General features: G+C 45.7%; 2 protein-coding genes across 21 annotated transcripts; both read left to right on the top strand.

Annotated features, from left to right (window-relative positions):
- Positions 1 to 2394: 2394 nt before the first annotated feature.
- FKBP5 (FKBP prolyl isomerase 5) lies at positions 2395 to 58469 on the top strand. 19 transcript variants are annotated; one of them, XM_038379758.2, is made up of 13 exons: positions 3302 to 3384; positions 22475 to 22626; positions 23496 to 23696; positions 30370 to 30480; positions 31889 to 32033; positions 33640 to 33782; positions 35312 to 35426; positions 46978 to 47134; positions 48529 to 48619; positions 49973 to 50056; positions 52094 to 52279; positions 55352 to 55591; positions 56874 to 58469. In XM_038379758.2, the coding sequence occupies exons 3-13, from the start codon at positions 23604 to 23606 to the stop codon at positions 56961 to 56963; spliced, it is 1455 nt and encodes a 484-aa protein (XP_038235686.1). In that variant the 5' UTR covers positions 3302 to 3384; positions 22475 to 22626; positions 23496 to 23603; the 3' UTR covers positions 56964 to 58469. The 19 variants fall into 19 exon arrangements, with proteins under 19 accessions (XP_043356206.1, XP_043356207.1, XP_038235686.1 ...); XM_043500271.1 differs by lacking the exons at positions 3302 to 3384; positions 23496 to 23696 and adding an exon at positions 2395 to 2512 and having other exon boundaries at positions 30352 to 30480; positions 56877 to 58469; XM_043500266.1 differs by lacking the exon at positions 23496 to 23696 and having other exon boundaries at positions 30352 to 30480; positions 56877 to 58469.
- An 11749-nt stretch (positions 58470 to 70218) lies between these two features.
- TULP1 (TUB like protein 1) lies at positions 70219 to 107030 on the top strand. 2 transcript variants are annotated; one of them, XM_038380293.2, is made up of 14 exons: positions 70219 to 71474; positions 75493 to 75541; positions 90267 to 90396; positions 90934 to 91083; positions 92662 to 92784; positions 94191 to 94304; positions 95557 to 95694; positions 96297 to 96394; positions 96971 to 97141; positions 99146 to 99258; positions 101930 to 102038; positions 102486 to 102584; positions 103002 to 103173; positions 106210 to 107030. In XM_038380293.2, the coding sequence occupies exons 1-14, from the start codon at positions 71428 to 71430 to the stop codon at positions 106341 to 106343; spliced, it is 1647 nt and encodes a 548-aa protein (XP_038236221.1). In that variant the 5' UTR covers positions 70219 to 71427; the 3' UTR covers positions 106344 to 107030. The 2 variants fall into 2 exon arrangements, with proteins under 2 accessions (XP_038236221.1, XP_043356197.1); XM_043500262.1 differs by lacking the exon at positions 70219 to 71474 and having other exon boundaries at positions 75324 to 75541.
- Positions 107031 to 114050: the final 7020 nt, after the last annotated feature.

Below are 114050 nucleotides of genomic sequence, written 5' to 3'. Positions count from 1 at the left end.
GTGATCTCCCCCTGCTGGTGTCTAGGATAAAAAGCTGTGGACTCTTAGAATTATGCATATTTTCTGAACAAAAATAACAATAAAGTGATGTCTGTGTTTGCTTGGGTTTTTTTGTATTAAAAACACACAATTGCTTGTTAAATGGAAAACTAAAACTGTTTGGGATACAGACGGGGAAAGAGTGTATCTTTCAATCTTCCAGAAAATGTTTAAATTCAGAATAAAAATCATGATGGTAGACTTTCTTCTCTCATATATTTCATTTCCTTACTATCAGTGAAATTTAGTAAGATCCATATTTTCCCCATTATATTTTAAAGAAGGGAAAGCTCTGTTAAAGTGAGTGAGTCCTTGTTACAGTGAACTAGCTATCTGAACATTCAGCTTCAAGTTAAACTCCTCATTTCCAACATGTTCTGGTGGTGTTTAATTAAAAATGCAAAAACCTAATATTATTCAACATTGTATCAAAGAACAGAAGCTCTAAGGAAGACTTTGATAAACATTATAAATCCATTGACAACTAAGCACATTCCTTGGTCATCTATTGTAGTAATACAGGGAAATAGTCGGGTCAAAATGCAGATTTGTAAGAACTAGCATTCCTAATATGAACAGAAATGCCTTATTTCATATTTATACAGCATTCAAGACAATGGGGTCCTGATTCTGATTCTGGTTACCGCCTCTGGGTACTGATTGTCATTCAAATAGAGGCCCATTTTCAAAAGACATCAGGGTTAGATTTTGAAATGTTTACCACCCACAACGGGAGGACAGATTTTTAAAAGTTCAACCTATTGGGGGCAAAGGCTTGATTGAAAATATGATACCTAATTTGGTGTCTAAGTGAGAGCTGAGCTGTCTTGAAAATCTGACTCTAGTTGTGGGTGCTAACTCCTGCTGAAAACTCTGGCCATAGTGTCTTCATGAAATATTTCTTATCTAGGTCCCTTTTGCAGTGTGTCCAACCCAAACACTGCAGCATTTGCACTACTGCAAGAAAATCTGAAAGTGAAACTGACTAGAAATACAAGTAACTAGACTAATTTCCTTATCCAGGCTGAGTGATACAAAAAGGTAAGCCAGGTTCAACAGCATTGGAAAAGATAGTTTAAAAAAAAAAGAGCTTTATTTTTTTCTAATCTGTGGTGGCTCTCTGCCCAGATTAGTGTTTTCATTCAACAAATTTCTTTTTTAAACCAAACAATAGCTATTCTGATTATTACAACACTCCATGGCTGCTCTGAAATAATGCCTTTCTATCATTAACTTTCAGATAGTCACAAACGATTTATTTCTCTACAGCACTATTTTTTTAAAGTCAAGGAAAAATATATGTCCAGCTAACGGTGCTGCTAGTCTAATATTAAACCCACAATAACAAGGGAAATTAAGAGTGCAGTTAGTGTTTAACTCCATCCTCCCCTTCTAGCATTGCTGTGTCTCTACGCTGTGTTTATAACATGCCATAAGTGCTGCAATATCCAGACATATGCAAAGAGGTGGGTTGAGGATAGTGTTTTTGCTTTAAAAGGGGGAGGGGGGATACACGGACAGGATTCTGCAGGCCTTAAATTGGGCCCCTTCTTCACCAACTTTGTGTTAATAAAGGAGAGTTTAGTAGGACTCTTCCCCCCCCCCACTTCCACTCCTTGTCCTGGAGCAGCCATTTCATAGCTGTTGCTGCAACAGTGTCCACAGCCCAAACAAGTGGCCCAATTTTTCACAAGAGCTCAGTCCCCTGAGTGCTGAACTCCTTTGAAAACCTGGCCATAAGGTGTCACCATGGGGGAGATGCTGTGTCCTCAGCCCTTTTGAAAACCAGAAATCTGGGCCAGCGGATCTAGGTAGAGAGTAATTTACCCAACCACCCACTTCCCCAAATAATAGCAGCAAAATGCAGCAGTGTCTGTGTTTGTATGTAAAAATGGAGGGAAGAGAAAATCAGAGGAATGGAAGCCACAAGCCTGTTGCTTGGTTTTGTTCCAGTGAAAAGAAATTGCTTAAAGGAACAGGGCCACTTCATCTAGCAAATAGAAAATAAAGAATTATCTAGGAATCGCAGGTTCTATACCTGCTGCTGATTCCGCCGCCCCCTTGTGTGGCCTTACAATCTGCATGATCATGAAACGTGGTAACGTTTTTCTTTCTACTGTTGCTGCCCCAAGGACCCAAACAAACCCCAGGCGAAACTGACTATACAGTGGAAACTGACTATGTACCAAGTGCTGTCATGCTGAAAAAGGGATACAAAATAACTTCTCCAATCTTCCCGCTGCACAAATTGGAGGTGTTACAAGTAATAATGCAGGGCATTAAAAACGCCAGACTTCAAGCACGAGATACGTACTTTATATTATTTTGGGGACTCTGAATATTATAACGGGTTACACTCTTGCTCCACTGTCAGGCGAGGAAAGTTGTGCTAATCTTCCAGTCTAAATTCCCATTAAGGTCTTATCTTTGCCCTGAACCGTTGCGCTATTCAGTCATAACGGGCTTCAGGCAGGTAAGAGCCCAGAATGTGTGTGCAAAGTGCAGGATCATCGCTACCTTCTGCCTGTCACTAACACATTTCTGATTTGATGCCGTGTGCGGCTGGGCTGCTTGATTACGCTGCGTTCCGTACCGTTGCTTTCGTATAGGTTTCATGGTCGTTGCGTGGGTTGGGTTTTTTCCGTTGTACCACGCAGCACCGGCTTGGGCTGACCTGTGGGTTTGGGGCGATGGGTTGCACCGACGGTTTGGGGCTTGCACCGGGGGTTGGGAGTGGCACGGGAGCGGTGGGATTGCATTGACCGTTGCGGGGAAGGCACCGGCTCTGAGGGGTTTGCACTTGCACGGGTGGTTTGCGAGAGGGTTGCACCGGGGCTGGGAGGCTGCACTGACAGTTTGGGGGTTGCCCTCAGGATGTGGGACGTTGCACGGGGGCGGAGGGGTTGCCCTGAGGATTTGGAGGGTTGCACACAATTTGGGGGCGTTACATGGAGGCTGCGGGGTGCGCTGACGGCGTGGGGGGTGCAGTGAGATTTGGGGGCGTTGCACGGGGGCTGCGGTGGGTTGCATGAGGATGGGGGGGGGGGGCTGCACTGAGTTTGTCCGGCTCCGGCGCTGCCCCGCTCTTGCACAGGGAGCTCGAGGCTGCGGGCTGCTCGCGGCAAAGGGGCTGGGAAGAAGCCGCCTTATTTGCATGCGGGAGGAGCGGTAGCCAATGAAGAAGCGCCTCGGGTGCCCTTGACCTAAACGGGCAGGCTCGGCGGCCAATGGGTGCCCTGAGGGGCGGGGCCAAGCGGGGGCAGGCGGGGGTCTCGGGGCCGGCTCCGGCCCGGCGCTTGGTGTCAGTCCTAGCCCGGCAGCGGCGGGAGCGGGAGGAGGCGGCAGGTACCGGCGCCCCCGGGGTGGCGGGACCGCGGCTTGAAGCGGGGGCGGTTCCCCCCAACACCGTCCGCCTCTGGGGCAGCCCCCCGCATAATCAGGGGCAGGGCCCCCCTCCTCCCAGGGGAGGCCCCCCCATAGTCAGGGGCAGGGCCCCCCCACCTCCTAGGGGCAGCCCCCCCATAGTCAGGGGCAGGGCCCCCTCCTCCCAGGGGAGGCCCCCCCATAGTCAGGGGCAGGGCCCCCCCACCTCCTAGGGGCAGCCCCCCCATAGTCAGGGGCAGGGCCCCCTCCTCCCAGGGGAGGCCCCCCCATAGTCAGGGGCAGGGCCCCCCCACCTCCTAGGGGCAGGGCCCCCCCATAGTCAGGGGCGGGGCGGCCCCCTCCCCATAGTCAGGGGCGGGGCCCCCCCTCCTGGGGCGGCCCCCCCCATAGTCCGGGGCGGGGCCCCCCCAGGGGCAGCTTCATGGGTAACTTTGGGTCCAGGCTTCCCCCCCCCACTGGACCCCAAATTTCCCCCCTCCCCTAGAACAGCCCCCTGCTTCCCCCTTCCTGTGTGCCCCAAACCCTCCTCCTTACCCCTTACACTCGCAGACCGCCCCCGCCCCTCCACCTTGTATGACTTCTGCATGGATGTATGTTGGGAGAAGAATTACATCACCCAAAGGAACATTTTGGGGAGTGTGGGTGTTTTTTGGGGGAAGGGGGAGGATGAATTACCCCCTCTCCAACAGGGGGAGTTTATAAAATGAGATGGTATCAATTTTAATATTTCTGCCAAGAGGAAAGTCAGGGGGGATATAATTCTCCTGCCCTCCCTCCCCCCAATAACCAGCAATATAGAGACCCTGGTGTAGGAGGCCATGAAGAGCTGTGAACGGAACTGCTGCAATACTGCATTGTGTATATTTATTGAAAGCGTTGTGTAAGAGCCCGGTGGTAATAGTAACGTTGGAGGAAGGTAATTGAAGAGGCATGGAGGAAAGGGGGCGAAGGAACTTGGTGGGATGTGGGCTCAGGAAGAACCTGGAGAACGGGTGGGTTATCTGTGCTGTGGATAAAGAGTCCCTGGTAAGAACCACAGGAGGAGCCTCCTGTGTATGGAAGGTGTCTGAGATTGGAGTATCTGTGTACTTGTCGTGGTCCTTACCCTTGGGAGGTAGCTCTACCTTATGCTCTGCTTCTAACCAAGGATTTCAAATTGTTTTTTACGAAACACTGTTATCTCTATAAATGCAATGATGCAAGGATAGGGAAGGCAGTGTCGTTGGTTGTGCTAGTGTTTTTTTTGTTTGTTTTTGTTTTGTTTTTTTGCTTTAGGATCTGCTGGCTGGGGTTACTTTTTTTTGTTGGGGGGAACGGAATGTTTAAAAAAAAATCAGTCAGTTTAAACTCTTGTGATGTGCCCTTTGTATTCTTGGAGACTAGGCAGAATCTGCTGGTGCTGTTGAATTCTGAAAGAGCCAGGTGAAAGGACTGGATTAAATCAAATCTTATACAGATGATTGAGGGGGAAGTGTGTTTCAATTTTCACAGTATATTCATATCAGATCTACCCTGTGCGTGCCTCCAGCAAAATCGGAGTAGATGCAGAATCTGTTTTAATCTCATTCTGCACGAAAAAAGTGAGTTAAGTCTTTGCTTTGAATCTTCTAACTTTGGTCTAATTGTGTTACAACTGTGATATTTAAATATCATTTTGATCTGGAAATTTTAAATTAAATTGACTCTGCATCACTCTGTTTATTCCAGTCACTTAAAAAGTTATATATAGATTAATCTTCTTTATCCCATATCTGAGATTTCACCTGTTTTCAGACTGAAATGTCAAACAATTTTAGATCAACTGATTGAGAAGTGGTCTACTTTCACTATAGGCAGCCCTGTATCCTTTGCTGAAATACTGTTTTGCAACTTCCTACAGCAGTGCTCTTCAATGAATCAGAACATGGTCTGCAGCCATGATAATGGTGCACTAGGAGAGGATGTTTTTTTTTTATCCAGTTGTGAAAGCACAGTGTTGTCATAAAATGAGGTTCCTGTGTAATGACACTTACCTAAAAATGTCCCATGGATTTTTAAAGTAAGCATAGAGAATATAATTCAGTGCAATAATCATATATAACCCAAAATAAACATGACTGAAGGCTCTTGCCCTTGCTTTTTCTCTCATTCTATAGCCCAAATAGCTCGTGTGAAGTTGCTATTTTCCTGCTGTTAACTGAATATTCAGACGTGCATATCAGTGCCACAAAGGAATATTATTTACCTGAAGAACTGTAAGAGCCCTTGAAGGGTAAATTCAGAAATAATATGTAATGTCTCCAGATGATTCATTCTGGTTCATATTTCCAGTGCTATATTCAAGGTTCCTTCTTTGATGCACCATTTAATTGATTCTGTCTGTGAGTGAAATTGACCATCTTAAACAAACCAAGCTTTGCTATGGTCAGTACCACAGTGTAGACAATGCCCTTAAGGTGCCAGTTTGGGGAGTCTCTTTTCATCAGATGAGTGAATTTATTCTATATAAATATTGCTTCCTCAAATATCAACCTTTTTTTAGGACAGATCATTTAACTCAAAAATTTTCTCTACATGGCGCTGGGAAAGATGCTTTTACTTGATTTCAAATACTTAGGTTTGGCACGATCCACAGTGACTGTGTTAGAAATTGGTATTATAAATAGGATTGAAAACACTATTTACCCCATCCTCATTGATTAATCAAGTTGTATTAGAGAGAGGGTTACCTGGAACCATGTGTGGACACTGCCCCATAAATATAATTGTGGACTAGGAACCAGAGAAATGCTTTTTGGCACAGGGAAAAACAAGGCTGGCTCCTTTTCGCAGACTTCATAAAGATGCAGTTGGGTTGGGTCAAAATAAGGTATTCCTAAATGAAAAATGAATGAAGGCAAGGATGTTGCTCTCAATCTACAAATTCTGCTTTGAGCCCTGTATGTTCTGGCTTTTAATCTTTTTGAATTCTATTTATATTCGATTTTAAACATTGTAATATACATCACAGGCTCTTGAATTACAGCAAGCATTTGAGGGGTACAAAAAACAAGGAGACAGAAGAAATGATTACTGAGATCCAAAGCATAGTATCAAGGAGCGGTGGGATGAAACTGAGAAAAGAACAATTTGTTTGCAGTGCTGTGGGGGTGTAGGGTTTTTTTTTCCAGAACAAAGATGTAGCCCCTGCCCTGATGATCTTATGATGTAATATTAGATGCAAAGTCATGAATGAGGGCAACAAATATTTAGGGAGTAGGAGGATGAAGGGGAGTGGAAGGACAAAGTGTTGCAGTAAGATCACACACTTAATTTAGGCACAGGCATGTCTTGGTATTACAGTTACTTTAAAAAAATGTTTTGGTCATTTAGATTAAATAGCAGGAAAAAGTACCAAACAGTAGGATCAATTACTGTGCAGTAATCTTCCAAGCGGTTGAAGCCCCACTGGCTGAATTCAGGAGGTAAATGTGCTTAGTGGTTAGAGCAGGGGACTTGAGAGACAGAGCAGGGTTTTGTGCCTGCCTCTGTCACTACATTTTGTTCCCTAGGGAAGTCACTTCAACTCCTTCTCTGGTTTTCCCCATCCATAAAACAGGAATAAATACCCATTTGGCTATGCAGTGTTTTGAGAGCCTCTAATAAAATTATCTGTACTTACAAAGTATTTCAAACTGAGTTGGACAAAACACTAAAGGATGATGTACTATAGAGAAAAGCCCTAATTAGGCAGGGAAGGGACAAAATAACACTATAGGTGTGTTCCATTTCTGACTCTTACTATGGCCTGGGCTACACTTAAAACTTAGGTTGACATAACTACAGCACTCTGAATGCTTCTGTTGATTTAGCTACTGTTGCTCAGGGAGGTGGAGTTCCTACAGTGATGAGAAAAACCCCTTCCGTTACTGTAGTCCACCTCTATGCTACAGGGTTATAGCCGCATAGCTGCAGCACCATACCTATGCTGCTGTAACACCTGAAGTGTAGATAACCATACTCTACACAGTGATGTAAATTTTACACATAGCTTTACAAAGCAAGGCATAATCCTTACCCTGAAGAACTTATATCCTAATGTGGACGAGACAGAGACAGATGCAAGGCTACGTGGAGATAAAGATGAGGGAAGGAAAATGAGGAGGGCTAGTTGGTGAAGAGAATGAGGATTCTTGGGGAGGAGGGATTCAGAGAAATAAAGGGTGGGGCTGGCAGATTTTTCTAAGGCCAGTGGAGAGTATGAGAGCGAGAGTAAAACTGATAAGAAAGATGAGGGAAGCAGCAAGGCAGGAGAACTGGGAGGAATGTAGGAAGGAGGTAGGGGAGGGAAGACATGGGTGGTGTAAGAGGAGATTAGATCCAATGTCATTGGGGCTGAGTCTATGAAGGGACTTGAAGTTGAGGAAAACAAGCTTGGATTTGATAAGTGGAAGGAAGGGTGGGATTTTAGGAGAAGGGTAACTTAATCAGAGCAATGACCAAGGAAGATGACTTCAGCGTGAGCTTTTTGAAGAGGCTAGAAAGGGGAAAGTTACAGTAAATGAGGGAAGAGCTGAAAACTCTTGTCCTCACCTTGCTTATCGGTGGGAGTAATGAGGGAAGAGTGAACTTTTGTGAGACGTTACTGGAATAAGTAACAATTTGAGTGAGAGACTGCATACATAGGAAGAAGAATCACGGATGACCTCAAAGTTGTGAGTATGGAAAAGAGGAAGGACTGTTTTCAATGATAAAGAAGGCAGGTATTGCCCACCCAGAACCCTGGGTATGTCTACATGAGCAAGTCACACCCCTTGATTGCAGTATAGACATAATGATAAAAAGGGAGAAGAATCCTTTTGACTTGGCTAGGAGTGAGCTGTTAGTGATGGAAGGCACAGTACCCTCAATGGAGAAGGCCAAAGTCTAAACAACATGCTAGCTCAATCTAAGACAAGTCCACACAACAGAAGGCGAGAGGGACACAGAGGAGAAGGCCAGGGAAGGATGTTTTTAAAGAGAGATGTGAAGACAGGGAAGGGCCAGTAAAGTGAGTCCTTCAGGGAAAAGGAAAGTTGTGTGGAAGGGAAGAAGACAGATTTGAGAGGAGACAGGAAGAAACTGCTGTAGTCCTAGGACTTTTGCTAAAGGCTTGGGATACTAACTTGTCCTCTGTTTTTTCCACCAAATGCATCCGATGAAGTGAGCTGTAGCTCACGAAAGCTTATGCTCTAATAAATTTGTTAGTCTCTAAGGTGCCACAAGTACTCCTTTTCTTTTTGCGAATACAGACTAACACGGCTGCTACTCTGAAACCTGTGATTATGCAAGGCACTGAATTTAGCCGTATAGAGTGGAAATCTGTCAACTTCATGAGTCCTCTGTTTTTTCCACCAAATGCATCCGATGAAGTGAGCTGTAGCTCACGAAAGCTTATGCTCTAATAAATTTGTTAGTCTCTAAGGTGTCACAAGTACTCCTTTTCTTTTAACTAGTACCTAGTGTATCCATTTGTATTCATGACAGTTCTGTCTGTTAGGCAACTGTGAGACCCCATGTGTTAACATCCTTTGAATTAAGTAATAGCAGTTTTATTTAATATCTATTTATAATACAGTTGTTAGACTATTTAATGTTCTAGCTTACTAAATCTATATTTATATGGAGAGCGTTTCTGAGTTATTTTGAACACCTTTTTAAAGGCTTTTTCATATGTTGTGCGATATAATAGAGAGTAAAAATATGCTCCCAAGAAAGAACTTTTATCCTAAATTTAATCTCAAACAGTTAAATAATAAACCCCTGAAAAGAGATTAATGGGAGCAGTCACAAATCAAACTGTATTATTCATAAACATCAATGTGTTACTACATAACAAAGTGGCCTTTAATGACAAGGGTTGCTTAAGTCTTGTGTGTGAGTCAGGCTAGGAAGGAGCATTTTCCCTGGGGATTAGTTCATGGGTATTCGCTATTAAGACTGAAAGAAATCTTATAGGTGGTCTGGTACTTCCCCCTGCAGTGATGTTTCAGGTTCCTAAAGGGGAATCTCGTTCAATACTTCTGTAAAGGTTCTGAATTTCTCTAAGTGTTGTTTTACACTTAGCTGTATAAAATTAGGGAGAATAAAAAGTTCTGGGGCTATTGCTACCTTAATTTATTTTATTGAATAACACTTGGGGTGAGCTTGCCAACATTGGCTAGAAGTAGTTAGGTGCCCAACTCCTGCTGAAATACTATCCACCGGGCATCTAACTAATCTACACATCTTTTAATTTATTTTTTTTAAATCTCACCCTTCATTTTGTGTCTGATATTGTACCTCCTCTTCCCCCACCCCCCAAAAAAATTAATTGGTTTAAAAAAATGTATTGTGACATGGAAAAGTGTTTGTAGCTACATTGTTCTATAAATGTTTAGTGCTTTATGGAAATAACAGTCCCTGCTCTGAAGAATTTACATCTAAAACGTACGGGCTGTTTTTGATATATTGAGATTGTGTAAATGTGGTTGTTGTCATGACAAAAACCACATAAACATGTTTTGAAAGTATCCCCAGTAGTTACAGAATTCTATGTATAAAGCTCTAATCCTCTGCACCGTTGGGCCCTCAGTCAGTGATTGAAATTGTTTTTCAGACACGGTGTCCAAAAAATTTAAAATCACATTAATCAAGAACAATTTACTGGCAATAAGATTATACAATTATTATTAATCCAGAATTACGGAATGTCCCTTACTTAAAAGTTCACTTGGTTTTTCCCCGAAAGTATAGCGTTCAGACATTTGATTAAAACACAGATAGTAAACTAATACCTCCCAGAGGCTCTGACCAGGATTGAGCCATGTTGTGCAAAGTGGTGTAAAATACTGTAGTATTTGTATTTCAACTGTATAGAATAATCAAGTGACGATGGCCCAGCCTCACAAGTGGGCAGGTTGTGTATTATTGTTTGAAACCTATTGAATGAGTGACTTTTATGAAGCACTGGTGTACAGCAACACTGACACAGAGGAAAGCTTTGCAAAAACTACCTTTTAAAAACCATTTGGTCTGTTTTGAAAATAAGGCGTCAAGAGAGTTAGCTTCACCCTTCAGGGTTTTGAGCAGCTCTGGCCGCCACTTGGGGGAGCTATAATAGCTTTAAACTGCAGATACCTGCTTTGATCCCATTCAAATAAATGAGCAACGGGAAAAACTAACAAGAAAAAAGCTATAATTTATTTTCTCTAGGTTACTGGGACATAGAATAATGGTGAGGGGTTCTATAAAGCCTGAAGCACTGATTGCACTTGGTCTGCTCAGTCATATGAGTAACAAGGTTTTTGTCTACCACAGCAATTGCAATTGAAATAATTTTTTTTGGCCATCCAGACTTGGGATGATGCAGGCGCTCTGCTTAACTCTCTTGTTAAAAGGCCAAACTGACTGTAGTTTTCACTATAGTCCTCAACTTCACGAAGAGTATTCCTTTTACTGATGAAATGTTGAAAAATGGAATACAAGAAGAGTAGTTATAAAAACACTTCTCACTCAGCCAAACTATAGCCAGTGTCCCCTCTTCTCTGATACAATTGATAAGATTTCTGATATGTGGGTGCCACTCCAGTCCCAGTGTAAACTATTATTGCCTTGACTCTGTGAACTAGTTGCTGTTTCAGAAAGAGAGGTTTTTAAGTTTAAAACATCCTCTCCCATCCAACGATGAAATGTGCATGTCCATGAGAATACTCAGGTCCCTGAGCATCCTCTGAGGCATTGAAGACCTCCCATAATGCTGGCAGTACAGAGAGGTGAAAATGCCCCTTTTTTCCAATTAGATTCTAAATTTGCAGTATGTTACTTTTCAAAGACATCTGAGAGAGGTTTTGCTGTACATCTGATTGGGTGCATAAATATAAAAATCACCTTGTGTTGTGTGGAGATCAATGGTGAGATTATCCCCTCTGGACTTCCTACCATGGAAGAAGGAAATTAGTACAAAACCTGCTCTTCTTGACCAAATTTGGCTGAAAATATCATCCCTCCACCTCCTGAGCCTATGGGAGGGGGGCTTCTGCAATCTCCATGTGAGTGGAGGGGAGGGCTTGCTTGGGGAGAATGTCACCTCCCTGCAGAGATCTTTCCACTTCAGATAATGGTAATGCTATCTCAGCTTGAGAGATAGATAGATATAAAAATGTGCTCTGCTGTCGACCCCTGACTCTTCTAGGAAGATGGACGGAGGCCCAACTGTAGGCATGAAGAAGAGTCATCATGAAGGAACCATGCTGCTGGTGGAGAGTCAGTAAAGTCGACATAGCGAACATACCATCCTAAAGATGCTACCAGGATCTGTGGAGATAATTCTGTGGCTTTTGAAACATCCATAGCTTATTGGTGCCGAGCTGCACTACCCACCCTCCCCAAGTCCCATGTCTGATTTGGAGAAAACTGAGCTGACACTCATGGCATTTCCGGGCCTTCCCAAAGGAAGCATGACTTGGCCGTGCAACAATCTTGTATTTCAGTATATACAGGAATTATTGTTCGCCCTGGTGCTTAGGATTCAGTATCAACACTAAACCATTTATGTACACAGGGCTTAAAGAAGTCTCAGGTGTACAGCTATTACTTGGGCTGCCCCACCATAATGCCTTGTGGCTCCTGTCAGATTGCTTAACAGAGGTGCTACAGTTTGCTGTGATGGAAAAACATTTCATTAATTGGTAATTACTTTTCCTCCTTGTGGTTACACCTGCAGTCTTTCTCGAGCCCTAAGTTCACCACTAAACAATACAGACTCTTCTGACTTTACAGGGAACTACTGTGGATCCAGCCTTCCCATTTATACCAACCTCCATTGTATTGTAAACACTTTAAAATATTCAGTTGTGTCTGCATCTCAGCCAGTCACTTACCACATTTCACTTACATATCTCCCTCATGATTGTAGGATAAGATTAATTTACGCTCATAAGCCACCTCAGCTAGACCACTGATCTCTAGTGTAGTGGCTAGAGCAGAGGCCTGAGGAGTCTGGGCTTGTAGGTTTTATTGCCAGGTCTGTCATTAACCTTTGTATCACTTAATTTCTGTGGGCCTCCATTTGCCCCTCTGGGAAATGGGTATTATTTGCCTTTCAGTGATCTCTTATGCATATTGTTTGTAAGTCACCGTGAAATCCTTGGATTAAAGGTGCAGTATATGTGCACAATATTATAGTAGCCGAGTGTAGGATTTCTAATACAACAAGCATTTTGGGAGCTAGGATTCCCTAAATTACAGATCAAACCACTTGGGAGGCCCACGATTCTGCAAATACTTAGTGCCTAAAGTTAAGCACATGTATAAGTCTTTGCAGATTGGGGTTTAGTGATCATTAGCTTTCTTGTAGTCTCCCTTTATATCCCCGGGCTAAACTCTTTCCTATCCTTGTGCTTTCCTTACCTTATGGAATCTGTAGAGTGTATTCTCTGGGACTGGCCGTGGCCTGTCAAGCAGCAACAAAGTTCCTCCAGATGGAGTTTTGCTGTTTTCTCTCTCCTTTTTAAACTCAAACATTGGGTTTTCAAAACTCATCCTCCCTTTTAAAGTAGTCCTGAAGAGATTCCTTATCATTGTGGATTTCTCATTTTAAGAGCTGCTGCTTTGTGCTAATGCTGATTAAATTCATGACCATACTAAAATACTCATCCCAGATGGCCTGTGCTCATTTTCACTCTAATTCTCTGCTGAGCTGCTTGCTTTGACTCCTGAGATTTCTGCTGGCTTTCCATGTCCTTGCCCTTTCCCTGGTAGAGTGAGTTTGAGGTTGGTAAATTGGTTAACAAATCCCAATCTGTGCTGGTTACACATGGAAACCCCCACAGCCAGAATAGTTGCCACCCAAGCAAATGTATCCTTTCATAATGTCCATTTTATAATTGTATATCTAAACATATGCAAAGTATGTTAGATGTTTTGCTGGAATGTGTGTATTAAAAGAATGTCCAGGTGGTCGTCATTTTGTATATTTTGGTTCTTACTGTTTATACAGTAACTTCTTGGCCATCTGAAACAGAATAGAGTCCTTATTCCCCACTTAGTAGCACTCTGGCTTGCTGTAGTGTAGTTCCTGAATGCTAGATGGCTGGTACTGAGCAATTTTTTTAAAGTACCTTTTTATTTTTAATTTAAAACTAATTAATTGGAAACACTTGTTCTGGAGGAAAAACTAAATGGATATGGAATTTGAAAACAAAAGGTAATAAAGTTGGGGGCTTATAATAAATAAATAAATATGAAATCTCCACACATCAAGTGGCTTTTCACTAGTGCGCAGTGTTGGCCTAATTGGTCTCATTGGAATCTTTATCCTGGATTTCAGCGGGAGCGGTGTAGGGTCAACGCTGAGTGCTTTTGAAAATCTCACCCAGGTTAGGCACTGGAGATGCGCATTGTTCCTCTGGTAAATTAGGTTTAGCTTCCTTTCCAGTGTCCAGAAATGTGCATGAGTGTTCATGTTCCGCTGGCCGTGCTCCATTTGAGGCCGTGTTTTGATTGTGGACATAGAAATTAAAATAATCTACAGCTATTCTTAAGAAAATGTGACCAAGGAAGACAAACCATAATAGATGGTAAAAAGAGATTGCAGTAACAGAATAGCAAGCAGAGGGTAGTCAGATATTTTAAATATTCTCACACCTTTTTTAAAGATGACCTTCTGTAACCTGATAGGGTTGCCTGTTGTAATGTTAAGGAGTACTTGTGGCACCTTAGAGACTAACAAATTTATTAGAGCATAAGCTTTCGTGAGCTACAGCTCACTTCATCGGATGCATTTGGTGGAATGCATCCGATGAAGTGAGCTGTAGCTCACGAAAGCTTATGCTCTAATAAATTTGTTAGTCTCTAAGGTGCCACAAGTACTCCATTTCTTTTTGCGAATACAGACTAACACGGCTGCTACTCTGAAACCTGTTGTAATGTTGTTATTCCTAACTTGTGAAAACCTTTGAAATCACACTCCCTATTATATATTTATATTTAGGTAGTGTTTGCTAAGCATAATGCCATAATGTAATGCTGGGTTCATAATTACCCCCACAATTGCCAGTGGCAGGAATAACAGGTATGGTGTACGTGTTTATATATTTTATGTGAGCATCCTCACCAGGCTCTCACCCACTCAGGAAGCAAGAAACTGAAAACCGGAGGTTCAGGAAATAGCATATTGTATTGCATGTGTGTGGGTGCTCTTAAATTCTGTCTTCTGTAACCTTTCCATGCTGATGGAAATACAAAATGGGAATCGGGAGGTTTCACGGATGATTTTAAATTCCATCTCATTGGTGGAAGCTATAAAATTCTCTCTTCTTTTTGGAGGAAAGATTGACGGTGGATGTTTCTGGAGTTTTGTCTTGTGTAATATAAATCTCTCCCTTAAAGGAACAGACATTATGAAATAACATTAAGAATCTGGCATTAGATTTAGTTTTTAAAATTAAAGGTGACCTTCCTTCCTTGAGCCAAGATGTTATGTCTCGGCTGGGTACGTGCATGCTGAATGTTATGTAAGAATATGCCTGTTAATTGGGATCCTTGTAACATGTGAATACAGTGGGTTGAGTCACAAGGAACTTTGCCCATGATAGTCCTTTATTTTTAAACAATTTGGAAAAATTTAAAATCAAGGATCCACTTGAAGACAGAATTTGTTTGTGCATTTTTTGTTATTGGCACAAGTGGCTTTCTAAACAACACCTGAATAAGTAGGCAAATTATTCTTTTAGGCTTGTACTGTACTTTGAACTACACATCCATATAACTCCTATACTTCTTTAAAATGTCACTGCTGTTGGTGTAATTAGGTAAGGCTAGTACTGTCTTTAGTCCACCCTTCTCAGGGATGCAGGCAGGCCCCACCAGTTCTGCTGTCTGTTGGCAACTGTATGGTGGGTACTCTTAGAGCAGCAGGATATTGGGCCATACCATTCACTTTCTCCTATTGCTTAAATGTGAGGGTGGCTTTTTATTCAACACATTTTTAAAAACTGGTTCTGACTTGGATTCTAACTAAAACCACTAGAAAGTTACAAGGATATTAGGTGGGCAGAATGATTAGCATCTGTGGCTAGGACACATGCTCTCATATTAGCTGCACAACATGTACTGTGCTTCCACGCACTTTCTTTATTCTTAAACTGCTTTCAGCACTGCTTGGTAGGTAGCTCTTCTGTTGCACTGAGTTCTCTTCAGAAGTTGTACTTCCTGCCAATCTGGGAACATACATTGTTGGCAATAGTAGATAGTTAAGTACAGTTGTCAGGTACCGTATGCTAAGATTACATTTGCCTCTTGCCACGTAATCTTGTAGTCTGAAAGTGGATCACCAGGACCACAAGAAGTGGAAGGTTGGACATATGACCAGGGAAGAGTATAAAAATATTGCTCGGGCATGTAGGAAAGATATCAGGAGGGCCAAATCGCACCTGGAGCTGCAGCTAGCAAGAGATGTCAAGAGTAACAAGAAGGGTTTCTTCAGGTATGTTGGCAACAAGAAGAAAGCCAAGGAAAGTGTGGGCCCCTTACTGAATGAGGGAGGCAAGCTAGTGACAGAGGATGTGGAAAAAGCTAATGTACTCAATGCTTTTTTTGCCTCTGTTTTCACTAACAAGGTCAGCTCCCAGACTGCTGTGCTGGGCATCACAAAATGGGGAAGAGATGGCCAGCCCTCTGTAGAGATAGAGGTGGTTAGGGACTATTTAGAAAAGCTGGACGTGCACAAGTCCATGGGGCCGGACGAATTGCATCCGAGAGTGCTGAGGGAATTGGCGGCTGTGATTGCAGAGCCCTTGGCCATTATCTTTGAAAACTCGTGGCGAACGGGGGAAGTCCCGGATGACTGGAAAAAGGCTAATGTAGTGCCCATCTTTAAAAAAGGGAAGAAGGAGGATCCTGGGAACTACAGGCCGGTCAGCCTCACCTCAGTCCCTGGAAAAATCATGGAGCAGGTCCTCAAAGAATCAATCCTGAAGCACTTAGAGGAGAGGAAAGTGATCAGGAACAGTCAGCATGGATTCACCAAGGGAAGGTCATGCCTGACTAATCTAATCGCCTTTTATGATGAGATTACTGGTTCTGTGGATGAAGGGAAAGCAGTGGATGTATTGTTTCTTGACTTTAGCAAAGCTTTTGACACGGTCTCCCACAGCATTCTTGTCAGCAAGTTAAGGAAGTATGGGCTGGATGAATGCACTATAAGGTGGGTAGAAAGCTGGCTAGATTGTCGGGCTCAACGGGTAGTGATCAATGGCTCCATGTCTAGTTGGCAGCCGGTGTCAAGTGGAGTGCCCCAGGGGTCGGTCCTGGGGCCCGTTTTGTTCAATATCTTCATAAATGATCTGGAGGATGGTGTGGATTGCACTCTCAGCAAATTTGCGGATGATACTAAACTGGGAGGAGTGGTAGATACGCTGGAGGGGAGGGATAGGATACAGAAGGACCTAGACAAATTGGAAGATTGGGCCAAAAGAAATCTAATGAGGTTCAATAAGGATAAGTGCAGGGTCCTGCACTTAGGATGGAAAAATCCAATGCACCGATACAGACTAGGGACCGAATGGCTCGGCAGCAGTTCTGCGGAAAAGGACCTAGGGGTGACAGTGGACGAGAAGCTGGATATGAGTCAGCAGTGTGCCCTTGTTGCCAAGAAGGCCAATGGCATTTTGGGATGTATAAGTAGGGGCATAGCGAGCAGATCGAGGGACGTGATCGTTCCCCTCTATTCGACACTGGTGAGGCCTCATCTGGAGTACTGTGTCCAGTTTTGGGCCCCACACTACAAGAAGGATGTGGATAAATTGGAAAGAGTACAGCGAAGGGCAACAAAAATGATTAGGGGTCTAGAGCACATGACTTATGAGGAGAGGCTGAGGGAGCTGGGATTGTTTAGTCTGCAGAAGAGAAGAATGAGGGGGGATTTGATAGCTGCTTTCAACTACCTGAAAGGGGGTTTCAAAGAGGATGGCTCTAGACTGTTCTCAATGGTAGCAGATGACAGAACGAGGAGTAATGGTCTCAAGTTGCAATGGGGGAGGTTTAGATTGGATATTAGGAAAAACTTTTTCACTAAGAGGGTGGTGAAACACTGGAATGCGTTACCTAGGGAGGTGGTAGAATCTCCTTCCTTAGAGGTTTTTAAGGTCAGGCTTGACAAAGCCCTGGCTAGGATGATTTAACTGGGACTTGGTCCTGCTTTGAGCAGGGGGTTGGACTAGATGACCTTCTGGGGTCCCTTCCAACCCTGATATTCTATGATTCTATGATTCTATGACCAGGAAAATTCCAGTGCTAGGGCATGGGTCCTCAGTGAAGTCTTCGCAGCTGTGCTGAAATAGTTTTGTATGCTGTAATTAGTCACACAATATGGTGTGCTGTGCAGGATGGAAAACAATGCCAGGGAAGTGGGTTTTTCTCAATGGTGTGTAGCATGTATTTAAGGTCTTCCCCGACCCCGCAGCCCTGGCTAATGCTGGACTTCCAATTATCCTTGCTTCTTGGGAAAACTGTAAAGCACAATAGGAACATAAGATTTGCCACACTAGGTTTATAAGATGATTGATACTTTGCTTCTGGCAGTACACGATGCTTGGTACTTAAGAGGAAGGCAAATCCATAATGTGCTTATTCAATTATTATTGTACATGGGAGGAGGAGAATCCCTTTCTGTCTTCTGATTTCTTATGATAGTGGTACTGTTTAGTTAACCCTGGCACAAGTGTCTTTGAAATGCTCCTTTTAGTGTTCCCTAATTAGTTTAATTGTTCTTGGATTAGAAATGAAACCATGAATCTAACTATGCCAATGGCCGCCTATAGATGGTGCTGTAATTACAAGTTCAGATAAGGTTGCAGGCAATGTAGTGGCTGAGACCTCTAAATATAAATGAAAGGGAGCTTTGGTTGAAGAGCTGCTCTTATGCACCATGAGCATTGTTGGGATTCCTTTGGCTGTTATACACTCTGTTTTTATAAGATGCCCATTCCCTGTAGTATGTGAGTGCGTTGTATGTAATCTAAACAATTGGATACGTTTCCCCAAAAGGAGGCTCTGTGTCCTATGTATCTTAAAAGCTAACAACCTAAATTAAGAAAACATCAGCCAGGAGACTAATTACTAGAAGAGAGAGATCCCAATACCTGTTGGCTGCTTTAAAAATGGGCATTTAAAAATGCTTTTTACCATTTGTGCATCTCTTTAGTAGGCACTGAAAAACAAACAAGTTATAGGGTTGAAAGATTCCGGGTCACCCAGGTGTTTTGACTCTATGATGGTAGCTGTAACTTCCCAGGTGAGGGAGTGAGCCTTCACTGCTCCCCTTAATGGGAAGGAATAAACTGGAGATTGCACAGGGGCCTCTGAAAAATGCATGTAGTCCTATTTTCTGTGACTCCTTGAGAAACAGCCAGCCTTAACTATGAACTAACTGATGATAATCAAGAAGTGCATTGGGTTCATTTTAGCCCAGTGACTCATAATTCACACAGTGCATTCGGTTCAATAATATACATTGCAACTTTCATTAAAAAGGAGCTATTTTGATTATTATGACTTTGCGTGGTACATTTGCTGGCTTCTTGCATAACGCCCGCACTAGAAGATAAATATACTCTCACAAATGTGATTAAACTGGTGTTAATTTGCAATGCATAGCTTTCCCCCCGTTCTTAGAAGAAAACATATGAATGTTAGTCTGAAAACTATTCTGAAAATTACTGTACAAAGTTGTGAATCTTTGAATTCAAATTCTGGCACATCTTAAAGTACATACCTGACCTATTACCTTGTTTTTAATGGCATTTTGAATTAGAGATACAAACGCTTAAAGGTACATAGAGAAAAATGGAGTTCCAAAAACAATATGACTGTAATTTAAAAAAAAAAAAAAAGAGAGAGAGAACTTTTTTCTATAGAGGCCCAAATGTAACATTTGGGCAGATGCACGGCTAAGATTGAATTGAACTTTATTTGGAGCTGCCTTCGTGTCTCTAATTCTGAAGTGGTTTCAGGAAGAACACTATGTGCCTTCTTGGGAACTGAGTCAGGTCTCAAAATAAATGACTAATGAAGTAATACAGTACTAAAGATTTCTTTTTATCAGATTTGCACAGCCAGGCTAGTGGAGAAATCTGTTGCTTAACAGCAACCAAGTAGAGTGCAAATTATTTTATTTATTTATTTGTTGTTGTTGTTCCAATACAGATCTGAAACCCTGCAGCTGCATAATTTGATTTGGAAGACAGAGAGCCAGTGTCAGGTTTAAGAAGGTTATATTTTCTCAAATCCAAATTGCAGTTGGTTACTGAATCACAGACAGTTTATCTCTGACTTCACTCTGCAGAGAATGTAACTGTAGAGGCTGTATTACAGGCATCTTAAAAAAGCCTGTCACCAGGGGGGAAAATCACTTTTTACTGTCTGTCCTGGTGTATGTCAACATTTTGGTCAGTCAATTTTCTTTAAAAACAAAACAGAAAAAAAATCCGCTTTCTCAATCAAAGGCAGGCAAAAACACATTAAACGGTGAAGGGAAACTTCAGCTGTTGCATCCACCCCCTTCCGTTTTCATTATCTAATCAACACACAGCTGCTTAATTACTTGAGTGCCATTTAATGGACAGTGTGTACCTATAGCTACTCTGCATGGTTGTGGTTTTAAAGGGACCTCAGCTCAAAATCTAGTCAATTTCAAAAAAGTTACAAGTAGCTTGAGGTCCTACCCCTGACTCCCTCTGTCAGTTTACTTTATTTTATTACTGTGGTTTCGCAGACTAACTTTTTTATTTAAAAAATGTGTTTGTCTCCCATGTTGCAGTGTGAAGGACATGCTGGGGGCCATGGTTTGTTGTGGGAAGCAAAATTGTCTATGCACAGGAAAGAGTGAAACTGGCTATACAAAATGCTGCCAAGAGCACAAAGAAGAAGAAAACTATAGATATTCCTCTTATTTTCTCAATTATATTAATCTTCAGTGACTTGTACTAGTTGAAAATGTTTGACAGAATTGTTCCCTTTTGAAGGTTGATGGTGTCCCTTATTTAATAATGCACAGAAGTAGCAAATCAAACTTTTTTTCCTTTAGCCTATGGGAAATAAACTGCTGGAGATCTGCGTTCTTAAAATGTTGTTCTTGTAATTCGGTAAAGGCAAACATTACAATATGTTTGGATGAGCATTTGAATTAGGTTCTGTAATACTCTCTTAGCACATTCTGAACTTAAACCTGGCTTTGAATAGAAGCTGGTTTTCTACATACCAATGTGGTCGTTTGTTTGTTTTTAACATAGTTTTTCTTTTTTTTGGGGGGGGGGGGGTTCATATGATGTGGCTTTCACTTGGTTTACAAATAAAATGGCTCATAATACAATAAACATGGGGTTTACAGATTCCTTACTTACTGAAATCTATTTTTAAAAAGGCTACCAAATGATATTCTCCCCCTTAACAGCTTAGGTTAGGTTCATGGTTTAAAACTATGCCCTCTATTTACTACTTTAAGTAAATTATGGTTTAGGATTAAGAATCCCATGAATTTATTTTTATATAGCTGTTGGCTGTTTGCTATCGTAAATTCCTGTCACGTCTATTGGCAGTTTCCCTCCTGTAGAGGAAAATTATTATTACTTCAGACAATTCCAACTATTAACTTGTGTTAGGGTGAAATCTTTTTTGATTTATTTGTTTTTATGGCTAGACATTTTGTTCCTTTTTTTTCTTTTAACACAAAGTCCTTTCTTTTTTGTTCATACAAACACCCAGTGGAGATTTACAAAGTCAGTTTCCATTTGGAGCTTGAAAGAGTCTGGCGTGTTGATTTCTAGGAAGTGTGAATCAGGACTGATGTAGTGCATGTTTTGTTGAAATCCTAGCATGTGTAATACCTGTCTGTCTTCATAAGGTAGATTATACAGCTGCATCCTGTTCTCAGCTTTGCATACTCTTCTGTACACTGGATGTTAGTAACACCTATTTAGTGCAAATGGCTTGTAGTAAAATTCCATTTGATAGTAAACACTTGGGTGGTAGCTGAGGGGTGGTTCGAAGAAAAACAACTTTAACTTTAAGAAGATTGCCATTTTTTTCCATGGCAACATATGTGATGCCACATTTCTGGCAGTGGCTTTAGACAGTTTGAAAAATCATGAAAGTACAGAGGAAAATTAAAAAAAAAAATAAAAAGTCTGCAACCACAGAACATGGATGTAGAGAACATTCCAGAAAGTTGCTTCACAGCTGAAAATTGTCTTTTATCGTGCTTGTAATGATTGCACAAGATTTTTCTAAAACAAGAGCCGGAATTCACTTCTGTACATATGGCTGTTTCAAAATCTGGATTAAAAAAAGCATTTCATAGTGGTGACTAAATATTCTGGATTCTAGGCACATGGGCACAGGCTTGTAATCTATGCGTATTGTGGCCTGTTTCATTTGCCTGGGTGCATTGATTACCATCACTCTTAGACTGGAGAGTTGAAAATGTTAAATGAAAGCCAATGTTTTCCACTGCTCACGCTAATGTACTGGATTATGTTTGGGAAAACAACAGACTTGCAAGAATAAAAGATGCAGAAACAAGTTCTGCTTTTGATCAACTCCAGAATTCATAATGATTTAGCGGAGTTAAATCTGAGGACTACAGTCTGTACTGGGTCCTTTTTGGCTAGACCCATTGTGACTGGGTATTACTGTGTGTTCCTGCTTAATGTTCAGTACATGGCAGTCCAGGCGTAGTATGTTGATTCAAGGGTGGAAGGGACAGCCTTAACTCTTGTTTTGTTCAGTTAGGCAGATCCTTACTCTTTCATATTCTGTTAACTTGGTTTATATAGTCACACTTGACGGGTATGTTTAGACCTCAATTTTTTCTTGTTTTTTTTTTAAACTTGTTTGTTGTTGCTCCTACATTACAGATTGTGCCGCCAAGTTAAATTTTCAGATAATCTTTGCAATGGTAAATAGCTAAAAACAAGTAAACATCCCCCTCCCCTTTTCTTGAATTCCTAAGCAGCTTTGTGCCCAATTGCAATGGCTGTACAAAGTAAATGTTAACCTTTTTTTGTGTTCCCCACAGGAAACCATTTCCTAAACAGTTTGTTTACCAGCTGATTTGGTGGGCCGTGGAGCAGGAAAAGAGAAGGGTGCAAGAGAGAGAGAGACACACATCAATAGAATCTGGAGGTTAAAAACTGAATCAAAACTTTTGGTCTCCTCCGTTTAAAAACAGTAAGTTAGAATGGGGGGGTTTTTTCTGCATGTTTGCATTCCTCTATCTTAATAGAATCGTAGAATATCAGGATTGGAAGGGACCTCAGGAGGTCATCTAGTCCAACCCCCTCCTCAAAGCAGGACCAATCCCCAACTAATCATCCCATCAGGGATTTGTCAAGCCTGACCTTAAAAACCCTCTAAGGAAGAAGATTCCACCACTTCCCTAGGTAACCCATTCCAATGCTTCACCACCCTCCTAGTGAAAAAGTTTTTCCTAATATCCAACCTAAACCTCCCCCACTGCAACTTGAGACCATTGCTCCTTGTTCTGTCATCTGCTACCACTGAGAACAGTCTAGATCCATCCTCTTTGAAACCCCCTTTCAGATAGTTGAAAGCAGCTCTCAAATCCCTCCTCATTCTTCTCTTCTGCAGACTAAATAATCCCAGTTCCTCAGCCTCTCCTCATAAGTCATGTGCTCCAGCCCCCTAATCATTTTTGTTGCCCTCCACTGGACTCTTTCCAATTTTTCCATATCCTTCTTGTAGTGTGGGGCCCAAAACTGGACACGCGACTCCAGATGAGGCCTCAGCAATGCTGAATAGAAGGGAATGATCACGTCCCTCAATCTGCTGGCAGTGCTCCTACTTATGCAGCCCCAAATGCCGTTAGCCTTCTTGGCAACAAGGGCATGCTGTTGACTCAGATCCAGCTTCTCGTCCACTGTAACCCCTAGGTCCTTTTCAGCAGAACTGCTGCCTAGCCACTCGGTCCCTAGTCTGTAGTAATGCATGGGATTCTTCCTTCCTAAGTGCAGGACTTTGCACTTGTCCTTGTTGAACCTCATCAGATTTCTTTTGGCCCAATCTTCTAATTTGTCTAGGTCCCTCTGTATCCTATTCCTACCCTCCAGCGTATCTACCACTCCTCCCAGTTTAGTGTCATCTGCAAACTTGCTGAGGGTGCATCCACGCCATCCTCCAGATCGTTAATGAAGATATTGAACAAAACCAGCTCCCAGACCGACCCTTTGGACACTCTGCTTGATACCGGCTGCCAACTAGACAGTGCTTCAGAACAAAAGGTATCAAATTCTGCAATACTGCCCCATGTTAAATAAAATGAACCTTTACTATTGTCGCTAGATAGAGTAGAGAATGAAACACGCCGCTATATCACATTACATCTAAACTTTTATTCTCCAGTTGAGAATGTTTGACTTTGAACACATTCATGAGTTCCTGTGACTTCAGTGGTCCTTAAATATGTGCTTAAAGTTAAACGTGCGTAAGTGATTGCTTAATAGATATGCACTGCAGTGGATCGGGGCCTATTCAGGAGGGAGATGTCTATATTGATGTAATTTGATTATCTCTTCCTTTGCACCTGTTATATCTCTCCCCCCCCCACATATCAATATTCCATTTAAATTAATGGTGTAACAGTTGTGTTCTATCTAGGTGTACAGACCATCTAGAACAGGGGTGGGCAAACTTTTTGGCACATCTGGGTATGGAAATTGTATGGAGGGCCATGAATGCTCATGAAATTGGGGGGTGGGAGGGAGTGAGGGCCCTGGCTGGGGGTGCCGTCTCTGGGGTGGGACCAGAAATGGGGAGGTCAGGGTGCGGGAGGGAGCTCTGGGCTGGGACAGAGGTGTTTGGAGGGCGGAAGGGGGTCAGGAGTGCAGGCTCCGGGTGGCGCTTACCTCAAGCAGCTCCTGGAAGCAGTGGTGTATCCCCGCTCCAGCTCCTACATGGAGGCATGGCCAGGTGCCTCTGCTTGCTACCCAATCCGCAGGCGCTGTCTCTGCAGCTCCTATTGGCCATGGTTCTTGGCCACTGGGAGCTGCGGAAATGGTGCTTGGGGTGGGGCAACATGTAGAACCCCCTGGCTGCCCCTACATATAGGAGCTGGAGAAGGGACATGCTGCTGCTTCTGGGAGCCATGCGGAGCCCACGGCACATGTGGAGCGGGGCAAGCCCCGGACCCCACTCCCCGTCAGGAGCTCAAGGGCCAGATTAAAATATCTGAAGGGACGGATGTGGCCCCCGGGCCATAGTTTATTCACCCCAATCTAGAAGCTGCCAAGTAATTTATCTTTCCACTTGGCTTTAATTTTTAGGACCTTCCAGTAATATTTTTTGACAGTCTGACATTAAACCTAACAATATCTTAGTCCTGTAGTCAAAGTGGTGGGAGAACTGGACCTGGTTAGGATGTGCGTCTGTCAGAATGCCAGTTTCCTTTGTCTCAGATAATTAATTCCCTTCTTTTAGCCAGAATACACATGGTGCCACAAAGAAAAATGTCAGGCTTTGACATCTCAAAGCCAGTTTACTAGACTCTTTGCAAGCGTCCATTTCTCTCTGCCAGAAGACTTAGTTAAATGCTCAGTGAGTGGCAGATTTTATACCATTGCTTGTTTCAAATTAATGGAAAACGTGGATCATAGCAAGCTAGACTGGCTACGTTTGTGTCTTTGAAAGGGCTGCTATAAATTGCAGATAAGCCTGACCAAAGCACACCCTCTTTTATAGCAAAAGGCAGTTTCGCTACACAGGGGTTCTCAGGCTCTTTCATATTGTGGGCCACATTTTAATAGAGAATCTTGTGAGCACCTCCTCTCTCACTTGCTGTAACACAGACCACCTCCCCTCCTATTCACGATTGTATAACATCCCTGTGGTGACGACAGTAATTGCTTACATAAAAAAGTAATACTAAGGATGTACTGAATGTGTTTTTAATAGTCTCTTAATGTGATTGAGCAACTGGAAATAAAGAGAGCCAGCATCTATTGACCAACCAGTTCTCGGCAGACAGGCAGCAACTGCTGCAGTCCTTTGGCCATGGTTTCTGCACTAGACAGTTGATCATTCTTGAGATTAGGCTGGCCATAGCCTGGTGGTAGAGGTTGGTATCCGGGACTGATTTAATAAATGGTCTCCTTTCAAATTCTTCTGCCCCTGGTTAATTGGTTTTGGTGATGGGAACTGCCTGAACATTGGCATTATGTAGGCAATAAGGGAGTGCTTATTCTGTTGTGATAGGTGTTTGTTGGAATTGTGGGAGAGCCCAGCAGTAACTTGTGGGCACATGGTAAAATTGTCCAGTGGTTTAGAGCACAGAATTTTGAGTTGGGACTTTGGGTTTCCGTTCCTGGCTCTGCCACTGATTTGTTTGTGTAACGTTTGACAAGTCACACAAATCTTTCTGTACCTCATCATCCACACCAATAAAACAGGACAATGTGTAACTGCTGGTTTGGGGAGTTCTGAGGCTTTGTGATATTTGCAGAGAATGCTGAGATCCTTGGATGTGAGTGCTGTAGAAGGGTTTATAGAAGCTGTGTGGAGAGAGAAAAAGGCTACCCTCTTGTTGGCTGGGGTGTACCCCTTTTTTGGGTGCAGTAGGGTTTGGTTGGTAGCTTTTTTTGTTGTTGTTTGGATTAATATCCATAGCTACAGATGAGCTCTTAAATACTGAATAAACCTTATGGTGAATGCCCCAAGGGAAAAAAAACGCTTCTCAATTAAAACTAAAAAAAAAAAAGAGAGATATAAGGGTGGCTTTGCCCTAACTGGTTCTTTGAGTGTATAGTGCACAAAATATTTATAATTTAAAAAAATACATAGTATAAAGATGAATATCACTGGAAAAGAGAGCTCTGAAGAAACACTGTCAATCTAAAATGCAATCCATTTTTTAAAAAAATTAGATAATTTCAGTTATATCTGCCACTAAGTCCCTCTGCTGAGGTTTCTGACTTTAGGATATTTAAAGGTTGTTGTTTTTCTTTTCCCCCTTTGCAGCCTCCTAAACCCAAAGGTAACGGGAAATTAACTAAACACATGCTTTTTACTTTCTGTTTGTTTATAACATGTATTTAACAACACTGTCTCTAGTCAGTTTCCCCTGTTAGCATGAGTTCAAAGTCATGTTTGCCTTTAAAGGTGGATGTATCCTTACCAAATGATTTCTCTTAAACTTGAAAAATCCGTTTTCTGTTTATAAATCCCTGAATGACTGATTTCTCCCACTGGTTTCTATTAGCCTCAACCCCAAAGGCAGTGGGAAAGTTTCACAATTGTAACTAGTTTAATAGATCTGTTTTATGTCTAAACACAATTGCTTTCTAGTTCTACGTCATGCATTTCCTTGATTACACATTGCACAGCAGTGCAGCTACCAAAATAGAATAATGATTTTAAGGAAATTGCCAGGAAATATTTTTAAAACTTCAGGCAATTCCTTTCTCATCAGGGGGTATTGTAAAACATGTGTCCTTGATGGAGAAAATTGCCTTATTGTCAAAGCCTCAGCCGGTTGCGCAATGAGTCCAGACGAGCATGGTATTGTTGCAGGGCTGTCTGTACTTACACAAATTCTATCCTCCATCCTTCTGACCTTGTTGCCAACTCGTTGTCACTATTGTCTCATGCAGCTTGCAAAGCTTAGTATTTTTCTTAAAGCTCCAGTCCCTGGGGTTCTGCACATATGAGATTCTCACATCTTTCTTTCTTAACAAGGGCAAGTTTTTAGCCCTTTTTTGTTGCCGTGAGAACCACAAAAACATGACCAAATGCACCCTAAAGGGTAATAAAGAGCCCCACACTTATTATGGTTAAACCCCCCCCCTTTTTTTGGCAGGGCCTGATTCATGATTTTTGACCTCTTCTCCCCCCCCCCCCCCCCCCCCGAGTAGTGTGTTCTTTCAGGTAATGTCCATGTCCTGTATCTTTTTAAATGAGAATTGTTTGCAGTAATGGGCTCCAACAGGAAATCCAGTTTACCAGGCGCATTGGGCCCTGTGTATCTCTTCTCTGCAATCCCCATCTGAACTGTGTGTTTAAAAGATAAACTTACTTTAGTCTCTCTCTGAGGCCTGTAGTCTGTGAGCAGTGGAAAGCAGAGGAACATGGAAGAGCCAGATGAAGGAGGTGGAAGTGGGAAGAGGCATAGGGCAAAAAGAATAACGTGTGGTGAGAAGAGATACCAGATCAAGGGGAAGGAAGGCAATATTGCCAGCCCTCAGTGTTCAAAAATCATGAGTCAGTACCCCCAAAATTGTGCGATTGGCTTAACAAATCATGGGTTTTGAAACCAAAACAAAAAACATGGGGTTCTTTTTATTTGGCTTTTGAACCTTTTTGGGTATGTCTCTGCGCAGCTGGGGGTGTGATTTTCAGCCCAGGTACTCAGACTTGCAGTAGCTTAGCTTGACCTAGTACACTGAAAATACCAGTGTGGCTGTCGTGTCCTGGGCAGCGGCTCAGGCTAGCCATCTGAGTCCAAGCTGGCCCAACCCCCTGCGTCCAAGCTTGGGTGGCTAGCCCAAACCACTGCTCGTTCTGTAGCATCAACACTGCTGTTTTACAGGTTTCAGAGTAGCAGCCGTGTTAGTCTGTATTCGCAAAAAGAAAAGGAGTACTTGTGGCACCTTAGAGACTAACAAAAACCATTTTTTCCACCAAATGCATCCGATGAAGTGAGCTGTAGCTCACGAAAGCTTATGCTCTAATAAATTTGTTGGTCTCTAAGGTGCCACAAGTACTGCTGTTTTAGCACACTAACTCAAACTAAGCTAATGTGACTCTGTCAATGTGTTAGGAATCACACCTCCTAGGTGCAGTGCAGATGTACCCAAGGGCACACTTAAGTCGCATTGTCAAGCTTTTCTCTGCAGCCATATGAGTTAAACCCTATTCTAAAAAAAAAGCTGAGATTTGTATGTAAGCAGAGGATTCCAGGAACTGGGGCTTAAAGAAAAATACCAAGTGTCTTGAGACTTGTTTTCTGTGAGTGTCAGCAACACAGGGAAAAAGAAGAGACATTGACAGGACAAAAAGGGGGAACGGTGGGTCTTAAAAGGCAACAGTCATGCAGAGATTTCAGGATGTCAGCTCACTGGCACAGGAACTATACTTCCCTGCATGTCTGTACAGTGCTGAGCATATTTTGGATATAGATCTCAATTTTTTATTTTTTTTTTTTTCAAAAAATGAGATGGATCAGGAGGGTGGGCAAGAAGAAACAACAAGGAACCTGCGGTGGGGGTGCTGCTTTTAAAAATAGCTGTTGGTTTTGATTTTCCAAAGACACAGAAAATAATCCTCTATGGGAAATGGTTGACGTATACTGTGGGCATAAAGTAATTTGCAGTACAATGCACAAAAAGGTTAGTGTTCTAAATAACTTTCTCCACTTGTGGGCCATGAAACAGCTCCTCAGTGATCGGGCTTATTTGGTTGATGGATGAGAGGGAGTTTACACATGTATGGTTTTCCATGCCCTTGTAAACAGAAATGTCTATCTTTTAGGGAATGAAGGCGTTTTCTATGTTACTTGGCATCTTTATCAGTAAACTTAACACACATGCTGATCACCTTGTGTTTGGAAGCTTCATGGTCACACGGTCGTTTGGTTGGTCCAAGCTGATCTTTTTGTATGTTTGTCTAAAATGTGTTCCTCTCTAAGGTCCCGGAAGGAATGACTAGTGTATCTCTGACTGGGACAGTGCTTGTGCCTGTCTATTACAGTTGGTCAGGAGGCAGAGACTGTCATCCATCCCTTTGTCACCTCTCTGCTAAGCTTCTACTCTAATGTGCTACTCTTGCAATCTAGGAATGCAGAACACAGCTGTCTGTTAGCTAACTGGAATGGGACACTTGGGGCATACAGTTCTGGTGCTCAGGTCTCTGTCCTGGCTTTTTGCTCCATTTCAGCACGTCAATGTGAATCTTTCAAACCCAGAATTAAATGGCTGAGACTCTTTGACTTTTTGTCCCATCATAGCAGTTGATTATCTAGCATGCTCTTGCTGTGGTTCTCTGGTGTTCAACCTTCCAGAGCCAATGGCAAAACTCGTCTGAGGACGTTCCATGGATTGATATGCTGATTTGTGATGTCACAGTGTTGCCTCAAAACATGGCAGTGATTGATTGTCAATGACCGAATATAAGGATGTGAAACCAGGATAACTTTACACCTCTCTGTGACTCCATGTATTGAGTGATTGTGTGAGGTTATCGCTGATCTCTGTTGCTAAAAAGATCCTCAAAGAATTAACAAGACTTTTAGTAGCTGAAAACCCATGCTGTCACACAGGTGTAACTTGTATTTATTAAAAACGGCTGCAAACTTAAATTGGATGGGAACAGACTACCAGCCCTACTGATGATTGAACCTGGTGATATTCCATCAAAAAGAGCTCTCCACCATACTTGTAGCTATTTCATCACTTCACACTGATTCAACAGACATTTTAGGCTTCTGAGTGACACTCCTGGAATCCTTCTATAGAGATTGCAGTGGTGGTGAAGTCATATTGGCTATTCAGAGGAAACCTTGCATGGAGAAATCTGGCTTTCATTGACTGTTAAAAAGTTGTTCCGAGTCACTAACAGTGCAATGGGAGATCAGATTGGTCTAGTCCTGTTTGCGTATACAAGGTAGATTCTGTGTTTTACGAATTTTCTTTTTAACAATTCGTGGCTCGTGTCCTCCATAGAAAGGGATGTTCCACTTTGCATATGTAGATCAGTTTTATGCTAATAGATTTTCTTTCCTGCAAAGGTCAAATGGCAGAACTTTGTAGTTAAGTTTCCTCTGTTGCTTTTCTAAAATGTTTCATACTTCTCTGTGCTGGTGCTCTTGCACTGGGTACCTTAGAGGAGCGTAGACCTGTGAAAATACAAATTGCCGTTGAGCGTGGTATATTGTATGTGTTTTGACAGCATCTGTGCTTATGAAAGCAGACAATGACAACTGACGAGGCCACAAAGAATGAAGGAGAAGTCCAGACAGCAGCTCTTGCTGAACAAGGAGAGGACATCACACCCAATCAAGATCGAGGGGTTCTGAAGGTGAGGTCATTGCCAAAGCTAATTGCACATTTCAATAGCTGCTACACTCCTAATTCAGTGAATCTAGAGCACGTACACATCTGTTAACTGTCTGAATGTTAGTGGCATGGGTTGTCTTACAGCTTCCAGCACAATAAAACTGAGATTTTTTCAAAGTTGTCTAGGGGATTTAGTAGTCCAATTCACTTTACAAAAATAGGAGGACTTAAATGGCATGGAGACCACAAGTGCAGTACAGGTATCAGCCTTCACTGTGAATGTCACTGCTAGTGTATGTCTAATCAGATCTTTAGCAGTACATACATGCAGTATATGTATGCATTACTCATAGGCTTTTCCCTAGATCTAATTTCTATTATTTGGGTCGTCTAGTCTGTTGCTCAGTCCCTTTTCCTACTGGAGGCAAATCCAGGATTGTTCCGCGGTATATTTTCGAGGGCTTCATCCTGTCTGTTGAATATAACTATTTCCCAAGTGATATCTCCTCTGCACACATTCCCTGCTCCTTTTAGCTGACGAACTGCCTTCTCCAAACAGTAGCATAAAAGAATTTTGACCAAAAGCGAATGGAATGATTGTACCTCTATGGATGTGGCATTCCATTGGCAGCAAGTAAATATTATTTTCCTGACTAGATTCCTAAATATGATACTTAAACACATCCCTGTATAATCGTAAAGCCTCTATAACTCTCCCTATTGTGGCCTGTACAAATCTCTATATATGTGATGGGAAACAACTAATGCTATTTATTGATTTTTATTTTGGGGGGACAAATTTAATAAAAAGGTTATTTAAATCATTACCTCTTTAGATTTCTGCCATCATGAGTTGGAAGACAGGATTGATCTAGAGATCTGGTTCTTGCAGAAGATAGCTTGAATAGCCATGGCCATTGGGAGGCCAAATCCGCATCCCTAGATCTCCATGGAAATGGCTATAAAAACGTGCTCTGTGTTCAAACGTGGCATTAAAAAAAAATCTTCCCTTGAATATACCTGGGAAAGCTCAGCAATTTTACTTAAACACTGCATCAGAGGTACTACTTAAACTGAAAAACAAGACCATGTTGTTGTGCTACCAACTATAGACCTGCTGGCTGGTACGCAACATTCATTGGGCTTGTTCTCTGGGATTGGGGTTGTGCAAGGAACTGTGAGGTGGGTGTTTTGTTGCGCTGCTGGAACCAATGAGGCTGGGGTGCGCCAGCTTCGCCTTACTATTCAAAATATGCTTTGTGTTCTGGGAGTTTGGAGTTGTTGGAGAGAGGAGCTTAGCTGCATGGTTGTGTCTAGAACCTAGACATTTGCCTAGAGTAGAAGAACTGTGGGGCTCAGTCAACTGAAGCTGCCTGTTTGTTGAAATGGACTCTTCCTATCTTCATCCGAGTTGTCCTTCTGTCTCCTAGGTTGTGAAGAGGCCTGGTAATGAGGATAAATCCCCTATGATTGGAGACAAGGTTTATGTTCACTATAAAGGAAAGCTGGCCAATGGAAAAAAATTTGATTCCAGCCGTGACAGGAATGAGCCATTTATTTTCAGTCTGGGAAAAGGTAAGGAGTGAAATGGAATTGCAATCTCAGGGATCCAAAGTGCATTTTCTCTGGATAATGTCAGTTTATTGATACATAATTCTGTTAGAGTGCATGATTAAGCGGAATGAACACAAGACTGGGAATAAGGACATTTTAAGTTATCATACTAGTTCTGTTGCTGAGTAAATGTGGCTGTGTGTGATTCAGTCACTGTGTGTCTGTCTGTCTGTTCAGGACCCCTGGGGTGTTGAGATCATATTTTATAGGCCCAAATTTCCAAATGTTTCCTGATTTTTGGGTGCCTCTGGAAATGTGACAATATCTAGCAGTTTACATTAAGTCAATGGTTGATGTTTGTGCTCAGCACCTCTGAGAATCTGTCTGTGGGTGCTCAAAATCAGATCACAATGGAAATATATATTTCCTTCCCCTCTAATTTTGTGTGCTGCTTTACCCGTTCCTTCTGTCCACATAATTATAGCCTTTTGCAAAATGGATTTTTAAAGTGTTGAGTGTGACAGGATTTGAACTGCATACCTGCCTATTTGTATCTTTTGCAGCCAGTGGTAACCTTTATACCCCCCCGATTGAATAATGCCTGAAGAACTCTCTCATGAAGTTTTAAAGTTCCTGTTGTCAGGCAGATGTCACTAGTAACATAAACGTGGGGAGAGTGTAGCTATATTGAATTAAAAATATAAAGGCATTATTTCTAATTACAATGCTTGCTTTTCAAAGCTCTTATGAGATGTCAGCAGATCTTCAAGGCAATTTGGTTTTAGCCTTCCTGAGCAACAAAGGGAGTTACGCTTAGACAAATGAAATTCTACCTTCTGTTTGCTACGTGGCAGGTTGAGAACAAAAAGGAATTGTTTTGGAGTACATGGCTTTTAATTATTATTTTATTTTAAATTTAAGGACCACCATTTACTAACGGCCTCTATTTACTAAGATTGCATTCCCCTTTATGGCCCTTAAGCTTACAGAATGGAAACATTTGCTCCTGTAATGGCTTACAGCTTCAAAATCCTTCTGTAGAAAGTGGACAGGAGAACATGATCAGACTCCTCGATTGTGAAGTTTATGCAATTCTTTCTATAGAATTTGGGGTATTAAACCAGAAGAACAGCTTAGTGCAATAGTTCTTCCCTCCTAGAACTCAGTTGTAGGGCCTTTCATGCAAGCTTGTGGGAAACTCGTGTGAAGCTGCTCTCTGCTCTCAGGGGGCATCAACACACCCTTTGTAGCCACTCTGCCATTTCCCCTCCACAGCCCCACTCTAGCACCTAAATAACAGAGTGTTATGCAGGCTCTCCATGGTGGGGTGACATTCTCTACTAATGTGGAGGGGGCTGCAACAAGTTTCCATGACCAACTCTTCTGACGTACGCTTCAGTGTGTCCCTAGATTATGATGACCGCTGTATCTGATGGATTCCTATAGTAGTTGAGTTGTGTAGCTGTTGTGACTCTTTTTGTATTGGTTTCATGGCCACAAGTAAAGACCGTAAATGCACAGATATAGCAGAGTGTTTGAAAAAAGAAATGGACTGTGTCTAAAACTTGTTTTTGGCAATTTCATGTTATAAATCATTCACCCGTATTGAAGCATGTCCTTCTCTTAGGCCAGGTAATCAAGGCATGGGACATTGGGGTTGCCACCATGAAGAAAGGGGAGATCTGCCACTTGCTGTGTAAACCAGAATATGCGTATGGCTCGGCCGGCAGCGTCCCGAAAATCCCTTCCAATGCAACCCTCTTTTTCGAGGCAAGTATGTGTAAGAGTGTTGGTATGGAAACTCCCTCCCTTGGGATATGCTGTTAAAAACCAATTCAACACAGCAGTTGGCTTCTTGAATTGTTTTCCCACCACCTTCAGCAACTCATGCCCATGCTTTCTCAGAAATATACGTCTAAACTAGAGAAGCAGTGCCCAGACAGGATCTGAAGCTACCAAGCCCAGAAAAGAAGACTTAACTTGGAAGCATATGGAAAACACCTACACAAATCGGACACAGACTCTGTTAATTCTCTGGGGTGGATGTGTGTGTGTTTGTACATCTATAAAATAGGGGGAGGGCAGGTCAAAAATGTTTTCACATCATAAAAATCCATTAATGCCAGTGAGCTAAATCAAAATAAGGGTTGGCATGGAGCAGCTGTTGGTCAGCCAAACTGAGCACATTGTGTATGTGTTCACTTGGCAAAACCTCTCAAATAAAAGTGTGCAAAACCCAACAGAAGTAAAGCATCTTTAGTTAATTAAGGCTCAGATTGTCCCAGCTCTGGCTGCAATTAATTGCCTTGAAGAGCTACTGGCCTCAGTGTGCCTGTTTTCATTGTCAGCAGACTTAATGGCCTCTTTCTTAGTGGTGCTATGTCTAGCCAACAGAGACCGAGAAGGGCAACGGAAATGATTAGGGGTATGGAACAGTTTCCTTGACTGGAACTGTTTTGCTTAGAAAAGGGATGACTAAGGAGGCAGATGTGATAGAGGCCCATAAAATCATGAATGGTGTCAAGAAAATGAATAGGGAAGTGTTATTTACCCCTTTACAGCATGCAAAATCATGAATGGTGTCAAAGTGAATAGGGAAGTGTTGTTTACCCCTTTTACAGCATGCAAGAGCCAGTGGTTACTCAATTAAATTAATAGGCAGTAGGTTTAAAACAAACAGAAGGAAGTATTTCTTCACACAGTCGGTCTGTGGAACTCTTTGCCAGGGGATGTTGTGAAGGCCAGTAATATAACTGGATTCAAAAAAATAATTGGATAAGTCATGGAGATTTGGTCCATCAATTACTATTAGCCAAGATGCTCAGGGATGCAGTCCCATGCTCTGGGTGTCCCTAAACCTCTAACTGCCAGCAGCTGGGACTGGATGGTGGGATGGATAACTTGATGATTGCCATGTTTTGTTCATTCCCTTGAAGCATCTGGCATTGGTCATTGTCAGAAGACAGAATATTGGGATAGATGGACCATTGGTCTGACCCCGTGTGGCCATTCTTATGGTCTGTTATCTAGGGCAGTTTTCACAGAATCCCACATCACTGTTTGAATTACATCCTTACAGGATTAGTATGCTCTAGTTTTATTCTTTCTTTGTGCTACTTTTCAGGTATTATGCACATTCCAGTTTTTAATAAATTGGACCTGTTCCCTACCTTAGAGCTGGCTTTTATGGGCTTCTTCCAATTGTCAGCTGAATTGGTTTTCCACATCTAGAATCACATCTAGGATGTTGCTTAGGCTATACTTTATTTATTTATTTATTTATTTATTTATTTGTTTAGATTGAGCTTCTTGATTTCAAAGGGGAGGATTTATTTGAGGATGGAGGAGTCATCCGGAGAATCAAACGGAAAGGGGAAGGATACTCCAACCCAAATGAAGGAGCTACTGTAGAAAGTGAGTACCGGCTTGGCTGCAGGAATAACTAAACGCACCTGAACAGCCAAGTGCAAATGAAGCCTCCAGGGGATTTGCAGCACTGTAGCCATCTCTGACGATGAAGCAGGTTGATAGGGTTGTTTCTGTGGAGTGCTGGGAGGGTCATCCATCATCGGTTTGCCAGTCTATATTTTGTACTGTCTCTGTGTGACCAGATCAGACCCTGCAGCTGTGCCAGAAGGGGGTTCCTAAAGCGTGTGTTCTAGCTCAAAGACTGGAGTGTGCCGTTTGTCAAATAGCACACAAGTTTATATATGTAGAGGACACTGGCCATGGTTTGTGTGGTTTTGTGTGAAGACAGGGTGGCATGGGGGGGAGGAGGAAGTCGAAGAGAGAGGCAGTTAACTCTCAGCCTTAAAGTGTCAGCATTTAATATGTTAACACAATTCTTCCTTCCGTGGCCAATCCAGAGCCACTGGCTCGTAAGGGTTTAATGGAAAGCAGCTAGGTGCTGATGAAATGGCCACTGAGGTATAACTCAAAAAGAAAAGGAGTACTTGTGGCACCTTAGAGACTAACAAATTTATTAGAGCATAAGCTTTCGTGAGCTACAGCTCACTTCATCGGATGCATTTGGTGGAAAAAACAGAGGAGAGATTTATATACACACACACAGAGAACATGAAACAATGGGTTTATCATACACACTGTAAGGAGAGTGATCACTTAAGATAAGCCATCACCAACAGCAGGGGGGGGAAAGGAGGAAAACCTTTCATGGTGACAAGCAGGTAGGCTAATTCCAGCAGTTAACAAGAATATCAGAGGAACAGTGGGGGGTGGGGTGGGAGGGAGAAATACCATGGGGAAATAGTTTTACTTTGTGTAATGACTCATCCATTCCCAGTCTCTATTCAAGCCTAAGTTAATTGTATCCAGTTTGCAAATTAATTCCAATTCAGCAGTCTCTCGTTGGAGTCTGTTTTTGAAGCTTTTTTGTTGAAGTATAGCCACTCTTAGGTCTGTGATCGAGTGACCAGAGAGATTGAAGTGTTCTCCAACTGGTTTTTGAATGTTATAATTCTTGACGTCTGATTTGTGTCCATTCATTCTTTTACGTAGAGACTGTCCAGTTTGGCCAATGTACATGGCAGAGGGGCATTGCTGGCACATGATGGCATATATCACGTTGGTAGATGCGCAGGTGAACGAGCCTCTGATAGTGTGGCTGATGTGATTAGGCCCTATGATGGTATCCCCTGAATAGATATGTGGACAGAGTTGGCAACGGGCTTTGTTGCAAGGATAGGTTCCTGGGTTAGTGGTTCTGTTGTGTGGTGTGTGGTTGCTGGTGAGTATTTGCTTCAGATTGGGGGGCTGTCTGTAAGCAAGGACTGGTCTGTCTCCCAAGATCTGAGAGAGCGATGGCTCGTCCTTCAGGATAGGTTGTAGATCCTTGATGATGCGTTGGAGGGGTTTTAGTTGGGGGCTGAAGGTGATGGCTAGTGGCGTTCTGTTGTTTTCTTTGTTGGGCCTGTCCTGTAGTAGGTGACTTCTGGGTACTCTTCTGGCTCTGTCAATCTGTTTCTTCACTTCAGCAGGTGGGTACTGTAGTTGTAGGAATGCATGATAGAGATTTCCAATTTCCAATTTCCATCCCACCATCAACCTCAGCCTGGACCAGTCCACACAAGAGATCCACTTCCTGGACACTACGGTGCTAATAAGCGATGGTCACATAACCACCACCCTATATCGGAAACCTACTGACCGCTATTCCTACCTACATGCCTCTAGCTTTCATCCAGATCATACCACTCGATCCATTGTCTACAGCCAAGCGCTACGATATAACCGCATTTGCTCCAACCCCTCAGACAGAGACAAACACCTACAAGATCTCTATCATGCATTCCTACAACTACAGTACCCACCTGCTGAAGTGAAGAAACAGATTGACAGAGCCAGAAGAGTACCCAGAAGTCACCTACTACAGGACAGGCCCAACAAAGAAAACAACAGAACGCCACTAGCCATCACCTTCAGCCCCCAACTAAAACCCCTCCAACGCATCATCAAGGATCTACAACCTATCCTGAAGGACGAGCCATCGCTCTCTCAGATCTTGGGAGACAGACCAGTCCTTGCTTACAGACAGCCCCCCAATCTGAAGCAAATACTCACCAGCAACCACACACCACACAACAGAACCACTAACCCAGGAACCTATCCTTGCAACAAAGCCCGTTGCCAACTCTGTCCACATATCTATTCAGGGGATACCATCATAGGGCCTAATCACATCAGCCACACTATCAGAGGCTCGTTCACCTGCGCATCTACCAATGTGATATATGCCATCATGTGCCAGCAATGCCCCTCTGCCATGTACATTGGCCAAACTGGACAGTCTCTACGTAAAAGAATGAATGGACACAAATCAGACGTCAAGAATTATAACATTCAAAAACCAGTTGGAGAACACTTCAATCTCTCTGGTCACTCGATCACAGACCTAAGAGTGGCTATACTTCAACAAAAAAGCTTCAAAAACAGACTCCAACGAGAGACTGCTGAATTGGAATTAATTTGCAAACTGGATACAATTAACTTAGGCTTGAATAGAGACTGGGAATGGATGAGTCATTACACAAAGTAAAACTATTTCCCCATCGTATTTCTCCCTCCCACCCCACCCCCCACTGTTCCTCTGATATTCTTGTTAACTGCTGGAAATAGCCTACCTGCTTGTCACCATGAAAGGTTTTCCTCCTTTCCCCCCCCTGCTGTTGGTGATGGCTTATCTTAAGTGATCACTCTCCTTACAGTGTGTATGATAAACCCATTGTTTCATGTTCTCTGTGTGTGTGTATATAAATCTCTCCTCTGTTTTTTCCACCAAATGCATCCGATGAAGTGAGCTGTAGCTCACGAAAGCTTATGCTCTAATAAATTTGTTAGTCTCTAAGGTGCCACAAGTACTCCTTTTCTTTTTGCGAATACAGACTAACACGGCTGCTACTCTGAAACCTGAGGTATAACTCAGGCTCTTCTCTCTGAGTCACCCTGGTCCTCATTTTGTCGAAGGCCTCCTCTGGCTTTGATCAACAAACCAATACTAAATTGTGCAACCAGTTCTCCTTAGTTTGATGTGGAAACTTTGAAGAAAATTAGCATGTACGGTATGAGAGTTGTGTCTCCTTGGTTGTCTTCCTTTATACATTAAATTTTTTTTTGAAGATTTTCCATTCTCGTGTTGCGGTCTGAAAGACGCTGTAATGCAGTAGGGGACCATGTGTAGGCTGCTTTGTCTAGTCAAACTCTGGATTTTCTTGTGTATATGTGATTAAAATCTCCACCTCAATTTAGCTACTACTGTAGCTTTTACTTGAGTCCAATATTTATTAAATGTTACAAGCATACATGTCTTGGCCTAAACTAGGTAGCTTCCTATTTTCATAGTGCTTTATAATGTTTGGGTTGCATCTATAATACAGTTAAGGCTTTTCTTTCCCTCTTCCTTTGGATGGCTATTACCTGGTGGGCATAGATTAATGAGAAGGGTCTACTGAAGTCAGTACTGTTCTATGGGTTTAATTGAAGTCCTAATCTGGCCCGAAAGCAGTGATCTGAAATCCCATTCAGATTCCTTGTAGCACTCTTTCTATCAATATGATGGAGTAATTATAGCTTCTCTTGTAAAGCAGCTATTTTATGTAGAGTGGAAGGATGAAGGAAGCCAAGTTTAAAGAGAACAATTGAACCATAGAATTAGAGAGCAATAGAAGTCTTGGCCATTTGAATGGCTAAATTGTACATTAGGATTAGCCCCTTCTCCCTATATCAGAGTTTCTGTATGGTATGAGTTTATGAATCTTTTTGGGAGGGGAAAAAAGAAAAGGAGTACTTGTGGCACCTTAGAGACTAACAAATTTATTTGAGCATAAGCTTTCGTGAGCTACAGCTCACTTCATCGGATGCATGGGAGGGGAGAAATTGATCTGAATTGTCACATTCAGCTTGTTAAGCCTGTTAATTTAAATGTCTAGTCCTTTAGCAGGACTGATTTTAGAGAGAACTCCTCTGGACTCTAATTTCACTCTGCCTATGGAATGTTTTGGGTCGTGGTTATGTGCACTGAGACAAGTTTTGTATAAAGTTTCAAGCTTGTTTTATTGTACCTAGAGGCCAAGTTAAAAACAAAAAAATCAAAGTAGATACCAGCTTAATAGTCCTGACCACTGCATTCCTTTTTATTACTTATTTTTTGGTTTCATTTAAACATCAAAACCCATTATGCTTTTGTGTGCTCAGGAAGTTTGTAACCAGACACACAATTATCTTTATTACGCCACAAAGTAACAAATAGAAAAAAACACTTCTTATTTAGAGCACAAATAATTTGTTTTTAATCACTATATAGTGGTTTGATTTGTCAGAAAGAGGAAAACATACCAATTTAATCAGCAATTTGGCTCTTCCTTAAGCATAGATTCTAGGGCCAGAAGGGACCATAGTGATGATCTAGTCTGACGTCCTGCATAACACAGACCATAGAACTTCCTGAAATAATCCCTATAGCAGATCCTTTAGAAAAATATACAACCTTGATTTAAAAAATCCTGATATAGCAGTTCTTTAAAGACTCCCTCAGAGTGGTGGTTAGTAGTGGGCCTTTCTCATGGCACATGATGATAAATCCTCCTTTAATTTTTTTTTAACTGTTTAAAAAGTACATTTTCTTCTTTCCTTATTGCATTAATTTGGACACAGGCATAGTCAGGATAATGGAGATTAATGCCCTCTGAGGCAGTTTTGCATAACACATGCAGCCTGTGCAAGGCAGAGGTCAAGAACTGTTTACTAATGCTATTCCCAAAAGTTGCGCTGTGCTAGCAGTTTGGTTCAGAGCAAGTTACCAATGTGGCCTTCAGTTTCATTCTGATCTAACTAGCTGCCCAGGGCCTGGGTTTCCTTAAATGTGCTTTAAGGACAGGGGCAAATTTCAGACTGGCAGCTTCTTAAAAACAGTATTTTTGGTTGCTACCATGCTCTCTGACTGTGTGTGTGTGTGTGTGTGTGTGTGTGTGTGTGTGTGTCTGTCTCTCTCTCTCTCTCTCTGTCTCTGAATGACCCATTCTAGACTCCATGTCCGGCACAAGGTAGTAGGATCAGACACAGGTAGTGGGATTAGGATGGCACAGAACAAGAGGAATAGCAATGATCTGTCATAATAATCTATTTTCAACCAGACAGCAGCCACATTTTCACTCTTAAAATATTTCCATTGAGTTCTAGTAAAAACCCAGTATTAACTCAGAAACTAGTACAAAGGTACCTGACATCACTGCTATAATTAGACTGGAAGAATACGTGCATATACCAGAACTGACATCTCTGGGTTGGATTTTCAAAGGCAATGTTATTAGCTTGAGTTATAGGGCATAATTCAGAGTCCCACTTCCTAGACGCAGCCTAGAGTAGAATTTTTGCATTCTAGCTTTTGTTACAGTCTTTTTTCTGTTTTTAATAGGAGTAAAAATTGCAGTCAGCACATCAGGTTCATGTGCCAGCCACATTCAGAACACAGCGTTCTGTGCTCTTCAAAACAAAATCGCTCTAGGCACTGAGAGAACAATAAGTCAGTGCTGCAGCTGAAGTGATGTTCTGCAGCCAGGCTGGGGTTTCTTGCTGTGTTGTCCAAGTGTAACTGTATCCAAAGGAGCTGCTTTAGATACCTCTTAAATGCACTTGGAAAAACAGAGCAGGAGACTTTCCTGTTGCCATTATATTTCCATATAATTAAAATGGAATAAAATTACTGTGCTTGAATTCGTAGCAAGTCTGTGAAAGGCCAGCTGGAAGCTTCATGCCATCCTGTATGTTCAATTCTTAAAGCTTGCACCTTAGATCGCTGTCTTCGCATGCTGGCAGAGGCTGGCAACAGATTAACCGTGAGTGCCATACTGCTAGAACCAGGGCTCTTACATCAAACTCACAGAATTATTCTGGTGAAGGCAAGGATTTGGGAAACTGGGAGTGCTTGTTTCAATGAGCCCTCTTAAGGCAGCATGGAACTGGAGTAGCAAGGAGCTCCCTCTCCAGCTCAGTCTCTTGGCTTATTCCCTTATTCCCAGCGATTCCTGCTGGTTTCAATGATTATAATAACCTGGATAGCCCCATTATTGTGTTTTGGTGTTTACAGGCAATAGCAGGCCAGATCTCTGCGCCAAAGCAAAGGAAGAGGGAGGCTTTAGGTGGTAGAGTAAGGTTATCAGGTTACTTGTTTTCAAAATGTACGCTGAGAATTGCTGTGGGAGTGTGTGAGGTGCACTGTTTTTTGTTAAAGCAGAAAACCAAGGTAATGGAATAGTGTAGGTCAGGAGTCACCGAGCTTTTGGCAAGGGCTGGCTGGGATAACAAGGATTCCTTTTCAAGAAAAATGGGAGGTTTCTAAATGTTTGTGTTCCCCCACAGATCTTTTGAACCCTTTTGCAAAAAGAGGCATGGGAGGAGGGGGCAGATTTGGAGCTGGGGCTTGAACCTGGGTTTCCCACATGCAAGGAGAGTGCTCTAACCACTGGGCAGTTGGCTATTCTGAGGGGCGGTGTTCCCGTCTGTCTCTTGCGCTCTCGTTTTTGGACCCAAGAAACCTTTCTAACTAAAGTTTCATTAGAATTGATACATTTGCGCAAAGAGTTTGTTTCAAGGAATTGGTATTTTCCCACAGAAACATTTCATCAAAAACTTCCTGACCAGCTCTCCTCTCTCCAGTGGGTGCCCTTTCATATCATTCATATAGGGGCCCTCGTGCAGCAATGGGATAAGCCAAATATCTGTGATTTCCTGTAGCTCTGTCTTGTGGTGTAGGGAACTGTGATGTTTAGTGGGTCGCGCCGACCAATGAGGAGTTCTGTCACTGCCTGTCTGGTAACTGTGGGTGCCTTTATGCTGTGCAGCGTTGGTTCAAGGCCCTCACATTGGTAGCCTTTCCACAAGCAAAAGGTCTCACCCTAGCTTCTACCAGCCTAGTTACTCTTTGCAGGGTGATACCTGCTGCCCATCCAGTCCCGAGCCACCCCAAATCTATCCTTCCAGGGTTCTTAAGTACGAGACACTTGGACTTTTTCTCTCTCCTTTGTCACCCCCGTCCTCTGCCCCCAGGCATGAAACCAGCCACCCTGACACCAGCTTCTTTTAGGATGCGTGCTCCACGCAGTTTGCGCACTAGAGACCTGATTGGGTAAAAATAAATAAAAAGTTTAGTTAATAGAAAACCCCCAGATTGAAAAATGAAATAGTCAGGAAAGAAAATAAACTGAAAGACACAACCTTAGGCTTTACACTTCCATATTAAATAAAATCCCTTTTCAAATGCAAGTTTCCTGTTGTCTGGGAGCTGTTTCCCAGCGTACCCCTAGACCTGGATGCCCAACCTCAGACACAAGCCTGCTTTTTAAAAGACTTTTTTTCCTCTCTGTCCATGGTGTGTTCATGTTTATTCAGTGCGGAGGCAATTCCCTCTTGACTTGATAGCTGAGGATGTCTCAGTGTCTTCCGGTTAACTCCTAATGGTCCACCATTGTCCTTTCCTATGCTGCACAGTCAGTCATTTCTTGGAACTGGGTAGTGTAAACGCCTGGTTTGGGAGGTGCCCCTCCCCGCTTAACTGCTCCCAGCCCTGCCGCAAGGGGTAGCGGAATGTTGCAACACAGATTATGTGCAGAATTTTGTATATACACAAATATCTACGTTCATAACCATAGTCTGTATACGTATCTCATAATGACCCTCCAGTTCAGAACACTGCACGTGTTCATAAAATACAGCTTGCAATCAGTTGGTTCAGCTGCTCATTTTGGGGAAGGTTCAACCTTGCGTTCTCCCCTTGGAGTCTCTTGACCCTGATTGTCATAGGATCTCTGTTACCAATTGCACGAAACTTGTCACATTGTGCTTTCTAGTTCAGTGATTGGCCAGCCACGCACTGGCCTGCTATTCTAGTTCTTAGCTGTAGATGACCGATGCTAGACATGTCCCGAGGCTGTTGGGCAACTCCAGAGCATCATCACAATCCCTGTCCTTCTCTGCAGTGTTCCAGGTGCAGCATCAGTGCTAAGATGTGACTTTGTTAAGCTGATAAAGATGCATATATTTCTCTAGTGATTGTATTTTGTAAAAGTTCCAAGTGCCTCTAACTGTGATTAAATGGAAACTGGATTAGTCATCCATGTTGTGGGCTGGAATTTCCCAAAACCACACAACAGTGCAGATGCAGTGATAGCACCAAGAAGAATGGCAGGTTCACCCAGTGCTCAAAGACTGGATTGTCTCATCAGAAGGCTGTTTAACTGCTGTGTGCTGAACTGGGGTGGTTCCCGCCAGGCAGAGGGCACAAAGCAAGATAACCTCTGCATGACAAAGGTTTGCCAGCTCTCTACAAGAGAGCTCAGTAGCTCTTCCTGTATGTCATTATGTTACTCCTATTTGTCTGTTTTATCAGCCTCTGACACTGAAATGGATTCTCCTTCAGGTTGTCCTGGAGCGCATTTAAGTTTGATATCTTCTCTCTGTTCATTACCACTTGAAGTAACTTTCCTCGTGGATTGTATTTTCTAAATGGACAACCTACCCTAAATTCTCAATTACTGAGGGACAATCTTCACTCATTGCTATATTTGCATTCCACAACCAACTCTCCGTATAACATTTTCTGAGGGATGTACCCGAATACTTGGATGCTAATATCTAAACTGCATTCTTAAATTTATTCACCTAAATTTGGGTTATTTCTGATTATGCACTATATGTATTTTATGACTTTAAAAACAAACTTTGTATTTGTGGATAATCTAAGCACTATACTCGGATCTACGGACACTCTTTTCTTAACCTGTGTACTATATAGTTTTTTAACATTAGCTTTAATAAAATATATAAATCTGTTAGCCCTTATGGGAAACATCTGAGCTGGTGCAGCAGCACCTGTGGAGCATGCCTGCAGAGTGTGGTGCTGATTTAGGATCACGAGAAATATGTGAATAGAACCAGAGAGTTTTAAAGATTGGGTAGGCCATGGAATAGACACGGTTGGTCAGATATTGGGTAAAGAAACTTTTCTAACCTATTTAAAGATCAAAACTAACTTTAACTGGCTCACTCTCCCATGGTACCAGTATATTCCAGTTAGGCATTATGTTTCTCAGCTTTCTATATAAAACAACGTTCCTAGAAAGTTAACTTTTAATAGACGTGATGGTGACTGGTCAATTAAACAAAAATAATTAATTATATCCATCTTTGCAGACAGCTTATCCTAAGCGCAAAAAAAAAAAAAAAAGGCCATGCTGGGAAAAGCATCTGGATAGACAAATTATCCCAGAGGAATGGGATTTGAGCTCAAAAAGGGGACAATCAACCTCAGTCTGTAGCATGATAAAATAACATTTCTTTAAGCTTCTGTTTCAGTGGCCTCTCGCACCACTCAACTTAAAAATATATGTGTGACTGAATGGGGATAAGTGTGGGGGGAAATTATGGTGAGAGAGGAGATTCTATGAATATATGGCGGCCGTGTCTAGTCATTAGAGCATTGGGATGTATTACCAAACCTCCTGAGGCTTCCTAGCAAAAATGGTCCCACGAAAGGAAATGAAGAATTACTCTTTCATCTGCTGGGAGCTGCTAGGCTACTGATTAGCCTCTCACTGGAAAAAGGAAAATAATCCAGCTATAGAGGAATGGCTAAAAAAAAAAATGGGGGGTGATTATGGAAAAATTAATGCACCCATTACATATCCCTGCCCCGCCCCCAAAATAGTAGTACACCTATCCAACTTCTTTGAACTTGAACATTTGTTAGATACGCCTGATTTGTTAAATATGTGTGATCAGAGATTTCAATGGACTTAATAAAATGATCAGAAACCACATGTAGTGGGTCATGTGAAGATGCTTACACCCTGTGTACCTTATGGTACACCCTATGCCTATTGGATAGAGAGACCTGATGGTTACATTCATGTGTGTTTCTCCACACAGAAGGTCAGTGTTGTAATGATGATTGCTTTGTCTGATATTTACCGGTCAAGGATTTATAAACCTGTTAAAACTGCCTAAATCAATAGTTTTTCAAAAGTGAATAGCTGAGCACCAGTTAGCACTGAACAGGAATTATACCTGGGTCTACAGGCTGTAAGTCAGTTTCCTTACTCAGGCCAGAGTCCTGTTGACTTCAGTAGAACTCTTATCTGACTAAGGATGATGGGATCAGACCATGGGCAGGCTACCTATTGAAATTCTCTTGAGGAGAGGTATTAAAGGAAAATAAACCTTCAGTTACTTTCCCATTGCCTTGCTTTGCAGTTCTTCTGGGCAGGGGAGAGGGGAATGTTGAACCTCCTCACCACCAGAAATGTGGGCCACATGGTCAGTAGCTGACTAGATTTTACATAAGCAGGGAGGAGCTGAACTTTCCAAAACCCAAGGAAAGCGAACGGCCATGTTGCATATCTCAGTGCAGGGTGTGTACTACATGAAGACAGAATAGGAATATATCCCTGAACAGTTCTAAAGCACCCCTCGCTGTAGTGACTAGACACAATAGTATGAATATGCTTCTCATTGTTGAGAATCTGCATTTTGAAACCCAGTCTAAACTAATGACAAGTTTCGGAGTAGCAGCCGTGTTAGTCTGTATCCGCAAAAAGAAAAGGAGGACTTGTGGCACCTTAGAGACTAACACATTTATTTGAGCATAAGCTTTCGTGAGCTGTAGCTCACTTCATCGGATGCATCCACAAGTACTCCTTTTCTTTTAGTCTAAACTAATGTGGTTCTTGGAATCTCCAGACTTTACAATTCTTAGTAACTTTTATTTGAACATACAGGAGATGTTGTGAGTGTTGGTACCACTTTGAGAGCACAGATCACATGAATCTTAAACAAGCAGGGAGTTTGTGCTTTTTCCATGGTCTACAGATTCAGCCTGTCACATTCTGTTCAGCTATGGGTTAGGGACAGCTTTTCCCCCCAAATGTTAGATATTTTCACAAGAAATGATTTTCAACTTTATATTGCAAAAGAACGAAAACACTTCTTTTCCCAGATTGTAGTGATATTTACACAGTCACTGACCACTAATAGGCCCTCTCTTGTCTTAAGTGGCCACTTTAAGTAACACCAAGATTTTTAGCAGCATTTTGGTAACTGTTTGAGAGACTGCCCTGGGGAGTAGGCAGTAAACTTTTAAAGACAATTTGGTGGTTGCTTACAAGAGATTTCACTTTATGTATAAATAAACATAGATGCTACAGACAGGATTCTTCTTACCTGTAGCCAGAAGCTGCGTACTGTTGTCACCTGAGACTGTATTTGTCTCCGTCTCAAAATAGAGCTGGGTTATTCCCTGAAGATTAAAAAATGTTAATCTTGTACTTGAAGCCCTTAAGAACAGGGGACAGTGATAGAAAAACAAAGTCTTTAATTGTGCAACTCTGTCAGCCCAGTGAAACTTTTCTGGCAATTTTGTGTGCCTTCCTTGCATCTCTTACTCTTTGTTTCCCTGCAGTCCACCTGGAAGGATTTTATAGTGGCAGAATATTTGACTGCAGAGATGTGACGTTTGTTGTTGGAGAAGGGGAAGACCGTGACATTCCAATTGGAATTGACAAAGCTCTAGAGAAAATGCAGAGAGAAGAATACTGTATCTTGTACCTTGGACCACGGTAAGAAACTTTTTTTTTTTTTGCTCTTGGTGAGCAGTATCTGTCTGAGCATCTTGCAGACAATCTCAGTAGCAGACTGTTACTGAAAAGGATATGTTTCTTTCATAGGTTTCAGAGTAGCAGCCGTGTTGGCTTGTATTCGCAAAAAAGAAAGAGTACTTGTGGCACCTTAGAGACTAACAAATTTATTTGAGCATAAGCTTTCGTGAGCTACAGCTCACTTCATCGGATGCATCCGATGAAGTGAGCTGTAGCTCATGAAAGCTTATGCTCAAATAGTTTCTTTCATAGGATCTTCTCTACAAATGCCCACCCCTATGATCTCCTAGGAGCCACCCAAACCTGTAAACTGATATTTTCAGTTTCTGGAAAGTTTGACAAGAGCATTGTTGTACCTGTGTGAAATCTGTCTGTTGAATAGATAATCGCATCTAATTTGGCTTTGTTCATAGTATTCATACAAGCTGTCACAAAGCAGGATTAAGGAGAGTTGAGTTGTGAGCGAGCGCTCTTGTTCAGATATTTGTATCTGAACTATTAAAGGAAATGCACCCATCACTATCAGTGCAATCCATGGCTTGTTTTTGTGCAACCTTATAGCTTCCGCATATTACATAGACCAAAATCACATGCATGGTGGTTGACGATAGGAATATCCATTTGCACCCAAAGCATCCTATGATCTAGCATACCTTCATTTTGCTCTTATGGAATAAAATCATCCTATCCTGACATGTTTAAATGCTGGAAGAGGGTTGGAATGGTGTCCAGTTACTGAGATAAATTTAGGCCAAACCGTCAATTTCTGGTTTGCAAGGTCAGGTGCCTACATATGGATTTAGGTGTTTAACTTTAAGTAGCCTGCCTTTGAGGCACAGGAAAAAGAGCACTGCCCTTGAAGGGTGATATTAAAGGAAAATGGAACTATATAATTAATTGAAAAGACAGCAGAGCTGAGTAGAGTAGAATCCTGGAATATCAGGGTTGGAAGGGACTTCAGAAGGTCATCTAGTCCAACCCGCTGCTCAAAGCAGGACCAATCTCCAATTTTTGCCCCAGATCCCTAAATAGCCCCCTCAAGGATTGAACTCACAACCCTGGGTTTAGCAGGCCAATCCTCAAACCACTGAGCTCTCCCTCCCCTCCAGTATGGGTGATGCATCACATCTGAATGACAGGGGAATAGTGTTGAATGCAGTCCTGTTTCTAAAAGCAACATTGCCACTGACAAGAAACTTGGCACGGTTTCCTATTCAACGTCTGGCTTGTCTCTAGGGTTTGGTGTGTAGCTCCCCACTTGTACCTCCGTGTGTGCATGAATAATAAGAATATTGAATGAAGTGCCTGATCACACACCCTTTCCTCTGACACTTTATTTTTATGCTGTGTTTCAGATATGGGTTTGGCGAGGCAGGGAAGCCTAAATTTGGCATCGAGGCAAATGCTGAGCTTGTGTATGAAGTTACACTTAAAAGCTTTGAAAAGGTGAGAATAGAATTTCTCTCAAAACACTCTCTCTCTCACAAAAACTACTGGAAGCTGTTCTGCATTGAAAGCATTTAACACTTTCTTTGGTGTGGCTGTAACGCAGCCCTGGTAAAGCAGTTACATCATCAAAGTTCTCGGTGTTTTTAATTTGTTCTCCTATGTTGGTTTGTTTTATTTTTTGGATGCGTTTCAAGACTTGTTCCTTTATTTGTTCCTAGGCCTGTTCTCTTTGTACTTTTTTTTTTTTTTTTTAAACTAGGCTGCAGACAAAAAAGTTCACGTCCTGCCAAACTGCTCTGAAAGGAGGGCAGGGTTGGGCTGCTGAACAGGCTGTGCCCTCTTTCGGAGGCCGGAAAATGTGCCCGTGTTTGTTCAGTGCTAATGAAGAACAAGATGTACATGGGGTGGAGCAGATGCTGCCAGGCTCTGTCCTGGGGCATGTTTGTGGGAGGTAGGCATTTGTGCCTGGCTTCCCTCCCCCATCTCTTAACGGGAGAGGACAGAATTTCCCTTCTCCCTGTAGAGACACTTTACCCACCCCTCCAATGCTGGCTGGTATGTTGTTTTGAATGGGGTTTTTGGAGCACATGGGGTTCGAATGGACCAATCTTGTTAAACAAGTGTCCTCTTACCTGATCTTAGGCACATAATGGCTTTCTTTAACACGCAGCACTGACGAGTCCAGCCAGTCAAGGAGAAATCCTAGACAGCTCTGTCCACTTGACGTGAAGGACTTGAGTCTCAGGTTGCAGGACTGACCAGTCATTTTGACTTTATTGCCTTTATAATTCCTAAAGCTGAATGTATCTGGTGGACAGATAAAGGATTTATTTATGACTATAGACCCATACTTGCTTTTGTGATCCACTCCTCCCAGCTGCCTCCAGTAGCAAAGTGGCTTCCTCCTGACACCAAAGAACAAACTCCTTCAGATAATGAGTGAGCATTGGCATGGCAAAGAATTGGTAATAGCAGTATAGCTTGGAGTCAGCATGTCTTGAAATCTGGGTTTCTAGAAGTCAGTTTCTGTTGTTGGGATAAGGAGAGACGAGGTGGGTGAGGTGATGATGCCTTTTATTTTATTCTGTTGGTAAAGGACAAGTTTTCAAGCTACACAGAGATCTTCAGGTCCCCTACGTAGATCGAAAGCTTGTCTATTTCATCATCAGAAATTGGTCCAATAAGAGATATTACCTCACCCACCTCGTCTATCTAATATCCTGGGACCAACATGGCTACAACAACATGACAAACAAGTTGGGATAAGGAGCTGCCCTAGAAGTCAGGAACTCCAGCTGATATTGTTTCCTTTCTCATCTTCTAACAATTGTTATAAATGTTTGCACACAGGCCAAAGAATCCTGGGAGATGGACACCAAAGAGAAACTTGAGCAGGCTGCCATTGTCAAAGAGAAAGGGACAGTGTATTTCAAGGTTTGTAAAGACTTAGTAGAAACTGGGTCGCCAAGAAATGAAACTGGGATTCCAGTCTAACACTTTCTTAAATTGCTGGTGGACCCTTCAGAGAAACAATTGAAGGGCTTGTCAACACGGGAAGTTAATGTGCAGCAAGCTGGAGTTTGACTTTACAGTGCACGAGCTACTGTGCACTAAACCCCATCTGGGCGCACACTCATAGCACACAGAAGGTGCCTTTGTGTGCTTTAGCTTAATTGCCCGAGAGCGCTTTTAGTGTGCAGAGTGTTCACATGGGGAGTTAATATGAAGTAGCTGGCATGCTGTAAATTCACACGTGAGCTTGCTGTGCACTAACTTCCCTGTGTAGACAAGCTCTAAAACATCATTGAACAGGCATAAAATGTCAGTTTGTCCCTCCCAAACAGTTTTAACCCTAGGCAAGGCAAATATTGCCCCTCTCCTGCCTACCCTCCTCTTCAAATGACCAATATGGTCTATTGCAAACTTGACCTTCCCATCTTGGCGTAGCACAGAAGCCTGAGGAAGGAGCTGCAATGTAGGACAGCAGTTTGGCATTGGACTGTTCTTGCCTGATACGTGGCTCCTACTAAATAAGGAGGTACCACTAAGAAAAGGTTTCTTCGTTTAACACTACTGTCTGCCTTTTTGGGCACTGTATGGAATAGCCTTATGACTTCCAAACTTCATGCCTCTAATGCTTCTTTACACAGTGCAAATTTAATACATGGAACTCATTGCCATAAGATATTGCGATCAAGAGGTTTAGCAAGATTCAAAAAAAGGATTAGACATTTATATGAGTAGTGAGAATATCCACATTTACATTATGCCAAATACAATTTATGGGGTTATAAACCCTCCTGCTTCAGGATATAAGCTCAACACTGAGAGGAATTGCCAAGAAAATTCCTGTATAAGTTAGTTATTCTAAACTGTCTGCTGTGTGGTTTCTCATTCCTTGCTCTAAAGCATCTGGTTCTGGCCACTGTGCCGTGCAGGATATTGGCTTTATCTAGTATGACAATTCTAATAGTTCCTAATAATAGAGAGCTTTATTGAAAGGAAGATGCGCACTATCCATTTTGTAAGTAAAACTAAATTACTTGAATTCAGGGACACATCAAAGTATAGCTGACCTTGAAAAACAGATCGCTTCCATCAAGGTAACAGCGGGTTTGGAGAAGATGTTTTAGTCTCCAGACTTTGCTCTGTCAGGCGATATTAGCATCTTTTATCTGAACAGTTAAAATTATTTGTTACAAGTCATGTTGTTTAAATGTAGTTGGCTGTTTTGATGGATTTGTATTTGAGTTAATGAAGATATTCATATCCTTGCCTTTCAGCCTTCCGCTTTCAGCTGTGAAGCTGTTTAATTTCTGAAACTGGATGAACACCATTGGTCCTTCTCCCCCTGTATTACAGCGTGTTTCTGAATAAGCAGTTCTCTGTTCAGTCTATCTCTCATGGAAACTATGGGACACCGATCTTTTGGGTCCCTGGAAACTGCCTTTTGTACTTTAGTTTTGCCTGCCCAGCAGGGGAAAGGGCATAATCTTTCTCTACTCCCACAGTGGGCATCCTATCAGGTGGTGATGGCTTGCAAGCATCCTGCCCCCCTAGCTTCAAGGGGAGTGTCTCCTTGGAACCCTGAAAAGAGAGAGATGGCCGTTGAAAGGGAAGGACAGGAGAGAAGCACTGTCTCCCACTTGGACCAGGCTAATGCTGAGTTCATTTCCTCAGGCAGGTGAAAGCCTAGGATGGTGGGATGTGTGGGCATTCCTCCTAGCACTCATGGGAGTGGGGAGTAGAAAACAGTGCCTGATTTTGCAGAGGTGCTGAGCATTGCAGCTTCCGTTAACTTCCACTGGAGTTGTGGATGCACGGCACCTCTGAAAATCAACCCCCTTGTTTTTAATTTTAAAAGGCTCAAGGTGGTTCAGATTGTTAAACTGTCTTAAAACTGTTCCAGAAGCACATCCGCTTCAGTTTGCCAAATAACAATCCTTTAGCCTTGTCTTCCCTTCATCCCAGGAAGGCAAGTACATGCAGGCAGTGATTCAATATGGGAAGATTGTGTCCTGGTTAGAGATGGAGTATGGCTTATCAGAAAGGGAATCTAAAGAAGCGGAATCCTTCTTGCTGGCAGCCTTCCTCAACTTGGCCATGTGCTACCTGAAGCTGCGGGAGTACATCAAAGCTGTTGAGTGCTGCGATAAGGTAAAGGTACACCTGGCTAGAATTGGCTGTTTTTCTGTCCACTACCTCTCCTGTCTTTCTCCTCTTCCCTTACACTGAATTTCTCTACGTTCCAGAGGCAACTTCCAAACTTCAGTGTAAGTTTAGTCTCCTCTCTGGTGGGCTGAGACCTGAAACTTAAGGTTTTCTGAATGTTACTTTTTTGGAGGGGTAGAGCAGTAGCACATTTTTTATAAAGTTACGCAGAGAGTGGTCTTGGACATATTACAACTCAAACAAAATTAAAAGCAGCATAGAACAAAATTAGGGCTGGCATCAAACAAGAATCTTCTCAATTAAAATGTGAATTAAGAGCAATTTTGGCTTCTCAAATATTCAGAAGTTGATTAGTGTTTAATTCCCAAACAACCTCAGTCCAAATAAATGCACTTTGTATTTGTCTTATTTATAATGTGCCAGCCTTCGTATGTTTAGGATGACCAGACTATCCTTGTAATCAGGAAAACAAGCAATTGAAACATTCTGTGGACTTGCAGTATTAATAACCTTATAGATTAACAAATGTACTTCAAAATCCCAGTGCTGGGATTAAATAAGATTACTCTTGTATGTATTCTGCTCTTGAAACAGTATTCTGCTGCTAGTCATTTAACAGCGAAAGTTGAAAATGTCAGAAAATAGTTATAGTAATCCATCCCTTCGTACAACATGCATACAAATCAACCTATTCATATCACAGTGCCTATATCTTCTGGAAGGGTGCGAAGTAGAGCCAAACAAGTCTGTCTTACTGAGCCTGGCTCTGTCTAGCAATGTTGTTACAGATCATTAAACTGAAGTTTTGTTAAAAGATGAAAAATGCTAGCTGAGTGTTGTGTTACTCTTGCTGTACCTGTTACAATGTGTACTGTTCTAATGTACTTTTTCATCATGGCACTTGGACAGTATAGACTTGTTTTTGTAGAATCTCAGTATTTCTTGTGTGGTGTTTGTGCTTTATGGATGGAGAAGTTAAAGTAACTTGAAACCAATCTGTTAAGTTTCAGGAACATACAAGCATCTGAACCAGGTCAATTTCAGATATTTGATTATTTCTCTTACTTAACCACAAATACTTCTAAAAATTGCTTAAAAATAAATTGCTGCATGGTCTAGACGTGGTGATCTCTTGATCTGTGCTGCACATCTTGTTAACCCTAGTGAGGGAATTATGTGCACTTGTCCAGGGGAGTTTTGGTCCCAAAAATTTTAGAGACACAATTTCATTTTTACTAAGATCCTTTGTAATGCTGGTATAATTTTATTTTGAACAGTGTCTTTCATGCAAACTTGGTTAAAATAAAATGCTTTACCTGGTACAGATTGGCTGGATGGTGAAAAGCATTTCAGATGAGGATATGTGGTCCACCCAATCTCAAAATTTAGGTGTTCAAAATTTAGCCCTTTTGGTCTTTTAAAAAAAGAGTGTTTGTCTGAAACTTGGAGCCAGAGGTTATGACTTTTAGGTTCAGATCCTGCAGCTGGATCCATGTGGATAGACCCCAATGACTTCAGTGGGGTTCTATCCACGCACAGCTAATTTGAATCTAGCCCCTAGGTGCTGGCCTGTGCATCAGTGACATTCTTCAGCATACCAACAGCCTTTTGGAATGTCAACACTGTCAGCGGACATGTAAGCATATTGGGTCTGTAGGCAGCAATAAAGGAGTTTGTGTAAACTAGAAGCTAGGGTGTAGAAAGTTTTTGTCTTGTGCTAAGTTTTTAACTTAAACTTAACTTAGCTTAAACTTTGTCTAAGTTTTGTCTTAGACTTTGGTGGTTAGGACTCTTGCAAACTTGATTTGTAGTATAAGTTAGTCATTTGAACTGGAAAAAACTGAAATTTAAACTTTAAATATCAGCTTCTGCGTGTAATCATGAGTCATGGTACATTTGTTCAACAAAGCCTTTTTTAAATGAGTCTTGCATTCTTTCCATGTACTAATAATGCAGTTACTCACAATTACCAATGGGCCAAATTCTGCCTTCGGTAGGCATAGGTAGGTAGGGGTGTGGGTGTGGGTGTATGCAAGATAAAAATCTTGTCATAGGGAATTCTATTAGAGATACACAACTAAGTGTAAATCAACTGAAGATAATTTTTAAAAAGAGAAAGTAATACAGCTGCCTCTAGAAGGTGCTTAACACAGTGAAACAAACTTGTGAAAAAACAAAGATGCTGCTAAGGATTAAACTTTAGTGGGTTCTGAGAGTGTCACTTTAATGTTGTCCGTATGTGCTCCTCTAGGCTTGGGTTTGGTACTTAACCATGAATTCTTGCATTTTGTGGGTTTGTCTCCCACTGACTGTATTACTTTTTCGGGGGAGAGGGAGGTCCAATTATAATATTAATCAACTGCAGTATAATTATATGGATTTTCAACCAATACCGGAGGCCAGTGCCATTTTGTGTAGGGCAAGTTAGGAGCACTGTAGAGAGTTCAAGCCTTTCCTGCCATTCCAATTTCATCATGCTTCATGAAGCTTTAAAACTTGCAGTGCCTCTGAAAGAGATACACATTCACATTAGCAGAGGGTTTAGGAACCAGCATTGCACAGGACTCCAGAGCAAGGAGTGCTCAGGTGACTGCATGACCTCAACGTTATTGAGGTGTCTTACAGCAATGTCTCATTTTAGGGGGGTTAGGTTTTGAGTTGTGGTGGAAGTATTTATCCCTTTAATCTGATCTTAGTTGGAGTAACTTCAGTGAATTCAGTGGAGTTACACTGGTGTGAGATCAGAATCAAGCACTACATCTTACCAAAGAGTAGCGTGCGACCTGGCTTTCCTTTTTTGTGCAACCTAACAGATAGCTAGGTAATGGAATTCTTCTTTGTGCCTTTTGGTGGCAGACTGTTCTGCACAAAAATACCCAATGACACCTGTGGCCATGTACATCTTTCATAAATTGTGCCTGGTGCATATTTGCTAAAGTCATTCCCTCCAGCATAGTCCTTGCCTGTGTTAACTGGAGTACAGTAAAGGGAAACCCCAGGGTAACTAGCAAAGTTTAAGATGGCACCCAGCATTAATGTGGAAATATGTGTTCGCAGGCATTAGGACTGGATCAAGTCAACGAGAAGGGGTTGTATAGGAGAGGTGAAGCCAGACTACTAATGAATGAATTTGAATTGGCGAAATGTGACTTTCAAAAAGTACTGGAAGTAAACCCGCAGAACAAAGCTGCTAAGTCCCAGATCACAGTCTGCCAGAAGAAGATGAAGGAGCACAATGAGCGTGACCGGAGGATATATGCCAACATGTTCAAGAAGTTTGCAGAGAGAGATGCAAAGGTTTGTATTGTGTTGACACTTGGAGCACATCCGTTATGACTTGATAGCTGACTCAAGTTAAATGGACTTTGATGGAGAAAGGGACCAGATTAACAGAACTGCAGATTGTATTCTTCTAACAGAAGATAAGTCTATGGAAAGAGAGTCTTTGTATTTCTTGATGGTCCATTCTTGGTCTCTCTCTACAGCTGAGGCTGATATCACAGGTATCAGTTGTTGTTAAGGGTATTTGCAATGTGAACCTTTCACAACTGGGAATGGGATTGGGACCAAGACTTAATTTTATGATTTCCATCTAGCAGCTGTTTGGTGGCATGCTCCTGGTCACTGCTGACCTCTGCTGGATTGAAGATGTCATTCAGTTCTATTGCTAGGCCTGAAATGTCTGATAGGAGTTGGTAGTGAAAATCCACTGGATATCAAGCATGTGTCTTGCAAAATAAGACCCCATTCCCTCTATCTATAATGTAGATGTCTCTCTCTTGCAACAACAGGCTGTGAAGTCGCCTAAACAAACACAGTACTCCTAGCAGGAGCTATGAAACGCATGAGCTGTGAAACCAATTTGTATAAATCCTTTACAGCCTTACCTTCAGAACTAGTGCTTGATAAAGAAAGAAAGAAAGAACCCTGCCAAATAATTAACTCTGCCAGACATTGCTATGTAAGGATCAGTTAATACTTGGGGCTATTAACTGTGACACAAAGAGGAAGTGAACTTAGCCAGTTGACTTGCTCTCTCAGGAATAATGCTCTTCTGCTTCTATAGTGTTGGCCTGAGGTATTGAGCATTGGCTATAACACCATCCATAACTCCACATAGTCTATCCTGGGGGTTTTACCTTGTTTCCTTCTTCTACTCCCCCATGTCCCAAACATCCACTTTGATAACAGTCCTCAGTGATGGGACCAAATGTCTATAGAGGAGGGGTGAATGATGCAACATCCTGTTCCTGTGAATTAGTTGAGGAAGTGCTAAGAGGTGAATCCAGTACCCTCTATAATGTACCTAATCTCGCTTAGCCAAGAGGAGTGGAGTGTAATCTGCATATGATGTACTAACTCCTTTAGCCAAGAAAGTACACGTTCCCAGTCTGTGTACGCTGTATGACTACCACTGCTACGCCATTGGCAACCTGCGATTAGGAAGAGATTTACTTTACCATGTGTTTGTAGGGATTGTCTGTCCTCACTAAAGCATGTGAGGACACTTGGATTCCCTTTGTCTTGACTACTGCTTGTGTCTCAACTAACCGTGCATGGTTTACTTGCTGTTGTGCAGGAGGCCAGCAAAGCTGTGGGAGAGAACGAGGCGGAGAAAGCAACATGTGAAAAGGGGCTAAAAACTCCAGTGGCTGAAGGCAAAGTCTGAGGGGCACATCCGATGGAAGAGAAGGTGGAAAGTTGATCCTTATGAACTTGGCCTGCGCCAAAACAGGTTTCTGCGGAACTCAGGACTCCACAGTGTTTATTGTAAAGCTTGTTACAGTTTGTGTGATCGTGGAAGCAAAATGCCTAACCCGCAGCTTCACAAACAAAAATGTTTAAACAGCTCTTCTGCTGTGAGCATGGTCAGCAACGGAGCAGAAGCAAAGGGAAGGTGGGACCACTCCAAGTGGAACAAATTTTTTTAAAAAAGAAAGGGGGAATGACAAAAAAAAAAAACACAAAACTTGGCACTAAGAGGGTTTACTGAGATGGCTCAAGTCCTGTTTATTTCAGCTCATGTCAATTTTCCATACAATGTCCAGGGTCCTCTGAAATGAGTTAGAATGTAGGAGCTATCAGTTGTACAATTCAGTATTGCATTTGGTTGTACTGTAATAGCACGACACGGGCCTATGATGTTGTTTAAAAAAAAAATTGACTCAAGTGCTACCAAGTCAAGGTATCATGCTGTACCTACTAGAACAAAGTGAAAAGTAGTGAGCCATGGTTTGTGTACCGCAGTGTTATGGACTTGAAAGCCAGAAGCAGAGAGGTTATCTTCTCCTGTAATTTCTTTCTTCTCTCTCACTCCAGCATAGACTTCAAATAGGTTTCTGTAGCACAGGGGACTAACGATCTAGCTCTTCTGGTTACGTTCAGTGGTGATGAGCTCTTGGGGGTTGGTTTCTGTCTGGAGGTTTCTTGGACACATTTCTGGGGATGTTACAATGTGGTGACAGGAACCGGCATTAAAGTACTGCATTTCATCATTACTTTCCCATTTCCTTTTCGGAAACTGTTACAATGGCACTCCTGCTAGTGCTGCTTCAGTTAGGTTTTTCATCACTTCCATTAGAACTCCTCTCTCTTCTTAGGGATTTATAATTTGGCTTTTAAAAAGTGTTTCATTCTGGCAGTTAATTTATTTACGTTAAAAAAAAATGTTGCACCACGTTTTAATGTTGGTGGTGTGCAAAAGATTGTTTTCAGAAGCTGCTGTTTTCAGATGCTTAATTTACAACCTGCTGCTTTAATTTTTTTAAAATGGCGTTTACAGCTTATTAGGGGGTTGTGCAAAAAAAAAAAAAAGGCAGATGAAATATTGTGGTTCAAAACGGTTATTTGGTCGCTTACTGCACATACGTGGTACCAGGAATCATAGCTTGCCAATGTATGGCTTTTATCCAGCACTCACTGGTGTTTTGGTAAGAGCTGTATTTGTTTATTAATAACCTACAAAACACAGAAATACATTGCGAATTACAGATCTGACTGGGAATACACATTCTCAACATACGCTATTATGGCTCCTTTGAAACCTAGTACATATTTCTACCTTAAAGGAACACTGTCACTACCTTTTTAAAACCGCTTTTAAATTTTTATTTACTCTCCTTTGTTTGTAATACCCCCTTTTTGAAGCTTGAAAATAAAACTTCTTTTCCTATCAGTTTTATTCTCCATTTAGCAAATACAGGATTTTATTTTGCTCTTTTTCCTTAATGCTGCAGAAACCAGCAGGCTCTCTCTCTTCACTTCTCAGTCTCTCAGCCTTGTATTGTGACATGGGGAATGTGCATGGTTGATGATGGAACCAACTTGAAAATCTGCGTGACCCTAGTGATGAAGTCCATTCATTATATAAAGGCACATGCTAATGCTGCCCTGGTGTACCCATGCAAAGGTACCATTGACTTTCATTGGCAGTTATGTACTTGAGGGCAGAATTTAGCCTCTGCTGTGGGCATAGTAGAGGGAGTTGGTTGCATTTAGTTGTATTTCAGTGTGATCCCATGAAAACGGAAAGCAGGTTTAAAAAAATAACTTGGTAATGGATTTAAACAATGTTAAATATATTTAGAACTTAAAGCCCAATCCCCACTTTATAAACATTTTAAAGTAGTCTGAATTTTTGTCCTGAACAGGAGAGCAGTGCCCCTTGAATGAATCAATTGATATGCTAGAGGGTCCATCGGGAGGAAAGACTCAAATTCTTTACTTACATTTGCCATTTTTTATTACGACTGTATTTTAAAATACATAAATAAACCACCTGGAGCCATGAAGCAGGACATTTAAATAATGGGAAGAACTTAACTTCAACCCACAAACCAGGGAAGATTAAAATCTGTCCTTGTCTTCTTTAAACCTTGCAGGGATTTGAGTGAATGTTCCATCTACTGTATGGTAGCTCCACAGTGAAATAGATTCAATATAAAAAGAAAAGGAGTACTTGTGGCACCTTAGAGACTAACAAATTTATTAGAGCATAAGCTTTCGTGAGCTACAGCTCACTTCATCGGATGCATATATATAGTATTTGAGTCTGAACACTGAATGTCCTGCCTCTTGTGTCAATTTAGTCAGACCTTGTCATCTCATTTGAATGTATTTTTGGGAGGCTTTAATCATCAGTTTGCATGATTTTTGGACAGCAAAGGTGATCTGACTCAGTGGATGGGTGAGCAGTTTGGTGCTTGGAAAGCTTTCCTTTCCACTGTAAAAGGACTTCTGCTTCTACAGGGATCTGCAAACTAACTTCTAAAATTCATGCGTGCATTAAGTTTTTTGTTGTGTTTTGTGGATGTTGTAGGGTGTATGAAAGGGGCCAGGCTGGCAGACTAGAGCCTTTGTTAGACAGGGCAGACAATGGGTGTCAGGAGCTGGTATGGCTAAACGAGTGCCGAATGCAGTGTAGCTGCAAGAGATGGGAAAGACAAACCATGTTTGGCTGAATGTAGATTTTTGTCCTTGTCTGCATGTGCAATGTGCATATGCAACTGACCTCAGTTTGCCTGTTGCACCACAGGAAAGGTTTCTAGTGTAGACAGGGCTTTGGAGACAAACTTTCTATGCAGCCAGGCAAGTGGTCCCTCCCCTCCCCACAATGCAGTCTTTCCAGTATGCCTAACACCAACCTGGCGATAAAGGTACCATCTTTAAGAGTGAGCAGGGAGGTAAGACTTCTTGCCTGTTCAGTACTGAATCTTGGATGAGACCAGTGTGCTTAAGTGACCATTTGTGATCTGGACTGGATGGACTGATTTCCTTGAGGGCCAAACAGTTATCTGTTACATATGTGCAGTTATCTGTTACATATGTGTTACATAATAAAGATGAGGCACATTTCAACTTGGGACAGAGATGGAAGGTGCTGTATCTTATTGCCATGGCCCTGGGACACCCAGCCCTAAATGCCACACTTGTGTGTTCATACACATCACCAGTAGTTGGTTAAGGGGGCTAGAGAGACATCTTAGATGTCTGTATACGAATGCAAGAAGTATGGGGGAATCAACAGGAAGATGTGCTTGTGAATAATCACAATGATGACAACTGGCACAATTATGACAATCATCACAGACTTGGTGGGATAATTCACATGACTGGAATATCTGTACAGAAGGGACAGGCAGGGGGAAAAGTGCTTTGGATAGCAAAGGTGGACACTAGGGGAGCAGTTTATGACAGAGGATTGGGCAAGTGGATTGAGTAAGAGGCTCCGTTACCCTATAAAGGGAATTTAGATGAGAATGGGGAGGATCTTGTGCATATTACAGAAGTGATTGAAATCATGTGACCTGAGTCACCTTCATTCTTAACCAACTACTGGTGATGTGTATGAACTAGCTAGAGAGTACCTGGCAAGATTTAGCACCTGTTCATAGCTCTCGCTCTCTCTCTCTTCGCCACAGTGCTCTTGAGGTGAGCATAGAAGGGGGAGGGGGTAGTGTGCTCACTGTAAAAGCGGATCGATTCCCAGCAGGCAAGCATATCTAGATCAGCCCCTTAGCTGCACGGTATCTTTCCTTATTTACTTCTGTAAGTGGACTGGTTCTCTCCTGCATGTCTTTGTGGAGGAGGAGGGGTTGCTAAGAAACCAGCAGCTGGATGACAACAGGATGGAACTAGAAAGTGATCTTGAAGCCCAGTGTCCCTCCTGTGAACCCTTTGTTCCACTCCTGACATGGCTTAGGAAGAGGGAGCCCCGTATTGCATCTGGTCATTTGAGCAGGGAGGGAGAGCGCCTAAGGGCAGAAATTTCTAACTACCCCAGCTAATCAGCTTGGGCCCTGGATGTTTCCTGGGTATCATGGCTATCGCTTGCGTAAAAGCAGATCTGATTATCACTTACAATATGATCAATCTTTGTTTTAAAGCTAGGATATAACATTTCTCTTTCTCCCTCCCCCCCCCACAACCCTGCAGGCCACCAGGGTAGAGACTATGCCAAGCCTGCTGCCAAGGAGTGTTTTCTTGTGTGTTGTTTACTGTTCAGATGTTCTATCTGGCACCTAAACACTTCTGCCTGTGGAGGTTGGATTCTTGACACTGGCCACCCACAATCTGCTAAACAGTCTTCTGAGTGTCTGCTGTGTAACGTTGCTGACTGCAATCTTGTCAGTTATTGCAAGCTAAATAGGGTTGGGCTTGGTCTGTATGTGGATGGGAGATCGGCAGGGTACACCTTGGTGGTTCAGGTGGTGGCATTGGTTATTCAGCAAACTGCTCTCTTCCCTTGGACTGCTGAATCATAAACACACCCACCCCTCCTATGGCTGGGGACGCTGCGCTTCTAGAGGTGCAAACTTACGGATGATACAGTAAGTTTCTTGGCTTTAATGAATGTGGCCGATTTTAAATCTCACCGCACCTTTTTGAAGAAAAGGAGGTCTGAGCACCAGCGTCCTGGCTAAATTTCTACTTGCCTACGGAGAGCTGCCCCAGTGTTCATCATGAATGGTTTCAGAGGTTCTCTGGGCCCTATTCAGAGATGGTTGTGTTACCAGGAAGGGGCAGGATCATGGAGGTGTCGTCATACAGCCTGGCAGCTACCTACCAGCAAAGCTACGAAACTATATAGGAGAGGAAATGACAAAAAATCCTGTATTGAACTGAAACTGCAGAGGGGAATTTAAAGGGGCCAGAAACTGGAATTCAGACAGGATCTGTTAGCTGACTGTAAGGCTGCCCTCACTGACTCGAGAGCGTGACTGCCACCATCAGGGCAAACTGTTAGAACCAGGGCACAAACCCCAAACTGGTGGTGAGTCCTACATTTGGAGTTCACAAACCACTTATCAAGTGTAAATCCTCATGAACTATAACAGCCTGAACCTGGAGTCACAGACAGTCCCCTTGGGTACTCTGATCTCGCCACCCAGGTGAGTGCACTTTTGTGATTGGATATAGACCCTTCCACCAAGGATCACAGCACTATTCAGGTTAGTCCCCGTCCTAAAGGACTAGTCAGTTACCCTAGGTCAGTCACACCTTTGATCTCTCACCAAAGACAATGCTTGTAGCCAATCTTACAATAAACTATATACAGAATGATGAATGGGAAAAGGAAATTTAGAGAATTATTTACAAGGTTAAGGCAGGTAAATGTAAAGAGACAAATGAGTTCCAATCTTAAGTTTCAAAAGATCATAGAAGCTTCTATGATCTGCAAGCTCTGTGTGTTTGTTAGGGCTAACCCAGGCTAAGCAGCTGAGGATCTTTTGCTTATGCCTAGAAAAGCCTTGCCCCATGGAATCCAAGCAGCATAGCAATAATCAGTTCCCTTTTTTAAGAGGTTTTATACCCTGAGTTGCAAAGCTCAGCTGATTGGGGGAGGGGGATCCACTTGCCTGACTCACCTTCAGGGGAGGAGGGCAGAACAACCCAGCCTTTTGTCCTCTTATTGATATGTAAGGAAATGCCAGTTCCACAGGCTACAGATGCTCTCAGTGAGATTAAAGCATGCAGCAATTCACATGCATTCAATAAAGTCTAAACACATTCTTAGAAGGCTAATACCTATTTGAATGATGGTAACATGCAGGTGAGCCAGACTGATTCCAGCAACGTCCTTTTCAGTGCTCAGTTGAGACGTGAGGATTTCGGTATATCCTGGAACCTGGCCTGCCAGTGTCCCATTCACATCCTGTCTCATGAAAAACGCCATGTGATCTTTAATGATTACACATGTGATTGGGACTATCTCCAAAAGATGCGACTTCCACCAGTACGGTGCCACCTGGCACATTAGTTCGGTCCAGACTCAGAGGGGAGGCTGCTAACTCCATGAGACCTTCCACCGAAGTATTGACAACTACACTTATCCCAGTTTAGCTGAGAGTTGACAAACTCCTAAAAGCTTCCCAACTGGCCAAATTCTGCTCTTCAAAACCAATCAGCTGGATTGGATGTCTTTAGCATGAACAAGGTGCAGTAAGCGATCTTGTTAGTGTTATTTCTTATATACGACATAAGAAATGCTTTGTGCAGAGGCTATCCATGCCCTTCACCAAATACAAACCAAGCTTCACAAGATGTAGAGGTACGGGTGTGTGTGCTGCTTCATCTATAAATGGGGGCCAAGGAGGCACAGAGAGGCTGAGTGAATTAACACAACGAGCCTTAAATAGAACTGGGACAAAAAAACCCAGACCTCCTATTTCCAGTCTTTCAACTACTGACTTGGATTCCCTCCTCTACGATAACCACAGGTGATGGATCAGTTTGACCCAGCACTTGAAAATACAGGTCAAAGCACTGGCTTGTCACCATTGTACATGACATGGTTCCTACCTCAGTGTCAAAGCACCTAAGAAGCACTTTGATGCATGCTATGCTTTGTAAAACTCACCAAGCCAGGTGTGGGGGGGAGAGGAGTGTTTGTGTGTCAAGCGAGAACATCTCATAATGTGACTTCTTGCTTAATTATAGCAAAACTTTTCCTATAGTGGCAGTCCATTCCTACGTTGCAAACAGTTTCTTAGAAGTGTATACGTAATGACTGTAAAAAATAAGATCAGAAGTGAAACTGAACCCACGAGAGGCAGTGCATGCATGGTTGGGTTTTACTTGTGGTTGTCTGTTTTCACTAAGCGTTCGGGTAATGAAAAATGAGTGTGTTGCTTTGCTGACCTCATGTAACTCGAGCACTGGTCTGTGTTTAACTGACCATTTTGCGAGGTGCTGAGACAGTCGGGTGAAGGCCTGTTGGCTATTTTATTAAGTATAGCTGCCATTGGGGTGAAAAGGTACAACAGTAAAGGAGCCCAGTGTTTTGAGAGCTGTGTACAGCATCACCCACTGCTGAAATGCAGCTGCTGCCTCTGGGGTGGACGGTCTAATGATGCACAGCAACACTACACAGCAGTTTTAAAACAAGATGCGAAGGAGAGAGTTAGGCACAATGTAGTTATGCACGTGACTGGAATTCGATCAGGATGCCTGGGCTAACTCCCTTACCCTTGTGCAAAATAGGATGGGTGTCTAATGGCCATGGCTGCTTAGCAATTTTGGTTTGATATGCCCTGTTGGAGGAGATACCATCAGCAGCACATCACTCTACTGCCATGCTGGGCAGTTGGCTTAGGACTGGCTCAAAAGGGAGAGCACCCCCTGATTTGTTAGCCTTCCTGCAATGCCCACCTTTATTGGCTTCTGGGGAAGAGGTGGGTTGGAGGGACTGAACATGGGGGAGCTGGGGTAGTTTTCTGTGCTCTGGCAGAGGGCTGTGGAGAGGTGAGGCGTGGAGGAAGGATTCTGGTGGCAAGGAAGCGAGTGTTGGAAAAAGGATTTGAAGGAGTGGGAGAATGTTGTAGGTGAAGGAGCCGCTGGCTTGGAAGCTGTAAGCTGTGATTGCCAAATGCCAGACACAGTGAATCACTTGCTAAGAATAATGCATTAGCCTGGTCAAAGAATAACAAGAGCAATTGCTTTGGAGAGGGTGTTTGATGAGGAGGGAAAGGGCTTACACACCGCCGTCCTCCCTAGCCTCAGCCCATCACACGGGTCCCCTTTCCTCTTCGAAACCACGGCATTCAAATAGATAAATGGTATTGTGATGCCACCTAGTGGCACAAGATGCAGCTGGTTAGGAAATAAGACCCAGCAGAACACACCATGAGCATTAAGTAGGATAGTTGCTGTAGGTAGGTCAGAGTTGTACTAACCTGAGGGTCAGAGTTCAGCTCTAGGCGCTGGGTTCGAGGGGGGATCATGGCCCATTCTTGGAAGCAGTGCTGCTGCATAGCTCAACTCCAGCAGAGCCGAGAAGACTTCAAGAGCCTCATGGTATGCGTTGTGCGGTCTCGGTGCTTCCTGTCTTTGCCACCTTGCTGTTACCTGCGCTTCGTTAATAAATCATCAGTGCCTTAGCAGCCAATGGCTTTAGCATCTCCTGAGCTCTAGACCTCCGGGATTTTACCAAGTGTTGCTTGTAGCAATGCGGGCTCAGGGGAGCATTCCTCTCCCAACAGGAATATTCTTCCTCCAAGATTGTTTTGTTCTGTTGAACTGTTCACATTCTGCCCCAACATGTAGGGATTCGGACTGGAACTTCAGTGATTAGTACACAGGGCACCATTCAACTCTGAATTACACCAGGATAGATCAGAAGCAACTCCACTGAAATATGACTGTACCAAGGGAGTAGCTGATCCCACTCCTACAGCTCCAGTTCGGTGACAATGCTTCTGTCGCCTTGAGAAGTAGGAATGGGGCCAGAAACTTGCCTCTTAGGCTAAACAGATGGGGAAAGACAGTGGCTAAGTCCCAAATTGTCCTCCAGGCTACAGGATCCTGGAAGGTAAAATGGAGAAAAGAAACCAAAATCTGGAGGGTGAAGCCACTGCAGGAGTTGAGATGAGAAATGACTCAGGGAGGAGTTCATGGTTTGCTAGTGGAAATGATACGAAAGTTTCCTATTCTAACTCATTTAAATGAATGAAACCAACACAATTTAACAGCAGAACAGCTCAGGATACATTAGACTTGAACCAGTAGCTGCGATTTCCTTACTCTGGTCCTTGCCATAATAGGGGAAGAGTTTATCTCCAGTGGACAGACATTTTGACTCCTACCACCTGTAAACAAGGCCTTGGTCTTCATATTCACAGTCAGAAAACTCTAGGGCGCTCAACTCTTGACGTCAGCAGACAGCCCTGAGAGATGATGCACGGCCTGCTGAATGAAAAATAGCTCATCGGTGCTGACAATGAAGCTGAATACAAGAGATTAAGTGCAATGATGTGATATCTTGCGTCCCTGCGGCGTTCGGGCTAACCTAAGGAATTTTGGAGCTTTCCCCATAGCATTTCTTGATAAATGTTTTTTGTTCTCAGTAGGTGTCTGTTGCATTATGCAGACCGTCAAGTGGTCACAAGACCATGACTCTGACTCTGACCCTGACTCCCAATCAGATGCATGTGGCTGGAGCCCTGTTGATTTTGCTGGAGCTCTGTGCAGGCACAAGGGACAGGATCATGGCCTGACTTTCCATTACCACCAACTGAAGGCTGCACATGCTATAGATTTCATCTTTGTCTCTTTCCATCCCATTTCTCTGTAAGTTTATACCATCTCTCACTCGCATTGTGGTGGCTTTGTGACTCAACAGTGACAATGGGAAAGTCAAAAATACCTCTGATCTGTCCTGACAGCTGAGTCGCATCAGATTTAAAAACCAAAACCTCTGTCACCTCAACAGGTAAAAAAAGACCCAATGACCCTCCTCAGTCAGGCAGAGATGTGATTGCTTGCATAATGTGCAAGTGAAGTAACTTCAAAGAGAATGTCAGATGCTATGGAGTTGCACTCCTGTAAATACATAGATGGATCAGATAGTACAGCCAGCTGCTAGCAACTAGCCTGTCTGTTCTTCAGGGTTCCCGGTAATGCCGTTACACAGGAAAGAGGGGAGAAAGTTCTGTCTTCCATCAGTGCACCGAATGGTTGTATCATTTCCTGGGATCCATTCACCTCCCTGGGTAGAGAGGGATGGAATCCTGTTGACTGTCCTGTCATCCGTGTTCACGCTGATGGAGGGCAGGCACTGGTACTGCCTCCTCCTGGAGGTTCCAGGCCTGGAAAGAGCCCCGTTTGTGTAAGCCGGGGCTCATCGTACGGGTGCTCTGGCTACATGCCCTCTGTGCCCAGCACCCATCCAGTTTCTGGGCTGCTCTGGCTAGCTCTGAGCCCCAGGGTGTGGCTGGCAGGGCCGAATTAGCCTTAGGCCCCTCATAACCTTAATGGGAGGGAAGTCATCAAACATTTCTCTCCAGATACTTCCTCCCACGTAGTGGAGTGCTCGTCTGTATGAGGATGAACACTGCAACATGCTCCATCCTGCTCACCTCTTTCAGCCTTGTGCTTCTACCCGCAGCTCTCCACATGGCAGAGTGCAAAGCCAAGCCCTGCAGGTGTTTCCTCCGAGCTATGGACTCTACACCACAGACCCTGTCTCACTCTGGGAGGCAGCCAGCTTTTATTATGTAAAAGAAAACCACTCGGGTGTAAAATCCACTAAGTAGAGGAAGTAGTAGTGGGGAAATTCCATGGGAGGGTGGTTGTATTTTAGGCTGTCTTGCTCTGAAAGCTGCCTCCCCATGTTGCACTGGCTAAGGACAATGAATTACTGTTTTCACGGTGAACCCAAATAATATTTGTGGGATGATACCCAGTTTGTGTCGTTAAACTGCAGTGATTCACCACATCAGGCCATTCTGTCATCAAGCTCTGCCACAGTGAGAATCATAGAATAGAATCGTAGGACTGGAAGGGACCTTGAGAGGTCATTTGGTCCGGTTCCCTGCACTCATGGCAGGGCTAAGTATTATCTATTCTAGATGTGTGATCAGCAGCTCTGACGTGCGTTTTTTTTAAGCATGAGTTCTGTGTGTACCAGCCCTCCCCACTGTATTTTCCACTGAATGCATCCAATGAAGTGAGCTGTAGCTCACTAAAGCTTATGCTCAAATAAATTTGTTAGTCTCTAAGGTGCCACAAGTCCTCCTTTTCTTTTTGTAAGAAAAAGGTAACAGATAGAAGTGACACACATCTTTAGATGGCTGCCCAGTCATAATATTTAGCACTTCTGTACTCTGTTAGTTCTTCAGAATCACTGTACAAACATTAAACAAACTTAATCTAAAGCCTTTCAGCTTTTGAATGACTAGGAGTTGACAAAACAGACCTATTCCCTGTTGTGTTCTCTGTCCCCCTGAACAAAAAGACTTCACTAAAAATCAGCATCTTAAGAACCATTAAGGATCTTTCAAAAGAACAGTTCAGCCAAGGCTGCTGTGGTGACACTCTTGTTACATTAGGTCTGGTGTTTAAGGCTGGCGTAAAATGAAGGGAGAGCTTCTTGTTTTATTTGCATGTGTAAATCAAGCAGACCTTGCTTATTTTTTTCCCTTAAAGTGCTCAGAGTTTAGGGGAGGAAAGTGAATGAGATTCTGCTTATACCAGGTGTGAAAAAGCAGAAGGGACCAAAATCTATTCTTGTGCAAAAATCTGTTCTCCCTCAAGTCAATAAGGCTACACAGGTGTAACTGTCAGCAGGAGTTGGCCTGTGTTCTCCTTCCCTTCTCAAATCACATCCCATGCTTACCCAACGTTTTCCAGTTGGGGCAGAAAAATGAGGACTGATTTCAGGTTTATTTAGCTTTGTTTTTGGAATAAAACTCCAAAGAAATCAAATGCGAGGTACTTTTATGATGGATTGAACTGCAAGAGAACCAGCCTTTAGCCTATTCAGCCAGTCTTTCTATCATAGCCTGCTAAGAAGTGGATTTAAAATCCTTGAGGGAGAGGGGAGGGAGAAACCTACAACATTGTGTGTTGAGCTTCCTCCAATGCTTTTGCAACCTCTTAAAAGTACAAAGATGTGTTGGCCTGTGGAGCTAGGCTGAGCGTAAGGAAAGAACTTGGTGACTTGTGCATCCCAGTACAGAAAAATACATCCAAAAAAAAAGATGGATGTCTTTGATTTTTAGTACAGTTCTATACAGAATTGCATACAGTGCATCATAACTCTGAAGCCCCTCGATGGAAGGTTCTGTAGAAGTTAAAGGACTGGTATCCAGAATGGGATGGTTTGGTTTGTTTTCCTACAAATGTGTGGGAATTCGTTCCTTATACATGGGAGGGGCAGTAGTTCTGACTGGAGCTGGATAGTGTGTGTGCAGGTTCTGTGCAAGCTTCCACACGCTACCGCTCTAGTACTGCCTCTTCCCTCCACCACCCCCTTGCCCTGCCCCCACTCCAGCACTCACCAGTCGTCCAGAAATGGGACCCAGCACACATAGAAGAACACAGTGACGGGCACTAGGACCCCGGACGCAGCGTCCTGGAGCTTCCTGCCAGCCTCAACCCAAGAGAGGGATAGAGGGAGCCTCTTCTCTCCCTGACAGCCAAGCAGAGCTCCGGAGAAATCGGGGATGGGGGGAGTTGGGGGGAGCAATGCCACGGCTGGCATGGGTTCCCATGGTAACCGGATTTTTAGTGTCCGGTCACAAGTGTGAACCGGATCCCTGGCAGTGCGTTCTCGCAGACGCAGCCGGCTGCTGGCTGGCTGAGCTCCTTCCTAGCCACAGGAGGCTGCTTTGCCTTCCCTGCTGGTAGGAGTGCTCCACAAGCTCTCTCCCCCTCACCTGGACCCAGCTGCGGCCCCGGCCGCACCCCCTGCCTGACCAGTAGGACCTAAAAATAGGAGGGTCTAAGGCTGTAGCCTTATTAGCCTGTGGGTTAATCCGGCCCTGGTGGCTGGAACCCCTGTGCGGGCAGACTCATTGCTACCAGGTCTTGCAAGCTCGGCTTCTGCTAGCAGAAAGCGGGGGCTGAATATGCAAAGTGCTAAGCATGGCATAGTTAGGTAAAAGAATTAGCTACACAGAACCGAGCCCCTGGGGTTTGACACTGGAAAGCAGCTGAAGATGCAGTTTGTTGTAGCCCTGATGCTATATCTCGTGCAAGTTGTGCATGCCAGTCAGACTCCACTCCCCTAAGAACTGGGGCAAGGCAGTGCAGGATCAGGGCCCAGAATATTGTCTTCCAAAGCAATTCTAGGCCGGCAGGGCAGTTGCATCAGGAGCCCAGCTCAGTCAGATTGTTTCTCCTAAGCAGATCAGGTTGAAATCCCTGGTCTCTGAGGCTAAGCGATGTGGGTCTGGAGTGCCCAGAATAGCTTGCCCAATCCCCTGCTGCCTGCTTGTGTTTAAGATGAACCTGCCCATGTCGATGGCATCAGGCCACCAAAATGAGGGGAGGGAGGGGTCACGTGGGTGGAATCGTTAGTGCTGACGACCCAGCGATGCTGAGGGCTTTGTCTGCAGGTAGCCACGCTAGATGGAAGCCAGCTTGGATATGTCTGTGTGTGCTGCAGGCACACCTCCCCTTGCAGTGTGGGCATATGGAGGGGGTGGGGGGGTGTGGTGTAACTGACCCAAAGAGATCCTAGGCCTGGTTTGCCTCTTGTGTGGGTTTCGTACTGGTGGAACTCCATTGATTGTCAGTGGTTTATACGGTGTGAGTCAATGGGGAGGCAGACTGGACTCTGTCGCCCCGCAGTAACTCTGGGAAATGATGAGCCCGATGCAGGAGCTCAGATGTGTTCAGAATGGGCCCTCTGGCCTTAAAATCTACGCAGCCAGCTTGTGCTGCTTTCGCTTCCCTGCTATTGCTGCTCCAGCACATATCCAGGGATCCCTCATAGACTTGTACAGCTAGCTGTGGAGCTAGCAAGATGAAGGCTAGTCTGGTACTACACATGCTGCAGTCACACCTCGGATCACAGTGGAGACAAACCCCCAGGGACTTATCCCCTGTGAATGACTCTGCTTCTATAGCTGATCATGTATCCGACTTTAGCTCCCTTCTCTTTCCATCCCAGCCTGGCGTGGGCCACACTGTGCCTTGCTCCAGCTTTCTTTCAGCACAGAGAGGTGCCATTGAAATGATCTGTGTGCTGTGCACACGTACACTCGCACCCACTAACTGTGTACACACACATTCTGTGTGTGTGTCTCTCTCTCTCTCTCTCTGCACGGCACACGTGCATTTTACACTCGCTCATCCAGAGTCACGGCGGTGTAGTGTGGGATCCGTCAAGCTCTCTTGGCCCCTGTTTGAATGAATTACTGTAACAGCTGCTGCGTTCTATAGAACCTCCCCGGAGGCCTGGCTGCCTGGCCATGAGCCCCTGAAATCCTATTACCAAGTTTCAAGAGAAATAAAAAGTTAATCCTCTCTGTGGCTCTCCGCCTCTCCGCGGCCGCCAAAGCACTACAGGCTGGGCCGCTGCAGTGCTGGTGGGTAACAGAGAAAATGAATTTGACCGGCTAATCGACTTTATCGAAATAAGCGAATGTTGTGAGGCTGGGGAAGATTAATGGGCAAGCCGGAGCGGGAATTCCCCAGCCAAACGGGGTCAAATCTGTAGCTGGTCATGTCTTGCATTTAAAATCCCACCCTGTCTGTGTGCGGTGTTTTCAAGTCTGTGCCGGAGAGGAAGAACATCGGGGCGAGAAGGGACCGCTCCAGCCTCGCACCTGCCAATAAGGTGACTCTGTGCTCCAGGTCTGGGGCCAGCCTTGCTTCCCTGTGAGTCAGAGTCCTGCCAGCAGCTTGCCATGCCCCTCCAGTCGGAGATCCTGCATGAGGTGTGGACCTCAGACAGGTGAGTGTTCGGTTCCTTCTGCCCCTGGCTACTCTCACACATTTGACATGATCATGGTTGTAGGGGGAAGGTGGGGGGGGAGGGTTAGTTTTTGTCTGCAGATCAGGCTCCAGGGTCACAGTGGAATACTGCAGTCTGGGTTTCTAGCCTTGGAGCTTCTGTACCCCTGTGCAGTCAGGGAGCATTACGTCGGTCAAACAGACGTCTCCCTAGTGTAGACCCTACCCCTGATCTGGACAAACCTTGCTCTCCAGGAAACCAGTCTCTCCATGTTCATTCAGGGCCTTATCCAAAGCTTATGGAAGACAAGAGAGGCTTTCCCATGCACCCCAATGGGAGCCTACCATTTTAGGGTTCCCCCACAATCTATCAGTGTATCTCATTCTTGCCCTGAGGAGATCCCATCCCACTTTCTCCTGTGTGGAGGGATACTCTACAGTCATCAGTCAGCAGACCTAGAGTGTCCAGAGAGGGAAATTTCCATTTCCTGGGAAATTTCAGTATTTTGGGGGGAGGGGCTATTCATCTGGAATCGGAAGAACGAGATGAAATTGGCCAGAGAACGAAAATTCTAAAATACGTCAATTCAGGGCCATCGAAAAGTTTATTTTCAATCATGTCAAAACAGGATGTTATGATTTTTATATATATATATGTATAGATATAAAATCACATTATCATTCATATTCAAATATACAGTCTAAACAGAATGAACTGAAACAATAGTTGATACAAAATGTGTTTATCAACTTTGGGCCCACCGAAATTTTCATTGAAATCTCAGAGGAAAGGTTTTGGTTTCGACTAAACTTGCCCTGTTCTTACGGGAAACACTCATGCCTGTAAGCAGGCAGAGGCTGTTGAACAAAGAGTGAAGAATGGGAGCTGCTCATGGGGGGGGGGGCAGGGGCCTGCTCCAGGGGTCTCCTGTTTCGGAGGGGTTTGTTGGGGCTAGCTGCGTGCAAACGCTGTGCTGAGGGATCTTTCTCATCAGGCTCGCCTACCAGAGAGGCTGGCTGTACCTGGGAGCATGGAGCTAGTACCCGAGCCCCTACGCACCCCCAGGGTACACCCTCTGAGTCACTGGCACGCTCTAGACATGCGAGTCCAATTACTGAACCCAGTTCTTTGTTGCTGCCCTAGCCAGCATATTCCTTGGACACCTATATGTCCCCCAGGAAACGCTGCAGCAGCACACTGGGCTCTGATGGGCTCCAGACATCTGAGTTGCACGAGAGGGCTGCAGAATTTTCTTGGACCAGCTGGTGCTTCCTAGTCCATTCCAAAACAAGCAGCAATCTGTGAGACTGCAAACAGATGCTTGCTCCAAAACCCAGGAGGGAGTGATGCCATTCACCATCTCCATTAGCCACAATGGGCTGGAAAGGACCAAGGGTTGGCTATCGCCTGCCATGTCAGAGACCTGAACATCTGTTCCTGGGCCAGCGATGACAGAGAAGTTTCTCAGGGATCAGCACCATCCCCTCTGGCATTCCCAGGCTCCAAAAGGGGTTCTGTCCATCCTTGGCTGGAAGGATGGTCACAATTCAAAAAGGATGTTGACAGATTCAGGACCAAACAAAAAAACAAACCTACAAGAACTACTGAGGTCTGGAAAACCTGCCTTTGCAGCGAGACTAAAGAAGCTCAATCCATTTAGCTTAACAAAGAGGTAGCTTCAGAGCTGACTTGATCACTGTCTGTAAGTACCTAACATGAGAGAAGCTTTCTGAATCTCGCACATAACGATCCAATGACTGGAAGTTGAAGCTAGACAAATTCAGATTAGATATGAGGTGCAATTTGTATCTAGATATTGATTATTTTACCAGTGAGGGTAATTAACCCCTGGAATATCTTACTTGGGGATGGGGTGGGGTGTTTAAATCCAGGCTGGGTGTCTCTTTCTAAAAGATCTGCTCTGGCTCGGCCAGCACTCGTGGGCTTGATGCAGGAATCAGTCACTTGGTGACATTTTCTGGCCTGGGTTAGGCAGAAGGTCAGACTGGTTGATCCCTTCTGGTCTGAAAATGCATGAAAACATGCCATCAGGGGTTCCTCTGCCTGATCACTGGGCCACAAGCCTGCCAAAGGATCCCTTCCCCCAACAGCCACTGTTGTGTGTGTGCATGCGTGTATGTGTATTTAACACAAACCGTACTTGCTACATTGACAGGATGCAGTGCCATCTGCTGGAATGAGAGGGTCACCTCTCCAGAGGATGGTGGTGTCTGCCATCACCACCCCACTCCACATCTCCAGCACTGAGCAGCATTAAGACTTTCTGGGATAAACTAGAAGCAGAATCTCTCTTTTCCCCCCCCCCCCCCCGAGCCTTAACAGCTGGTGCAGCTGTTCTGCGTGCCCTTGAACTGCCTTGTTGCGCAGCTGGGTTTGCTAGGGGTCCATTTGCTGGTTCTTCTATTGTAAACGTTCCCAAATTCTCTGTTACCCTGTTACCGTGACAAACAGCCACAGGTCCTGGGAGCAGCCAGAACAACAGGCAAGGATGGGAATGGGAACTGAGACCCGTGGGAAATAAAGGGGATAGGAAACAGCATGTGGCAACTTAGAAGGGCACACAGGGTGCCTCTGTGGCTTGTCCACCTCTCGCTCAGAGATCCTGTGTTAGTGACCTGTAATACGCCAGTCTGCAGAATGCTCTCTGGGTACAGAGGTGTATTCCCTCTAGCCCCCAGAGAAGAAAGAGGTGGGCAGGGAGTGTGCGAGGGAGCGGGAGCGGGTAGTGGATTCTCTCTCAGCTGGGATTGATGTAAACCTAAGGGTCAAAGTTTGTTTCCCTCACCACGATTTTCTGACTCGTGACCTTGGCTGCTTCCACTATTGGGAGCCCAGCTTGAGGCATGCTGTATCAGACAGCACGGAGCATCCATCCACTGACAATCAAGCCCCTTTAAGCAGCGCTTAATTTGTAATGACAGGTTTCAGAGTAGCAGCCGTGTTAGTCTGTAATCACAAAAAGAAAAGGAGGACTTGTGGCACCTTAGAGACTAACAAATTTATTAGAGCATAAACTTTCGTGAGCTACAGCTCACTTCATCAGATGCATTTGGTGGAAAAAAGAGGGGAGATTTATATACACACACAGAGAACATGAAACAATGGGTTTATCATACACACTGTAAGGAGAGTGATCACTTAAGATAAGCCATCACCAGCAGCAGGGGGGAGGGGAGGGAGGAGGAGGAAAACCTGTCATGGTGACAAGCAAGGTAGGCTAATTCCAGCAGTTAACAAGAATATTTGAAAAAAGAAGTGAGCTGTAGCTCACGAAAGCTTATGCTCTAATAAATTTGTTAGTCTCTAAGGTGCCACAAGTACTCCTTTTCTTTTTGCGAATACAGACTAACACGGCTGCTACTCTGAAAAGAATATCTGAGGAACAGTGGGGGGTGGGGTGGAGTGGGGCGGAGAAATAACATGGGGAAATAGTTTTACTTTGTGTAATGACTCATCCATTCCCAGTCTCTATTCAAGCCTAAGTTATGTTCCTCAGATATTCTTGTTAACTGCTGGAAATAGCCTACCTTGCTTGTCACCATGAAAGGTTTTCCTCCTTTTCCCCCCCCTGCTGCTGGTGATGGCTTATCTTAAGTGATCACTCTCCTTACAGTGTGTATGATAAACCCATTGTTTCATGTTCTCTGTGTGTGTATATAAATCTCCCCTCTGTTTTTTCCACCAAATACATCCGATGGAGTGAGCTGTAGCTCATGAAAGCTTATGCTCTAATAAATTTTAGTCTCTAAAGTGCCACAAGTACTCCTTTTCTTTTTAATTTGTAATGAAAGCGGTGCTGGGGCTCAAACAATTTTTTTACATCTAACTGATGCCGCAAGCCCAGAGGTGCCGGGGCTATGAACTGCCAAGCCCTGGCACAAATTAAGTATGGCCTTTAAGGCCACTCCAGGTGGGCCCTTGAAAACGGAGCCATGCAAAAAAAACTCGCTTTTGGAGACACAGGCCTTCATTTTATTGCACTGTTTTCCCTCCACAGTGTGACTGAGGAACCTGGGAGCCCCCTGAAGCAGAAACTTAACAAGCAGGTAAGAATATCTTCCCACTCTTCTCCTGCCTAACGCTAAGCCCCTGTACATCTGCCTGCCTTAGGTTTTCCTATGGCTCCCATCGCAGCAGTATCTCACGCAGTTTCGGAGAGTAGCTGATGAGAATGCAGGAGACTCAGACATGCAGTTTGTTTCGGGTACCGATCTGTGTTTGTGTTCCTGGACTGAGGTTGCTGGCAGGGCTGGGAAGAAAATTGTGACTGAGAAGGTGCTTCGCAGAGATGGGTAGACTGTGGGTATGGTTGTGAGCCCAGAATTGAGGGACTCTCCAGTCTCTTGTGCTCAGATGAAGCAGTTGTGTTTGTATATGAGGCTCTTAGAACTAATGGTGAGTTCTGGGAATAAAACGCTGACCTCTCTGGAATCTGTACTAGCAGGTTCTATCCAAACACACCCATGCACAGTGTGGCCCCAGTTGATTCCCCTACACCACTCGCAGCCAAGACTTTGGCTAAATTCTTGTCCAGCTCTAAACTTGGGGCCTGAGCAGGCCCGTGTGAACGGGAGTTCAAATGGTTCCAGTAAAACCAGGCATGTACAGGACCCCAGTTTTGTTTTGGTTTTTGCTCTTTCCTTCCAACAAGTGCCCCAAATGGACTATTCAGAGCCCTCTTTAATGCTTCACAGATTTCATTGCTCTCCACACCAAAGCAGGGCAGCGTATTAAAGAAGTATGGGCTGGATAAATGGACTATAGGGTGGATAGAAAGCTGGCTAGATCATTGGGCTCAATGGGTAGTGATCAATGGCTCCATGTCTAGTTGGCAGCTGGTATCAAGTGGAGTGCCCGAAGAGTCTGTCCTGGGGCCAGTTTTGTTCAATATCTTCATTAATGATCTGGCGTGGATTGCACCCTCAGCAAGTTTTCAGATGACACTAAACTGGGAGGAGAGGTAGATACGCTGGAGGGTAGGGATAGGATACAGAGGGACCTAGACAAATTAGAAGATTGGGCCAAAAGAAATCTGATGAGGTTCAACAAGGACAAGTGCAGAGTCCTGCACTTAGGAAGAAAGAATCCCATGCACCGCTACAGACTAGGGACTAAGTGGCTAGGCAGCAGTTCTGCAGAAAAGGACCTAGGGGTTACAGTGGATGAGAAGCTGGATCTGAGTCAACAGCATGCCCTTGTTGCCAAGAAGGCTAACGGCATTTTGGGCTGCATAAGTAGGAGCATTGCCAGCAGATTGAGGGACGTGATCATTCCCTTCTATTCAGCATTGGTGAGACCTCATCTGGAATATTGTGTCCAGTTTTGGGCCCCACACTACAAGAAGGATGTGGAAAAATTGGAAAGAGTCCAGTGGAGGGCAACAAAAATGATTCGGGGGCTGGAGCACATGATTTATGAGGAGAGGCTGAGGGAACTGGGATTATTTAGTCTGCAGAAGAGAAGAATGGGGGGAGATTTGATAGCTGCTTTCAACTACCTGAAAGGAGGTTCCAAAGAGGATTGGTCTAGACTGTTCTCAGTGGTAGCAGATGACAGAACAAGGAGCAATGTTTTCAAGTTGCTGTGGAGAAGGTTTAGGTTGGATATTAGGAAAAACTTTTTCACTAGGAGAGTGGTGAAGCACTGGAATGCGTTACCTATAGAGGTGGTGGAATCTCCTTCCTTAGAGATTTTTAAGGTCAGGCTTGACAAAGCCCTGGCTGGGATGATTTAGTTGGGGATTGGCCCTGCTTTGAGTAGGAGGTTGGACTAGATACCTCCCTTCCAACCCTGATATTCTCTGATTACTGAGATTATTTTAGAGAAGCTGAAAAAAGATTGTTTAGATATGGCTGATTGCTGCGGACAAAGCTATGGCAACAGAGCTCACCTGGCTTCAGCATACAAACCCTGTCTTACATGCAGTATTAACACAACTGGATGAGAGGAGGCCTAAGTACAATGGAGGTGGAGAAGTATGAGCAAGAAACTGGGAAGTCTCATCAGTGAAGCCCTAGAAAGGCATGCTTTAAACTTAGCAAGCAGCTACCCTGAGATTTAAACTGAGTTTTGAGAAGGAGACTGAGCGCTTCACCGCGTGTTGCCCTCGAATATTTATGGATGACTTGGAAATGAAAATGCTCATTGATCTCCTTAGCTACTTTTGCAAAAGGTCTTTAGATGCGAGTTTCCCTAACACATAAATAGCACCACGTGTGTTGCTGTCTTCCTGTAACCGTGGCTGCTAACGAAGGGAGTTTCAGCATCCGATGAAATGAGCTGTAGCTCACGAAAGCTTATGCTCTAATAAATTTGTTAGTCTCTAAGGTGCCACAAGTACTCCTTTTCTTTTTGCTAAAATTAATTGAGACCTATTTAAAAATGTCCATGGGCCAGGTAAGGGTCAGTGGGGAAAATACTCCCCTTCGTTACCTTGGAGCTACTTTATAAACCCAAATATTTGGGTTGTTATATATATTTATAGGGTGAGCCGGAGATGTTCTCTATGGGTTAGAGACCAGGAGTAGGAGTCAAGATGGAGTTCTAGCCCCAGCTCTGACACTGATATGGTGCGTAGCCTGGGGCAAGTCACTTCCTTGCTCCATGCCTCAGTTTCCCCGTCTGCACAATAGAAGGACCGATCCTTCCTTACCTTGCAGGCTTCTTTAGAGTGGTGTGAAATCCTCAGGGGAAGGGTTTTTCTTGATTTTTAAGTCAGGAGTGACAACAGGGTATGGAAAATTGATGAATCTTAAACTATTACAACAATCCAGACCAAAGGACCTACAAGGTCTCACTAAAATGCTACATTAGGCAAACGCCAACCCAGAAATCCCCACTGGTGCAGCTCCAGCTGCCATAGCAAGGGTGTAGACCTGTCTCAACCATCACGTCAGCCAGTCCTGCTGAGCCGGCCCAGTCCCTGTCTGCACTACAACTGCTACCACCGATGGAGCCATACTAGTGTGAATGACATGCCCGTGTAGGCACCCCCCAGGCAGCGCCTCGCATGCACATGGGTGAAGCTCTATAGGTGAATGATAACCACCTGCATGCGTGGAACTGCCATTCAGGTCACCCGGAGTCTGGAGCGGGGAGGGTTTGCCACACCAGGCCCCAATATCCCATGGCAGAATGATGCTGGCTGCAGCAGCATTGGGCTTGGGGGCAGGGGAGTGGCTGAATCAGGGCAATGGTGGGATCTACCCAGGTTAGAGTCCCTCACGCCTGGGGAAAGTAGTCCCAGAAATGCCACCTGGCCCTTAAGTAGAGCAGCACTTGTGGTGTCCCTGTGTACAGTACTGGTCGGGCCCACGCATGCTGCGTAAAGCAGGTCTTTGACCTCTAAGATGGGGCTAGTGCATTATCCCTGCTGACCTCAGTATCTCGGACAGAGAGGCTGATAAAATGCAGCTCCCCTGTGCAGAGAGAACAACTGTTACACCTGGAGGCTGTTTCCATCTTTATTCTAAAAGAATTTAGTGTTGGTGAAAAAGATCAACAGCCTTGTAGACTGGACTTTATTTATCAACTTAACTTTACTCCTCTCTCTAGTACTTGAGCACCTCACAAATATTAATGGATCAACTCTCAGATCCCTTGGAAGTAGAGAAGCATTGTCTTCATTGTACAGATGGGGAAACTGAGACAGAGCAGTGCTGTGAGTTGCTCAAGGTCATACAGGAAGTCGGTGGCAGAGGCAGGTCCCAGCCCAGTGCCTTCACCACAAAACTACCTGGCAATGTGCAATGTGGGCTGTTGTTACAGGGTGTGTTTCTCTTCCAGTGTGTCTCAGCCATGACCTGGAGAGCCAGATTCTGATCTCTGTTCCACCGCAGTAAATTGAGAGTCTGCATCAATGGGCTGCAGTGGAATGACTCCTAATTCACTCTGGTGCAACTAAGTTCATAATCTGACTCTCTAGCAAGGGAAATATTGAACCCAGGACTCAGGTCCTGGTTGGTTGAAAGGGGTCTCAATTCACCTTTCACATGTTCCTGAAGTAAGAGCAGCTAGATTTCGCGCAGCAGGACTGTGCTGGGAGCTATTGATTTCAATGGGAGTTGTGAAAACCTTGGCTGCATCTCCCTTATTATTACCTGCAGAGTGGAAGGACCTGATTCTAACCTCCCACAAATTTGAATCCTGATTTGCACCAGTGTAATCGAGAGCAGAATCAAGTGTGCACAGAGCTGTACAAATTCATTAAAAAAATTAGATCTGTCCCCACAGGTGATTAGAGTCTATTTTACACTGATCCACACAACACCTGAAGTGAGGACAGGTGATTTTATACCATTTTTAAAACTGTCTTTTCTTATCATTATTAAGGCTACACATGAGCTCTGTTAGCGAGGTGGGATCTCACAGTTCCTAATTGACGTAATCTCTTCTGTTAATCTTTCAGTAATGATTCACTTTCCAGGTGCTTCAGAAGGGGTGAGACAGAAAATGTCTAACCACAGTTACTAATGACTATAGACCAAACATTGAATTCTCAGTAAAAAGAAAAGGAATACTTAGAGCCTAACAAATTTATTTAAGTATAAGCTTTCGTGAGCTACAGCTCACTTCGTCTCTAAGGTGCCACAAGTCCTCCTTTTCTTTTTGGGAATACAGACTAACACGGCTGCTACTCTGAAACCTGAATTCTCAGTGGGACTCTTTGATACAGCCTTATTTGTGCAGGGCCTGGCAGAACGGGGGCTCCAGCCACTACTGCAGTAACAAACAAGAAGAATCCTCTTTCATACAAAGTGCATGTCCCCAAAATGCTTTAACGTATGAAGGCACCAGGTTAATTACCTCTCTCTCCCCTGCTGTGTAAGAGGTCTTAGGAAGAGCAGAAGATTTTTCAGGTGAGATTTGAAATGAGCGAGCTGATGCCATAAAGAGAAACAGGCAAGTTTCCATCTCTGCATAGATGAAGGCTCCTACAACCCACCGGGTGGACCAATGAATAGAGGTGCCACGGGGAAATTCAGGTTTGTGTAAAAAGGAAAAGAATTTGATGGACAGAAATCAAATGGTCGTACAGTAGGTCAGGAGACGTGTCTCAGCACAGTTAGGAACCTGAGACGGGCTGGCTTAAAAGACTGGAGATGTCAATACGATCTCGAGGGGGCTAAAGGAATTGCATGGACCTTGTGTCTCTTGAAATGATGTGCTATTGCTCCTCTGTCACTTCACATGTATCACGCAACCGACTTAGACACAGAGGCCTCTTCTCAGAGCATCAGGGGTGTTCACAGCTAAAACATACTAGAAGTCTGGGAGAGCAGGCCCAACTGAGAGGCAGACATCCTCTGTGCCTGAGAATGAATTTGATTGTCAGTGAATGCTCAGTGCGCCTATCTCAAGGTCTGGGCTGATATATACATGACTCCTCAATGGGTGGAATGGTTTCTGATCCATGGCAGCAGCAGCTGGCAGCCCCATTCCACCGCTTACAGGTCTGTCAGTATTTCTGTGACAACATGCTCCTTTCCCCAGCCGTTCGTAACAGTTGGTTTACAGCTGAAACTTAGCGTGGAAGGTCTTATTTCGATGAAGGTAATTGCGTTCTGCCTACCAAAATCTCCTCTTCTGTTTGAACTCGATGCTGTGGTCGATAGGGCAAAGACAGACAGGGAGCTGCTTTTCTCATCAGGATTTGACTGTGATCTTCCAATTTTCATCCAAACGGAGCTTGAAGAGTTTCTGTCCATCAAAATCTTTTTTTTTAAATAAGTGAATTGCATATGTATAAACTCTCTGGAATGAAAACTAGGAGCACAAAGGCCTTATCTTCTCAGTAGTCTGGATAATAATGTCCTCACCGTGAGGGCTACAGAAATAGTAGGAGCACAAATTACTTTGCACATCCTTCAAGGGCGGCCACCTCTGCGGTGCAACACATCTGCTGTATAGCAGCACACAACAAGAACTCATGGCAGTTTGGGGAAGGAGAAACCAGTAGCCTGTTGAAGCTGCAGTAGAAAGCAGGGAGGCAGACTAAACAATGCAATCTGGCCAGGGCAGTGGCACACCCCTTCTCTTGCAAAATATCCCAGCAGATTAATTATCACAATATGGTGCTATTTCATTGAAGTGACTCAGACCTACTCTGTTTCCTTTTTCGTTTCGGTATCAATTTATAATTAGCCCCAGCCCACGCAGCAGCACAGAATAATAGCCCAGAACGAAACCGCTGGAGCACAGCTTGTAGGTGGGGACAGGAAAGGTGATTTGATCTAATGGTGAATATACCAGAAATCCAGCGAGAGGCTTCAGCCGGTGTTATTTACATCACCTTGCACCAGGCAGCGGGCTCTAAATCAGCACCTACTTCCCAAACGTTTATTATCTAGCTAATTGCCAAGCCATGTGGTCTTTATCTGATTAATCCTCATTATTTATAGCCCCAGCTCAATGGGATTAGGTGTGGTACATCTAATCCATCTACTTCCTCTGTGCTCTGGCTCTGGGTGACCTTAATCCCAGAGGAACCGGTTCTCACAAGCTATTTCTGGACACCTTGGAGTCACCGAAATCTCTTTACCTGCCACCAGTTTTCCATAGGACCCCAGTCGTCTTTAGCACAGGCTCCTCCTGTCACTCCCTGGCTGTGAAGCAAGACGCCTCCTTCATAGTCTCCACTGTAGATGGACGTCGGGGCACCGTGATGCTTTGCTGTTTTAGAGGAGAGGTGTGAATTGGCCAGCGGGCATGATGGCAGCCCTCCTTTGTCCCATCAGGACTTTCTTGGCTCTCTCCCCTTCTAGCGTCTTCCTGTTTGAAAAAGAAACACTCCCTTCCCAGCTGCTGCCCCCAGCCCCAACACTGATGCCCACAGGGGGTGCCATGTTCACCCCTGCTGCTTGCACAGCCCTAGCCTGGTCTCCTCCCAAGAGGTGGCCGCCCACACTCACCTGTAACACCCAGATGGTGGCTGTGTTTGTTACAATACATGGAATGCACTTGAGAGAGCATCCTGGTCCAGTGAGTGGCTGAAACGCCCTTCCCAGGGAAGTTAGCCCTTCTCCGCCAGGTGCCGTGTAGGTGAAAGAGCTTTATCAGGCGATGCTGAGGATGCATTCTGATTTCCTTCTCTCCTGACACGAATAGTGCCTTGGCAGGACCAGCTACAGCACCTTACCAGCTGGTACCGTACAGGTACCTAAGTACACCGTGCTCTGTATCCCCTAGCTAGTGATGTCTCCGCCTCCCTTCCCCTGGCTGTATACTAACTGCCTCTTCTCTTTTTCCCCCCTTTGCTTCCACTCATTGGGCCACTTGATGGTAAGTCATTCTGCTTTACAAACCATTGTTTCAAAACTGTTATTTTAGAGGTGGGTAAGAACCAGCCCATAGATTCAGATGCCCCCTCCTCCAGATTTGGGACTTTTCTGGTGCCAGCACCATCCTACTGTCTAGCGGGTTGGGCTGAAACCCCGGATCAAACCCACCTGAGCTTCAGGGATGTTCTGATAGAGGTCCAAACTCTGCAGCTTGGGCCAACCTCTGTTGTTTAAATTTGGTGACACCTTGGTGAATGGCAGCAAGATTTATCCAGGGGGCAAAGGGAATGTTTGATGAAGAAAGGCCTGAATTTGGACCCACCTGGCAAGCCAACAGGCATGCAGATACCTAGGCCTGGAGTTTAGCAGGCTTCAAAGAAGGACTGGATGGTTGTATGGGTAATGAGGCTATTTAGATTTAGAATAGTTTTGGAATGGCTATCAACCCTCCTGCTTCAGGGCCCAGGCCAACCTCTAACCATTGGGGGTCAGGAGGAAACTTCCCCTAGGGGCAGGTTATCCCATAACTGCCCACTTTAGGGTTTCTTGCTCCTTTCTCTGACGCAGCTGGTGCTGGCCAGTGTCGGAGCCAGGGTCCTGAGCTAGATGATCTGATCAAGTCAGGTAGTTTCTATATTCCTAAGGAACCAGCTGTTGAACTAGAAGAAGAGAAAAGACCACCTGCTCTGAGACCTTGGTGACATGAGATTAGATTACATATCTGGAGAGGCTCCTTCTTTGAGATGAAAGCTCGCTGAACTGTCAACTAACCTGCAAGAATCTGAAAAAACCTGAAGAGCTTTGTGTAAGCTCAAAAGCATGTCTCTCTCATTAACAGAAGTCGGTCCAATCAAAGATATCACCACACCCACCTTGTCTCTCTCGTGTCCTGTTGGAACCAACACAGCTACAACAACACTGCATACAACAAATCCGCAAAGAATTGTAGAAGCTGAGAATTTAAGGCAAGAATGGAGAATTATCTCAAAGCTCCCAACATCTCTAGCTACATGGGGGGAGAGGAGGGGCTGTCCTTCTGTGAAACAGAGGCTCAATTAGGTTGACAGACCAAAGGGGCTTTCCATCCAAAATTTGTTTTTGTGATTTTTAAAATGTTGTGCCCTTGATAGAGGCAACACCAATGAAGACACTGTCACTACAAACCCATAGCTTAGTTGCAGGGAGGAGAAGAGAACATGAGCCCAGGATTCCTGGGTTCTGTTCCTGAATCTGCCACGTGCTGAAAGAACATCAGAATGGCCATACTGGGTCAAACCAAAGCTCCATCTAGCCTAGTACCCTGTCTTCCGACAGTGGCCAGTGCCAGGTGCCCCAGAGGGAATGAAAGGAACAGGGAATTATCAAGTGATCCATCCTCTGTCACCCATTCCCAGCTTCTGGCAAGCAGAGGTGAGGGATGCCATCCCTGCTCATCCTGGCTAATAGCCATGGATGGACCTGTCCTCCATGAATTTATCTAATTTTTTTTGAACCCTGTTATAGTCTTGGCCTTCACTACATCCTCTGGCAAGGAGTTCCACAGGTTGACTGTGCTTTGTGTGAAGAAACATTTCCTTTTGTTTGTTTTAAACCTGCTGCCTATAATTTCATTTGCTGACCCCTAGTTATGAGAGAGAGTAAATAACTCTTCCTTATTTACTTTCTCCACGCCGGTTATGATTTTATAGACCTCTATCATATCCCCCCATAGTCGTCTCTTTTCCAAGCTGAAAAGTCTGTCTTATTAATCTCTCCTCATATGGAAGCTGTTCCATACCCCTAATCCTTTTTGTTGCCCTTTTCTGAACCTTTTCCAATTCCAATATATTTTTTATTGAGATGGGGTGACCACATCTGTAGGCTCATTAACTCTTCATTTAATCATGTGTGTGAAGTAATGCCTGCGTTAGAAGGTGAAGCTGTTTGTAAAGAGCTCGGAGATCCTCAGAGAGGGCAAGACAGAAGGGCAGAAAGCTGTTAGTGCTGTGATAGCCAAATGAGCAAAGAAACAACAGGCCTGTGATTAGAACGAAAGCCAGAACATTCCCTTCTCCAAAGAGTCCTTCCCTGGCAGTCAAACACTGTTGGTTCCCAAAAACTGTAAATCTGTGCCACTGGGGGGGTGCCCAGACACACAGTGCGTGCTTCACACACCAGTATTATTTTGCTAACAGGTGCAGCGCAGAGACAGGGACTGGCTTGGCTTTGGGGCAACACTGGTTTGGTTTTGTTCTGGGAACGCACCCAGTGACTACTGTGATGGACGCAATACAGACTCTGTCATAAGTAAGCATCTCTCAGCCGCCCCTCCCTGCTCTGTCATTGTGTTGTTTAGTTAGAGAAGGGCCTGAGCTTTTACATCTGGAGCCAGGCGTCCCCAGGAGCTGGGCGAGGTTTGGAGCCAAGTTTAGGCTCGGACCCGTTTCTATGCCGCCCTCTCTTGGTGAGGGAGATGTCCAGTTGCTAGCGATGGCTATGAGGCACATTCTACCCTCAGAAGCTTTCAGCTGCTGGGCTGAGAGTTTCAGCGCTGACACAGGGACTTAGACACCCAGCTCCCATTTATTTCAATGGCCCATGTGACTAAACCCCCTTGTCCCCTTCGCCTGTTCTAATTTTTATTTTAAAGCAAAGGTATTGCCAGACCTGCGGACTGAAACCCTCCCTTTATCCCCAGAGTAGGCACAGCACAAGTCCCAGAGTTGCAAACTTCTACCAACAAGGTGCCTGTGTGCACCTGGAGGGACTGCAGAGGGGAGCATATTCTTCAGAAGCCATTTATTCCTTGGCTTCTCTGCTGAGAGTGCCGGCAAACCAGGGCCAGCTGGTGTGTTTTGAGCTGTGGAGACCACTAGGAACTGCTGTGAGATTTCCAATTCCTTTCACAAACCTCTTGCTTTATCACTCTCTGCACCTTTAATGAACCCCTGTCAGCCTCTGTTGCTCTTGTCTCTGCTCAGAGAAGGGGTTGGCTATTTATATCGGTATTGGGAATACACAGTGTTACAGCTATCCCACAGTACTTGGCACTGGCAAGGCCTCAGCTGGAGTCCTGGGTCCAGTTCTGGGTGCCGCACTTCAGGGAAGATGCGGACAAATTGGAGAGAGTCCAGAGGAGAGTGACAAAAGGTTTAGAAAACCTGACCTGTGAGGAAAGGTTAAAAAAGTGGCCATGGTCAGAAGACTGAGTGGGGGGGACCTGGTAACGGTCTTCAAATATGCTAAGGGCTGTTTATAAATAGGACGGGGAGCAATTGTTCTCCACGTCCACTGAAGGTAGGACAAGAAGTAACGGGCTTAATCTGCAGCAGGGGAGATTTAGGTTAGTTATTAGGAAAAGCTTGCTCACTGGCAGGGTAGTTTAAGCTCTGAAATAGGCTTCTAAGGGAGGGTGTGGAATCCCTGTTGTTGGAGGTTTCTAAGACCAGGTTGGACAAATCCCTGTCAGGGCTGGTCTAGGTTTACTTGGTCCCACCTCAGCGCAGCAGGGTGGAGTAGGCCTCTTGAGATCCCTTTCAGTCCCGCATTTCGATGATTCTGTAATTAATGTCAAATTTTGGAAGGGATATTCGACTTCATGCTTTAGAGGTGCCAACCTCTTAGAGACCAGAATGAGACCAGTGCTGGGGGCATGTTATCCCAGCTCTGCCTCCTGCAGGGTTCTTGCATCTTCCTCCAAACAGCTGGTTCTGACCATTGTCAGAGACATGATACTGAGCTAGACGGGCTTCTGGTCTGCCCAGGCTAGCAATTCTGGAGCTGAGCAGAGAGATGTTTCACCTGTAGCCAAGTTGGCTTAAATCTTCACTCTTTCCCCATAAGAACAAACAGCCATCCTGGGTCAGACCAAAGGTCCATCTAGCCCAGTGTCCTGTCTTCGACAGTGGCCAATGGCAGGTGCCCCAGAGGGAATGAACAGAACCGGTTATCATCAAGTGATCCAGCCCCTGTTGTCCATTCCCACCTTCTGGCAATCAGAAGGGACAGCATCCCTGCCATTAATGGACCTATCCTCCATGAATTTATCTAGTTCTTTTTTGAACCCTGTTATAGTCTTGGCCTTCATCACGTTACAAATTGTCTGGCCCATCCTGTGACTGCATATCCCATATCCTCCTGGCCCTGGCTTTGAGCTTGTTACCACCACTTTTACACTGAGGTAACTCCCTCAGCTCCAGGGAATCTCTCGTGACTTACACCAGTGGGAGTGGGAAGGCTGCAGTGCTCCCTTTCCGATTTACTCTGGGCATTTCAACAGCTAGTGACACTGTGTGATCGCTAAACCCCAGAGATTGACCTGCATCAACTCTCCAGAAGGTCAAGTCATCAGCGCTCTGGGCTCTTGGCCAGCAGCTCCTCATCACTCTCCTCTGTATCATATTGGCTCTGGACAGAGGCTTGACATGTAATGAGATGATTGTGTTGTGCCTAGGAGATTGCTCCAATGTGCTGGTTCTGGGGCTGGAGGCAACTACTCCAACTGCCAATTGGCCTGCTCCTGTAGCTGACGGATGCTGCCTTCTCAGGAACTCCTTTTTCCAGCTGAACAGATTTTCGGGAAACTCCGACCTGAAGACTGTGGAAGGAGCATAATCCACACAGCCCTCTAGGTGCAAGAAAGACTTGCGGGCAAAGTACAAAGTTCAGCAGGAGGGTGGCTTCAAAAAAATGATTTTGGCAGGAGAAACTTTTAGGAGAATGGTTTCAGAGTAGCAGCCGTGTTAGTCTGTATCTGCAAAAAGAAAAGGAGTACTTGTGGCACCTTGGAGACTAACAAATTTATTTGAGCATAAGCTTTCGTGAGCTACAGCTCACTTCATCGATGCATCCGATGAAGTGAGCTGTAGCTCATGAAAGCTTATGCTCAAATAAATTTGTTAGTCTCTAAGGTGCCACAAGTACTCCTTTTCTTTTTGCGAATACAGACTGGTTTCAGAGTAGCAGCCGTGTTAGTCTGTATTCGCAAAAAGAAAAGGAGGTCTTGTCGCACCTTAGAGACTAACAAATTTATTTGTGCTGAAGCTTTCGTGAGCTACAGCTCACTTCATCGGCTGCACGTAGCTCATGAAAGCTTATGCGCAAATAAATTTGTTAGTCTCTAAGGTGCCACAAGTACTCCTTTTCTTTTTAGAAGAATGTGGCCCAATATGATTTTTCTTTTGTTCTTTGAAGCTGTTTCCCTGAGGCCCAAGGAATTCTTGGAAGGATATTTTTCGATTGTTTATTTTTGAGCAGGTTGAGCGAGACCATGAATGAGCACAGAGGTGGCCGAGTAGCCCGGGGGAATGGTAATGCCCTATGGATGGTTTCTGTTAGTCCCAATCATGGCAGGTTGGTAGTGACCAAGAGGGTTCCGCGGTGTTGTAACCAAGTGGCTGGTTGTGAAATCAGGTAGTGGCTCTGTTTTGGCTCTAGTGGATGGTTTCTGAACACAGACATCACCCCCTCAGTTGGCACTAACTTAGGATGACCAGATGTCCCGATTTTATAGGAACAGTCCCGATATTTGGGGCTTTTTCTTATATAGGCTCCCATTACCCCCCCACCCCCATCCTGATTTTTCACACTTGCTGTCTGGTTAGCCTACACTAACTGTCCATCTCAACAAAGAGGTCAAAGTCTGAAGTGGCCTGGAACGGGAGCACCCATCCAAGCCTAGGAATGGTTTCTGGAGATCCCCGATGGGATGATGTGAAGGCAGCGTGCACAGCTGCTCCCGCACCGATCATGGTCTGTAGCAGGACGTCGGTCAGTCTCTAGGGTTGGCCATCTCTCCCCTTATGTCAGCACAGAATCTCTCTGGCCACCATCCACGGCTAGGAAAGGCTTGTCTGGCTCCTGTCTCTGGGCATGTCTCAACATTAGCCTGCTGGCAGAATGACTGTGAAGGAAAGATCCAGGTGTTAATGGTTAGCTCTTAAAGGAACACTGTCAGATTAAACATCCAATTAAAAAAAAAAAAGCCAAGGGGTCCGGCCCTGTGTTTCTTTTAACCCCTGAAATGGTTTAAGATGGAGGCTTCAGAGTAGCAGCCGTGTTAGTCTGTAGCCGCAAAAAGAACAGGAGGACTTGTGGCACCTTAGAGACGAACAAATTTATTAGAGCATAAGCTTTCGTGTAATGACCCAGCCACTCCCAGTCTCTATTCAAACCCCAGTTAATGGTGTCTAGTTTGCATATTAATTCAAGCTCAGCAGTTTCTCGTTGGAGTCTGTTTAAAATTTTTTAAAAAATCTAATTTTCTTATTTGGTGGTGGTGGTTTCCTTTTTGACATTTCAGATCAGCTCATTTCACTCTGGCTCCCGGGCCATAGCACAATGGGGTAATGCTTGGGTTGTAGATGGTGCAGGGGCACGATGAAAAGAAATCCACATTATTGTACAATGATGCTTGTCATTTTGTTAAAAAAGGGGGGAAGGTTAAAAAAAGACTGAATCAGTGTATTAAGATTGTTTGATCATCTTTTTGTCCCCCAACAAAACTTTACTTTTGAACCAGCCGGGCAGCATCTTTTTAAAATTGTGAGGGGAAAATGTTACTGCTGAATAGAGGACTGAGAACAGGAGAAAGATATCAGGCATGATTCTGATCTCATTCACTCTACTTTTACATCAGGGTAACTCCATTTACTTCAGCAGAGTTTCTCCTGATGGGACTCAGGCCCTGTGAAACAACTCCTGATTTACACCAGGCTGGGCGAGATGGGAATCAGGCCCTGTGGAATGACTCCTGATTTACACGAGGCTGGGCAAGATGGGAATCGGGCTCTAGGTGCTGAAGGTGGGACCCACTAAGGAAAAACTGCTTTTTTCAAGCAGCGAAGGGGATGTCAAGGATAGGGATTTCTTCCCTAGTCAGCTAGGTCCCTTCCCTGCATGCTCTGTTAACCTCCTCCATCTGCCCCTTCATCCCTGGCCCTCACCTTTGCCAGTGCTTTCACTGGAGCATTTCTTTTAAAATCTCTGCTTAGCCAGTTGGCGAGTGTGACTGGTTTTGAAGGTTGATCCAGATACTGAACGGATTGGGCCAGGCTGATTTTTCCTTTTTCTTCTGCACTCTCCCTCTGTCTCTGTATTGGACCCTTTGCCCCTCTCCTGACTGCATAACCTCCTGCTCTCATGATGCATCATTCCTCTCATCCTCACCTGGCAGCTCTGTTCCCTCCTAGATCTCTCACCTCAGTTTCCCCTCCCTGCATATCCCTTCTCTCCTCACTGCTCCCTGCCCATGCCCACTCCAGCCTCTCTCTATTCTGCCCACTGTGGTTGCCTTGCCCCTCCTCTCTGAGGCTCGGTGGAGACCCACTTGTCCTGGGAAGCGTTCAAGTTATGCAGACTGCACCCCCGTGCAGAGGGGTTCTGGTCTCCTCGTGCATGTTCTGTATTGCAGTGGGTTGCACAGAATCCTGCCTGTGGACTGTAGGGTCTCCAGGGCCGGGGCTCTGTTACTGGGTCTTTTGTACACCTGTAAATGATGTGTCCCTCCATCCAGCGCCTCCTGCCAGGGCAGAAGCAGAAAAAGAAGCGCCAGGAACCCACACTGGAAGCCAAGCCCAAGAAATCGAAAGTGAAAATGTTGGACAATCAGAGCCCTGCAGAGGAGCCCAGCGCCCCCTCTCAGAGTAAGAGACGCGAGCGGCTTGGCCACAGCCGGGGACAGGCAGCCCCTGGGAGCCACAGATGGGGCGATAATAAATTGGGGAGGGTTCTGAATCACACACGCAACTGCAGCCCATGCCTGCTGCCCTCTGGGCTGTGCATTCACTGAACCACTTACCCTTCTGTGCTGGCTTCTGGCCCCTCTCCTTCTCTCCAGCAGCACAGGGGCAGCCAGCAAAGCCCTGGGTTTGTCCCCAGAACAAGGCACAGGCCATCTCTGTATGCCTGTGCCCACGCTGGGACTGGGACTCGAGAATCCCAGCTGGGGGAGCCTCACTCCCATGGCCTCCCAGAGACAAACAGCCCCCCTACATCCTTCCCCAGCGAGATGCACCCCTATCCACTTCTTCCCTCCGCCAGTGTGCTATGGGGTAAATGGAGTCTGACTTCATTCCAAGCCCCACCACACAGAGCATGTGCCCTTGCGCCCCCACTGCCAGCTCCCCGCCTGTCCTGGTCTGTGTTTCTGTCCTCACTCTGGCCACTCTCTCCACATGCAGCTGTCAGGAAACTGAGGAAGAAGAAGGAGGAGAAACTGGAGGAAGAGAGCGAGAAGCAGCCTTACCCCAAATCCACCAAAGAGCCCAGGAAGAAGAAGGAAAGTCCCATGTCGCATTTCAGCGTGGCCAAAGCCTCGAAAAAGAAGAAAGGTAAGAAGGCAATTGGGCCCCTTCCGCCCAGGGGGTCTCTAATGCATGTTGCAGACCCTCATGCCCACCACACCCAATCCTAGCACACAGCCACAATCAGCCACACCCCAGCATACAGGCCACAAGCTCCTGCCCGTGTCACAATCCAGCCACATATCACTTGCTTTACACTCGCAGCCCAAACACAACAGCCAGGCATTCACTCCACAATGCAAGCTGCACCCTCGCGTCACAGCAATCCAAACACAGCTACGCCACACGTCTCTGGCCAAACACAACCCTCATACACACGCGTTGTGCTCCCAATCCAACACACTGCCCTGTATGCACAACCCGATCCAAACACAGCTACGCCATGCAGATGCAGTCCACACACACTCTTTCTCTCTCTCTCTCTCTCTCTCTCTCTCTCTCCAAAAATCACACTGCAACACAATCTCCATCCAAACACAAAACAGCACCGTGTGCCCCAGTCCAAACCCAGCCCTCCCACATGCGCTGTGCACTTTTGACCAAAACCCATCTGAAAGCCTTCCTGAAAACACTCTTGGCACTGCTGGAGAACTGACCCCCCTCCACCCCTAAAAGGCAATGAAAGGACGTGTCCTGGGAAAGTCCCCCTGCTCCCACGTAGGGTGAGTAACACCCGTCTCTGCTTTCGGAGGACAGCTGCACGTAACGGGCAGGTGGCTGTTGCAGTTTTCGGCCCCATTCTAATGCCTGTCCTCTAACACATACAAGGTCCATTTTCCAGACAAATATTTCACCCACCCTGACCCACCAGGATGGGTGTCTATGGGCAATGGCTCCATTCCTTGTGACTATCTCTCCTGGGGAGGGAGTGAGGAGGCGAGGGATAGAGGAAAGGACTCCCCATGGGATGTGTGTCCCACACAGACTCGGAAAAGCCCAGGAGGCAAGACGGTCACTAGGTGGCAGCCTTGTACCACGCACCGTCTGCAACCCCAAACTCTCACTCTCCTGCACACAAATACAGTGGCCTTTATTTTCTAACCTACTATTTCCTAAAGGGTAAACTTCTAGGGTAAGCAGCTCTGATCTACACCCCAGCATTTCCAACCAGGTTTGAAACTGGCTCAGCTGGTGTAGTGGAGGCCACGCTCCAGGCTGCCCAAACTGGTTCTCAAAGCGGTTTGAATTGGGGGCGGGGGAGTTCCCAGCATGGGCCCAGTGAAGTCAGAGCAGCCCTCCGGACTGGAGATTTCTATGTAGGCTTTTAAGCACACATTTCAGCTTTCTTCTCACCTGGATTGATCCCATTTACACTGGCTGGCCAAGCCGGTTAGAAACCAGTTTTCCAGGATTCGTGATCAAATTTGGTTTGAGCCCCAGCACGGACTAGACTCCCAGACACTGGATGGGTGAGGTGTAAGCAATGGGTGACATACAGCAATGGGTAGGTCCAGGTCCAGTGGGCCCCAGGCTAGTCTCCAGCAGTGGAGAAAGTGCCTCTAAACAGGGCAGGCGGAGCCGTCGTAATGTGGCAATGTCCCTTTTTCTTTAATCTTCTTTTCATCCCTTCTCTGCTCTCCGCCCCCCCCGCCCCCAAACTTCCAGAGGACTCTGAGGAGGAGGGAGAGAAGGAGGCGGAGAACGATGACCCGCCGAAGAAGCCAAAAAAGAAGCTCCCCAAAGAAATCCCAGCTGGAGAAAGCAGGGAGAGAAAACCCAAGCTGAAAGGTCAGCAGCTGGAGCCCCGGAGAAAGGGCTGGCATGTGGAGGTGAACCCTGGGAGTGAACCCTGCTGTGTGAGTGAGAGCATCCGATGAAGTGAGCTGTAGCTCACGAAAGCTTATGCTCTAATAAATTTGTTAGTCTCTAAGGTGCCACAAGTACTCCTTTTCTTCATGCTTCAGCGGTGAGGGTGCTATTCCCTGGGTCAATTCCCTGCTCCCGCACAGACTCCGGGTGTGACCTTGGGTAAGTCACTCCCCCTTTACGAGCCTCAGTCCCTGTTCTGTGCGATGGGGACCACAGCCCGCCCAGTCACAGGACGTGAGGTGCTCAGATGCTATGTTGAGGCAAGGCCAGGTGAGGTACCCTCTGTCTCTGAGGATCTGTGTGTGTACATCTGAGTCCCTCTCCGGGAAATGCGCAAGGGGACAGGAGTGGAAGCATCCTTTTGCTGCATATTTCCATTTCCCTGTCAACCAAGGCAGCTGGGCTGGAGCTGGTGTTTCTTTGCCTGGCTTCGGGATGTCTCCGCCTTGTGAGCAGACAGCCCGGGAGTCAGATGGACCTCGGCATTCAGAGTCATTCGCAGAGCTGAGCTTCCGAAGCCTGAGGATCCACCGCCGTGCATGGCGGGGCGGACGAGGCTCTTTCCAATCAAGCACCCTTGAGGCTAAACCACAGGGGATTTGCTTCTCCCAGCCAGAGCCCGAGTCCGAGTTTCCCGCCAGCGTATGGCTGAGGGAGAACCCCTCTGCTGGCAGGGTGTTCTCAGCATTATCTTCCAATTAGCCTTCTCCCAGAGGGGCCCACAGGGAATCTCTCTTCCCCCCTGGGTCCGTGGAGCAGGCTCAGGCTGGGTGTTATGGGACACACACTGCTAGAGAGCAGAAGATGGGGAGCCTGAGATGCAGGCAGGGCATGGAGAGGGCAGCTCGGATCCAGGGAGAGCCAGAGGTGGTGAGTTGCAATGGGTGGTTATTAGGTAAGTCAGCAGCACTGAGCAATTAACACCCAGGCTGGAAACGAACAGGGACCACTGGCCAGCTGAGGCCCCAAATCTCCAGGGAAGTGGCTGAGGGAGGAGGGCAGCAGAGGGCTGGGGCTCTCCTGTGTCTGCATCTCAGAGGCCCCGAAGTTACGTCCCTGTGTCCCCCTTCTCTCTCTCTCTCTCTCTCTCATCTCCTCCCTGCCACTTGCGCTCTCCCCTCAACACACCTGGCTTTTCCCCCATTCCTCCCCTTCCCTCTTTCCTTGCTCCCGGGCTTGTCCCCACTCCTCCCTGTTCTCTCTCTCTCTCTCTCTCTCTCTCTCTCTCTCTCTCTCTCTCTCTTCCCCCCCCCCCCGCCCCATCACTTACCCCTCGCTATTCCCTCCGTCCTCCCTGCTTCTGCCCTCTTTCTCCCTCCCGATAGGAGACAAAAGTGATTGTGATGCCAAGCCCAGAGCTGCCAAGCCCATGAAGAAGGAGCCGACGTCCATGTTCCAAGTGAGCAGGGACAAGAAGGAGAGAAAAGGCAAAAAGAAAGGTGAAGGGCGACAGCTGCCCATACATCCCCTGGGCCCCCAGAGCTCTCGTCATCAACAAAGGGTGCACAAGGAGTCTCCACTGGTACCATGGGAGCCCTTGGGATATGGCTAGGGCTGGGTGGTCAGTACTTGGATGAGAGACCTCCCAGGAACTCTGGTGATGCTTCAGCAGGGGAAGTGCCCTGCCCTGCCTTAATGCTGACCCAGTTCCCCGGCACGTGGCTGTACGACATTTGGATGAGGCCCGTGCGATTAGTAATAGACCCATGGCACGTCTCCGAAGAGTGCAGGTGTTACATAAGAACGTAAGAACGGCCCTACTGAGTCAGACCAAAGGTCCATCTAACCCAGCACCCTGTCTTCCCACAGTGGCCAATGCCAAGTGCTCCAGAGGGAATGAACGGAACAGGGAATCATTAAGTGATCCATCCCCTGTCGCCCATTCCCAGCTTCTGGCAAACAGAGGCTAGGGACACCATTCCTGCTCATCCTGGCTAATAGCCATTGATGGACCTGTCCTCCATGAATTTATCTTGCTCTTTTTTTAACCCTGTTATAGTCTTAGCCTTCACAATCCTCTGGCAAGGAGTTCCACAGGTTGACTGGGTGTTGTGTGAAGAAATACTTCCTTTTGTTGTTTTAAACCTGCGGTCTATTCATTTCATTTGGTGACCCCTAGTTCTTGTGTTATGAGAAGGAGTAAACAACACTTCCTTATCTACTTTCTCTACACCAGTCATGATTTTATAGACCTCAATCATATCCCTCCTTAGCCATCTCTTTTCAAAGCTGAAAAGTCCCACTCTTATTAATCTCTCCTCATACAGAAGCTGTTCTAAACCCTTAATCGTTTTTGTTGCCCTTTTCTGAACCTTTTCCAATTGCAATATATTTTTTTTTTTTAGATGGGGCGACCACATCTGCATGCAGTATTCAAGATGTGGGCGTACCATGGATTTATATAGAGGCAATATGATATTTTCTGTCTTATTATCTATCCCTTTCTTAATAATTCCCAACATTCTGTTCGCTTTTTTGACTGCCGCCAGCCAGACCTTGACCAAAACCCATCCTGAGTAACTCCATTCTCCTGAGCGAAATATTCCCTTGTCATGACAGATGCATACGGGCTCCATCTTCAACATCTCTCAATGGCTTTGAGATTCTCAGATGAAAGGCACGAGCGTTAGCACAGGCATCCGTAGCCTCTCTCTTGACTGATTCCTCTGTGCGCGTGTCTCCCCCCCATAGCCCCAGCTCTTACGAACAGTGAGGCAGAAGACGACTCTGATTCCAGCACCAAGCCAATCAAACCCAACACGAAAAAGGACACAGCTTCCATGTTCCAGGCGGGAGGCGACAGCCACAAAGAGAAGACCAAAAAGAAAGGTGGGTGCTCCTTGAGCTGGGGGTGCACCATGGCGGGCTCTGGGCACAGACGGGTACAAGTCCCATTGCTCAGGGCCAGCAGCAGGGCAGCACATGGGCAGATACTGGACACCTGGGGTTACACAAACTTCCATCTTCACCAGGTGGGGGTATTATTGTGGGTCATATATTTGGGCTCTAGAGGAGGAGAATGCGTTGCTCCCTGCTGGCCACTTAACTAGTGGAATCGGCCATGTCTGTTGACTTGCCTCCTGCACAAATACCCCAGTGGCTGCTTGTCCAGGCCAGCAGCTCAATGTGACCAAGTTAGGATCCCCTCACCCTCCCTTTGCTAGCAGGGTACCCATCACATTGCTTCAGACATGACTTGCCGCTGCTGGTTGGCTGTGCGGGCCGTTCCACGTGCTCTGCTCCCGGGCCGCAAGCTGTGCTGAGGGTGGCCGCTGCCTCTATAAATCAATCCACCGGTGCCCTCCACCTGCCAGCGCGCTCAGCTCCTCCCCATCATCCCGCTGTGATGCTGGAGGAGCTGGGCTGACGGGTCTGGGCTGCTTCTGGGCAGCAGAGCGGGCGATGCCCATTGTGCGCGTTTCTGTCTGCAGCTCTCCCCAAAGTCGCCAGGGAGGGGAGCGAGGGAGAGGTCTCGGAAAGCCCTCAGAAGAACTCCAATAAGAAAGGGAAAGGGAAGAAGTCCAAGAAGGTAAAAGGCCGGGGCTAATGGCCAGCACTGGGAACGGGGGTTTCCTCATGACCTCCCTCACCCCTGGGGTATGGCAGCCCCGGAGCCAAGTCCAGGGGCAGTCGCAGAAGCTTTCTGGTGTTAATGCTGAAGGAGGGCGGGAGGATGGGCAGGAAGCCCATCTCGCAGAGCAGGGCCACAGAAAGAATGAAGGGTGGGGCTGCCTAAAGGGGCTCCCAGCAGGTTCCCACAACAGCTGAGAGGAGGGGGTCGCCCTGGCAGGTTCCCGTGGTGGCCAGGGGGAGGGGGTCGCCCCGGCAGGTTCCCGCAGTGGCTGGGGGGACTGAGTTCAGAGAAGGGAGACTCTGAGGAGCCTGGCACTTGACTGGCCAGACCCAGGGGAGATGAGGAATATGGCCCAGGGAGCAGCTCTGTGACTGGAAGGAAAAGGAAAGATGGGCACACATCACGTGGTGGTGGGTGTGTTTCTGGCTGCTAACGCTTTCTCTCCGGAAAGCCCTAGAGCGGCGTGTGCCTGAAACAAGCCCTCCCAAAAACCTTCTCCCCTTTCCATTCTGGATGCCGGCTGGGCCACAGAAGGAGGAGAGGCCACCGTCCCCTGTCATCGAAGTGGACAACCTGGAGGACTTTGTGCTGCGGCCGGCCCCTCAGGGGGTGACCATCAAGTGTCGGGTCACTCGAGACAAGAAGGGGATGGACCGGGGCCTCTACCCTACATATTACCTGCACCTGGACAATGAGAAAAAGGCAAGCAGTGAAATGAGGTCCCAGCCTATTAGACTGTGGTGTATGCCTCCCAGGGATCGGGCAAACCCCTCACTCAGGGTGAGAGCTCAGTGGGGAACGGTTTGCCTGCCCCGCGAGAGTTTTTGCACAATTTTTCCCACCCTGAAATGAGGCAAAAAGTCCCCATCTCAGAAAACACGGTGAGCCAATGATCATCTCAGCCAGCATCCATCAAAATGTACCTTTTCGAGAAGTTCAAAATGTTTCACTTCCACTCGAACCTTGTAACTTGGTTTTTAACCTGGTGTTGGTTGAACTGACAGAGAAGTCAAAAGGGAATGTCATTTTGAATCGTAAAGTGAAAGGTTTTGTTCTGGACCTGTGGAACCAGCCATCCTAGCAGCTTCAGGAGGTTTCAAACGTTCTTCGAATCTGGAGATTAGTTGAAACCGACCTTTGCTCAGGCACAAAAAACGTTTTGTTGGAAAATTCCTGAGTAGAGCTGGTCTGGACACTTAAAGCTGGACAAAGTACTTTAAAATATACTATAGAGATGAACAATGGCCTAATGGGTCAGAACCATCCCTGGCGTAAGCCCATTGCTGTCACTGGAGTTACACCAAGGCTGAGTCTTTCCCATCTCTGCCTCCTGATATTCCATGGTGGTTTCCCCTCTTTGCTGCAGACTGAGAGCCGTGGAGCAGTGTCACGGACCCATGCAGCAGCCATGTAGCTATGCCTGCATACTTCTGGGAGAAGGGTGACTGTCATCTCTCCTGTTCAGTTCAGGCCCACTGTGTCTTCCTGAAGATCCACCCCTCCCAGGAGCTGATGCCCCATTTCCAATGGTGATGCTGTTTCAGTGGCGCAATTTTCACGCTGCTCCTGGAGTAGGGCTGCAGCTTGCGATTTGAAATGCATTCGTCTGCTGATGGATCTGTTCCCTTCCGTCCATATTCCCACAATCCTTCTTGGGAGATACCCCAGGCTCTTTACATCCAGCACAGCTCTGTCACTCAGGAGGTGCAGTTAGAAAGCCCTCGCCACAGGGGGGCGTCTACACTGCAAAGAAAAACTTGTGGCTGGCCGGGTGACTTGGGCTCGGGATGTGGGGCTGTTCCATTGCTGGGTAGACTTTGGGGCCCTCCCACCTCACATATCTTGTGTAGACATATCCTGAGAGCCCAAGTCAGTTGACCCAGGCTCTGAGACTCTGCGCCATGGGTTTTAATTTGCTTTGTAGACATACCCAGTGTGTGAATACAAGGCCCAGCACAGAACCGAACTCCCCAGGCAGGGTCACCGCGTAACCAGCGTCTTTGAGAGTGTCTCCATTTGGGAGACCCATAAGATGTCATCACAATCACAGCCCGGTGACATGGGGCTGCCACCCTCTCCTCTTGTGTCTTGTTCTGCTGCAACGTGGGTCACGTAAATGTCACAAGACTGGCCCTCATGAGCTTGTCCTATTGCACAAGCCAGAATGTCCAAGAGGCTTAGAACCACCGTCCCCAGAGACTTTAAAAAGACTCCCCCAAGGAAGGTAAGGATCCATGGAAATCTAAGTCCCAGACATGAGTCTAGCAGTTAGTCTGGAACATGGTGAGCTCCCTAGTCGTTCCCATCTCTTGTGTCAGTGGGTCTAGGCCCAGCTCCTGTGAAAGCTGCCTCCTGCAGAGCACTCTGAGCTTCTCCTGTGTATTGTTTCATTGTTCCAGGGAAGGCAACTGTCACAGACGGTGGTGGTCCTGGAGACATGCGATCTCTATGGTAGCTAAGGCAGGTCACCAAGAGGGCTTTGCATATCAGGAAAGTGGCCTTGTACTGAGCTCTGTATTTACTAGGGAGGTCGTGCACCATGTTCTGTATTCCCAGCAGCCTGTTAGCAAGCAGTTTGAGTGTGTTTTGAGCCAGGTAGAAGTTCTTCAAGGTGTGTGGCTTCAGTTCTACTTACCGTGAGTTGCAACAATTGAGCAACCCCCGCTCAGCCCCTGTAATCCGCCCCTTCCTTCCCATCTCTGACAGGTGTTCCTGCTGGCTGGTCGGAAGCGGAAAAAGAGCAAGACCTCGAACTACCTGATTTCCATTGATCCCACTGATTTGTCCCGAGGCGGCGAGAACTTCATTGGGAAGCTGAGGTATGAGAGAAGCTGTGGCACCTGGCAAAATTGAGTCCTGTCCTGCCTCCCATTTCCATGAGTCCAGAGCAATTTCTCAGCAGATGACCGTGCCAGGGAGAGAAGTGAGAATACCTGCTATATTGCAGCTTCTGCCCTATACAGCTGGAATCATGCCAGCCTAGGTCTCCTGCAGCCTGGGCTATTTCCTGCATTCTCCTGTTCCTGCGACTCTGAAGCCCGATCTGCTGGGATTGTGTAAAATCCTGGTTAAGCAAACGCTGCTGCATGGTGAAGTGAATGCTCTGTAGCGAGTGGAGGGCTCCAAGGCCCCTCCTTCCAGACAGAATGTGACAGCCCACGTTGGGAGGGATGGGTCACGGGTTCAGATCCCACCCTGGTCAATAATGAGTGCAAGTGGTCACCAACCGAGGGCTGTTCGGTGGCCTGCATGCAGTGATTTGGTAGGTCCCAATCGTGTTCTCCTTGGACAGTTGTTCACATCATGAAAAATGCCTTCATACTTGACACTAATCAGCCCCCTGGCTGGCAGCCTCAGCGGAGCATCCAGGGATGGTCTGGGCCATTGGAACTGAACTCTTATCTCAGCCCTAGAGGGGTCCATCCAGAGCAGGATGGGCCCCTGATGGGTGCAGCGTGAGAGCAGGCAGCCCTATCCCTCTCTAGTCTGTCCCTGCTGCAGGGATACAGGGAGGACTCCAGGACTGTCCATCTGGCTCCTTTCACTGACGCTAACTTGACGTCTAAAAGCTATCAGGAGACAGTGCGCAAGCGGTGATCCTTCCACGCCTGCTTCCCTCAGTTCCCGGGCTCAGGTGCAGTTTCCCCATGTACATACCCTCCTTCCTACATGGAGATGTGGCCCACACTGCACCATTCAGCTTCCTCGGCTGGTTGGCTTATTATCTACAGTCCAGGTCCCACGCTGATACTGCACATAGGGTGGAAACTGGCCCTTCGATGGGTGATGTGGGGAGAACATGTCCCCCATGGACATGGGGCAGGGGGAACGGGTCTTGCACTGAATCCCTCAGATGGAGAAATGAGTCCCACACAGTTCAACCTCCCAAAAGAAAACTCTTGGAGGGAGGGGACCCAAGATTGGCAGCTGCTTGGAAACACAACGAGGAGCCAAAGAGGGTGCGCGTGTTGTCTAGGTTGCTGCTTCCCACTGCAGCCCAGTTGAGTCCTTCTGACTTTGCAGCTGGGGGTCACAGCTTTTCTGGCTGGAACTGGAACCTCCTGTGACTAGATCTGACTTCCGGACTGGCGCTGGGGGGCAGGGAGGGGAGAACTGGCTCATCTGGTTCTTTCTGAAGGGGAGAGAGGTCGCCTCTTGACCCTGCTTTCAGCAGGGAGGAGTCCTGCACGTCCCAGCAGCCTTCGCTGCGGGCCAGGGGAGTTTGCTGTGGTCTGTTGAAGCAGGGGGTGGGAGGCAGCTGTGCGTATGGCAGTTCAGAGACAGGTTCCACCCTACGAGCACCAATAAATGACAGGATGTTAGCTCAGTGCAATTCAGTGACTAGCGGAGCCTGGCTACCTCAAGCGTAGGCTGAGCACAGAGCTGCCCAGGGAGCCAAGACCTGCTCTGCGTGCAGAGTTGCACCAGTTTACCTAAAGGTGTGATTGCAAACTGGTTTCGTTATACCAGCGCAACGCTGTGTGTGGACTCTCTTCGGTCAATGCAAACCCATCATCTTACATTGGGGTAGCATGAGTGAGTAACTTTGCAGGTGCAAGTTACAGAGAGAACCAGTTTAAACCCATTTAAGAGGGTCCACATGAGACTTTGCATCCCTTGTTTAAACCCTTTTAAATTAAACCAGTGCACAGACAACCAGTGCCCCTACTTATATTGGGGTGTAGCAGGACTAGTGCAGGGGCCACGGGAATCACCCACAAACTGGCCAGTGTCTGTGACATGCTATTCTCCCGCTGCAGAGTGTATGTTTCTGCTCAGTTGTGTGTAGCAGTCGCCTATCCAGAATCTTACCGACAATGCCCCTCAAAGCACGACAACCCTGATGTAAAGGAATCCAGGGTGCATTTGCAGTTAGGAGACCTGCTCGGTTGCTGCATTGATGAAAAGGGTCACTGGGAAGCACGGTGGGATTGGGACCCCCATGTCCCCTCTGTGCCTAGATCCAGCCCTGCTTGGCTATTGAGGGAAATGCCAGCAATCTACACAAATGTGCTAGGCAAACTGAAGGGTACGATGGATCAGGGGAGCCATGTGCAAGGGGCAGCTGGGTCTGGAGGAAGCAAGGAAGCTCTTCTATGCCTTGGAGTCTCATTTGGCCGTACTGAGCCGGGCCTGATGCAGGTTGTTCCCTGTGCAGGATACAGCCCGTGCCCCTCCCACCTCCCCATTAATCAGGTGCTTGTCAGTAGGTGACTGTCCTTGACAGATGCTGGTGGAGGAGAGCTGCTCCCTGCGCAGAGATCTGGGCTTTTGGGACCACTGCAAAGACCCCACATCACCTCCTGTTTCCTCCCCAGCAGCACAATCAAAGGGGGCATCTGCTGAGATACGCTGGTGCCCCGGAGACCCCTTTCACAGCAGCACAGAGGGTAACCTAAGGAATGAGAAATAGAGGATCAGGAGAGTGGTGACGGTGCCACATACATCCCCCTCCCCCAGGTCCTCAGCCTGATTTGTCTTTCGTTGTAGATCCAACTTAATGGGGACTAAGTTTACCGTGTTTGATAATGGTGTGAACCCCGACAGAGCTAACGCCGACTGGTCAAACGTGCGACAGGAGCTGTCAGCCGTTGTGTATGTAAGTAACAGATGTAGGCTCCTTCCACCTTCCCCGGGTAGAGAACCGTGTTCACTGGGCAGCATCCCACGGACTCCTGTGCCCACTGCAGTCTGTACCAGACTAAGAGATTCCTGGATTCATTGCCAGTAACCGCAGCTGTCCTGCATCCTGTCCTGGAGAGCGGAGGTCTCTGTTGATCCACTGGGCAGGCACAGCCTGGGCGGCAGCAGGACGAGCTTCTCTGTGCACACATCCCAGCCACGCTGCGTGCACATTTGGATGGGAGGCGGGGCAGCGAGGAGCACTGCGTATCCAGGTCATGATAGGGAGTCCCAGACACCCGCTGCTGGTACCAGTGGGTCAGGAAAGAGCTGCTAAGGCTTGAGTGGGATGTTTGTTCTCCCTGTTCGGCATGCGTGAGCCTCCGGTGACGTACTGAGGAGACCGCTGGGGTTTCTGTTTCAGGAGACAAACGTTTTAGGGTTCAAAGGACCCCGGAAGATGACCGTGATCATCCCTGGAATGAATTCGGACAATGAACGGGTGCCAATCCGGCCCCGAAACGTAAGTCAGCGCACTAGCCAGCAATGCTGGGAGCAGGCCCCCGCTTTCCTCTGTGGCATAGCCCACTTCTTAGCAATCCCTAAGGGAGGTGGTAGTTCCCCACCCAGGCACTCAGATGCCATGGGGACAGGCACAGTATAAGAACTAGAACAGAATGGCAGAAGCCTACAGCATGGAGATGATTTAAAGGGGCATAGAAGGTCCAGACAAGTGCCTAGATGCACACATGGGACCGTATACCGCCTTGGATTGCCGTGGCCAGCTCCCCTTGATGTCGGGAGGAGTACACGGGTGTGCAAACATTGTACACAGCCTCATCCAGACCCTGCACACCCTGGAAAATATTTGCAGGGGTAGAAAGACTCGCGCACGCCTTTCTCGTGCTGCCTCCTGAGCATGTTTTCTCACTGGTCCCAGGATAACGACGGGTTGCTTACGAGATGGCAGAACAAGAACATGGACAACCTGATCGAGCTGCACAACAAGGCCCCGGTATGGAATGACGAGACCCAGTCTTATGTCCTGAACTTCCATGGCAGAGTCACCCATGCCTCCGTCAAGAACTTCCAGATCGTGCACAGCAATGATCGTAAGTCCATAGGGAGAGTCACTATGCAAGGTCAATTCCCCAGTCAGGGAGCAGTGTGCGAGAGACGGGCGATTCCCTGAGCAAGCTATGCCAAGACAGGGTGGGGGTTGTCAGTCAGGAGGGCTCTCGCGTCATCTCTCCGGCTTAGGTTTTGTGCTTGTGAGCTTCAGTCTGGTCATTGTGAGCAGCATTATCCCAGGGCAGAGTAGCTGTGTCCCTGGGATATGAATGGAGAGCTGATCTGGGCCTTGAATTGGCACCAGATGGGAACTGTGAGCCCGTGGAGGATGTGGTGTCCTCGGCAGCTTTTCACACTGAGGTCAAGAGGTGGCTGCTGAGGTTTGTCCCCGGAGCACAGTCCTGGCGCCCTGCTCCGGGACTCGCACGTTACTGACGTGGCAGCTCCAGTGCTGGGCTTGCATCTTACTGAGCGCGGTCACTTCATTCGCCCTTTCTGCTCCCCGGGCGTAGATAGCATCTGAGCCAAAGCGAGTTTCCGCTCCTGACGGCCCTTCAAAGCCAGCACCGCCACGGAGGGTCAGCTTCAGGCGTCAGCTTCAGGCATCAGCCGGAGAGTCAGGCAGCCAGTGGTGGGGGCAGAATCTTTACAGCGGGGGAGATGGAACGGTCCCAGCAGGCTGAGTGGTGGGATTTGCAGCTGGAGAGGTCCTGCTCCCGCTGGGAAACTTGCAGTCCATTTGATCTGAGAGGACTCCGGGTGTGAGTTTCCAGACCATAATCTCACTTTAAGGGGCTACACTCTGCAAGGAACCTGCTCCGAGGGAGCGTTTGGCCCATTGTCCAAGCAGAATGGTACCCCTGAGGAGCCTTGCTACTCACAGCTCTGTACCCATGGCGGGCCAAGTTCGTGCTCCGTGTGGATCGTGCTGGAGTGGAGCACCAGCGGGAGCCAGAGGGCCAGGCAGATTGTGCAAGGGGACTCCGGCTACGTGGGTCTGGTGGACGGGGGGAGCACTGCCGAAGTTCTGCCGTTCCCCAGTTCGGCTCACGCAGCTTGAGCCTGAAACCTTCCCTGGGTGCGGTTTGAGGTGCAAGGAAACTGTTCCCCTCCTGGCCTTTAAACAAGGGCTCCTGGCTCAGCTTCTCGCTGCTGGTCACTGGATGAATAACTAGGATAAGGCCCTAGGACGAAGCTGTCCAGAAGTCCCCACCCAGGCCATCGGTGCCGCTGGCCATTCCTGGTGGGGGGCCCACTGATGGGGAGAGCTCCAGGAGCAGGTCGCCCCAACCTGGGCCCGTTGGGCCCAGGCCCTGAGCTGAGACAGGGGGAACAAGAGAGGCAGTGAGCACCCCGCACCGAAACCCATTCGATAAGCAAAGGGTAGACCCCAGGAAGGATCACAGACCAAATCCAACCCTGGTGTAAGCAAGCCCAGCTTCCACCAATGCCAATAGCTGAGTGCCTGCCTACACCAGTGTTTCATGGGCCCCTTTTGTGGCTGGTTTTGAATCCATGGCATCTGAACTCCCTGTATCCCATGTACGACCATAGAGGGAGGAATGATTTGGGGAAGTTCTCAGAGCCTGTGCTTTGCCGGAGGTCAGGCTAGGTGATCAGCTTTGGGAGCTGGGCTCTTTGGGAAACCTGGCCCCGAGCGGGAGGCGTGATGAGACTCTTTGAAAATTCTGGCCTCTGGGCATAAGTGGGAGTTCAGCAATCCACAGACCTTGTGCAGCCTCTGCTCCGGGGTGGGGGAGTCTCCCCCAAAGGGCAAAACGATCCTGTGTTGGCACCGTTCTGACTCGGCTGATGCTGGAGACAGAATGACATTTTACTTGGTTGGCTTCATGAGTTGGCTGGATTTGGAAGGTCCCTGAGGATCAGTCAGAGGGTTCGAAGTTCAGACAGCTGACTGCTTGGGGGCTGTCATGCTCCACCCACCCTGTGCCCCAGACTCGCAGCAGAGACCACCTGCGAATATCTGAGTGAGGGCAGCTCAGCGGCTTTATGAAGCGTGCAAAGCAGTGAGAGACTCTTCTGCCGGTCACCTGTCCAGTCCAATCAGGGGACGTTTGTGTCCAGAGTGTTGGATTACAGGACAGAAAGAACCTGTCAGGGGGCCTCCCGGTTATTTTTACAGATTTCCTGTCATCCTCGCTGGTGTAACAAAAGGAAGCCACCGGAGAGGCTGTGGGCTGGGGGAGTGCCACTGCAGTGCTGAGAATGGTCAGGTCAGGAATTCTAGCAAGGGATCAGTTTCCCCTTGGGAGAGGCAGTGTTTGGGGCTCCTGTGTTCTCTTACCCTATCAGTAAGGGAGAGGCGCTGAGAGGGGCAGGGCTGGTTCTGCTGATTAAATGGCAACGCTTATTGTCAGGCAAGTGGCTGAGCTCTGCCTCCACCCTGCTCAGCCCCCTCCTGCTCTGCTGGGTTTGACATTTGAGCAAGAGCCCCGCGGCCTTTCAGTCCCCCATGGCGCGGTGCTTCGCTCAGCCACCGCCTGGGAGCTGGCAGCAGGTGCAGGACCCACACACTCAAACACGGAGACATGACGCAAGCGGCATTGCTTCTTTGGAAGGTCACCTTCGATGGACAAACTGCAGAGGTTGGGTTCAAACTGAGCCCCTGGGTATTCAGATCCCTAGGAGTATGACTTCAGCCTTTGGGATCTGAAAAACTGAGCTGGAAATGTCACCAGATGGAGTTCCTCATGGGTTTTCTGGATGGTATAGAGGAGCACTTCATCTGGTGCCTCCTCCTAGTCAAGGATCTCAAAGCTTTGACATGCATTAATGAACCAAGCCTCTCAACCCATTTATTATCCCTGTGTCACCGATGGGGAAACTGATGCGGCTAACGAGGTTCAAAGTGACTGGGAGGGACCAGGCCGCTGGAGATCTGAATTCTGTTCTGGCCTCTGCCAGAGACTGCGTAGCCTTGGGCAGTCTCCTAAGCCAGAGTTTTGGCTGCCTGGCTGGTCGAGGGTGTGGAGCTTTGACCCTTGGCACTCAGACCAGCCCAGGAACCTGTTTGTGTGCATGTTTGCCCTGGTGGCCTCTTACCTCCTCTCTTTCAGCTGACTACATTGTGATGCAGTTCGGCCGCGTGGCGGACGATGCTTTCACCATGGACTACAACTATCCCGTGTGCGCCGTGCAGGCTTTCGCCATTGCTCTGTCCAGCTTTGATGGGAAGCTGGCCTGTGAATAACACACCTGGGAGCCCTACGTCCCTGAGCTGTCCTGAGCCTAAGCCAGTCGGAGGGGCTGATCTAGGCAGGGGTTTTCCTACAATACGGGGATCTGTGCTGACAATCGAGAACCCGTGAATCACTCTGCAGATGTGAATAACAGATGGATTGGTGTTACTAACGTTACCTGTGCACACATGGACAGTGGTGCTGAAGGAGACCAAGTGGAGTCGTTAAATGCAAATACGTATCTACCGATTAGGGTGTAGCAGGTCAGATATCACACAGTCACCGTTCTGTCTTCCTCAGCTTCCACCCTGATGGAAGAGATGGCCCCAAGCACTGCAGGAATGCTCTTTTAAGCTATAGTGGGTTGGATCATTACTGTAGAATACCAGAATATCATGTACTCTTGTCTCCATCGAGTCTCTGGGTGGTTCAGAACTGGCCACTGGTCCCAGACCACGAAGCAGAATCGCTCCCTCTATATACTTAGCAGATGAGCCCAATGGCTACTCTGACTTCATCCTTTCAGGAAGTTCCTCGGAGTCTCGGAAATACTTTAGAGGTTTTTAGATTCTGTTTTATATATTGTAGCATTAGATTTAAGTAACAAAGGAGTGTGGGAGGCGGTTAATTTGTTTTCTTTGTCTGATAATGGTCAATAAATGAAGAACTGTGGGGACAAGTCTCTGTTCATTTAAAAAAAAATGAAATTGAACTTTGTTCTGGACCAGAGTGCTTTCTCTATCCTCAGAATAGGTACAGCAAGGGAATGGAAGGGTAAGTATCCCTCACTCACACTGTCCAGCCAATGTGATTCCTCCCTCTCCAGGCAGAAGATGTATTGATTTCTTGAAGAGCAATACTCTGGCCTCTAGCTATGCAGCAGACATGGCTGGTTCATGGTATGTACTTGTGAAGGCGATTCTAACCAGCACCTGGCCCAAGCTTTGTAAAGAGCTTGCCTGGATTTTGTAGGAGCAGAGATGGACCTAATTCCAAACCTAGGCATTATCGTCTTCCCCCGTGCGCCCATTGGGAAGTGGCCCCTTGTGACTATCTGCAGGCCCTGAACCTGGGCCCGCATCCACAACACCAGCACCCCCCAACGGGTCTACTAGTGACTGGAGTATTGGGATAAGGATAAGGTACCATCCACAGGGACCTGATTGGAGAAGCTCCGGAGTCCCTGATTGGGCCAAGTACGCTATTTAAGCTAGAAAGAGACACAGTAATGTATCCGATGAAGTGAGCTGTAGCTCACGAAAGCTTATGCTCAAATAAATTTGTTAGTCTCTAAGGTGCCACAAGTACTCCTTTTCTTTTTGCGGATACAGACTAACACGGCTGCTACTCTGAAACCTGTCAAGTAAGAAGAAAAGGAGTACTTGTGGCACCTTAGAGACTAACAAATTTATTTGAGCTAAGCTTTCGTGAGCTACAGCTCACTTCATCGGATAAGGTGTCTGTGCAACAAGGTGAGTCCTGGCTTGCTGCTACCACAGACCCTGCTGTCTGCTACCTGACTTCTAGTCTTGTCCCGGATCCCTGACCTGTTCCCAGCTCCCGCCCTCAGCCTCATCCACTCCCTGTATCCTGTCACCCTGGTTCCCAATGGTCCCAGCTCTGACCCCTCCTGCCTTGCTTCTGACATCCAGGGCCTGATTCTTCATTGCCCTGTGTCTTGCATAGTCATTGATAGCAGCAAAAACGGGATATATAAGACGCTGCCATTGTAGGCGGGTGCCATTGGGCATTCGTTGTTCTACATAAAGTGCTGAGCAATTTGAGTCTCTGTCCACGCTTCAAGGTTGTTAACCTTTCCTTATGCACCAAGGAGTCGGCCCTTGAGGAACTCCAAATCCCCTCTGTATGGTATATTTCACAGGCCTTTCTGAATGAGAATGGCCCCAGCGCCACTTGCTTTGAGTGTCCAAATCTTGCCAATGGCTGCAAATATTGAAGCAACCAGCTGAGGCCACAGTAATGTAAAATCACCCGCATCAAGTGGGTGGAAGGTAAACGCAGCTGGGCTGCTCCACAAAGGAAAGATTCAGAGCCAGCCCCCTCCTAATGCCTAATGGGAGGGGATTCTCTTAAAAGACAGACTGGGCCTTGAGTTACCTTTATTGGATGAATATGAATTGCAAACACTCCTACCCTTGTTCTAGCCTCCCTGCCTAGCAGGCAGTGCAGCCTGCAGCCACACCACCGCTGGCTGGGATCCGGTTCTACCTGACAAGCTGAGCATGACTGGGTTGGGTCCTTTCTTGGAGAAGAGACCTCAAGGGGGAAATGCAAGGTGCTACGGGAAGTGCTGGCCGTGACTCAGAAGGTGTGGCGCTCTTCCTTCTGCGTCAGTCCTTGTGTATTGATTAATGGCATGGCCTTGTCTCTCTGAAAAGTCCTCCCAGCCCAGCCTTCTGAACACTTGTCACTTCAGCTCTCCAGGGTGTTTTCTGGAAGAGCAGGTACGTTTGAAATTTGGCCAAGACACCAGGGCTAATTTGGGTAACTATCTTTTGCCTACTGAACAGTCTCCTTTGTGCTTTGATTGGATGCCGTGCTATTCTTCACTTCCTGTCCTAAACTGGTGCCAAGTGCTGTGGGGCATCAGATGACTGTTGTCTGTCAGTGAGTCATGCAGGTAGGTGTATCAAGAGGATTGGAAGGTGCTCTGTAAATTGATGCGGTAAGGAAGTCACTATTAACTGTTAAGCTGTCACCCTTTCCACTCCTTTAACAGTCATTGTTCTGAGGGCGGGGGGGTCTCTATCCTGCTTCTTTCATAAACTCCCTCAGTGGAGTGACAACTCAACTGTACTGCCATGGCAAGGCTCCCAAGCAAATCCATGAATAAACCAGTGATGATCGCTTCGGGGGGGGGGGGAAGAAGAAACCAGAGCTGCAGCCCAAAACTAGCAGGGATCCGGGGGTCATGGCCTCTGATCTCCCATGGAAATCTGGAGAGGCAATGACCCAGTGCTAATTATAGAATCTTAAAAATGTAGGCTGGAAGGTACCTCAAGAAGTCGTTCCAGTCCAGGCCCTAGCACTGAGGCAGGTCCAAGTAAGCCCAGCCACACAGTGTAGTAACTGGGTATAAAGTACCTCCTTACTGCTCACAGTGCAGAGAAGAGAGCAGCCTTCACCAAGCCACTGCACTCCTTCCTACCCTGTGGGTTGTCAGGGGCAGGTGGGTACCAGAGCCTGACTTTCTACCCCTGTTGTGCCGTGTGGGGTCATGCAATAATAAGAATGACGACCTAACGCATAGTAATGTTTGTGGTCCTAAATGACTGATTTTTAAAGATAAATTTATTAAAAAAACAAAGGGTGTGCTTCAGAGGAACTCCCAAAGAACTGTCATCTTTCACAACAGCTATCCATGTTCTCACGGGGAGTGGGTCCATGGGCTGCTATCAGCCACCCTCTATTGAGGCACTAGAGGGTTTTATAGCTCATCCCCCTTTACCAGGATGTAGCGGATTGTCCCTATCTGTTGCCTTGTTGTATCAGGAAAGGTGGGGCCTAAGCATGGAGGAGATGGTGGGGATAATTCATCCTACCACCACCAGGCAAACTGGGCACCTCCGAGACTTGTCTCCTACAACCACACCGTGAGAGCTGAGGAACCTCTTTTGTGCTTAAAAGGTGGAGCATTAGGCAGGTCAGACCACATTGTTCCAGATCAGAGGCTCTGTCCCCATTAAATTCACTGTTCTTCTGTGCCTGCAGCCTCTGATGAGGGATAATCTAAGTGTAGAAAGTAAGAACCTTCAGCCCAGATTCCAAACGGAATCAAACCTCTGCCGAGACTGGAAAAAGTCTGGATACCTTCTGAGGGTGTTTTTTTTTTTTTTTTCCATGCTCTTCATGATTGCCTGAGCATAGATGGGAGAGGAAGAGCCAAAATACACCAAGAACAGCAGTTCAGTGCTATTTGGATCCCTCAGAAATGGGGCATCTATAAGTTTCATTAAAAGGCTTGGTACAAAATTTTCCCTAGAGGTTTTTTTTTTGGTGAGTACCGTCCAAGTCAAACATCTGAACTTTTTCAGTTTTACCCATTATTGCCTCTGATCTCTAGAAAAATATTTTTACCTAATCTAAATACCAGCCCAACACAACCTAAACAATTATTGTAACATTATGGCAGAGAGCAAACACAAAGCTAACTGAAAAACAGACCCCTCAGTATATAAACAAGCACCTTTCAGAATTACTTCAACATGCACAATTCTAGCAACACGTGCATGCAGCCAACAACAATTAACACACACACCCAGTAATCTCAAACTTGGTTACACTTGCAAATAATCAAAACTGAAACCAACTGCAATACAAGAAACAACTGAAAACAATTTAGGAGGGCAGGAGGTAGTTGCTCCTTTGTTTGCTCCCGCTGCTAGTGCCAGAGACAGCAGAAGAGAATAAGGGTTGAAGCAGTTGAAATGTGCATCTGTTTTGTGCTATCGAGAGTGTGATGGATGCAAAGAAAGACCAATGCATGAAGATGGTGGGAGGGGCAAAAGGAATGTTTGCTGCAGAGAAAGATCAAAAAATAAGAGACCTTATCAACTTAGTTTAGGCCTAAAATATTTTTCTTTTAAAGGGTTTTACAGCTCACACTGAGTGATGCTCCTGTGCTGAGCGTCAGCATAAGGCTATGCCTTACTTAAGTTCTATTTGGAGGTTTTAAGTGTGGTAGCGCATACTCCCTCCACAGGGCTGAATTTCACCCAAAGCACAATACTCTCAGCCATGTTAATTGCATGCCTCCCATTAGAGGCCCAGAGCATGGGCAGGTGGGGAAACCAGTAGGGAGATGTATTATAGTTTCGCAACTCTAAGACGGTTGCACGCAATGGAAAGTGGAAAAAAAAATATTACACTCTAAGGTAGGGTAAAGCCTTACCTCCCAGGTCTGGTTAATCAAGGCTCCTGCTCTTCTAGCCAGTGGCCACAGGGTCACCCAGAACATTTGTGGTTGGCATCCCCAGTAGATGCTCTGCCTATCGGGCAAATTTCAGCTGTACTAGTAAGCAGGAGGGGATGAGTTCAAGGCCTGATGCTCTCAGAAAGTTGGTTGTGATTGGCTTGCTGGGTCCTGATCCTGCACAATCTCCGCATACTGTGGGCCATAGACAATGACCAGGCCTCGTTTCTCATCACTTTGCCCAGCCTACATCTTGGTCCTCAGTTCCTCCCATGTGCTGCCCAAACCTCTCTCCTGGTGGCTGCTCCTCCTCCTTTGCCCCCTTTTGGTGATGCTCCCACGCTACCCCCTGTTCTCACAATCATCACTGGCCAGGCATCTTCCCGCCACTAGTTAAACCCGGTTCCACAAGGCCTACATGTATTAGTGTCCTCATACAATACCATCCAGCACTCTCCGCGTTAATGGTTCAACATGACGGATGGGGAGTTATTCCACTGCATGGAAATATATGAATGAACAGGGGTGGCAGCTCCATAAGCCCGAGGCAGGTTGGGGAGAGGCCTGGTTCTCTCACACCGGTGTAAATCAGGAGGAATGGCACTGGAACAAATGGAGTTAAACTGGCCTAGGGAATTCAGACTCTGTACTTGGGGCTGTTCGTGTGGTACCTACTCTGTGACTGGACAAGCACTTGATTACTGCTAGAGTAGCACCACTGGGCTGGGCACTGGACATACACATAGTCCCCGATCTGAAGAATTTAGTGTCTCAATGATGTAATTGAGATGGAGATGTAATTGACTAAACTCACCCAACAGATAAGTGACAAAGGCAGGATTAGAACCCTGGGCTCCTTAGCACCAAGTTAGTGGCTGCCCTACTAGACCATGCTGTTTCTCAGCAAGCAGGTATCTCACTCCAATACTTTTAACCAGGGCTAAACATTAGTGGCTGTGTTTTTGTTTTGTTTTGTTTACTCTGGTTTGTCTATTTTAATATACTTTGTAATTTAAATCCTTAGAAGAGGAAGGGAATCCTCTGGCAGCCAATCTTGAACTCTGGCCTTCTGGATGATTAGAGTAGTCTCTTCCTTTTTGCCATGAACTTCCAGGACTAACTGGGAAGCCAATGTTTTGTTACTGACTTAAAATACAATCTTTTTAATTGAGTCAGGACAAGTTTGGGATTTTTACAATGCTGTAACTAGTCTTGTTGTTTTGCCTAGATTTGGATTTTCCAGCCATAGGGAAATATTATTTATGGCTTTATTGCTTGCAGCACTTTTATGTTTTAATTTGGAAATGGAAGTGGCTGTTTCCCACCAGTGGAAGAGGAATAGCAGCGGAAAGTATTATGGACTTCTGACCCATGACTGGATCAAACCTCCGCCTCTGAATTTTGCCTCATTCTATAAGGGGCAGATCCAAACAACACAGAAGTTTCAATCTGATTCTTTAAACAAAATAAGGCCCCAACCACTCATGCACGTGTTTAACCTTACACACACACAAATAGTCCATTGCTCCTCCATACACAAAATGACTCAGGTTCATAATTTTGCAGGATTAGGCCTTTATTACACTGCTTGGCCCAGATGCTTAGCAATAGGCACCTGCCAAGGGCAGGAGAGTTTGATGCTGTTTTATTCATCATGTTAGATTGCTGAATGTGCGGGGTGGCTGTAGCATAACAGGCCTTGGGAGTGTTTGTCTAGTCCTGAATCACTCAAATAAAACAAGTTCTAAATAAAAACTAAAAAGCAAAGCCCAAGTCTTATAAACTGACAAGAGATCGTGGCCTGAAATGCTCAATCTGTGAGCAGTCATTTAACTGTGAATTTTTACCAACTACATGGAAAGCGTTTACAATTATTATTTGTATTTTGGTATTCCCTCCGGTCATGAACCAGGACCCCACTATACTAAGGGTTGTACAAATACAGAATAAAAAGACAGTCCCTGCCCCAGGAACAGTTTGTATAGTTGGGATGCTGAGAGCCATTGAACCAATCTGTAAACCCTATATATGATAGAAACCACTGCAAGCCAGGGGGGTGTGACAGCACCCCTAGTTCCAGCACCGAAGCCCTGCCCGCATAGACCTTATAATCTAACTAGACTGCAAGGGCTCTATTTCCAAGTGCTCAGCATCTGCAACCAAGGCCAGATTTTCCACAAAACTGAGCTCCTATTCAGGCACCAAAATTAGTGGCCGGGTTTTCAGAAGAGCCCAGCACACTGGGGGATGAGGGTTTTTTTTGGAAAAAATCTGCCTATCGGTGTCACGGTGGGAGCTGCTGCGTGCTTTTGACAAATTGGTCCTTTATTAAAGTGCCTAAATGGGAGCTGGGCCCTGGAAGATCCAGCCCCACTTGTGGGTGCTGGGCACTAGGCGACACGGCCCTGAGCGCTCCTTGCAAACCTGGGTCCGGAGTGGCATGTTAATAAGACGGTGTGTGGGAAAGGGCAGGACAACACGAGGACAAGCCAAGGTGTCCCACACTGGTGTAATGGTAAAAAAAAAAAGTCGGTCAACAAACAGACCCCATGGTCCCCAAATGAGAAGCGGGTCTAGGTAACCAGAACGTCCCGGGGTTTGCCCTCCGCGGTGTGCGGGGAAGAGCGGAGGGGCCTGACAGGTAGACTCTGGGCGCTAATCCCTGCAGGGTTTGGGGTCTGGGTGCACCTTGGGGCGCCATTTCCTTGTGCCCAAGGCGGCTCTGGGGAGAGGCAGGGGCGCCCTCGGCGGAGCCAGGCCCGAGGAGTTTAATGCAGCAGGGCAA

The sequence above is a fragment of the Dermochelys coriacea genome, chromosome 21 (assembly GCF_009764565.3).
Source record: "Dermochelys coriacea isolate rDerCor1 chromosome 21, rDerCor1.pri.v4, whole genome shotgun sequence".
In the NCBI taxonomy this organism is placed as follows: Eukaryota; Metazoa; Chordata; order Testudines; family Dermochelyidae; genus Dermochelys; species Dermochelys coriacea.
The sequence above is the reverse complement of the archived record's forward strand: the minus strand, read 5'-3'. Positions and strand labels throughout refer to the sequence as shown.

Coding starts and splice junctions, on each gene's coding strand:
- FKBP5 (XM_038379758.2), top strand. CDS start 23,604: ATGAAGATATTGAACAAAACCAGCTCCCAGACCGACCCTTTGGACACT. Junction 33,783..35,311: donor ATGCAACCCTCTTTTTCGAG/GCAAGTATGTGT, acceptor TTATTTGTTTAG/ATTGAGCTTCTTGATTTCAA. Junction 55,592..56,873: donor TTGCAGAGAGAGATGCAAAG/GTTTGTATTGTG, acceptor GCTGTTGTGCAG/GAGGCCAGCAAAGCTGTGGG.
- TULP1 (XM_043500262.1), top strand. CDS start 75,428: ATGCAAAAAAAACTCGCTTTTGGAGACACAGGCCTTCATTTTATTGCA. Junction 102,039..102,485: donor AGCTGTCAGCCGTTGTGTAT/GTAAGTAACAGA, acceptor TTTCTGTTTCAG/GAGACAAACGTTTTAGGGTT. Junction 103,174..106,209: donor GATCGTGCACAGCAATGATC/GTAAGTCCATAG, acceptor CCTCTCTTTCAG/CTGACTACATTGTGATGCAG.